The sequence below is a fragment of the Mobula birostris genome, chromosome 15 (assembly GCF_030028105.1).
Source record: "Mobula birostris isolate sMobBir1 chromosome 15, sMobBir1.hap1, whole genome shotgun sequence".
Lineage (NCBI taxonomy): Eukaryota > Metazoa > Chordata > Chondrichthyes > Myliobatiformes > Myliobatidae > Mobula > Mobula birostris.
This window is the reverse complement of record NC_092384.1, coordinates 20,074,741-20,218,919: the sequence shown is the minus strand read 5'-3', so window position 1 is coordinate 20,218,919 and position 144,179 is coordinate 20,074,741. Positions and strand designations below refer to the sequence as shown.

Genomic DNA, 144,179 nt, shown 5'->3' with positions numbered 1-144,179 from the left:
AGGAGAAGGGAGAATGACAGGGGTGTGGGAGGGGTCAATGGTGAAAATGTATTCCACCTCAGTAGTACTCATAAGAATGGAATGTCTTCCACGATGAGGATGTCTCCAAGTTCACTGATGGAGTCACATGCTTCATCCAGAAGTGCGTTGACGATGTTGTACCCCAGAATTTGGTCAGGGTCTTCCCGAACCAGAAACCCTGGATCAATAGTTCCGTGCGAGCAGCACTTACAACGTGACATTGAGCTTACATCGCTGGAGATCAACTAGAGCTCAAGAAAGGCAGTTATGATCTGCACAACAACAAATAGGGAGAAGATTGAGCCAAGATTCACAACGAATAGCACAAGTGACTTGTGGCGAGGGCTGCATTCCATCGCGGACTTCAAAACCAAACGTTGTGGTGCCGCCAACATCGTGTCCTCTTGCCCAGATGACCTCAATCGCTTTTATGCTCGGTTTGATGTCACTAACTCTGAGCCTCCGAGGAAAGCCACCGCTACAACCTGCAACCTGGTCATCTCTGAGGCTGAGGTACACAAATATTTCCAACGAGTGGACAGTCGCAAGTCTGCGGGACTGGACGACATCCCAGGGCGAGTACTTGGGATGTGCACAGCACAACTGGCAAGTGTGTTTACAGACATTTTTAATCTTTCCCTCTACCAGTGTAGAGTGACCTCCTGCTTCAAATTATCCACCATTGTCCCTGTACCAAAAAGGACCAAAGTAACATGTCTGAACGACTGGCGTCCTGTTCCACTCACCTCAATAATAAGCAAATGCTTTGAGAGGCTGCTCAAGGATGACATCTGCAGCATGCTACCACCCAAACTTGTTCCCCTACAATTTGCCGACCAACACAACCGATCAACAGATGACACAATAGCCCACCGCTCTACACACCGTCCTTACACATCTGGATGCTTATGTGAGAATGCTGTTCTTGGACTACAGTTCAGCATTCAACACCATAGTTCCATCAAGGCTCAACAAGCTTGGAGATCTCGGATTTGACCCTGCCTTGTGCAGCTGGATCCTGGACTTCCTGTCAGATTGCCAGCAGGTTGTAAGAGTGGGCTCCCTCACCTCCAACCCTCTGACTCTCAATACAGGAGCCCCTCAGTGCTGCGTACTGAGTCCCCTCCTTTACCCCCTGTATACCCATGACTATATCGCCACCCACAGCTCCAATCTGCTAATTAAATTTGCTGACGACACTACATTAATTGGCCTTATCTCAAACAATAACGAGATGGCCTACAAGGAAGAAATCATCTCTCTGACACAGTGGTGTCAAGAAAACAGCCTCTTCCTCAATGTCGCAAATACAAAGGAGCTGCTTGTGGATTACAGGAGGAATGGAGAGGGGCTAACCCCTATTGACATCAGTGGATCTGGGTTTGAGAGGGTAAACAGCTTCAAGTTCCTTGGCATCCACATCACTGAGGACCTCATATGGTCTGTACACACCAGCTGTGTGGTGAAAAAGGCACAACAACGCCTCTTTCACCTCAGACGGTTGAGGAAGTTTGGTACGGGCCCCCAAATCCTAAGAACTTTCTACAGGGGCACAATTGAGAGCATCTTGTCTGGCTGCATCACTGCCTGGTATGTGAACTGTATCTCCCTTAATCGCAGGACTCTGCAGAGAGTGGTGCAGACAGCCCAGTGCATCTGTAGTTGTGAGCTTCCCATGATTGAGGATATTTACAAGGACATGTGTGTAAAAAGGTGTGTAGGATCATTGGGGACCCAAGCCATCCCAAACACAATCTATTTCAGCTGCTACCATCCGAGAAGTGGTACCGCAGCATAAAAGCAGTGGTACCACAGCAGGACCAACAGGCTCCAGGGCTGCTTCTTCCACCGGGCCATCAGACTGATGAACTTACGCTGACTTGAGTGTACGCTATATTACATTGACTGTTCTATTTATTATAAATTACTATGATTGCACATTGCACGTTTAGATGGAGATGTAACTTCAAAGATTTTTACTCCTCATGTATGTGAGGGATGTAAGAAATAAAGTCAATTCAATTCAATACTTATGACCCAGGGTGCTTTCTGGCCTATTCAACCTGACTGACAGTTTCAAGCTAATGTATAGTATACTGTAACAGAGCTTGGTATACATGTGTGATGTTTCTTTAACACGTTATCAGAAATGACTCCACAGTTTAGGACAGGGTTAGCACTAGATCGTCAGGCAGAGGATGGTGGTGGGAACTTTATACATTTTCAGTGGCAATATGTTTATTTTCGGGTAGATGGAGCTCGTCAGCCTGGGAAGGCAGTCCATCCAGGAGAGGAAAACTGATTTCAAACCTCTGCTGCCTTGTGGCCATACCCACTCACGGGAAAGGCTTCGCGAGTAAACTCTGAGGACAAATCTGGAGCTGGAGTCCCTAAGGCAGTCCGACGTTGCCATCAACCTCATTCTGGCAACTCCTGCAACGACACTGGTGCCAAGCTGTATCGGCCCTTGCCCTTCCCTCGGACAACATCAGTGTCGTGGAGAGGGGAGACTTGCAGCATGGGCAACTGCCGGCCTTCCATGCAACCTTGCCCAGGCCTGCGCCCGGAGAGGCCAAGCTTTCCAGGTGCAGATCCATGGCCTCGTGAGACTAACGGATGCCACGTACTAGTCAGGCCAGAAATAAGAAAATAGATGGTTTAAGACGTGGCTAAGGAGTGAGTGCACGAGGAAGGGTGTCAAATATTTTGATCATTGGGCTCTCTTCCAGGAAAGGTAGTACCTGTACAGAACAGATGGTTTGCACCTGAACTGAAAGGAGACTAATATCCGGGTGGGAAGATATGCTGGTGCTGCACAGGGAGGTGTAAACTAGAGTTCCAGCGGGATGGGAACCAGAGCGTTAGAACAGATAGTGGAGTGGTTGCGGAGATGGATATTGGTAAGACCACAGACAAAGTCAGGAATCGAAAGGTTGAGCACAGACTCATCTCCTGACCTGCGTATATTTCAATACAGGAAGTATTGTAGGGAAGGCAGATGAGTTCAAGGCATGGATCAACACATGGAATTATAATGTTGTAGCCATTAGCCATTGGTTCCAGGAGGGGCAAGACTGGCAGCTCAGTCTTCTGGAGTTCTGTTGTTTTAGATGTGACTGAGAAGGAGGGATTAAAGGAGGAGGGTGGCATTACTAGGCAGGGAAAATATTACCACAGTGCTCAGTCATGACAGACTGCAGAACTCGTCTCAGGAGGCGTTATAGGTGGAGCTGAGGAATAAGAAATGTATGACCACATTAACAGGGCTATATTATTAACCACCATGCCATGGGGTTTAGAGAAACAAATTTATAGCAGGATCGCAGACCGTTGCAAGAAATATAAGATTGTTAGAGTAGCTGATTTTAATTTTCCAATTATTGACTGGAACTCCTATACTGTAAAAGAACTAGATGGGATAGAATTTGTCAAATGTGTTCAAGGAAGTTTCCTTAATCAGTACATAGAAGTTCCAGAGAGAAAGGAAGAGTGTGAGATACTTAGGTTATGAAATAGGGCAGGTGACAGAAGTTTGTGCAGGGGAACACTTTACAACCAGTGACCACAATGCCATTAGTTCGAAGTGAACATGAAAGAAGCAGGTCTGCTCCAGGGGTTGAGATTCTAAATTGGAGAAAGGCCAATTTTGATGGTCTTAGAAAAGGGTCTGACAAATATTGATCGGGACAGGCTGTTTTCTGACAAAGGTGTACTTAGTAAATTGGAGGTCTTCAAAAGTGAAATTTTGAGAGTAAAAAGCTTATGTGTGCCTATCCAACTAAAAGGTAAATATAACAGAGATATTGAGATATCAAGAGATATCGGGGCCCCGGTTAAGATTAATAAAAGGGGTGCTTGGTAGGTGTAGGCAGGTAGGAACAAACAAGGTACTTATGGAGAATAAGAAATGCAAGAGAACACTTAAGAAAGAAATCAGGAGAGCTAAAATAAGGCATGAGGTTGCCTAGTGGACAAGGTGAAGGAGAATCCTAAGGGACTCTATGGATATGGTAAGAGCAAAAGGATTGCTTTGTACAAAATTGGTCCTCTGGAAGTTCAGAATGATAATCCAAATGTGGAGCCAAAAGAGGTGAGGAAGATCTTAAAGGATTTTGTGCATCTGTATTTACCCAGGAGATGGACTTCAGGGACCCTATACAGATTTACAGAGGAGAAGGTATGTGTTGTCTTGAGGCAAATTACAGCAAATGGATAGCAAAGACCATCAGAATTGGCAGTGGGTTCGAGACCAGCTGGAAAAATGGGTTGAAAGCTGGCAGGTGGAATTTAATGCAGACAAGTGCGAGGTGTTGCACTTAGGTAGGACCAACCAGAGTAGGTATTACACAGTGAATGGTAAGGCACTTAGGAGTGTGGTAGAACAAAGGGATCATTGGCCTGTATTGCGTACAGGAGATGGGATGTTATGTGGAAGTTGTATAAGATATTGATGAGGCCTAATTTGGAGTATTGTGTCCAGTTTAGGTCACTTAACTGAATGAAAGATGTAAATAAAGTTTAAAGAGTACAGAGAAAATTTTCAAGGATGTTGCCAGTACTGGAAGATCTGAGTTATAAGGGAAGATTGAATAGGTTAGGACTTTATTACTTGGAATGAAGAAGACTGGGGGGAGATTTGATAAAGGTATACAAAATTTAGGGGTATAGATAGGGGAAATGCAAGCAGGCTTTTTCCACTGAGGTTGGTTGGGACCACAACTGGATGTAATGGGTTATGGGTGAAAGGTGAAAAGTTTAAGGGACCATGAAGGGAAACTTCTTCACTCAGAGCATCGTAAGAGTATGGAACAAGCTGCCAGTGAAAGTGGTGCATGTGGACTTGATTTCAACGTTTCAGAGAAGTCTGCATAGGTACATGGATGGTAGGGATATGGAGGGCTGATGTCCTGGTGCAGATAGATGAGAGTAGACAGTTTAAATGGTATGGCACAGAATAGATGGGCTGAATGGCTATTTTTGTGCTGTATTTTTCTTTGACTATGAGACTATGACTATGAAACACCTTCTGTGCAGTATAATTTGCTGCAATTCATCATTTTTATTTCTTTAGCCATTTGATACTTTTACAATGGAAAACCCAAGGGCATGTACCTGCAGATGGAAAACAGGAAACATTATTTTGTTTATCTTCATTATTGGAATGATATCTGGTAAGATACATTATCACTTCATTTGTGTTACATGTTTGATTGCTTTCATGTTTTTACAATTGGTAGAAGTAAGTGAATGACTTGTGTATCTTATATTCAAACTTCTTCAGTCTTAGCTTGAAAAATGTACTTTCAAAACATTCTCAACTCAACACTTGAGAAATATCCCACAGCATGAAGACAGTTGGAATATCCTAAGGTTATGAAATGTGCTGAATACAAGGAGGTATTGGATAGGCTGGGGTTCTTTTACTCATTGGAGCATAGGAGTCTCAGGAGTGACTTTATAGAGCTTTCACATGAAACTCACTAAAAATAAATGAACTGTGTTTAAGCTACTTCACTAGCTGGAACTATCTCCTCCTTCGTCGTGAGAGGGACTCACTGCTCAAATAGTGGGTATTGGCAGTGAAACTCACCATGGACAATAAAAAGGGAAGTGATCTAGCCTTTGAAGAGTAAGTGGCTACACTATAGCCTCACTTTAGTGAGGGCACTTATATCGGATAGGGCTTAAGATCTTTGTATAAGTTCAAAATTTCATGGGCAGTAAACCAAATACCATCACAGTGATATGTATCACTATCACTATCAAGATGGTGGAGGTGGATGCCTTGTGTAGAAAAAGGAAATTGGATTAAATTGAATTCGTTATTTTTTTTATTATTAACTGAATGTTAATCCACATCTGCCATGTGGCATTTGTGTGGAACTGGGCAGATCAATGGCAGATCCAATTTAATCCAGGCAAGTGTGTGGTAATTTGCTTCAGGAAGTCACATGCTGGCAGGAAATATAAAGTCAATAGCAGAATCTTTGGGAATATTGATGGAATATTGTGTAAATTTCTGGTCAGCACACTACTGGAAGGATGCACGAGCAATGGAGAGAGTCCAGAGATATTCACAAGGATGCTACCTGGAATGGAGGATTGCAGTTACGTGGAGAGAATGCATAGGCTTGGCTATTTCTCTTTGCTATGTATTACCTCAGGAGTGACCTTATAGAGTTTTCCAGAACTATGAGGGTCTTGGATAAGATAGATACTCATAGACTTTTTATGAGAACAAGAGAGTCTACAGCTGGAAGATACAGGCTGTGAGAGGTGAAATTTAAAAGAGATCTGAGCTTCTGCAGCAACTCACTAATAGTGGTCTCTCTTTCTGCCTCTACAGAGATAAGTTGCAAGTATGGATCTAAAACAGTCAACCAACAAGGTCAGTAACTTAAATGTTAACATGATGAGAAACTTCCAGCTTTATGAATCCTTTCATTTTTAACCAAATTAATGACAAATCTCAATAAACCACAAGTTGTCAGTGGAAAGGAAATCCCTGATAAATGGTGAGGTGAAAATACTGGTTGATATGGGAAAAAAATGTTAGAGCTCACTAATCAGGGATAATTTTGGATTTCCAAAACTGACCACTCTGTTTCTTTATCTCTATGGCCCCCATGACGTATCCCCATGAAGGGAGGTACTACTGCAGTTGTACAAGGCCTTGGTGAGACCACACCTGGAGTATTGTGTGCAGTTTTGGTCCCCTAATCTGAGGAAAGACATCCTTGCCATAGAGGGAGTACAAAGAAGGTTCACCAGATTGATTCCTGGGATGGCAGGACTTTCATATGAAGAAAGACTGGATGAACTGGGCTTGTACTCGTTGGAATTTAGAAGATTGAGGGGGGATCTGATTGAAACGTATAAGATCCTAAAGGGATTGGACAGGCTAGATGCAGGAAGATTGTTCCCGATGTTGGGAAAGTCCAGAGCGAGGGGCCACAGTTTGAGGATAGAGGGGAAGCCTTTTAGGACCGAGATTAGGAAAAACTTCTTCACACAGAGAGTGGTGAATCTGTGGAATCCTCTGCCACAGGAAACAGTTGAGGCCAGTTCATTGGCTATATTTAAGAGGGAGTTAGATATGGCCCTTGTGGCTACGGGGGTCAGGGGGTATGGAGGGAAGGTTGGGGCGGGGTTCTGAGTTGGATGATCAGCCATGATCATAATAAATGGCGGTGCAGGCTCGAAGGGCCGAATGGCCCACTCCTGCACCTATTTTCTATGTTTCTATGAAGAGTCAGATAGTCATTGATCACATTTGTATTGACATTTGGGTCCCCTAGCTCCTTGAATCCTCAGGTAACCACAGGTAAAATAAAAAGATGAGAAGTGGTAACTTTTGTTCAGCCTGAGAGTTGCAAAGACTGAGATTTTGCAATTTAATTCCTGCTTCAGGATATCCCAATATTCAGGATATCCCTGAGAGGATGACCCTTGGTATACTACTGCTGAAGATGGGAACTGGATTTCCAGAGTAAATTTCCACAATCTACAACTGGAAGATCTATTTAAAGATCCTTTCTATAGTGTTAGATGTGGGATAAAGTAAAATGTGTAACTGTGGTGATGGGAGACAGGACTGTGCTCGTTGTAATAAAGTGACAGACCAGTCTGTGTCTATTGGGTGCATTATTTCAAACTCATCGTCTATGACTTTGGATGTGGATAAAGGATAAAACAATGTCACACTCATCCTTGAATGGAAGCAGAGGATTACTTCAATGGAGGTGGATACTGGATGTGCAATGTAGAAAGGAAAAGATTAAGAATTAGGAGCAGGAGAAGTTTCCTCCTCACTTTGAGACTCTCCTGACAATCAGTGGGGTCATAACTGATTCCTGACCTCAATAGCCTGACTGAATTATGGATAGAGATAACAGTGCTTTGATTATAAACTATTAACTGTAAATAGTGTGAATGGTAAAATATTGTAGAATTGTAATAATGTGATGCTGTAATCAATGATGAAACTTGCTTTGCAAAAGGGAAAAAGAAGGATTTACACTGCTGCAGCAACTCTGAACAGTGGCTGTTTCGTTTTGTCTCTTCAGGGAAGCAGATCAAAGACGAATGTGAAAGGATAAGAGTCAAAGGTCAGGGTCTTAAATTTTAAAATCACGTGGAAATTCCAGCTATATGAAAATTTTCCTTGTTAACTAAATTCATGGGAATTAATTCACAAATCTTGTAGTTCTTTCCTCTTCTCTAAGCTGCATGTTTACCTGAAGTAAATCAGAGTGAAATAATGATGGAACACGCTGCCAGTGGAAGTGGTGCATGTGGACTTGACTTCACAGTGATGAAAGATGGCTGCCATGGTCCCAGAAAACTCTGCACCTCTCTCCTTCTCAACTCTTCAACCCCATGTCCAGATCCACACCAATAATCACACTGTTGCAGATGCTGCAAATCGGAAATAAAACCCGAACATGCTGGCAATGAGTAGCAGGAGGGGGAACCTTTGTGAATGGCCAGACATAGGGTTATTATTTCTGCTCCGTCATGTTATTTCATGGTAAAAACAATAGCATTGAGTTACATCTTACTAAATATTATCATCTTCAAATTCCCATTGATTGACTGTTTGTTAATCCAGAGCTGTTAAGTGAGAGTTGTATTCAAGTTTGGGTGTTTGGACTGGCAGTCCAGGTCGTTACCATTGATACTAAATGTCTGACACTTCTTCGACTTTCCAAAATAGATCACCTCGCAGTTAACTCTGATGAAATCCATTTGCCACTCATCAGCCATCCTCACTCAGCTGTCTCTCTTTATCACCCTTTTATTGACATTCCCGTTGTTTTTCCACCCTGTTTCTTTCACTGAATCCTAAAACATATTTGATGTTCATCAGAACCTCCCAAAACTGTACCTAGTTATATACAGTGATAGTTTGTACACACATTGTCAAATGGAACCAGATCCACATTCATCAATACTGTACATCTGTGTTGTACAGATTCTGAACCACAAAGTGGTTCTTTGTTTTTGTCTCTGCAGAGAAGCAGTGCAATAAGGAATGTACACAGTTGAAAGACAAAGGTCAGTTACTTAATTTTTAACATCAAGAAGAAATTCCAGCTATGTGAAAATTTTCGTTTTTAACTAAATTGATGGGAAATACCAATATGTACATTGAGAAAATGTGCACAGTTCACAATTCTTGCAAATCTTTACCTCTTTTCTAAGCTACATGTTTACCTAAAGTAAATCAGAGTGAAATGATTTGCAAGTGATTGCAATGTGGATAAAAATGACATCTGTATCTGTGCAGTAAGATCCCACCTCAGACATTATGGTGCATAGTCCAGACACAGCGTGAAGCCAGTGGTTCTCTGGTTGGCAGGTGGGATTCTACAAACTGCTCGCCAACTGTGACCATGTGTGTGAGGTGACCGAATCTTTGCCATGATGCACCGTGTCCTCAGTGCTTCACTCCACCACTGATCTCATGAGCAATCTTCTCCCACTGTCTCTCACCATGACCAAGGATGGCTGCCACAGACCCAGAAAACTCTGAGCCCCTCTCCTACCCAACTCCATGACCAGGTTGTCCAGATCCACACCAAATTTCACACTGCTGCAGATGCTGCAAATCTGAAATAAAAACAGAAAATGCTGGTAATGAGTGGCAGGAGGTGGAATGTTTGTGAAGGAAGAGACATAGGATTAGTATTTCAGCTCAGTCATGTTCTTTCTTGGTAAAAACAGTAGCATTGTGTTACATCTTACTAAATTTTGATATCATCTTAGATATTGACTGCATGTTAATTCATAGCTGTTATGTGAGAGTTGTATTCAAGTTTGGGTGTTTGGACTGGCAGTCCAGATCGTTACCATTGATACTAAGTGTCCGACACTTTTTTGACTTTCCAAAATAGATCACTTCACAGTTAACTCTGATGAAATCCATTAGCCACTCATCAGCCCATTTCCCTGGTGGTTGGGAGAACAAAGGGAATGTCAGTGATAGAGAGGAGGACGGGATTAGCAAACCTTCACCATCCTCACTCAGCTGTCTCTCTTTATCACTATTTTATTGACATTCCCGTTGTTTTTCCACCCTGCTTCTTTCACTGAAACGGAAAATATATTTGATGTTCATCAGAACCTCCTACAACTGTACCTAGTTATATACAGTGATAGTTTGTACACACATTATCAAAATGAACCAGACCCACATTCATCAATACTGTACATCTGTGTTGTACAGATTCTGAATCACAAAGATTTAAACTTCTTCAGGGTCCTGATGAAGGGTCTCAGCCCGAAACATCGACTGTTCACTTGTTTCCATAGATGTTTCCTGGCTGCTGAGCTCCTCCGGCATTTTGTGTGTGTTGTTTTGTTCTCCAGCATCTGCAGATTTTCTCTCGTTTGTGTGCAGATTCTGAACTGTACTCACCAGTCTTGGATACACCTGTTATACAGCAACAACCCATGTCTAGCTGTAGTGCACTCCAGTTTAAAGAATGACTTGTCACTACCAGCCCAGTGCCCAAGTGACATATAACAGTCTGGCCACTGGTACCGTGCTCAGCATAATACAGTGACAGACCTGTCTATGCCTGTTGGGTGCATAATTTGAAATACATCCTCTGTGATGCTGGATGTGGATAAAGGATAAGATAATGCCACAGTCATTGTTGAGTGGAAGTGCAGTATTACTTCAGTGTAGGTGGGTATTTGAGGTAGAAGATAGAAAAGAAAAGAATAAGAATTAGGAGTAGGAGAAGTTCACCTTGAGACTCTCCTGACTTTCAGTGAGGTCATAGCTGATTTCACTATCAACCTGCAGAAAAGTAGGTAGTCATGGAGGGATTATCTACTGAGTCTCTATGGGTGGAAGTTAGAAATGGGATGGGGTCAATAACTCTACTGGGTGTTTTTATACACCACCCAGTAGTAACAGGGACATCGAAGAGCAGATAGGAAGACATATTCTGGAACGGTATAAAAATAACAGGGCTGTCGTGATGGGAGATTTTACTTTCCCCAATATTGATTGGCATCTCCGTAGAGCAAGGGATTTAGATGGGATGGAGTTTGTTAGGTGTGTTCAGGAAGGTTTCCTGACACAATATGTAGATAAGCCTACAAGAGGAGAGGCTGTACTTGATCTGGTATTGGGAAATGAATCTGGTCATGTGTTAGGTCTCTCGGTGGGAGAGAATTTTGGAGATAGTGATATCAATTCCTTCTCCTTTACCATAGCATTGAGGAGGGATAGGAGCAGGAAAGCATTTAATTAGAGTAAGGAGAAATATGAGGCTACCAGGCAGGAACCTGGAAGCTTAAATTGGGAGCAGATGTTCTCGGGGAAATGTACAGCAGAAATGTGGCAAATGTTCATGGGATATTTGCATGGTATTCTGTATGGGTACATTCCAATGAGACAGGGAAAGGATGATAGGGTACATGAACCATGGTGTACAAAGGCTGTTGAAAATATAGTCAAGAAGAAAAGAAAAGCTTATGAAAGGTTCAAAAAACTAGGTAATAATGGAGATCTAGAAGATTATAAGGCTAGCAGGAAGGAGCTTAAGAATGAAATTAGCAGAGTCAGAAGAGGCCATGAGAAGGCCTTGGCAAGCAGGATTAAAGAAACCCCAAGACATTCTACAAGTATGTGAAGAGCAAGAGGATAAGACGTAAGAGAATAGGACCAATCAATCGTGACAGTGGAAAAGTGTGTATGAAACCGGAGGAGGTAGCAGAGGTACTTAATGAATACTTTGCTTCAGTATTTAACACGGAAAAGGACCTTGGCGATTGTAGGAATGACTTACAGCAGACTGAAAAGCTTGAACATATAGACATTAAGAGGACGTGCTGGAGCTTTTGAAAAGCATCAAGTTGGATAAGTCACTGGGACCGGATAAAATATAACCCAGGCTACTGTGGGAGGTGAGGAAGGGGATTGCTAAGCCTTTGGAAATGAACATCAATGGGGACGGGAGAGGTTCCGGATGATTGGAGGGTTGCAGATGTTGTTCCCTTATTCAAGAAAGGGAGTAGAGATAGCCCAGGAAATTATAGACCAGAGAGTCTTACTTCAGTAGTTGTTAAGCTGATGGAGAAGATCCTGAGAGGCATGATTTATGAACATTTGGAGAGGCATGAAATGATGAGGAATAGTCAGCATGGCTTTGTCAAAGGCAGTTCATGCCTTTTGAACCTGATTGAATCTTTTGAGGATGTGACTAACCACATTGATGAAGGTAGAGCAGTAGATGTAGTGTATATGGATTTCAGCAAGGCATTTGATAAGCTACACCGTGCAAGGCTTACTGAAAAAGTAGGGAGGCATGAGATCCAAGGGGACTTTGCTTTGTGGATCGGGAATTGGGTTGCCCACAGAAGGCAAAGAGTAGTTGTAGACAGGTCAAATTCTACATAGAGGACGTACACCGGTGGTGTGCCTCAGGGATCTGTTCTGGGACCCTTACTCTTCGTGATTTTTATAAATGACTTGGATGAGGAAGTGGAGGGATGGGTTAGTAAGTTTGCTGATGACTCAAACGTTGGGGGTGTGGAGGGAGCCAGAGCCGTTTCTATCTCCTTCTCACATATTCTCTGGCTCTGTTGTGATATAAACTTTTAGAAAACATAGAAGCATAGAAAACCTACAGCACAATACAGTCCCGTCGGCCCACAAAGTTGTTTTGAACATGTCCCTACATTAGAAATTACTAGGATTACCCATAGCCCTCTATTTTTCTAAGCTCTATGTACCTATCCAAAAGTCTCTTAAAAGACCCTATCGTGTCCACCTCCACCACCGTAACCAGCAGCCCATTCCACACACTCACCACCCTCTGCATAAAATATCTTACCCCTGACATCTCCTCTAAACGCACACCCAAGCACCTTAAACCTATGCTCTCTTGTGGCAGCCATTTCAGTCCTGGGAAAAAGCCTCTGACTGTCCACACAATCAATGCTGCTCATCGTCTTATACACCTCTATCAGGTCACCTCTCATCCTTCGTCGCTCCAAAGGAGAAAAGGCCGAGTTCACTCAATCTGTTTTCATAAGGCATGCTCCCCAATCCAGGCAACATACTTGTAAATCTGCTCTGCACCATTTCTATGGCTTTGACATCCTTTCTGTAGTGAGGTGACCAGAACTGAGCATAGTACTCCAAGTGGGGTCTCACCAGGGTCCTATACAGCTGCAACATTACCTCTTGGCTCCTAAACTCAATCCCACGATCGATGAAAGCCAATGCACCATATGCCTTCTTAACCACAGAGTCAACCTGCGCAGCTGCTTTGCATGTCCTATGGACTCGGACCCCAAGATCCCTCTGATCTTCCACGCTGCCAAGAGTCTTACCATAAATACTATATCCTGCCATCATGTTTGACCTACCAAAATGAACCACTTCACAGTTATCTGAGTTGAACTCCATCTGCCACTTCTCAGCCCAGTTTTGCATCATATCAATGTCCCGCAGTGACCTCTGACAGCTCTCCATACTATCCACAACACCCCCAACCTTTGTGTCATCAGCAAACTTATTAACCCATCCCTCCACTTCCTCATCCAGGTCATTAATAAAAATCACGAAAAGTAAGGGTCCCAGAACAGATCCCTGAGGCACACCACTGGTCACCGAACTCCATGCAGAATATGACCAGTCTACAACTGATCTTTGCCTTCTGTGGGCAAGCCAGTTCTGGATCCACAAAGCAATGTCCCCTTGGATCCCATGCCTCCTTACTTTCTCAATAAGCCTGGCATAGGGTACCTTATCAAATGCCTTGCTGAAATCGATATACATTACATCTACTGCTCTTCCTTCATCAATGTGTTTAGTTACATCCTCAAAAAATTCAATCAGGCTCGTAAGGCACGACCTGCCCTTGACAAAGCCATGCTGACTATTCCTAATCCTATTATACCTCTCCAAATGTTCATAAATCCTGCCTCTCTTATTGATTTGTACATTGAATATATCAGTGACTGAACTCCCACAGTGCAATGAGACCCAGGAGTTCACCCAGGAGTCAAGGTGGCCATTCACAGATCCAGGCAGCGGGTGGTTGAGGGTTGTTCCTGAGCTGATTGCCTGCTAATTTTCCACGCCTACGTCCATGTACGTGTGCCCCTGGGAAAAGAATAACGTGACAACTATGTCTACACTGGGCACCTTCTGGGACTGATGGGTGTCACAGGGGCCCAACTGAATTCTGGATAGAGATAACAGTGCTTTAATTATAAACTATTAACTGTAAATAGTATGAATTGTGAAATATTGTAGAGTTATAATAACGTGAAGCTGTAATCATCGAGTAAACCTGCTTTGCAAAACGGGAAAAAATGCATTGACGATGTTGCAATGACTCTGAACTATGGTTCTTTCTTTTTTGTTTCTGCAGAGGAACATGGCAAATCGATTAATTCCAGGGAACACAAAGGTCAGAAACTTAAATTTTAACAGCAAGGAAGAGATTCCAGCTATTCAAAATTTTTCCTTTTTATCAAATTTTATGGGAAATACCAATATGCACATAGAGAAAATGTGCACAATTGACAAATCTTGCAAATATTTATCTCTTTTAAAAGCTATATGTTTACCTAAAGTAAATCAGAGTGAAATAGTTTGTAAGTGATTGCAATGTGAGTAAATGACATCTATATTTGTGCAGTAAGTTCCTCTATCAGACATTATGGTACATGGCCCAGAGACAGTGTGAGGCCAGTGGTGCTCTTGTTGGCAGGTGGGATCCTACGATCTGCGCACCAACCGTGACCGTATGTGTGAGGTGACTGACTCTTCTCCACACCGCGCCATGTCCTCAGTGCCTCACTCCACCACTGATCCCATGAGCGATCTCCTCCCACTGTAACTCAACATGACCAAAGATGGCTGCCACAGATCTCTTGCTATGCCGAATGATTCCAAAAAGTTGCTGCTTTTTAAAACTGTGCATTGTGCTCTGGAATTGCAAGAATTGCATTTAAACAGAACCAAATACAAGTTCAGTCCCAGGACACCTGCTCACCTGACAGCACACGTGGACACGTGCTGTACAACATAGAATGTATGGAAAAAAGAGTGCGAGCAACAGGGGATGTCTACTCCCCTCCTAGACCACGTTCTGCCAATTATTGAGATCATCATTGACCATCCAACTCAATGTCAGTTTTCCTTGGTCATCCCCTTATCTCCTGCTACTGTCCAGATATAAATTCTATGGGTTTGTGAACCTAGCCCACGTAGCAACTGGACATGCATGACTTTCCCAAGGAATCACAGTGCTGCTCTCACAATTACAGACACTGCCATAGGGTCTGTGTTCTCGCTGGTGGGCTGCAGACTGAGCTCGGCAATCACGCTCATGAGTATACACATTCAACCAACTGGTGTTCCCTGCAAGCATCTTCCCCTAATCATTTAATGCTCCCTACTGATAGACAGATAGACAGAACAGTGCTCCAAGAGTGGGGATCAGCATGTCTATATGTCTATATCCGCTCAAGCCCCTGCCAACGTATCCCCTTCTGTGCCAACTGGTAGTGTAGACCTGTCTGTTGTTCTGGCTGAATATGTTGACCTTCTTGAGGTCTTCAGTAAGAAGGCACCTTCCTGTCAACACACCAGCCATACAACTACGGCATTGCCAATCCAGGTGGGGAATTTTCCAAATAGCTGCTTGACTCTGCCAGGGTGTGCCTCAGAGAGTTGGAATGGGGTCAGTTCTCCCATCTAGCTGGTTATCCTAAAATTCAAAGGACCCTGGAATTTATCAAGAGATGATTTTGGCAACCATCTGTATCCCAGAATGTCGATGACTTTGTCTCAGCCTGTCGCACTTGTGCCCAGAACAGGACGTCACACCAACACACTGCAGATCTGTTATGTCCACTGTCTGTGTCTCACGGCCTGTGTCTCAGTGCCACTGGTCCCACCTCTCTGTGGATTTCATCGCTGGTCTGCTCCCATCTGATGGAAACATTACCATTCTGGTGATTGTGAAAGAGCTCTCCAAGGCTGTCCACTTCATCGCTCTCCCTAAGCCCCTGTTGGCACGTGAGACTGCCACCCATATGGTTCAGCATGTGTACAGGCTGCACAGCTTCCCTCAGGATATAGTGTCTAATCAGGACTGAGAGAGAGAATCAGAAGCTGGAGACAACTCTGCACTGCCTTGTCTCTTCTAGCCCCACATCCTGGGAGCTCCCAATTGGTTGGGGAATGATTGCCCAAAATAACCTCCAGTTATCCTCCACTGGCATGTCCCCTTGAAATGCCAGGAGGAATTCGAGGCACCACTTTTTCCTGATCAAGAGACTGACATGGGAGTTCCTGCTGCTGAACATTTGGTCGAACACTATAAGCGCACGTGGAGTTGGCTGATAGATTCTCTGTAGCACACTCAGAAACAACGTGCCCAGCACACTGATCAGCTCTGCCGACAGGTGAGGCCTGTCAAGTCGGGAGAGAAAGTCTGGCTGATATCTAGAGATCTTCCCTTGGAAGTTGAGAGCCGCAGGTTGGCCCCATTCTATGTGGGACCATGCATAATGGAGAATGCTGTCAACAAGGTCTCATATACATGGCACCTATCTTCGTCAATGAAGATCCACCCATCATTGCATGTTTCCCAACTCAAGCCGATGACTACCTCCCTCCCCATCCCCAGCTCCAATTATCCCTCCTTCCTCTTCTTCCCATTCCTTTGTCTATTCTATATTGTGACTCCTGGCATGTTGCTGGATGCATGGCTTGTAAGGGGTTTGGCCCTCAGGAATGTTGTTTGGTTCTGATCCATGTCATCCTGGACAAGTCTCTCATGCCGGAATTTCAGCAGGCACCAGTCTCTAGCACCTTGGGAGCTGCACCTAGGGAGGGGAACCCTGTCACAACCACAGACTCTCCTACAGGGTCTATGTGCCCAAACAGGCAGACTGTGGAATGGGTTCAGCAATCACACTCGTGAGTATGCACGTTCCAGCCAATTGGTGTTTCATTGTGGTGGTATTTAACTCCCTGCCTCTCATTCCAGTTTTGTTGAGACTTTACCAAAAGCACAGCAAAATCTATGCTCCCTGCTTGCCTCCGTCCTTGTTCTGGAAAAGAAGTCTACTGCTTAACTGACGCTGTAAAGGAGCAGTACTTATTTAATATTAAGTTATTGATTCTTCGTTGCAATATCAGCATTAACTTTCAGTTTGAGAGTTCTGGTTAATGGACCTATTGGCCCAGTGTTTATTGTCTTTCCTTTAGTTCTGCGCAGTCTTATCATGTCAGTGAACTGTTCATTGGCTCCAGTGTCTCTCCCTCTGCACCTGGGCTGTAACCTCTGCAGTAACTCCGTAACAGTGGCTCTTTAATTCTGTCTCTGCAGGTATTTGTTGCATATATCACTGTATGGAGGAGGAGTGCCAAGGTCAGCAACTTAAATTTTTAACATCATGAGAAACTTTCAGCACTTTGAATCCTTTCAGTTCCATTTCCCTTTTAACCAAATTAATGATGAATACCAAATCACAGATTCAGGAAAGTTCAAATATCTTGCCATTATGAATCTCTTTTCTCAGCCACAGATTTTTATCAAAGTAAATCAGAACAAAATACTTTTGGAATTGATTGCAGTCTGAGGAAAATGACCTCTATATTTGTGCAGTAAGATCCCACCTCAGGCATTTTGGTGTATGGTGCAGAACATGTGAGGTCAGTGGTGTTCTGGTTGGCAGGTGGGATCCATCTACTCACCAACTGTGACCATGTATGTAAGGTGACTGAATCTTTCCTACAATGCAGCATATCATCAGTGCTTTTTCACACACTAATCTCCTGAGTGATCCCCTCCCACTGTCACTCAACACGACCAAAGATTGCTGCTACAGTCCCAGCAAACTCTGGGCCTCTCTCCTTCTTCCCAAATCCTTAACCAGAGTGTCTGGATCTGCACCAAAAAATCACAATGCTGCAGATGGTGAAAAGCCAAAATAAAAACAGAAAATATTGGCCAACAGGAGGGACATTTCCTGTGAAGAGATCCATGAAATTAATGTTTCTGCTCAATCACTTTCTTTGGAATCAGGGAAGTTGCCAGTTTTTAATTTGCAATTTGGCCAGATGTGTTAGTCTACTATTTATTACCCCATTGTACACCATTGATTTCCTGAGAGATAGTATTTACCCAATGGGCCAAATGTCCTCCTTTTGTGCAAGAGTAAATCATTATGTTCACAAAAACACTGGAATTTTCGGGAGTGCGTTGGGCAACATTTACAGCTGTGTTTGAGAGATCAATAGGATATTCATTTTAACAAATCAAATAAGCCATGGAATACGTTCTATGATTCCAGATGCAACTTCCAGCAGTTACTCCTGCTGCCAATAAAAATAAAAAAATAGACTGCTGATGCTTCTCTGAAATCTAAAATAAAAACAGAAAATGCTGGAAATTTACTTTTATTCTACACATATCTAACCTAACCACCTCTCTCCTTTCACCTTGTTTCTTTCGTGTGTTCTGCACACTCCATCTGCACATCATGTGCACACTCCTCCCAGTGTTTCTCAATCTCCCACTGTTCCCATCTCCCCTCCCCACCTTCCTCATTGGGTTTTATGCTCCACTTGCCTCTCCTGTCAGATTCCATCACCTGTTCCCTTCAAGCCTCGTTTCTCTTTGTACACTTGCCTCCTCCATGTGCTCATCACTCCATCTCAATTGGACCCACCTATCCCTTGCCACCTTTTGCTCTGCCCTTTCCCTTCACCCCTCTATATCAACTATCTCCCCTGTACCTTTTCAGTTCCAAAGCATCTCAACCCAAAATTTCAACCATCCATTTCCCTCCACAGATACTGCCTGATCTGCTGAGTTCCTCTTGCACAGGGGTTCCCAAACTGGGGTCCACGGACCCCTCGGTTAATGATAGGTGTTGATGCCATAAAAATGTAGGGAACCCCTGCTGTAGCAGTTTGTTTTCTTTTGCTCTACAATGGCATGTCATTCAAGAATTTCACACATCTCAAAGAGATTAGCTCTCAAGTTTTGAATTTATGGAAGATGTAGATCTTGTGCACTGTGTCTCTGCATAGGAGAACCTCCCTTCCCAGGATTCATTTTCGTTTCTCAGATAATGTTAATGGCTGCATCAGTCCTTTGTCCCAACAGAAGCTACTCCACTCAATGAATTTCTTCCTGGAGATTATTTGTCGGGGCTGATTCTCTGCTGTCTATCACAGCAGACTGTTCGGCCATACACTGGAGTGAGCTGATTTAATAATCTATAATCAAATATCGCTCTCCATTCTCCATCCTGTTACTTTACCAGCCAGCCCAGTGAAATATGTTCTTGAGGCAATGCTACCCTGTTTGGTGGTTTGACCATAAGAAATGTTCCGGGTTTATTGGGATTGTAAAAGGCTGATGAATAGTTTCACTGCAGCAAAGGTCTGAGAATTGAGGGATGAATGCAAACTCAGTAGAACCATGTGTCTGGTTCTCTGTGGATTTGTACACTTTGTGGGCAGGTCATACTGCAGGGGCTTAGAGAACGATACAGATGACTTCAGCAACCACTGTATATAGGATGACCATTTTTCACGGTAACTGTCTGATCCTTTACATACATTTGTTTTTTTTTCAGTTAAATTAATTCTCAGTGTATTTCTGGCTACAGTTGCAGTTTTACCCATTGTGGTGCTCCCCACGTGGTCTGACTGTCCATGGTGCCATGATCTGAACTGTCATCTGCCAAGGTGCCATCATCTCCATCAGTCTCTAATGCTGAGTACTGATTTGAGAATGGCTGCTGCTGTTTTACACCTCTTTCTACCCTTCAAACAACCACTCATTTATTATTTAGTCAATCTCCCTCATGCTCCACAGGGACTTCAGGAATCTTAAACCTGAGTGTGATCAATCAGAGGCACTGGCTGTGCAGTATGGCATCCGGATACACAAGGTGCAGAAATACCCATATCTTCAAGAATAGTTCCCAGTTCCCCGGCCATAAATATTTTACTCTCCTTTCCCTTTCATAAAGATGCTGATCTTTCATTTGTATCCTTAACTGAACCGCTCTTTCTTTGTTATTATTGTGTTAGCTTCTAGGTTAGTGATTAAATGCATGATAATTTTTTCTTAATTTAGCACTGTATTTTTGGCGAAACACTTACTCGACTTTGAGTAACTTAATTATCTTGCTCTTTTCTCCAACAAATTCCAATTCCTTGCAGTTGGCACAGATTGCACTCTGTGTAAACCTGCCCCCACTGCCAAGTACAATACATTGATTTCCTCTATAGAACTGATGACCTGCTTAATCACTGGCTAACAAAGGAGAAAAGTATGGGTGGAAAAAGCAACAGGAACACAAATTATTTCTGAAATACTTACAAAAATGTTTTCTACCATTTCATTTCAGGTTTTCTAAAGGAGACCAATCAACGAACAAATTCTGAAAAGAAATGTCACAAGAAGTATTTTTAATTGAACTATTTTTTCCACTGATGTTAGATATGAAGTAAAAAGATTTACAGCTGAAGAATTGTGATCAGGAAGATAGGACAATTTCAGAATTGTGTTCTCATAATTTATGATATATTTTGTACCTTGTTTACAATAGTCTGAAGTGCAGATTATTCAAATGACCAGAACACTGCGGATGAGTCTCTCGATGATACATTATAAGAAGGATCCTTGATCCAGCCTCATTTGGTCAGAATGCTCCCATTGCTCTGGGTGGGGATGGAGAAAGTGTATTCATCAGCTTCCTCATATTAGCTCACTGAACACTAACAGAAAATGCATGAACAGGGGAATTCAGTACAATCAGGGTCAATGAAGTTTTCTCACCATCAAATGGCCCCTTGGCACTGACACTCACAAGGGACGGCAGAAAGCGTAGGGAGAAGCTTGCTAGAGTTCTTATATATGGAGGCCCTCTATGATAAGCAGTGAAGTAAATACTTGCTGGATCCTGCTCCACTCGTATCCAGATTGGTGGCCAGTAGCAGAAGACATTTGACCAAATGTTTGACCAACATTGAAATACAATGTTGGAAAGTGTGTGGTCATGCACTTTGGTGGAAGAAATAAATGGGCAGACTATTATTTAGATGGGGAGAGAATTCAAAATGCAGAGATGCAAGGGGACTTGGGAGTCCTTGTGCAGTATACCCTAAAGATTAACCTCTAGGTTGAGTCCGTGGTAAAGAAGGCGAATGCAATGTTGGCATTCATTTCTGGAGGTATAGACTATAAGAGCAGGGATGTAATGTTGAGGCTTTATAAGGCTCTCGTGAGACCATACTTGGAGTATTGTGTGCAGTTTTGGGCTCCTTATTTTAGAAAGGATATAGTGATATCGGAGAGGGTTCAGAGAAGATTCACGAGAATGATTCCAGGAATGAAAGGGTTACCATATGAGGAACGTCTGGCAGATCTTGGGCTGTATCCCCTGGAGTTCAGGAGAATGAAGGGGGGATCTCATAGAAAAATTCTGAATGTTAAAATACCTGAACAGATTAGATATGGCGAAGTTATTTCCCATGGTAGGGGAACCTAGGACAAGAGGGCATGAATTCAGGATTGAAAGATGTCCATTTAGAACTGAGATGTGGAGAAATTACTTTAGTCAGAGGGTGGTAAATCTGTGGAATTTGTTGCCACCATTGGCTGTGGAGGCTAAGTCATTGGGTGTATTTAAGGCAGAGATAGATAGGGTCTTGATTCGCCAGAGCATTAAAGGTTATGGGGAGAAGGCAGGAGAGTTGGATCAGCCCATGATTGAAAGGCAGAGCAGACTGGATGGGCGGAATGGCCTGCTTCAGCTCCTATATCTTATGGTCTTATGGTCGAAGCACAAGTATTAGTTCCATGCCGCCAGTGGTTGGTATGGATGTCCTCACAGAGCAACAGTAAGGTGGGTTGCAGAGATCTAATTGTTCCAACAGTGAATGTACAAATCCTCTTATTTTATCACAAAGAACATAATCAGCCATTCAGCCCTTCAAGCCTTTTCCACCATTCAATATGAACATGGCTAATCTGCCTCTTCTTCTCAGCTAGTTCCCCACACCGTTAAATTTCCTATTCCCTCAGAAATGTATCTACATCTTCTTTAAGTATCCCCAGGGATCCAGTCTCTAACAACCTCCAGGATAGAGTATTCCAGAAATTTACATCTTCTGCAGGAAAACATTTCTATGTAATTCAATTTCAAGATTAACTAATTATGTAACTATATCCCCTTGTTGTATTTTCTCCCATTGATGGAAAAGTGGAAACATCTCAATATCTTCTGTATCTGCTGGATCTTTAACCATTTCAATAAGATCAATGTACATTATCCAAAGTGTATAGATCTAATTTCTTCAAGCACATGTGATAGAACAACCAACTCATCTGAGAAACAGTGATGGTGATGTTAGAAATAACTCACTTGATCTGACAAGGCATTTGTAGACCTATATTTCTGTGTGAAGGTTCTATCAAAGTATCAATTTGGGAGTGTAAACACTGTCATCTTTAGAGAGGGGAGGATTTTTGTTCATTCCACAGATCTACTGGTCCTTGTCTGGATAAGGGCATCTGGTAATTTTGCCGTATAGTCATGTTATGTTAAGATCCATGATAGTTATTGATCCATCCCAATGATGGGCACGTTGAGTGTGTGTGTGTGTGTGTGTGTGTGTGTGTGTGTGTGTGTGTGTGTGTGTGTGTGTGTGTATGTACATGTGCTTACAAATGTGTATACATTTGTGTATGTGTGTATGTGCATTTATGTACTTGATATGTTCATGTAGTGTGTGTATCTTCATGTGGTGTATGCTTGGCGTGTGTTATGTCTGTTGCGTGTTTGTGTGTGTATGTGTGTGAATGTAGCAGCATCAGTAGTGAGGATGTGCTGTTAAACTTTACTCTGCTCATTATGCACTGATCACTGGAACCCACCTGCACTTTCAATAACATGACTATACTAATGTTGATGCGATTGTAGATCCTTTCATCAATATGACTGATGAAGGTCTGAGTGAGGCAATGAAAGGGATTAAAGTGGAAATGACTGAACTGAGATTATGTAAATTACACTCCCATCCATTGAGACAGTAAATTCACATATTACATTACTGTTTATACATTTTCATATCTTATGGTTTCACAGATACAAAAGAAAATGTATGACAATGTCAGATAAATGCACAGAGTTAAATAATGACAGCATGGAAATATACAGAGATTGTAAAGTAATGAAAAAAAAGGAAATCCCCAGAAAACAACAAATAAGACTGATTGCTAATTCACTGTGGGTAAGTACAAGGAACTCACAAGCTGTCCACCTATGCTGCAGCTACATATACAACCAATCTTTAGATCACTCATTAAACGTCTCTCAGATTAACAAAACAGAAATGAAATTTGCCTAAAAGAAGCAACAGATGATATTTATGTGTCATTTTTAAATGTTTCTATCAAGATAAATCAGTGTGTTATTCTTTGTGATGGAGGGCCTGAGAGGGATTGGACAGGCTAGGACTTTATCCCTTTGGAATGAAGGAGATTGATGAGTGACCTTATGGAGATAGATAAAATCGTGATGGGTTTTCATAGGGTGAACACACAGTCTTTGTCCCAGGAAAGGGGAACTAAAAAGCAGAGGGCATGGGATTAAGTTGAGAGTTGAAATATTTAAAAGGGGCCTAAAGGGCAATTTTTTTCATGCAGAAGGTGATACATTTATGGACTAAGACACCAAAGAAAGAGGTTGAGGCAGGTACAATAACATTGAAAAGACATTTGGATAAGTACATGGATAAGGGGGTTTAGAGGGATATCAGCCCAATGTGAGAAATTGAGACTAACTTAATGGGCACCATGGTTGGAACAAAGTTCCTGTTTGCAAGTGGTATTACTCCACGATTATAAGACTTTCCTACTTTACAATCAGATCAATTGGTGTTAATTCTGCACCTATTATCAACAGAGCACAGAGTGAATGGTGAAATGGTTTCCCTTTGACTTGTATAGGTGGGTGAACGAACCACCGATAATCAGGATGCTGATGTCGAGGTGATCCTTCCAGCTGAGCTATCTGAGAGAGCTGAAGAGCAACAGAATGACCTTTCAAGGCTCATTTTCACCGTATTTAATGAGAGCGAACTGTTTGAGGTAAATTGTTCAAAAGTGTCATTGTAGTCTGTATAAATTTACACTTGAAATGAAATGAGATTGTTGTCAGCCTACGTTGCTACCATTTAGTTGAAAAGGGACAGGTGCCTGTGGTGGTCAGTCCTCAGTTTGAATGATTTTCTCCCCTGACCTCACCACCTCCCATGTTAATGCCTTTCCTTGTGGTTCCTAGGAGAAAGTAAACTCTGAAACAATGCCGGAGCCATGTGAATCTAGATCTCAGTCTAATTTGTGATGGTCCACCAGAGTCAGAGGAGCAAATTTGGCCAGATGTATTGGGCAAAATATAGTCCAAAGTTAAAAATCTCTAAAAATAGTGAAAATTGTGAAAAATATCTGATGCTTTGTTCTTCAACATTGCACCTTGCTGAAAGGACTCTTGGTTTATTTCTCTGTAGGATGAAAATAATAACACACTATTAAATGACCAAGTGTTTGGAATTACTGTGGGAAACACAAGCATTCAGAATTTAACGGGTGGTGTGACTATTAAGATTAATCATGGCAAAAATATGAAAGTAAGTATTTTGACAATAATTCAGAAAAAAATCTTTCTAGTGGTGAGTGGTGGTAAAAATCTTCTGAGGTGTATATATTTCAATGCTAGGAGTATTGTGGGGAAGGCGGATGAGTTGAGGGCGTGGATTGACAGGTGGAATTATGATGTCGTAGCAATTAGTGAAACTTGGCTACAGGAGGGGCAGGACTGGCAGCTTAATATTCCAGGGTTCCGATGTTTCAGATGTGATCGAGGCAGAGGAATGAAAGGTGGGAGAGTAGCATTGCTTGTTAGGGAAAATATTACAGCAGTGCTCAGGCAGGACAGATTAGAGGGCTTGTCTACTGAGTCCTTATGGGTGGAGCTGAGAAACAGGAAAGGTATGGCCACATTAGTGGGATTGTATTACAGACCACCCAATAGTCAACGAGACTTGGAAGAGCAAATCTGCAGAGAGATAGCAGGCAACTGCAGGAAACATAAAGTTGTGGTGGTAGGGGATTTTAATTTTCCATACATTGATTGGGACTCCCATACTGTTAGGGGTCTAGATGGTTTAGAGTTTGTAAAATGTGTTCAGGAAAGTTTTCTAAATCAATATATAGAGGGACCAACTAGAGGGGATGCAATATTGGATCTCCTGTTAGGTAACGAATTAGGGCAAGTGACAGAAGTCTGTGTAGGGGAGCACTTTGGTTCCAGTGATCATAACACCATTAGTTTCAATTTGATCATGGACAAGGATAGATCTGGTCCTAGGGTTGAGGTTTGGAAGAAGGCCAAATTTGAAGAAATGAGAAAGGATCTAGAAAGCGTGGATTGGGACAGGTTGTTCTCTGGCAAAGATGTGATTGGTAGGTGGGAAGCCTTCAAAGGGGAAATTTTGAGAGTGCAGAGTTTGTATGTTCCTGTCAGGATTAAGGGCAAATTGAATAGGAATAAGGAACCTTGGCTCTCAAGGGATATTGCAACTCTGATAAAGAAGAAGAGGGAGTTGTATGAAATGTATAGGAAACAGGGGATAAATCAGGTGCTTGAGGAGTATAAGAAGTGCAAGAAAATACTTAAGAAAGAAATCAGGAGGGCTAAAAGAAGACATGAGGTTGCCAGCAGTCAAAATGAAGGATAATCCAAAGAGCTTTTACAAGTATATTAAGAGCAAAAGGATTGTAAGGGATAAAATTGGTCCTCTTGAAGATCAGAGTGGTCGGCTTTGTGCGGAACCAAAGGAAATGGGGGAGATCTTAAATAGGTTTTTTGCGTCTGTATTTACTAAGGAAGCTGGCATGAAATCTATGGAATTGAGGGAATCAAGTAGTGAGACCATGGAAACTGTACAGATTGAAAAGGAGGAGGTGCTTGCTGTCTTGAGGAAAATTAAAGTGGATAAATCCCCGGGACCTGACAGAGTGTTCCCTCGGACCTTGAAGGAGACTAGTGTTGAAATTGTGGGGGCCCTGGCAGAAATATTTAAAATGTCGCTGTCTACGGGTGAAGTGCCGGAGGATTGGAGAGTGGCTCATGTTGTTCCGTTTTTTAAAAAAGGATCGAAAAGTAATCTGGGAAATTATAGGCCGGTGAGTTTAACATCAGTAGTAGGTAAGTTATTGGAAGGACTACTAAGAGACAGAATCTACAAGCATTTGGATAGACAGGGGCTTATTAGGGAGAGTCAACATGTCTTTGTGCGTGGTAGGTCATGTTTGACCAATCTGTTGGAGTTTTTCGAGGAGGTTACCAGGAAAGTGGATGAAGGGAAGGCAGTGGATATTGTCTACATAGACTTCAGTAAGGCCTTTGACAAGGTCCCGCATGGGAGGTTAGTTGGGAAAATTCAGTCGCTAGGTATACATGGAGAGGTGATAAATTGGACTAGACATTGGCTCGATGGAAGAAGCCAGAGAGTGGTGGTAGACAATTGCTTTTCTGAGTGGAGGCCTGTGACTAGCGGTGTGCCACAGGGAACAGTGCTGGGTCCATTGTTATTTGTCATCTATATCAATGATCTGGATGATAATGTGGTAAATTGGATCAGCAAGTTTGCTGATGATACAAAGATTGGAGTTGTAGTAGATAGTGAGGAAGGTTTTCAGAGCCTGCAGAGGGACTTGGACCATCTGGAAAAATGGGCTGAAAAATGGCAGATGGAGTTTAATACTGACAAGTGTGAGGTATTGCACGTTGGAAGGACAAACCAAGGTAGAACATACAGGGTTAATGGTAAGGCACTGAGGAGTGCAGTGGAACAGAGGGATCTGGGAATACAGATACAAAATTCCCTAAAAGTGTTGTCACAGGTAGATAGGGTCGTAAAGAGAGCTTTTGGTACATTGGCCTTTATTAATCAAAGTATTGAGTATAAGAGCTGGAATGTTATGATGAGGTTGTATAAGGCATTGGTGAGGCCGAATCTGGAGTGTTCAGTTTTGGTCACCAAATTACAGGAAGGATATAAATAAGGTTGAAAGAGTGCAGAGAAGGTTTACAAGGATGTTGCCAGGACTTGAGAAACTCAGTTACAGAGAAAGGTTGAATAGGTTAGGACTTTATTCCCTGGAGCGTAGAAGAATGAGGGGAGATTTGATAGAGGTATATAAAATTATGATGGGTATAGATAGAGTGAATGCAAGCAGGCTTTTTCCACTGAGGCAAGGGGAGAAAAAAACCAGAGGACATGGGTTAAGTGTGAGGGGGGAAAAGTTTAAAGGGAACATTGGGAGGGGGGCTTCTTCACACAGAGAGTGGTGGGAGTATGGAATGAGCTGCCAGACGAGGTGGTAAATGCGGGTTCTTTTTTAACACTTAAGAATAAATTGGACAGATACATGGATGGGAGGTGTATGGAGGGATATGGTCCGTGTGCAGGTCAGTGGGACTAGGCAGAAAATGGTTCGGCACAGCCAAGAAGGGCCAAAAGGCCTGTTTCTGTGCTGTAGTTTCTATGGTTTCTATGGTTCTAGAATGATGAAAGGTCTTACAGTCAATTAAAGTTTATTTCTTTATTACCCAGACAGAGACTATAACAACCCACATGGTTTTGTACAGTATTTCTACTCAGAATGTTCAGCTAAGTCAAAACATTAACCACCCTGGCTAATTATTTAATTTACACATTTAATTCATTCTATCAAAACAACCTGTAAACAGCTCCTTTGTATTAATAAACCACCTTATAAAAGTCTTGTAATTTGATAGTATTCACCCTGCAGTTTGAGAGGAAGAGATAAACTGAGATGCATCAGTATTATAGTGGAGTAAAGGGAATTACAGAGGCACGAGAAACAAGTTGGCCAAAGTTGATTGAAAGGGGTCATTAGCAGGGATGACGGCAGAGCAGCAGTGACTGGAGTTTCTGGGGGCAATTCAGAAGGCACAGGAAAGATACATCTCAAAGATGAAGAAGTACTGTAAAGAGAGAATGACACAACCCTGGCTGACAAGGGAAGTCAAAGACAGTATAAAGAAAAAGAGAGGGTATATAATATAGCAAAAAATTAGTAGTAAGTTAGAGGATTGAGAAGCTTATGAAAACCAAGAAAAGGCATAGGGACAGAAAAGATGAAATGTGAAGGAAAAGAAGCCAAGAAGATAAAACAAAATTCCAAAAGATTCTTCAGATATATAAAGTGTAAAAGTGAGGCAAAAGTGGATATCAGACCATTGGAAGCTGACACTGAAGCGGTATTAATGAAGGACAAAGAAATGGCAGACGAACTTAACAAGTATTTTGCATCAGTCTTCACTGTAGAAGATGTTAGCAGAATGCCTAAAATTCAAAAGTGTCTGGGGCAGAAGTGAGTGCAGTTGTTATTACTAAGAAGAAAGTGCTTGCAAAGCTGAAAGGACTGAAGGTAGAAAGGTCACCTGGACCAGATGGACTACACCCCAGGTTTCAGAAAGAGGTCGCTGAAGAGATTGTGGAGGCACTAGTTATGATCTTTTAAGAATCACTAAATTCTGGAATGTTTCTGGAGGACTGGAAAATTGCAAATTTCACTCTATTCTTCAAGAATGGTGGAGGTGGGGGAAGGCAAAAGATTGGAAATTATATGGTAATTAGCCTGACTTCAGTGGTTGGGAAGGTGTTGGATTGTATTGTTAAGAATGAGGTTTAGGGGTACTTAGAGGCACATGATAAAGTACCCCTAAGTTAGCATGGTTTACTTAAGGGGAAATCTTGCATGACAAATATGTTGGAATTCTTTGAGGAAGTAACAAGCAGGATAGACAAAGGAAAGTCAGTGGATGTTGTCTACTTGGACTTTCAGAAGGTCTTTGACAAGGTGCTGCACATGAGGCTGGTTAATAAGGTAGTAGGTACTACAGGAAAGATACCAGCATGGATTGAAGATTGACTGGCAAGAAACAAAGAGTGGAAATAAAGGAGGCCTTTTCTGGTTGGCTCCCGATGACTAGTGGTTTTCTGCAGGGCTTGGTGTTGTGACTGCTTCCTCTCACATTACATGTCAGTGATTTGGATGATGGAATTAATGTTTTGTGGCCATGTTTGCAAATGATACGAAGATAGGTGGAGGGACAGTGAGTGTTGAGGAAACAAAGATTCTGCAGAAAGTATTAGGCAGATTGGAAAAGTAGGCAAATGAAATATAGTCCAGGAGAGTGCATGGTCATGCACTTTCGTGGGTGGACTAAAAGGCTATTTTCTAAACAGGGAGAAAATTCAAAAAGGGACTTGGGAGCCCTTATACAGGATTCCCTAAAGTTTAACTTGCAGTTGAGTTTGTTGTAAGGAAGGCAAATGCAATGTTAGTATTCATTTTGAGAGGACCAGAATATAAGAGCAAGGATGTAATGCTGAAGATTTATAAGGCATTGGTTAGACCGCACTTAGAATTTTGAGAGCAGTTTTGGGCCCCTTATCTAAGAAAAGATCTGTTGGCATTGGAAAGAGTCCAAAGGAGGTTCACGATAATGATTCTGGGAATGGAAGTGTTTACGTATGAGCAGTGTTTGCTGGATCTGGGCCTGCACTCACTGGAGGTTAGAAGAATGAAGGAGGATCACATTGAAACCTATCAAATATTGAAAGGCCTAAATAAGATGTGGAGAGGGTGTTTACTATCGTGAGTGAATCTAGGACCAGAGGGCACAGCCCAGGAATAGAAGGATGTCCATTTAGGACAGAGATTATGAGGGACTTTAGCCAGACACTAGTGATTTGTGGAATTCATTGTCACAGACAGCTGTGGAGGCCAAGTAATTGAGTATATTTAAAGCAGAGGTTGTTAGGTTCCTAATTAGCCAAGGCATCAAAGGTTACAGGGAGAAGGCAAAAGAATGGGATTGAGAGGGATCATAAATCAACCATGATGGAATGGTGGAACAAACCTGATGGGCCAAATGGCCTCATTCTGCTTCAATGTCTTAAGGTCTGATGGTTTTATTTAATTCCCATACATCTGAGCTGTTGAATCAATTTCTATCCGTGCACATTATTGTTGATGCATTGTTAACATTAACATACTCAAATTGATATGAATCAGTTCGGGTGCAGTTTGAGGCTCCAATTCTGATACTTCAGTGCAGTAAAGCAGGAACAATATGACAGCACTGAACAAGACATCTAATTCCACTTTATAATTGCATTGGGTGGAATGAAGTTAGAGAGATACATCAAAGAAACAAGTCTTTTGCCCAACAATGTCTGCACCAGTCATCAACTATTCCACATTTCTCCTATATTTTGTCCTTCCCACATTCTCAGTAGCTCACCCCCATCTGGCCTGCACAGACAGGTTCCTCCAGTCTCCAACCAGCTAACAGGACTCACCTGTCACTCATTTCCAACTCATTACCTGCAGCCTATTTAAACCCAGCACTCATCCCCTGTCCTTGTTCACCCATGAAACTAGCCAGCCTCATCCTGTTGCTCCCATATTCTGTTTCCTTGGTGTGTTAAGTATCAGTTCTCTCTTGTTTTGTGGCTCCTCATGGCCTGTTATTTTGTAGTTCATTAGTACAATATCATTTACTGCTAAATCGTCTCCACCACTCTGCTTTTGGGTCAAGCCTCCTCTGCATTTCCTGGCCACCTCCAGATTCTACAACACACGTGAAGACATAGTAAATTTACAAAGGCCAATTAATCTGCCAACCAGCATGAGATTGGAATGTAGGAGGACACCTGAACATCTGGTGGGAATATACATGGTCGGAGATGGAACCTGCAAACTCCACACAGAGGGTACCTGGGGCCAGATTCAAACTCAGGTATCTGGAGCTGTGGGGCAGCAGTTCTACTGTGCCACCCCTGATAGAACTCCAACTCTGAGATTCACCATTAGTATTTTGAGAACTTCTCTCAATTTTTTCAGACTTTTTTGAATTTGTTTTCTGTCTTTCAACAACATCAGAAGGTAACATTATTGCTGATCTTTACATCACAGTAAAAAGAGTTAAGCAGACAAGTGGGACAGCTCAGTTGTACAGTCTTATCAATCAACAGTTTAGTTCTGTTGTAGCACTAGGACTCTTTTGTACAGACCCTGGTGCCCACAATGGTACATACATTGCTAAACAGTCATTGCAACAGGTTTCTGGTAACACACAAACTAACTAAATAAATCCATATACTTCAGAATGGATCACATCGATGTGTATTCTTGTTTGAAAATGACAACGGTAAGCTGAGAACCAGTTCAAAAATTTCAGTCAGTGTTGGAAACCACACTTACAGTGTAATCTTTAGACCTTGAATTAACGTTACAGAAAACATCTCAGACTCCTGGAATTCCATGGGCTGTAAGACAACAGTTGAGGGTCATCAAACCATTTGTGTGTGTGACCACCTCACCTTCTTTGCTGTGCTGCTGGTAAGTTTTATACTTGTTGCCCCACTGCCCCCAAGATAAGGATAACAGTGTGTCTGTCACCTGTAGGAGGCATAACTGTCTGTCCCTTTATCTTTCATTGAGTTATATCGTTCATTTCTCCAGCACACAACAGACTATTCAGTTGAATTCTGATTTGACCACCCAGAACCCATTTACACCAACCTATAATAATCTCATTATTTTCTCCCCATAACCCCCCAAATCCCCCCAGATTCTCCCCATGTGCCCTAAAACTCCTCCAGGTCCTACATACTCACCTACACATTGGGGCAATTTGCAATATCCAACCAACCTGCAGGACCTTGGAACAAGGGAGGAAACCAGAGGGACCAGTAGAAACCCATGTGGCCTCAGGAAGAGCATGTAAAATTCACACAGACATTACTCAAGGTCAGGATTGCACCTGGGTCACTACAGCTACCAGACAGAGGATCTGCTAGCTCTGACACTGAGCTGCCCTCTTCCTTCTTTTCAACAGTTCATCTTCAGCCAGTCCTATTTGTCCTTCAAAGTCCTCAAGGTCAGCTGCTTCACCAAGTCACCCTGTGTAAGTCTCCTCACCACATTGCACACATAATCAATCTCCCTTCCCTGGTCAGGATGAAGTCATTCCAGTTCTGAGAATTGGCACCTACATGGTTAATGGTACAGCAAACGTATGCACTTGGTGGGTAACCTGAGCAGCTCTGTGCCCCTGCTCAGTAATGGGCACAGCAGTGATCATGGGGTCATACAGCAAGGAAACATAAATCTTGTGCTTCGTAATACTGACACATAACTGTGTGCTAAATACGTTGGTAGGAAAACAGAACCATTTAAAAAAGTAACTCAACTTCCTGTTTGCCTCCGAACCCACTGATGTACAATTCCCTGTGAAATCAATGCAGTCTAACAACCTGTGCAAGCCTTGTCCTGGTGGAGAATTCAAGTGATGATTCCCAACTGCAGGAACAGGGAACCTTAAAAAAGCTTGGGGTGTATCTGTAGACACTGCACCAGATGGCAGTGATAGATTCCATGCGTCCCCTTGTGTGACCAAACTATTCACTGAGAGATGTGGCCTCATCTCAGCATGAACAGCAGATGTGTTCAGATCTGCTATCTGGGGCACCTATTTCCTGGGAATAGTTCAAGTTTACATCAGACGCATTTCAGGCATTGTTAATTTTCAACCAAATTTATTTTCAAAAATTTAAATTACCTCCAGGAATAGACAAATCAGACTGAGAACAGGTTTAATCATTGCTCACAATCACCATTATTTCTCAAAGGATTTACGCCTGGACAACAACACGCTGGATGAAAAAGATGTGATATCATTAACGTACATCACAGTGACTGGCTGTGCAATCTCTGCCGTCTTCTCAGCCATCACAGTATTCCTTTACAGTGTGATGATGTGAGTGACCCCATCCAGTGAGTTCTGTGGGAGTATCACTGATCAAACTGCACCCTGTCGTAACCTCAGTCCAGACAGCAGCTTGTGTGTTTCACAGATCAGTCTCTTCTGTGAACCTTCTAATTATCCCTCCATGGAGCAGTAAAGAAATGGCCACTGATTATTCATCACTCACACCATCACTAACTATCTCTACAAATTACCCAACAATGACCCTGACACTAACTACAGATTACCCAGCTCCAACAGTACTTTACCAACCAGTTGACAGCTAAGCTGATTCTTTTACAATAGAAGCGTGTTGACAGTGGTGTCCTCAGTGTGAAAAGCTGAATGCTCATTACTTACTGGATGCACAACGTTAATTGAGGTAATCCACGCTGGATTGAGGAGCTGGGTGGAAAGGGAATCAATCAGTGCCTTGGGAAAGATTGTACATCATTTGACCATTAGGGAACAGAAAAACTGGAGATGCTGGTCCATCTCACGGCCAGTCAACGGCATCCTAGCTCAGCAGTATCAACATATTCAGTGCCTGGTGAAGGTTAACTCCTGTGTGTCACCAGCTGTCATCTATTCCTATGAAGCCTAAAAACAGTTAAGTCTGATACATGACCTTGACAGAAGTTGCCTCTTGGCACCATCAAGTGCTTCCCAAACACATTTCACCATGCCAGGACAATCAGTGACACCCTAGTACAGCAGAGTTGTTGTACACTGACTCTGGCTTACTGCTGAGGCAGGGTGCTATTCATTGTCATGAACACTGACTGAGGTGCAAACATCACTGGTACCAGATGAAACTTAACTCCTTGTGTTCTATCGGCTGTAACCCAGCTGTGCCCCCCCTTTCCTGGGTCACTGTTAAACCAAAGGGGTGATCGATTCCCTTACCACCTGGCTCCTGATTCCAGTGTGGATCCACAAAGCACAACAAAAGCCTCGGTGATAGCTCCAGGCGTGCTGATGAAGCGTTTCAGTGTGTGAAGCAGTCTGGAGGAGCTCGGCACCACAGTGGCTCGTGGTCACTGCACTCTACAGAATGCAGCTCAGCCTCTCAAATCAGAGAGTCTCAAAGGGCTGGGGAACACAAGCAAGGGAGGGAGAGGAGAAAAGGGGCAGAAGCAGGGGAGGAGAGGAAGCAATGGCAGGAGAAGGAGAAGGGAAGAATGGCAGGAAAAGGACATTCAGAGTCAATGTTGAAAGACGTTTCTGCCTGGAATTCAGACTGTCCCTTCTGTAAATACAGTTCTGAATCCTGGTTCTCCATCCACCACCGTTCCCACAGTAACTTCCCTCTTGTTCTGACAGTCACCAAGCCCTTTGAAAATGACTAAAATGGTTGTGTAAAGCTGAATTGTCTGTTTCCATGTGATATTATCTCTGTAGGATCAGAAAGGTTCTTGAAGTATGACTGTAGTTCACAATGTTGGTATCTGGTTGTCTCTTTGCTTTAGGAAGAATAAAGGTGATCACACCACCCAGATCCACATTAACCTCTGCATTGCTTGCTTTCTACTGAATACGAGTTTCCTGACCAATGAGTGGATTAGTAAGCTGATGGTTGATGGTGTCTGTAAGACGATCGCTGTGTTCCTTCACTATTCATTACTGTGCACTTTAACATGGATGGCAATTGAAGGACTTCATCTCTACTTGATGCTAATCAAAGTGTTCAACATCTATGTCAAACGCTACATACAAAAACTGGCTTTGATGGTTTGGGGTGAGTGTCAGGTCATTTACAGTATTTCACTTTCTCTTGAACACTCGGTGCTTTATACATTGGACATCAGTTGGTCCAGTAGAATTTTTTTTCTAAATATTACAAGATGGACAGGTGTCTGATGTCAATTGGGCATTGGTACTCCTAAACACAGCACCATCATGAGACCTATATATCTCCCATTTCTGGAGCTGGTGTCAGTTATAACATTATAAGCCCTAACTAACTTCATTTCATGGAAGGTGCTACTTGCTACTGAGTTGCTCCAAACATTAGTCCTTCATTAACTTGTTCTGCATTTTGTTTCCTATCATTGTATCATTACTGGTAATAGTACAATATTCAGAGAGAAAAGCTGATTGACATCATTGCCTGCTGTCATCCGACCATATCCTTGCCTTGGGTTCTGTATTTCAGCTGCTTCCCACTCATGTCAATATTTTTTCTCTCTCTCCTGAGATTCTGACACTGCTTTGTTTGAGATTTATTTATTTATTTATTTATTATTCTCTTTCCCCTCTCCCTCCCAACAGTTTTTCCCTAACATTTTCACTGCAGGTTCTAACATTTTTCTATTTACCCTACTGCAAAGATAGTGACGGGAGAGGTGTGTATTTGGTGCACATTCCCATTATAACACAGGCAAAACTGAAGAAGATTTTCAGTTCCTCAGCCTTGTTCCCAGATGTAACTCTTCTGCCATAGGAATTCCATGATCTTGACTCAGTAATTATGTGATCAGACACATCATCACCTATTTCTATATTAATGACCCTGTCTCCAGGAATTTGAAATTGATCCAAGATTGGACAAGAACTTTTGGGCACATCTAACCCATTTTTGTTGAGATTGTGGTCTGCGTCACGTAATGGCCCATCATTCAACAGTAACTGGGGCTGAATTATGACTGTCACTGGGGAATTTGCAAGAATAATCCAATTTCAAAGTTTGGTGCCAAATCAACAATACATTTAAAGTATGATTTTTAAATGTTATTATTCTTCATCTTTCATCTGCTATTCCTGGACATGGATTGAATGCAATAATTGGAAAATAATTCATCACAATACCAAACCTCCAATCGATAAAGCAATTACAGCTTAATATTCTCAACAGCATACATAGTGAATTATATGTGACGACAACAGGATGAATACATGTCATTTTCTTCTATTGACAGGCATCCCTGCTGTGGTGGTGTCTTTGTGCATTGCAGTGGACAAGAACAATTATGGACGGTTTCAAATCAAAACGCAGGACATTCACAGCTCTGTTTCCATGTAGGTCTTGTTAACCATGCCAACAGCAATAATGTTGATATTTATCTCCATTGCTCAGTCTGTGACTAGAATTTCAGCTGAGCTAGATGTGCATCGAGCCAAACAGGCAAGGGTGCTCTGAGGTTCTGAGTCAGCTGACATTGGGCATTAGATGGTGGGAAACAGGTTCAGATTAGTTATGTTGTCCCCAACAATCAAACATCTCACTGGCACTTTTTATCATGGAGAGACATTGGAGGGTGACCAGTAGGCCGGTAAAGCATCAACATCCTTTGGATAGAGTTAGAGTTTATTCTTCAGTAACTCAGTATTAGATGGAGAAACATCATACCATGTTTGCCATTTCCTTTCCATGGACAAAGGAGATAAATGGTTGCAGTGACTTAGATGCGGAACAGTATGTGGCATGTTATCGGAGAAGGTTACTTATCAACTTTCCATGAATTCACTTCAATGAACTAATTTTCTTCCCTCCCCACCCCTGTCACAAATGATGGACCTGAAATATAAAGAAAGGAGTAAGTTAAAGCTTTTTCTTTTCAAGATGTATTTTTGGACTAGATATCACTTTTCAGTGATTGGTCAGGGCACTGAACATAAAAATTGGGAAGTCATTTTGCAGTGGTATAAGACTTTGGTTAGGCTACATTTGGAGAACGGTGCACCATCCTGATTGCCCATTTACAGGAAAGATGTGGAGTCTTTGCAGAGGGCGCAAAGACATACTCCAGGATGTATCATGGGTTACAGAGTATTAACTCTCAGAAGCGTTGGACAAACTTGGATTATTTTCTCTGGAGCCTCAGAGTTTGAAGGGGCAACCCGAGAGAAGTAAATAAAATTATGGAGGTACAGATGGGGTAGATAATAAGAACTTTTTTCCAGTATGGAAATATCTAACACCCGAGGGCAGAGATTTAAGATGTGGGAATGAAAGTGTAATTGATATTTACACCATAAGACATGGTGGAGCAGAATTAGGCCATCTGGTGCATTGAGTCTGCTCCACCATTCAATCATCGCTGATCCTTTTTTTGTATCTCCTCCTCAACCCCAGTTCCTGGCCTTCTCCCCGTAACCTTTGATGCTATGTCCAATCAAGAACCTATCAATCTCTGCCTTAAATACACCCAATGACCTGGCCTCCACAGTTGCATGTGGCAACAAATTACACAAATTCACCACCCTTTGGCTTACCTTTACCAGGTAAGATTTTAGACACAGGGAGTAGAAGGTGCCTGGAACATACTGCTATGGGAGGTGATGGAAGTAGATAAGATGGTAAGATTTTGGAGACATTTAGACAGGTACATGATCAGGCAAGGAGTAGAGGGATATATTCCACATGCAGTGATGTGGGATTAATCTAATTTGACATCGGGGCTGGCACAGGCATTGTGGAACAAAGGGTCTGTTTCTGTGCTTGCCTATGTTCTATGTTCAGAGACCTCGTGGTGTTAAAACATTAGTCCAGAGTGTTGGAGCTGGTTAGATACTGGATTCAATGGGAAATTAATTCCAAACCAAATCTGCAAATTGAATACTTCATGGTTTATATATTTTCACAGGTGCTGGATAACAAATGATAAAGTGCATTATGTTACAAACTGTGGCTTTTTCAGCATGATATGGCTTTGCAATCTGACAATGCTAATCACCGTCTGTGTCAAGCTAGCTCAGATGAGAAAAGGAATCTATTCCATGTCAAGATCTGTGTGGAAGGATCTGTGGACGGTCCTCGGCCTCAGTTATTTGCTGGGCATCACGTGGGCTTTGCCGTTGATTTTACATGGACCAATGTACGTGGTTCAAATGTACCTGTTTTGCATCTTAAACTCCCTGCAAGGTTAGTGGGAGATTTATCAGGTATATTGTGACATATGTAAGTTAGTGGCTATACAATTGTAACAAATCTTCTGGTCCTTGTGCAATTTTATTAACTTATTGTTTAAATTATTTATTTTAATAATGAGAGTAATTAACTGAATGTTTTTTTTAAGTTAATGGTCACCCAGAGGGTATACTTGATATGTCTCATTTTTATTCGTATCTAAAATAACTGGCTGATTCAATCGTAGGTGTAGACAAATTCTAAATAATGTTTAACATCTCGATACCAATTTCTTCTTGAATCTTTGCAGGGTTTTCTATATTCCTGTGGTACTATGCCACAAAACTACCATCCAAAGAGCAAACTATAAATGATACATCGGATAAGTAAAGAAGGAATGGAAATGAAACTGGATTTGCTGGAAAAGACCCTGCTGATTATAAACCTTAATTAAGAGCAGCATTTGTTATTTCAATTTGCCCTAAAAATCTAACCCAATATCTTTGTTTTGTCTTTGCCTGGATGCTCATTTGGTCAGAACATCTGCTGAAGTAATCATGGACCTTCCTCTATCCCACCACTGTTACTCTGGGGTTCCCTCACTCCTAACCCAATTATCCTGGGACGATCACTCCTGCACCCGGTACCCTGGGGCTCCCTCACTCTCAGCTCCATCACCCAGAGACTCTCGCACTCCACCAATGTCACACTGGGATCATCACTCCTGCCCTTGTCAACTTGAGACTTCCTCACTCTTGCTTACGTCATCATGGAACCCTCTCAATTCTGCACTTATTACCCTGGGAATCCCTCACTCCTGCCCCCATCACCCTGGGACTCCCTCGCTCCCTGCACCCGTCACCCTGGGACTCCCTCGGTCCTGCCCCTGTCACCTGAGACTCCCTCACTCCTGCCCGTGTCACTCTGGGACTCCCTCACTCCTGCCCGATCAAAGTAGGATTCCCTCACTTTCGACCCCTCACTGTGGGACTTCATCACTCCTGCCCTGATGTTACTGTATAACACTTTGTTGTTTTTGAAGTCTTGTTGTGCTATGTTGCCTGCATTATTATAGTGACTGCCCTTCATTGGCCGAGACCCACTTTTATGAAATTGGAGGAAGATTCTTTTGATGTTAAGACTTATTAACATATAAAACTCACATTTAAATCACAAATGCCAGAATGTTACGCAGAGCAGAACTGAGTCTGATCTGGTGGTTTGTAAAGGGAATGAGTTTGATCCTTGTGACTGCGATTCCAATGGAGAGAATGTGTGAACGTTGCAATTTATTTCATTTTGTATATGGCAGCTTCTTTCTGCAATTGCAATAAAGTGTATCTACCCGTATTAAACATTCTGCAGAGATTTGGATTACAAAGAAGGAACCTAAAATACATCTTACATTTTCTCACATCGTGGAAGGAGGCCATTTGGCCCATTCTGTATTTGCCAGCTCTTTGAGCAAGCCCATTAATCCTGTTTCCCCAGTTATTTCAGTGTGTCGTGCCTCCCATACATGCCTGCCAACTTCACCCAGATTCCTTTCCCACCTCACTCCCACAGGGCAATTTACAGTGACAAGTTAACCTACCGATATGCTCTTCTTTGGGATGTGGGAGCAAATCAGAGTATCCTGCGGAAACTCCAGCAGTCACTGGAAGATTGTACAGACTCCACACAGACAGCACCAGAGGACAGGGCTGAGCCTGGGTAGCTGGTACCGTGAGGCAGTCACTCTACCTGCTGAGCCATAGGTGGCAACAGCAATCTTATTGTGAGGGGCAGGAATGAGGAGGGGCCAGGATTCTGAAGTGTGTTACATAGTGACTTTCTGTAGATCTTGTCAGAGATGAAATTGCAGGGAAGATGCTGTCCTCAGGTTGCCCATCAAACAGATGCTCCTGTTCCATTTAAGAGTGGTGTTTAGGGTATTTGTGGGTGTGTGGGGTGTTCAGGGATTGCACCTCTGGTGAGAGGGCTTGTCATGACCTTTCTGGAGCAGCGCTGTCACCTTTGGACACCACCAGACACTCAGGTCTCACTAAGTAGTTGTCTGCATGCGACAGTGGCCACACCCCGGTACACTGTTTCTACAGGTGGGCTAAACCAGGAGAGAGAAGCCAGTGGGCCTCGTACCCCGGAGAGATAGGGACATACCTATCCAAGCATGTGAAGTCAGCTCTGGTGGACTGGGTGGATGGGATCAACAGTGAGATCCAGTGGCTAGGAAGGAAATTCTGTAACGCTTCATGGAGAGTGAAGCAGGTAACAGGGTACAGATAAGTCATGGCCATCTACTGCGACAAAGGAAGCCCCCAGTTTGTGATGACCACTTGAACCACTGGACACGGACTTCAGAGGTCAAGAAAGTGGAACTGCCCCAGTGGAACAGCTTTTCTACTTTAAGAACTCTCCCCACAGGTCTTCTGTTGTTATTGGACACAACGGACAACCAACTGTAGGGTGTTTGTGATTGCTGGCAATGGTGCAGAATGGATGTGAATCCCATTGCCAGGGTTCAATTCAAAAATGGCTAAATACACAGAGAGAAAAAGGATCTAATGCTTTCCGAGTGTATATGACAAATAAACTCTTCTCGGGCTTCCTGTACCTGTACCCGACTGGAAGCCCAAGAAAAGTTTATACACAAAGAGTTTTTGAATATCTATTTGTTTATTTTAAAACAAATAGACTAATTGATCTCCTCACTGGGGAACCTACTGCCAAGACATAGCTGAAGAGGGATGGGTTGCTGCTGAAGGCTGAGGTGTTTAGGTGTGAAGGTAACCTGCAGTAAAGTGACAGCATCTCTAGTTTATCGAGTTGTGTTTCTGTCCATTCCACAGACACAACTTGTGTCAATTCTGGAAGTTTACATTAGGTGTTACTGCAGAATCAATTACCCGGTCCGACTGAGAGAGAAGTAGTATAACTGATAGCAGGCTAGCATATTTGAAATTAACCCAGGCAATATTTCTGTGTACTATGGGAGGGAGAGAGAGTGGGATACATTCCCCCTGTATCTGTGTTCCTGGTAGATTCCCCAGGGTGACACCATGTGCTGTGGTGAGAGGCTGAGTGGTTTGCACACAGTGGAGGCTTAGAAAATTAGGGAAAATGAGGATGCCATTCAGCCCATCTGTCCTGTTCCTCTATCCAACATGAGTGTGGCTGATCCACCTCAATCACCTGCTCCCAGCTTCTCCCCATGTTCTTCAATCTCTCTGAAATTCTGAAATGTATCTAGCCCAACCTCAAACCACTGCCTTCAAGTGTGGAATCCTACAGATTCACCAGCCTCTGATTGAAGAAGTTTCTCTTGATCTCCATTATATATAGCATGGCCTCCAAATCCTGAAGCTGCTTTGGAACAGTCTACTGTCAAGAATATTTCCCTGAAACAAGTCTGTCAAGTCGTGTTGGAACCTTACACGTTTCTATGAGATCTCCTCTGACCCTAAACTCTGTAAATATAAGCCAAATTAACCAAACAATGCCACTTATGTCAGTCCTGCCATCCGAGGGAATCACTTGGTAAACTTTGTTGCTGACCAGCCCTTTGCATTCCCACTCATTTATTTTACATTGCTGTTTCTCTGGATTTATTCCTGGCGTATCCTGCAGTCTTTGCCATGTACTGTACAAAAGGGATCCCAAACAGGACTCATACTCACTAATTTTTATAGATGCACCGTAGAAAGCATTCTTCTAGGGTGCATCACAACCTGGTATGGAAGTTGTCCTGTCCAAGACCGAAAGAAGCTGCAGAAGATTGTGAACACGGCGCAGCACATCACACAAACCAATCTTCCGTCCGTGGACTCATTTTACACCGCACGCTGTCGGAGCAGTGCTGCCAGGATAATCAAGGACACGACCCACCCAGCCAAAACAGTTTTCATCCCTCTTCCCTCCAGGAGAAGGTTCAGGAGCTTGAAGATCTCATACGGCCAGATTTGGGAACAGATTCTTTCCAACTGTGATAAGACTGCTGAACGGATCCTGCAAACACACATCAAAGTGGCTGATGAACGTTCACCAGCAACCTTGATGTGTGTTGCTTGAATTTCCAGCATCTGCAGAATTCCTCCTGTGAACAGATCCTGACCCAGATCTGGGCCGTACTCTCCAAATATCTGGACCTGCCTCTCGTTTTTTTTTTTTTGCACTACCTTACTTCACATTTTTCTATTTTGTATTTATGATTTATAATTTAAATTTTTAATATTTACTAATTTAACTATTTTTAATATTTTTAATATTTAATATTTGTAATCCAGGGAGTGTGAAGTGCAGAATCAAATATCGTTGTGATGATTGTACGTTCTAGTACCAATTGTTTGGCGACAATGAAGTATAAAGTGCATACACGGCACTCAGTAATACAGCCACATAAAGTCTTCAAGAGGAAGACCCAAATTGCAAAATGTTTCCACTTTTGTAAATGGGGAGAATCTGTTTCTATTAGTGGAGGGGTCAGAATCAGGTTTAGTGCCATGGGTATATGTCATGAAATTTGTTGAAATCGCTGAAACAGGGGAAGTAAATTTAAGGTACAGAGAAAAGGAACAAAATACTTTTCACTCAGCCAGTGGTATTTAGCTTGAGGAATGATGCTAAGTAGATTGCTCTTACAAAATGCCCCAGAAACACTATCAAATTCCACAAATATTAGAGGGAGAGGGAGAGAAAACAAGAACTAAGGAAGTAGAGGTGCTGCCATGCTTTCTTTGCAATTGCACTCACATGTTGGGTCCAGGATAGATCCACTGAGATTAAAACATTCAGAAATTTAAAGTTACTAATGCTCTTCATCTCTGATCCGCCGATGAGGACTGGCTTGTGGACCTCTGGTTTCCTCCTTCTGAAATCTACAATCAATTCCTTGGTCTCGCTGGTATTGAGTGAGAGGCTGTTGTTCTGACAGCACTCTGCCCCTTGGAAGCTGATTCATCACCGCCTTTGATTCAGCACACAACAGTAGTGTCATCAGCAGACTTGAATATGGTATTGGAGCTGTGCTTAAGCACACAATCGTAAGTGTAAAGTGAGTAGAGAAGGGGATTAAGTATACAGCCCTCTGTGGTGCACTCGTGCTGATGAATATTATGGAGATGTTTGCCAATCTGAACTGACTGGTGTCTACAAGTGAGGAAATGGAGGATCCAATTGCACAAGGTGGTATTGAAGCCAAGATCGTGGAGCTTATTGATTAATTCTAAAGGGATGATGGCATTAAATTCTGAGCTGTAATCAGCAGAGCATCCTGATATATGTATCTTTGCAGTCCAGATGTTCCAGGGTTGAGTGAAGAGCCAATGAGACGGCAAATTGGGGCGGATTCAAGAAGCCTCTCAGGCAGGAGTTGATATGTTTCATCACCAGCATCTCAAAACAATTCTTCACTGTGGATGTAAGTGTAACTGGACAATAGTCATTGAATCAGGTCACCAAACTCTTCTTGGACAACAATGTGATTGAAACCTGCTTGAAGTCAATGGATACCACACACTGCCAAAGGGACAGACTAAAAATAATAGTGAAAGCCAGTTCATCAACTCAGGTCTTTGGTGCATGGCCAAGTACCCCATCTGGTCCAGATGCTTTCCTTGGATTCATTCTCCTGAAGGCAGTCTGCATGGCAGTTTCAGGTGCTGAGATCAAAGGATCATCGGGAGATATGGGGGTTTGCAATGGTTCCTCCATGTTCTGGTGGTCAAAGCAAAGATGGAAGGCTTTGAGCTCATCTAGAAGCCTAGCCCTGCTGTCCCCCATGTCACTTGATTTAACTTTGTTGGAGATGATAATATTCAAATCTTGTCACAGCTGTCAAGAATCCCTCACTGATTCCAGTTTGGTCTGAAATCTCCACTTGCCCATGAGATGGTTTTCTAGAGATCAAACCTGCACCACTTGTAGCCTTCTTGGTCTCCAGACTTGAATGCCTCTGATCCGGCCCTCATCAAATTTCAGATCTCATGGCTCATCCAGGCCTTCTGATTGGGGAAGGCTCTGAATGACTTAGTGGGGACACACTCATCTACAGCTGTTTTAATAAAGTCCATTACAGCCATAGTATGTTCTTTCAGATCGCTAGATGAGTCCTTCAACGCAGCCCAATCAAGTGACTCAAAGCAAACCTGTAATCATTTCACAAACAAGTGAAAATCTGCAGATGCTGGAAATCCAAGCAACACACAAAAAATGCCGGAGGGACTCAGCAGGTCAGGCATCTATCGCTTTTCCATAGATGCTGCCTGGCCTACTGAAATCCTCCAGCATTTTGTGTGTTACTGTAGTTACCGTGTTACTCTGTCTCCTGTGACCACCTCTTAGATGTCGTAATCTCTGGAGCCTTGCTTTAGGCTCTGCCTGTATGGAGGTAGAAGGAGGACAGCCAAATGACCAATTTACAAAAATGTCGTCAGGACAAGGTACGGTAGGAATTTCTTTTGTTATTGTAGCAGTGGTCTAGTATGTTGGGAATTCTGGTGCTACAGGTTATATGCTGGTAATAATTGGGCAGAGTTTTCTTCAAGCAAGCCTGGTTGAATTCTCCGACTATAACTTGAAATGTATCGGATGGGCTGTTTCTTGTCTGAAGATGACATCCTACAGTGTTGCAAGTGCTCACTTATAATCAGCCTCTGATGGTATATAAACTGCAGATAGAACTACAGATTAGACCTTCCAATGCAAATACATTTGATTATTAAGTGTTCTAAGTCTCAATGCTTCCAACCATCATGCTCCGAAACCAGCATGGATAATTTCACACACCACAATACTGAACTAATCAGTGAGCACACTTTCACTCAATGCACTCACTTTCGAGGACTCTACAACTCATGTTCTCAGAATTATTTGTTAATTTAACTGTTTATCATTACTACTATTATTTGTTTGTTGTATTTGCAATTTGTTTTTCTTCATTTGCATATTGGTTGCTTGTCAGTAATTGTGTGTAGCTATTTTCTTTGATTCTATTGTATTTCTTTGCCTATTGCAAATACCTGCCAGAAAATTAATCTTGGGTAGTATTTGGTGACATATGCATATTTCGATAATAAATTTACTTTGAACATTGAAAACCCCAGTTAAACACAAAACAGGGTCAGGGTGTACTCACACCAACCCATCTAACCAGAAAATCAATGTTATTCTTCCTTCCAATTATTTATCAGGAATGGGGAGAGAAACAGGTTGGAGGCACAAGAGAAGTCTGCAATTGCCCTAGTCTGAAAGGGAGATGTCATAATCCAGTTGGATTAGACTAACGCAGTGTGAATGAACTGAGAATCCAGGGAGTGTCCAGACCCCTCCAGGCCGAGTGTTACTGTTACCAGGCGATATCTCCCTCCGTACTGTCTGGGCCCAACTGCAGACCCTTCTGGGCCGTGTGTTACTGTCCTGGGCGACATCTCCCTCCGTACTGTCTGGGCCCAACTGCCAACCGCTCCTGGCGTGTGTTACTGTCCCGGGCAACACCTTTCTCTGTACTGTCCGGGCCCAACTGCCGACCGCTCCTGGCGTGTGTTACTGTCTCGGGCGACACCTCTCTCTGTACTGTCTGAGCCCAACTGCAGACCCTTCTGGGCCGTGTGTTACTGTCCAGGGCGACATCTCTCTCCGCACTGTCTGGGCCCAACTGCCGACCCCTCCTGGCCACCTGTTACTGTAGAGCATAGAACATAGAATAGTACAGCACATTACAGGCCCTTCGGCCCCCAATGTTGTGCCGACCCTCAAACCCTGCCTCCCATATAAGCCCCCACCTTAAATTCCTCCATATACCTGTCTAGTAGTCTCTTAAACTTCACTAGTGTATCTGCCTCCACCACTGACTTAGGCAGTGCATTCCATGCACCAACCACTCTCTGAGTAAAATCCCTTCCTCTAATATCCCCCTTGAACTTCCCACCCCTTACCTTAAAGCCATGTCCTCTTGTATTGAGCAGTGGTGCCCTGGGGAAGAGGCGCTGGCTATCCACTCTATCTATTCCTCTTATTATCTTGTACACCTCTATCATGTCTCCTCTCATCCTCCTTCTCTCCAAAGAGTAAAGCCCTAGCTCCCTTAATCTCTGATCATAATGCATACTTTCTAAACCAGGCAGCATCCTGGTAAATCTCCTCTGTACCCTTTCCAATGCTTCCACATCCTTCCTATAGTGAGGTGACCAGAACTGGACACAGTACTCCAAGTGTGGCCTAACCAGAGTTTTACAGAGCTGCATCATTACATCGCCACTCTTAAACTCTATCCCTCGACTTATGAAAGCTAAAACCCCATAAGCTTTCTTAACTACCCTATCCACCTGTGAGGCAACTTTCAGGGATCTGTGGACATGTACCCCGAGATCCCTCTGCTCCTCCACACTACCAAGTATCCTGCCATTTACTTTGTACTCTGCCTTGGAGTTTGTCCTTCCAAAGTGTGCCACCTCACACTTCTCCGGGTTGAACTCCATCTGCCACTTCTCAGCCCACTTCTGCATCCTATCGATGTCTGTCTGCAATCTTTGACAATCCTCTACAACACCACCAACCTTTGTGTCGTCCGCAAACTTGCTAACCCACCCTTCTACCCCAACATCCAGGTTGTTAATAAAAATCACGAAAAGTAGGGGTCCCAGAATAGATCCTTGTGGGACACCACTAGTCACAATCCTCCAATCTGGATGTACTCCTTCCACCACCACCCTCTGCCTTCTGCAGGCAAACCAATTCTGAATCCACCTGGCCAAACTTCCCTGGATCCCGTGCCTTCTAACTTTCTGAATAAGCCTACCGTGTGGAACCTTGTCAAATGCCTTACTAAAATCCATATAGATCACATCCACTGCACTAGCCTCATCTATATGCCTGGTCACCTCCTCAAAGAACTCTATCAGGCTTGTTGGATATGATCTGCCCTTCACAAAGCTATGCTGACTGTCCCTGATCAGACCATGATTCTCTAAATGTCTATAGATCCTATCTCTAAGAATCTTTTCCAACAGCTTTCCCACCACAGACGTAAGGCTCACTGGTCTATAATTAGCCGGAACATCCCTACTACCTTTTTTGAACAAGGGGACAACATTCGCCTCCCTCCAATCCTCCGGTACCATTCCCATGGACAACGAGGACATAAAGATCCTAGCCAGAGGCTCAGCAATCTCTTCTCTCGCCTCATGGTGCAGCCTGGGGAATATTCCATCAAGTTCCGGGGACTTATCTGTCTTAAAGCATTTTAACAACTCCAACACCTCCTCTCCCTTAATATCAACATGCTCCAAAACATCAACCTCACTCATATTGTCCTCACTATCATCAAGTTCCCTCTTATTGGTGAATACCGAAGAGAAGTGTTCATTGAGGACCTCGCTCACTTCCACAGCCTCCAGGCACATCTTCCCACCTTTATCTCTAATCGGTCCTACCTTCACTCCTGTCATCCTTTTTTTCTTCACATAATTGAAGAATGCCTTGGGGTTTTCCTTTACCCTACTCGCCAAGGCCTTCTCATGCCCCCTTCTTGCCCTTCTCAGTCCCTTCTTAAGCTCCTTTCTTTCTGCCCTGTATTCCTCAATAGACCCAACTGATCCTTGCTTCCTAAACCTCATGTATGCTGCCTTCTTCCACCTGATTAGATTTTCCACCTCACTTGTCACCCATGGTTCCTTCACCCTACCATTCTTTATCTTCCTCACCGGGACAAATTTATCCCTTAGAGATCTCTAAACATCGACCACATGTCCATAGTACATTTCCCTGCAAAAACATCATCCCAATTAACACCCGCAAGTTCTAGCCTTATAGCCTCATAATTTGCCTTTCCCCAATTAAAAATTTTCCTGTCCTCTCTGATTCTATGCTTTTCCATGATAATGCTAAAGGCCAGGGAGCGGTGGTCACTGTCCCCCAGATGCTCACCCACTGAGAGATCTGTGACCTGACCCGGTTCATTACCTAGTACTAGACCTAGTATGGCATTCCCCCTGGTCGGCCTGTCCACATACTGTGACAGGAATCCATCCTGGACACACTTAACAAACTCTGCCCCATCTAAACCCTTGGAACTAATCAGGTGCCAATCAATATTAGGGAAGTTAAAGCCACCCATGATAACAAACCTGTTATTTTTGCACCTTTCCAAAATCTGCCTCCCAATCTGCTCCTCTGTATCTTTGCTGTTACCAGGGGGCCTATAGAATACCCCCAGTAGAGTAACTGCTCCCTTCCTATTCCTGACTTCCACCCATATTGACTCAAAAGAGGATCCTGCTACATTACCCACCCTTTCTGTAGCTGTAATAGTATCCCTGACCAGTAATGCCACCCCTCCTCCCCTTTTTCTGCCCTCTCTATCCCTTTTAAAGCACTGAAATCCAGGAATATTGGGAATCCATTCCTGCCCTGGTGCCAGCCAAGTCTCTGTAATGGCCACTACAGCATAATTCCATGTATGTATCCAAGCTCTCAGTTCATCACCTTTGCTCCTGATGCTTCTTGCATTGAGGTACACACATTTCAGCCCTTCTACCTTACTGTCTTTACACCGTTTATTCTGCTTTTCTTTCCTCAAAGCCTCTTTGTATGTTAGATCTGGCTTTACTCCATGCACTTCTTTCACTGCCCTATCGCTCTGGGTCCCATCCCCCTCGCAAATTAGTTTAAACCCTCCCGAACCATGCTCGCAAACCTACCTGCAAGGATATTGCTCCCCCTCGAGTTCAGGTGCAACCCATCCAATCTGTACAGGCCCCACCTTCCCCAGAAGAGATCCCAATGATCTAAAAATCTAAAACCCTGCTCCCTGCACCAACTCCTCAGCCACGCATTCAACTGCCATCTCCTCCAATTCTTACCATCACTGTCACGTAGCACTGGCAGCAATCCTGAGAACGTCACCCTTGAGGTCCTGTTCTTCAGCCTTCTGCCTAGTTCCCGAAACTCACACTTCAGGACCTCATCCCTCTTCCTGCCTATGTCGTTGGTCCCAATATGTATCACGACTTCTGGTTGCTTTCCCTCTCGTACCAGGATATCGTGCACCCGGTCAGAGACATCCCGGACCCTGGCATCCGGGAGGGAACAAACCATGCGGGTGTCCTTCTCACGTCCACAAAATCTCCTGTCTGCTCCCCTGACTATAGAGTCTCCAATGACGACAGCCCTCCTCTTCTCTGTCCCACCCTTCTGCACCACAGGGTCAGACTCAGTGCCAGAGGCCCTGCCACCGTGGCTCACACCTGGTCGGTCGTCCCCGCCAACAGTATCCAGGACGGTAAACTTATTATTCAGAGGAATGGCTACAGGGGTGCTCTGTACTACCTGTCTGCTCACCTTCGCCTTCCCCCCTCTGACTGCCACCCAACAACCTGCTTCCGATAGCCTAGGTGTGACGACCTCCTTGTAGCTCTCATCTATGACTGCCTCATTCTCCCTTATGAGTCGAAGGTCATCTAGCTGCTGCTCCAGATTCCTTACACGGTCTTCCAGATTGCCTAGCCGTATGCACTTCTGGCAGATGTGACTCTGCGGGAGAGGGGAGTTCCCCCAAGACTGCCACATCTCACATGAGAGGCACATCACCGTCTCAGGAGACATTGTAAAAACTAACTGCGAACTAGCTTGCCCTCCGCCTCTTCTCGTCGAAGCTTCTCGAGTCAAAGCCTTAAAGCTCCACTCCTTCACTGGCCCACTCACGCTTCTCGCCCGCTGTCCTGGGCGACATCTCTCTCCGCACTGTCCGGGCCCAACTGCCGACCCCTCCTGGCTGTGTGTTACTGTCCCGGGCGACACCTCTCTCTGTACTGTCCGGGCCCAACTGCCGACCCCTCCTGGCCGTGTGTTACTGTCCCGGGCGACACCTCTCTCTGTACTGTCTGTGCCCAACTGCCGACCCCTCCTGGCCGTGTGTTAGTCCCAGGCGACACCTCTCTCTGTACTGTCTGGGCCCAACTGCCGACACCTCCTGGCCGTGTGTTACTGTCCCGGGCGACACCTCTCTCTGTACTGTCTGTGCCCAACTGCCGACCCCTCCTGGCCGTGTGTTACTGTCCCAGGCGACACCTCTCTCTGTACTGTCTGGGCCCAACTGCCGACACCTCCTGGCCGTGTGTTACTGTCCCGGGCGACACCTCTCTCTGTACTGTCTGTGCCCAACTGCCGACCCCTCCTGGCCGTGTGTTACTGTCCCAGGCGACACCTCTCTCTGTACTGTCTGGGCCCAACTGCCGACCCCTCCTGGCCATGTGTTATTGTCCCAGGCGACACCTGTCGCTGTACTTGTTTTCTTTTCTCCTCCTGGCTCCACTGCTGGCACTCTCTGAAGCCTCTTCCACAAACGTTTCCTCAAAATCAACCCCCCCCCCCCCAGCAGAACAGAAACTCATGAAGATGATTGCTCTGTACATCTGTACATTCTCTCTCTGTTGGCAGAAATGAGGGAGCTGCCCGAGATAAGGAAAGGATGATGTTTGCCTTCAGAGCTTGAGCTCCAGTGCTGTCTGTGTTTACTTTTCACAATTTCCCTGTAAACTTTCAAGTTTCCACTGTGTGCGCCAATTATCTCCCACTTCACACAGACCTGGGGGTCATAAGACCATAAGATACAGGAGCTGAGGTAAGCCATTCAGCCCATCGAGTCTGCTCTGCCATTCAATCATGGGCTGATCCAATTCTTCCAGTCATCCCCCCCTCCCCTGCCTTCTCCTCATACCCTTTGATGCCCTGGCTAATCAAGAACATATCTATCTCCACCTTAAATACACCCAATGACTTGGCCTCCACAGCAACTCATGGCAACAAATTCCACAGATTTACCACCCTCTGACTAAAGTTATTTCTCCACATCCCAATTCTAAAAGGACGTCCTTCAATCCTGAAGTTGTGCCCTCTTGTCCTAGAATCCCCTACCATGGAATTTTAACTTCGCCATATCCAAAGTGTTTAGGCCTTTTAACATCCTGAATATTTCTGTGAGACTCCCCCCCCCTTCATTCTCCTGAACTCCAGGGAATACAGCCCAAGAGTTGCCAGACATTCCTCATACGGTAACCCTTTCATTCCTGGAATCATTCTCGTGAATTTTCTCTGAACCCTCTCCAATGTCATTATATCCTTTCTAAAATAAGGAGCCCAAAACTGCACACAATACTCCTTGTGGTCTCATGAGTACCTTATAGAGCCTCAACTTCACATCCCTGCTCTTATATTCTGTACCTCTAGAAATGAATGCCAATATTGCATTTGCCTTCTTCACAACCGACTCAACCTAGTGGTTAACCTTTAGGGTATTTTGCACGAGGACTCTTAAGTCCCTTTGCATCTCTGCATTTTGAAATCTCTCCCCATCTAAATAATAGTCTGCCTGTTTATTTCTTCCACCAAAGTGCATGACCATACACTTTCCAACATTGTATTTCATTCACCACTTCTTTGCCCATTCCCCTAAACTATCTAAGTCTCTCTGCAGGCTCTCTGTTTCCTCAACACTACCCGCTCCTCCACCTATCTTTGTATCATCGGCAAATTTAACCACAAATCCATTAATATCGTAGTCCAAATCATTGACATACATTGTAAAAAGCAGCGGTCCCAACACCGACCCCTGTGGAATTCCACTGGTAACTGGCAGCCAGCCAGAATAGGATCCCATTATTCCCACTCTCTGTTTTCTGCTGACCAGCCAATGCTCCACCCATGCTAGTAACTTCCCTGTAATTCCATGGGCTCTTATCTTGCTAAGCAGCCTCATGTGTGGCACCTTGTCAAAGGCTTTCTGAAAATCCAAGTACACCACGTCTACTGCATCTCCTTTGTCTATCCTGCTTGTAATTTCCTCAAAGAATTGCAGTAGGTTTGTCAGGCAGGATATTCCTTTCAGGAAACCATGCTGTTTTGGCCTATCTTGTCATGCGCCTCCAGGTACTCTGTAATCTCATTCCTAACAATCAATTCCAACAACTTCCCAACCACTGACGTCAGGCTAGCAGGTCTATAATTTCCTTTCTGCTGCCTCCCACCCTTTCTTAAATAGAGGAGTAACATTTGCAATTTTGCAGTCATCCGGTACAATGCCAGGATCTATTGATTCTTGAAAGATCATCGTTAATTCCTCCGCAATCTCTCCAGCTACCTCCTTCAGAACCCGAGGGCGCATTCCATCAGGTCCAGGAGATTTATCCACCCTCAGACCATCAAGCTTCCTGAGCACCTTCTCAGTCGTAATTTTCGCTGCACAAATTTCACTTCCCTGACACTCTTGAATGTCCGGTATACTGCAGATGTTTTCCACTGTGAAGACTGATGCAAAATACGCATTCAGTTCCTTTGCCATTTCTGCATCTCTCATTTCCAGTATCTCCAGCGTCATTCTGTATTGGTCCTATATCTACCCTCGACTCTCTTTTACTCTTTATATACTTAAAAAAGCTTTTAGTATCTTCTTTGATATTAGTCGCCAGCTTCCTCTCGTATTTTATCTTTTCCTTCCGAATGAACTTCTTAGTTTCCTTCTGGAAGTTTTTAGAAGCTCCCCAATCCTCTGTCTTCCCACTAGCTCTGACTTCCTTGTATGCCCTCTCTTTTGCTTTTACTTTGGCTCTGACTTCACTTGTCAGCCACAGTAGTGTCCTTCTTCCCTTTGAAAATTTCTTCTTATTTGGAATATATCTGTTTTGTATTTCCCCTATTTTTCACAGAAACTCCAACCATTGCTGCTCTGCCGTCTTTCCTGCAAATGTCCCTTTCCAGTCAACTTCGGCCAGTTCCCCTCTCATACCATTGTAATTTCCTTTATTCCACTGAAATACCGACACATAGGGTTTTATATTTTCCCTCACAAATTTCAATGTGAACTCGATCATATTGTGATCACTGTTCCCTAAGAGTTCCTTGACTTTAAGCTCTCTTATCACCTCCGGATCATTGCACAACACCTAATCCAGCACAGCCAATCCCCTAGTGGGCTTAATAACAAGTTGTTCTAAAAAGCCATCCCTTAGACATTCGATAAATTCTCTCTTGAGGTCCAGTACTGGCCTGGTTTCCCCAATCCACTTTTGTGTTAAAATCCACCAACGATTATCATGACATTGCCTTTCTGACATACCTTTTCTATCTCCTGCTGTAATTTGTAATCAACATCCTGGCTGCTGTTTGGGTCAGTTGTCTTCTCCAGGAATAAATAATTAGGAGTCTAAACTGACACTTTGTATTATGTGCAATTATTAATCATTAAAATATAGAACACAATAGATGGCAATTCATTGAGAGATACAGGAGGGAAACACACCCTTCTATTAGCCACCTAATCCTGTAACTCATCTATTATTTAATTCCCTTGCCACCCCACAAGAAGCCCCGAAGTCTACCACTCACTTACACATTCGGGATGTTACAGTAGCAAATTAACATACCATCCCCACACATCATTGTAATGTGGGAAGAAACTGGAGCACGCAAAAGAAGCCTTCGTGGTCACATGGAGAACATACAAACTCCACACAAACAGCACCTGAGGTCAGGATTGAACCCATGTCTCTACATTGCAGTGTCACGGGCCTCTGCAGCTTGTAACGTAGCATAGGGCTTTGAGGTTTCTCGAACACCTGTATTTACTCTACTGTAAAGATGAAGCCACACTCAGATTGGAGGAACAACACCTTATATTCCGTCTGGGTAGCCTCCAACCTGATGGCATGAACATCGACTTCTCTAACTTCCGCTAAGGCCCCCCTCCCCCTCGTACCCCATCTGTTACTTATTTTTATACACACATTCTTTCTCTCACTCTCCTTTTTCTCCCTCTGTCCCTCTGAATATACCCCTTGCCCATCCTCTGGGTCCCCCCCCCCTTGTCTTTCTTCCCGGACCTCCTGTCCCATGATCCTCTCGTATCCCCTTTTGCCTATCACCTGTCCAGCTCTTGGCTCCATCCCTCCCCCTCCTGTCTTCTCCTATCATTTTGGATCTCCCCCTCTCCCTCCCACTTTCAAATCCCTTACTCACTCTTCCTTCAGTTAGTCCTGACGAAGGGTCTCGGCCTGAAACGTCGACTGCACCTCTTCCTACAGATGCTGCCTGGCCTGCTGCGTTCACCAGCAACTTTGATGTGTGTTGCTTGAATTTCCAGCATCTGCAGAATTCCTGTTGTTTGTATTTACTAATTGTTATCTTAACTGGAGCGGTTAACCCCTGGTGCTTTCTGTCTAATCTTGTCAAATTCATTATGACTGGCATCATAAAGGGAACTCTTGTTTAGCAATGTAGAACAGTATAGCATAGAATCTCCCAGCGGACATTGTTTTAATTCCACTTCCCATTCCCATTCTGATACATCTATCCATGGCCTCCTCCACTGTCACTTAGCTTGGAGGAACAACACCTTGTATTCAGTCTGGGTAGCCCTCCAACCTGATGGCATGAACATTGATTTCTTGAACTTCTGGTAATGCCCCGCCTCCCCCTCTCCTTCACCATTCCCCAATTCCCATTTCCCTCTCTCACCTTATCTCCTTGCCTCCCTCTGGTGTTCCTCCCCCCTTTTCTTTCTTCCGTGGCCTTCTGTCCTCTTCAATCAGACTGCCCCCCCCATTAAAATCTCAGCTCTCAGGGATGAAGTAACATCCCTCCCCCTTCAGGTTTCACCTATCGCTTAGAGTTTCTCGCTCCCCTCCCCCCACCTTTTAAATCACCTCAGCTTTTTTTTTACCCAGTCCTGCTGAAGAGTCTCGGAGTGAAACGTCGACTGTACTTCCCCCCCCCCCCAAAGATGCTGCCTGTCCTGCTGAGTTCCTCCAGCATTTCGTGTGTTTACTTGGATTTCCAGCATCTGCAGATTTTCTTTTGTTTATGACATTAAACAATCTTGAATCTAAAGTGTGAAAGGAGTGAGAATGCTCAAATACATTCAGCTTCAGTAGAATTGAGCAATTATTTAGATCCCTATCAGTTCCTTCAACTATATTGAAGAGCATTTGTGTTTTAACTGAGTGTGAACCAAGGACGGTCCCAGCCGGGATGGTTTGTGCCTGTTTTGGAGGCGCCTGTGACTGGTGAATCGTTGCAGAAAGCAGAGAGCGCGCAGCTCTGAATCCAAGCGGAGAATCGAGCGTCCGCGCGGCTTGACCGGAACCGGAGTGTGTCGGGGGCGCGCGCCTTGACCGGAACCGGAGAGTGCCGGCGCGAGAGTGTCGGGGGCGCGCGCCTTGACCGGAACCAGAGAGTGCCGGCGCGAGAGTGTCGGGGGGCGCGCCTTGAGTGGAACCGGAGAGTGTCGGGGAGCGCGCCTTGACCGGAACCGGAGAGTGCCGGCGCTAGAGTGTCGGGGGGGCGCGCCTTGAGTGGAACCAGAGAGTGTCGGGGAGCGCGCCTTGACCGGAACCGGAGAGTGTCGGGGGCGCGCGCCTTGGCCGGAACCGGAGAGTGCCGGCGCGAGAGTGTCGGAGGGCGCGCCTTGAGTGGAACTGCAGAGTGTCGGGGGTGCGCGGTGTGCACCGCCTGTAATGTGACTGAGGGAAGCCAACGGCGGGAAGTTCAGATGAGGAGTTAAAGTGATAGTGTGGAATGGAGTTTGGCAAGAAAGAAAGGGGAAATGAGTTGGGGGTGAGGGGTGGCTCGGATGAGGAGGGTCGCCCGCTGAAGGGCAGTGGGACTGGAGTAGAAGATGATGTCGAATTCAAGATAATGAATTTCATATATAATTGTGACAGAAATCTTCACCCGGTTAGATTGAAGAAGGATATTGGTAAAGCAAAGTCAGCAATATGTCTTCGCAAAGGTCGGGTGTCGATTTGATTTAAAACAAGAGAAAATACTGCAAATGAAGACTCTGCACAGGAGAATCATTGTTAGTGCGTTGATGGGGGACAAACGAAGGTTTGGAGTGTTATTTCAGATGTACCTCTGTGTGTATCTATGGAGGATGTTAGGGACAACCTGAGAGGGGGTAAGGTAGTTTTAGTTAACAGATTACAGACTTGGAGAAAAAGGGAAAATGTGATAGTTTGTCTGTTCTGTTGTGTTTCTCTGATGAAGTGCTACCATCAAAGATCCCTTTACCCTGTAGTATTAGTTAGTCAGAATGTATGACTCTCCACGTTGTGGTGTTTTAAATGACAACGAGTGGGACATGTTGTTACTTCTTGCGGGGGGGGGGAATTGTGATGTACAAAATGTGTATAACTGTGGGCATGCTCATCCTGCTGCTTATTTAGGATGCCCTGTTTTACAAAAGGCTCAGGAAATTCAGAAGGTGAAGGTAATGCATAATATTTCTCATCCTGAAGCTGCGGGAAGATTTGATCCCTCTACGTCTGTTGTGTGTCAGGTTAAAACGAACAGTCACAGATATTCGGATGGAGGAAACCACGAAATGAGATTGTACAGGCGGGGAGCGTGGGAGGTGAGGCATCTAGTGAGGTATTGATTCTTAAAAATTAGATTTTCTTGCATTTCTGATTTTGCTGATCAATTGGAAGGGAAACTGGCCTGACAGTGGTATGGAGAATGCTAAAGAAAATGAATGTGTCAGAAGTTATAACCAGATTCCAGTGTTAGTGGAGAATAGAAATCTGGCTACAACAGACAAAGAAAAGGCTGAATGTCTGGGAAACGCATTTGCAAAGATACATAGGCTGGACAATTTATGGAATGAGTATATTAGAGGTGACAGCATATTTTAATGGACAATGGAAAGATTTGTGAGAAACGAGATGTTTTAGTGTGCCATAGATGATTGCTGAATTGAAATTTGCTGTAAATAGTGAAGGTACTACAGCTCCAGACAGGATATGGTCAGCTATCACATGCTCCAGCTAATGCCTGAGGCCCCTAAAGAAGTTGCTTGACTTTTATCATAAGGTCTGGAAGCAAAGAGCAATGTGACTTTCATAAAGAGTTACCTACAGATGATGCCCTTGTACCACAATGATATTTGGAAGACTTTCACAGTGAAAGAATCAGTAGTTGTAGTGTTTGTGGACATTGAAAAAGCTTATGATATGCTATGGAGGGACTTTTGATTAAGGTCAGTAAGCTTGGGGGTCCTTATGACTGATTTTTTTGTTTGACCAGTCCTTTAGAATGAAGGTGAGTGAAGAAATGTCATCAGAGTTTGTGGTGAATGAGACCGCCAGAGTAGTGTTATGAGTCCAATATTGTTTAATCTGATGGCTTATATTTCTGATGGTGTTGGGCCTGGGTTCAGTTTGGCTTCGTATGCTGATGATGGGGTTCTGTGGAAAAGGGATCATACTACTGCCTATGTGGTAAAGTCTGTGCAAACAGCGTTATCAGTGAAACCCCCTGGTTTCCTTGGCTGTGTAAGTCTAGGGAAAACACTCTCCAATCCCACCAAACTCCAGTTTGTGTGGATGCTGTGTAATTAGTAACCCTGTTACAAATTAGTGCCACAAATTATCAGACAGTACACCTCATACCATTAAAGGAATTGAATTTATGAATCTTAACTAAAGGGTTAGATAGATTATGAAGACACGTAGTCCTCTTTTATTGCCATTTAGTAATGCATGCATTAAGAAATGATACAATATTTCCCTCTGGTGTGATATCACAAAACACAGGACAGATCAAGACTGAAAAAACTGACAAAACCACATATTATAACATATAATTGCAATAGTGTAACAATACCTTAACTTGATGAAGAAGTCCGTGGCACAATAAAGTTCAAAGTTTCTCAAATGTCCCCCATCTCACGCAGACGGGATAAGGAAGAAAAACTCTCCCTGCCACGCCGACTACAGTCCGACTTTGAGACATCTGAAAACTTCAAGCTCTGATCAGCTCTCCAACACCGAGTACTGATCGCCATCTCTGTCCGAATGATTCAACCTCCTTCTCGGTCGCCAACAGCAGGCAAAGCCGGGGATTTTGAGGCCTACCCTCCGAAAGATTCCCAACCACACAGTAACGACAGCAATGAATGAGCATTTCAGAAATTTCTCCAGATGTTCCTCTGTGCTTTCACGTCCATTCTCCATCAAATCAGAATTGTCCACGGCCCCTATTTAACAGATACGATGTCATTTTTTACTGGAGGGCTGCACACGCGCAGGCGCGCTGCTCTCTCTCCTCCCGCCATTAGTAATGAAAACCAAAAAGAAAAGGGCCCATTTTAATTAAACAGTCAAATGTGCACAAGTTGGAGCTCGTCTTAAACTTCTGTGTCACTTGCACGCTGTGCCCTTGCTCAGCATGAAAGCACACACAACCTTATGAATGTTGTTTGTGATCCATCTCAAACAAACAGGTCTCCCACTGGATTGTATCCTGTGATGGGGTGTATGGGGTGTCAGAGAGGAGTAGCACCTCTGGTGGGGGAATATATCGCGTCATTTTCAGGCAGTTTGTCCACCTTCGGTCCCCACCTGGCACTCAGCTCTCACCTGTGGCTCCTCGTAGCTGTTTGCATGCGACAGCAGCCACACCCCAGGCAACAGCTTCAACAAGCCGGCTAAACCAGGTGAGAGTAGCCGATAGGTCTCAAACCCTCGGTGAGACAGGGAGTTGTCTATCCCAGCATGTGAAGACAGACTCTGGCAGGTTGAGTGGACGAGACCAATGGAAGGTCCAACGGTCAAGAAGGCGGTCACTGCAAGCGTCGTGGAACACGTAGAGCACAACAAGACACAGCAGATGTCCTGGTCATCCACTGCACCTAGTCCCATCTCCAGCCACCTCGACTCTTGTCTTGCCACTGGATCCAGATGGAAATTGGGAAGAGAGAGTGAGGCTGAGGCTGACGCTGCGCAACTCTCCCTCACTTAAATCCAAATCAAGCGCTAGTCTTGACACCATCAACAGCCAGCTGGTGGCGTAGTGGCATCAGCAATGGACTTCGAGCGAGAGGTCCCGAGTTCGAATCCGGCTGGCTCCCTTGCATACTCTCCATCCGTACTGGGTTGAGCGTCAAGCTAGCAAGTTGACCTCATAAAATGTACTAATGGTGTTGAGGTCTTCATTGATGATGATGGACGAACATCGATGATGATGGACGAACCTTATCCTATGACAGGTTCTCCCCAGCGTCTCTTCATCTCCTGCCGAACAAAAAAAAAACCCCAAGACCAACCGTAGTGTCCCTCCCCCTAATTGGATGGCACACAGTCCTGATCTTCAACAATAACCCAAACAGGCTGCCAGCAAAACAGACTGCTCTTACAGAACTGCTAAATGAAATACATACAGCATAACAGTAAAAGTTTGAACCATGGCATTACATCAGCAATAGAAGAATGGTCTTTGGACTGCATTTTTTAATTTTCTCTTTCTAAGTCAAACTAAATGGGTTTGGATGGGTTGGATAATGTTCAACTTACTCTGTACTCAGGTGCCAGAGTATGGCACCTGAGTACAGAGTAAGTTGAACATTATCCAACCCATCCTGTATGGGTGTTCACTGTCTTGGGTTCCTGGGTTTAAATTTTGGGGCTATGGCTGAATGCGAGACTGACTTGGAGACCACACCTAGAGATATACTGTGGGTTGAACTCAGCGAGATGCCTCTTAACCTTTGGAGAGAAAAATTGAGCAATTCCGTAGTAGGGTGGGGGACGTTCCATTTGATGTATTCACTTTTAATAAGTTGTTAGGAATGCTAAAAGGGCGGCTTGCTAAATAATTTGCGCAGATAATTACAGATTATATGCAGGGATATGGTCTTGGGAACTCGCAGATTAGCCCAATTATAGCCTAGCTAGGAGTTCTACAACGGAAATTTCCAGATGTGGGAGTAGATTTTTACTGGGGGGTAGACAGGGTCTCGCAAGTGGTGATTTATGGCAGCAGTATTTTTCCTTTTTGCCTGTCTTTATAAATGGTCTAAAGACCCAGTTAGTAACGGGTGAGCTCTGTGATATTTATCCCCTGGTTTAATGCTGAGGTGGGGAAAAGGCTGACAGATGGATTGTCTGTCTATACAGCAGAATGTATGGCTGTTATCATCAGTTTGCAAAGGGTCGACCAAGTTAAGTCAAATAGAGTCGTGATCTACTCAGAATCTGCCTCAGTATTGCAGAGTTTGAAATTGAAGTGTTCAAGGAGACCTGATCTGTTGATGCATATTTTTATGTTCTGCAAAGTTTGGGAATAGTAGAACTGTTTTGTTGGATACCTGCACAAGTGGGTGTATTGGGTAATGAAAGGGAAGATGTGATAGCAAACCAGGCACTTATTAAGCCAGAGGTAGATATTGTAGTTAATATGGGAAAGTATGAAAACAAATTTTGTATCAGGTTGGCTGGGATTGGGAATTGGCAGAAATTATGGGATAGGAGAGGGACAGGGAGGTGGTATTACGATTTGTTTCCTTCAGTTCAGGGGAGACACCTTTTAGGAAGATGTGTGGTTGATATGATTGCAGTTGGTAAGCACAGGAATGGGTGGTGTGACTTTTGTAAGGTACCAGAGACAGTGGTAAACACAAAATACTTTGCAGATGCTGGGGTCAAAGCAACATGCTGGAGGAACTCAGCAGGTCGGGCAGCATCCATTGAAACGAACAGTCAAAGTTTCGGGCCGAGTCCCTTTGTCCTTCCCACCCTCCCCCCACCTTCTTTATAGGGCCCCTGCCCCCTCCCTCTTCAGTCCTAACGAAGGGTCTCGGCCTGAAACTTTGACTGTCCGTTCCCACGGATGCTGCCCAACCTGCTGAGTTCCTCCAGCGTGTTGTGCGCGTTACCAGAGACAGTGGAGTATGTGATCATGGTGTACCACAGATACATGTTGGAAAGCAGTTTAGACATTATTAGGTAGGTCTGGGGCACCTAGTTTATAGGATTTTCTGGCACCTGAGACAGGGATAGTTAAGTGGTGTAGGGCCCTGGTGAACTTTTTAATTAAAACAGGTTTGGGAGGAAGGATCTGATCCCTGTCATAGCTACTGTCACACTTCATTACAGTAGGTGGCGGTAATGCACCTTCTTGGTAAGCGCAAGCCCCAGTGCACAAAAGAAGGAACATTGTTCCACATAGATTGTAGTATCAGTGGAGGCATTAGCAAGGATTTCGGAAAATTGTAAGACTGGTGATGTTTGTAACATTTTCACTGGAGTGCTTGCAGTGGATTTATTTCTGCAACTACAATACTGTCACTAATAAAAAACAATCTATTTTAAGGTAGAATTCATAAGGTGGTCAAAATGTGTCTAAAAACTGTTTTTGGACCTGAATCTAAGCTTCCAACCTGAAAAGGCCACCAAAGAACAGGGCAAACCTACAGCAATTGCCTGGTTTACAACTGTGGATAGAATTTTCCACCCAGTTAGTGCCTCCACTATAGCCTTGCCTATCAGTCTTAATCAAATAAACATGTTTTAGGGTTTTATTTCCTTCTCCCATGTGCTTCTTCAGCTCATCTTAAATATAAATTCACTTCAACCACTTTTTGTGTACGGAAGTTTCTTTAGAATTCACTGTTCCAGAGAAACCAATCGCCATGAGACTCGTGTTACTTTGACACCATGGATAATAGTTTTTTCTGTCCCTTTTACATCTGCAAAATAAACATCTGTGTGTTCTTTTTTAAGACCCTGTCATTGGATTATTTTTGTGATCGTGTTGTTTCACTCTCTCACCTTGTTTCCTTCCCATTGACTGCGAAGGGAATTAATCCTTCCAATCAAAATTTACAAACTTATATTACTCAAACAGATTGATAACAAACTATTTCACAGTAAACCTATTAGTGGGGTGAATGGAAATTTACTCACTTGTCTGTTTTGTCTTTAAATGCCTCACTTGATCGCTCATTTGACACTTCATGGTTTCTGGGTGCTCCAGTGTCCTCCCACATTCCAAAGAGAATTACGGGTTAGGATTAGGGAGTTGTGGGCAGGCTATGTTGGTGCTGGAAACGTGGCAACACTTGCAGGCTGCCTCCCGCACATACCATATCCGGACAGTATTGGTCATTGATGCAAGCAACACTTATCAAGATTCACTTATGTTTCATGTCACTTCCAATACACAAGTGTAAGGGAGGAAATCATTTCGCAATTATTACTTCAGATCTGATGCAGCAAAAAAACCAATAAGATAAAGAACACAATAACAAAAAAAGCACAATAAAAATGAATACATAAGATAACTAATATACATTGATTTTATGTCTATGAAGTGATGCTCGGCACAGGCATGTCTGTACATAAGGTGACTGACAGGAAGTGATAAATTAGTGGTGGTGGGGGCTATGGAGGGGTGATATAGTGGGTAGAGGTGTTGATCAGCCTTAATGCTTGGAGAGAGTAGCTGCCTTGAGTCTAGTGGTCTTGGCATGAATGCTCTGTAGCCTCCTCCCTGAAGGAAATGGGACAAAACAGTCAATGAGGAGGGTAAGTTACCGATCTTCATGATGTTACTGGCCCTCTTCCGACACTTTTTTTGTGTATACATAATTAATGGTGGATAGGCTGGTGGTGGTGATATGTTGGATAGTTTTAACTACCCGCTGTTCCTGTTCGCCGCAGCGCAGCTTCCGTACCATGTAGTGATGTAGCTTGTTAGGATGCTCTGCTGTGCATCTGTAGAAGGATGTGAGTATACATGTGCATGGTCCAGCTCTCTTCAGCCTCCTCAGAAAATAGAGGCTTTGTGGAGCTTTCATGATTGTGTGGAATATGTTCTGGGACCTGGATCCAAAGGTAGAAAGTACATTTATTATCAAAGAATGTATAAATTATACAACCTTGAGATTTCTTTGCTTACAGGCACCCACAAAGCAAGAAAACAGAAACAACCCAATTTAAAAAAAATAAAGACCAACCCCCAGCCCTCTCTGTGCACAGAGAAAGAAAAAAAAACACAAGTCATGCAAACAATGGAAGCGAGCAACAACAACAGCATTCTGAACCAAATTGAGTCCTGAGATCCAAATCTCCAGAGCAGCCCAGAGTAGGCCCAAAGCCTCGGTGTTCAGTTCATCATATTAGTGGGGCAAACACTTCCAAGTTCTCAGACATGAAGCACAGACAGTCTCAAACCCTTAGTGTTGCAGAGAGAGGAGCCCCCAGTCTATCTGGGCCAGAGTTTAAATTGTCAGAACAACAGATTGTACCATGCATTAGGAGCTGTGCTTTGTCGCAGTGAATGCTCCGGGCTTATATTTCACTGCCAAAGAAACCGTTCTTGACCTCCGAAGCATTTCGGCACCCAGAACGATCCAACTTCGCCCAACTCATGACACCCTGCCTTTCCAGTCTATGTGGGACGCCATTTAAATTCTCCAAACAGTGGATTATACCTTGCATTGGGACCCAGGCCTAGAATGCGCCACCCAGTGATTCACTAAGGATCTATATTTCACTGTTGAAGAAGCCGTTCTCGACCTCTCCAAGAGCTTGAAACTGCTTGTCGTTTCCAATGCATCACATGTCCACTGTGTTTGGAAAAACAGCACCTCCAGGTAGAAACGAGAAAATTCCCATCTGGCATTCTCTACCCAGACCCCCATTCCAGTACCATAGCCCGTCTCACTCTCTCTGTCCTCCTCCACACTCCGTCGGCCCTATACGCACAGGCGGCACTAGTGGATTCTGGATCAGATTCTGAGAGTGAAGCACGGACACCCTACCAACCTATCTCTCATCCGATTAACATCAAAGCCATCGACGGATGTCCTTCGGGATCTTGGATAGTCTGATTGCACACAGAGAACACTACGATTCCATCTGATTCCTTCTGATTGACTAACCCAACATTCCCTTTATCCTGAGTTAGTCTTGGCTGTCCCTTCATGATCCTCACTTTGCCTGGTCTTCAGGTGCTCTGCTGAGGTGGGGACCCACTTGCTGGATCATCTGCCTGCAACCTTAGTTGACCACCTCATAAATCCATGGAAATGGAGAAAGCCCTGAATCTTATCAAACTTGCTCAGGAATATCATGACTATTACCACTCTTACCGGCGATCTGACACGAAGTCCGGGATCCAGCTACACAAGGCAGAGTGAAGGCCAAAGTCTCTGAGCTTCTTGTCGAGCCTGGAGGGAATTATGGTGTTGAATGCTGAACTGTAATCCAAGAACAGCATTCTCACATAAGCATCCCTCTTTTCCAGATGTGTAAGGACAGTGTGTAGAGCTGTGGCTATTGTGTTATCTGTTGATAGGTTGTGTCGGTAGGCAAATTGTAGGGGGTCCAGTGGGGGTGGTAGCATGCTGCAGATGTAGTCCTTGACCAGCCTCTCAAAGAATTTGCTTATTACTGAGGTGAGTGCAACAGGACGCCAGTTGTTCATACATGTTACCTTGGTCCTTTTAGGTACAGGGGCAATGGTGGATGTTTCGAAGCAGGAGGGCACTCTACACTGGGAGAGGGAGAGAGTAAAGATGTCTGGAAACACACCTGCCAGTTGGGCCGTGCACACCCTGTGTACTCGCTCTGGGATGCCGACCGGTCCCGCAGCCTTGCGACTGTCCACTCGTTGGAAGCACCTGTGTACTTTGGCCTCAGTGATGATCAAGCTGCCAGTCGCATCATAGGTTTCACTCTCCCGGCCTAAAGTTTACCTTGTTGTCTGTTGTGTTTAGTTACTGTTTCCTCTTGTTTTGTAGCCATGTAGATTGTTACTTTGTGGTTTATTATTAAAGTTAACATTCGCTGCTGAATTGTCTCCACCACTCTGCTTTTTGGGTCAGGCCTCCTCCACGTTTACTGACACGAATAGGTAGCGATGGACATCTAAGGTTAAATGCCAAATCATGTGACTTAATTTATTGAGCTGAAAAGGAATTTCAGTGGCAAAGAGTAGGAGAAGCATTGTTTCCACTTTAACAAATTCAGTCATGTCGCAGAATCTCCAACAGTTATGAAGAGATGCACAGCAGTGAGAGGTATTAACTGAGTCATGTCACAACCTTGATCACAGTGTCTGCCGAACCAAATAATTAATTGTTGATTTCAGGAAGGAGAAATTGGGGAAACTCATACCAGGGTTTATTAAGGGATCAATAGTGGAAAGGATGAGCAGTTTAAATTCAACATCTCAGAGGCTCTATCTTGAGCCCAACACACTGATAAAATCACAAACAAGGCACCTGCATGACTCTGCTGCATGAGAGTTTGAGATATGATAAGTCATAAAATTCTTGCTAATTTCTTATCGGTGTACTATGAAAACTACCCTGACTGGTTGCATGGCAATCTGGTATGGAGCCTCCAATAGACAGGATTGCAAGAGGCTGCAGATGGTTGTGGACTCTGCCAGTTGCATCACATGCACAATGCCCCCCACTATCTTAAGAGGTGGTGCCTCAGGAAGGTGGTATCCGTTACTAAAACCGCTCACTATCGAGACATGCCCCCTTTGTATCACCACCATTGCAGAGGAAGGACAGGAACCCGAAGACCCCCACACAATGCTTTAGGAGCAGCTTCTTCCCTTCACCATCAGATTTCTGAACAGTTTATAAACCCAGGAACACTAGCTCATTATTCATATTTAGCACCATTTATTTTATAACTTATAGTTATTTTTCTTTAGCTCTGTACTGCTACCACAAAACAAATTTCATAACATATGACAGTGACAGTGATAATGAACCTGATTCTAATTTGGATTGTCAGCCATGGTCTCTCCACTCTCTGTCTCTGTACCTGTCTCCAGCCCTCCAAGTTACTCGGGTTTCTCAAGTGCTGGTCTTTTGAAAGTAGTCACTATGCCTCAGCCAGTCACACCTTCTCCTGCATACCAGTTGTCTCTGGAAATCAGTCTCTAACCTCTCTGCATGTCAACCTTTCTCTCTTCCTTTTGAAGCCCTCCTTAAAATCTGTTGACCTCATGCTAGCTGGCCAGCCCCAATAGGTCATCACTTGGTACCAGTTTCTGTCTGTTTCCTGATGGACAAAATTGTGTGTTAAACCTGCAGCCCCGAATCTGGCTTTCACCTGGGGCCTGGTGACCCTCTTAGTTATGGCTCAGAATAGGACAGCACACAAAGAAAACTTCTCGTACAACAGTGCTGAATTTCTCAGACAATCTGATTTCCTCAGGCCTGTTGCAGTGTGCATTGGGGAGCAGTTTGAGTGACAGCTCAACCAATCGCCAGTGAACCAAAAGGGCTTGTTTTGCTGTTGTTGTTGCTTTCTCTATGTTGGCTGTGCATGGTTCTGAACATTGTGGGCATGCTACGTTGTTGCCAGAATGTGTGATGACTCTTGTGGGCTGCCCCAGCACATTCTTGAGTTGTGTTAGCTGTTAATGATACATTCAATGTATATGTGATAAATATATCTAATATATTATGATCTGAAAATAATTCCAATCTAAAATTAAATTATTCCTGATCTTTATTCGTGGTAACATTTTTCAAAATACTTCCTAGAAATATTTCCCAGTTTGAAAAGCACATAAATGTCTATCCACCCCCATGTGATTTTTCAACAATATTTGATCTTTTACATGGAAACTTCATTCCTGAATTAGAGTTTGCATGTTCTTCCTGTGAGTACATGTGTTTCACTTGGGTACCTCTGTTTCTTCCCTCCCCTGAAGGTCCCAAAGCCACGGGGGTTGGTGGCTGAATTGGCCTGTTCAAATGGCACCCACCCCAAAGGTGAGTGGTAACATCTGGGGAAGATTGGTGGGAATGTAACGAAAACAGTTTACAAGGATAAGTTTGTAGAGGAGTGGGATTGCTCACTGAGCCAGTATGAACTCAAGGGACAGAATAATTTTCTACGTATGCTGTGAGGAAATATAACATTCCCAATGCCACCTCAACATTTTGAGATCAAATTCAGTTGTGTTGAATTTGTCGGGAGATTTTTAACATTTTGTTGATAGGCTAATGAATTTACCCCAATACATCATCACCAGGTTAACAATCTTCCACAGTAGTGGGGGTTTATTTTGAAAGCCTTTATTTTGAAACACATTAACTTTATCAGTTAATCCAGAAAAGCAGAACTGACGTACTGTAGGTTTCTACATTTTTTTTCTGAAGTAAATAGAACTGGTGTCAGAGATACTCCTGCATAGCTGAAAGGATTGTCTCTCCAGGGTAAGTGCCAGTAGATTATTATTTTTCATCATTTGCTAAGAATTTTAATGTTTGATCTCAAACTAATCCCATTAGAAATTTAACTAGAAGCCTTTACACAGGGCAGAAATATATATTTACACCTCTGATCTTAATGCTATCTGTAATCCAAAACATACGTCCCTTTTTTCCCTGAGGATGTAAAGCAGATTTCCTGTAACTGAGGATTTAACCGTGATGTCAAGGTAAACGTTGGCATCCTTGGACATTGTTGAAAGAGATCAGATGCTTGAGAGATGGTTGGAGGTGGAGAGGCAAAGATGGAAGGTTCTTTTGAGTTCCATGGTGACGCTATGGAAGTGAATATATTTCTAGTCTTTGAGCCCTGATGAAGCTTCATATGTTTGAATGCAGAACTGGACTAAGGGGCAAACCAGTTCTGTGTGAGGAATGTTCCTGAAGCACACCAGGGAAAAGTGAAGATGAAAAAATAACTGAAAATCAGAAAACAACAGATGCTGAGAGTCTGAGATAATAAAAAACAGAAAACAAAGCCAAAAGTCTTTGCTTTCCACATGTGCTGTGTGCCCTGCTGAGTGTTTACAGCTTTCTCTTTTATTATGTTTGGAAACATTAAGTGCCTAACAGGTTATAGAGTTGCCAGAGGTGGGAGGGCGATAGTAACTGGGGAAATCAACAGTTGTATAAGAAGCTGGAGCTCAGAAGCACCATTGGAAATGACTTAAGGTCATGTTTATTTTAAGAATAGATGTAGAACAAAGAGACATGACAGAAAGACCCCAAAACTTCCCTGATATAAACTGGGACCCTGTTAGTGCAAGGGGTTTAGATGGGGCAGAATTTGTTAAATGTATCCAGGAGGATTTATTAAATTAATATGTGGATACTCCAATGAATGGAGGGGCTGTATTAGACCTGGTTAGGTAGTGAGTCTGGCCAGGTGATTGTCCTTTCAGTGGGCAAACAGTTAGAAAACAGTAACCACAACTCCTTATCTTTCAGGATAGCTATAGATAAGGATAGGATTGGTCCTTGTGGGAGAGTTTTAAATAGGAGTAGGGCAAATCATGAGGGCATGAGGCGGGAACTAAGAAGCGTTAATTGGGAACACCTTTTCTCTGGCAAGTCCACATCAGACATGTGAAGGGTGCTTAAAGATCAGTTGCACAGAGTAAAGAAAAGGTATGTTCCTATTAGAAGGAAGGGCAGGGATGGAAAGATAAGAGAACCTTGGATGTTCAGATAGGTGATGAATTTAGTCAAGAAGAAAAAGTATGCAAAGCTTTGGATGTTAGAATCAAATAAAGCACATAAGTAGTATAAGGAAGCCACTAAAGAAGGGAATTAGGAAAGCCAGGAGGGGCCATGAAAAGTTTTTGGAAAGTATGATTAAGGTGAATCCCAGGGTATTTTGTACATTCAACATGAGCAAGAGGATAACTAGGGAGAGGGAGGGACCATTCAAGGATAAAGGAGGGAACATTTGCTCAGGTGCAGAGAATGTGAGTGAGGTACTTAAGAGTACTTTGCTTCAGTATTTATCAAATAAAAGGATACACAAGACCAGGAGATCAGTGCTGAGTGTCTAAGTAGGTTGAGGACAAGGAATTGTTGGGCCTTCTAATAAATGTTAAGGTGTATGTCCCCAGGTACTGATGGAATTTACCCCAGGGTATTGAAGGAGGTAAGAGACAAGATTGCTGGGACCTTGTCCAGTATCTTCATGTTCTCTCTAGCCACTGGTGTACTGGTGATTGGCTAATGTTGTACAAGGGAAAATCCTGGGAACCATATACCGGTGAGTCTCACATCAGGTGTAGGGAAATTGCTGGAGAAAGTTCTTAGGGGTAGGATATATGAGCATTTGGAAACCCATTGCCTAAATAAGGAGAGTCAGCATGACATTGTGCGGGGCAGGTCAAGCCTTACCAACTTGATTGAGTTTTTTGACAAGGTGATGAGAGATTGATGAGCATAGGGCAGTGGATGTTGTCTACATGGATTTTAGTAAGGCGTTTGACAAAGTCCCTCATGGAAGGCTAATCCAGAAGATTAAGATGTATAGGGTCCGTGACAAATTGGCTGTTTGGATAGAGAATTGGTTTGCACAGAAAAGGCAGAGAGTAGTAGTTGAAGGGACTTATTTGTGCTGAAGGTCTGTAATTGATGGTGTTCTGCAGAGATCTGTGCTAAGACCTCTGCTGTTTGTGATGTATATAAATGACGTAGATGAAAATGTAGATGAGTGAGTTAGTAAGTTTGTGAATGATACCAAAATTGGTGGAGTTGTGGATAATGTAGAAGACTGGCAAAGAATACAGCACATATAGATAAGTTGCAGGTATGGGCAGATGGAGTTTAACCCAGATAAATATGAGGTGTTGCACCTTGGTAGGGAAAATGCAAAGAGACAGTACACAGTTAAGGGCAAGAACCTTAACAGTGTTTCTGAGAAGAGGGATCTTGGGATCGAAGTTCATAGCTCCTTGAAAGGTCAATGTTGGTTAAGAAGACTTATGGAATGCTTGCTTTTATTAGTCGAGGCACTGAGTTTAAAAGTCAAGAGATTATGTTGTAACTTTATAAAACTTTACAAAACTCTGGTTAGGCCCATCTGGAGTATTACATACAGTTCTGGTTGCCTCACTATAGGAACTTTGGAGCGCTGAAGACTGAGGGGAAATCTGATAGAGGTTTACAAGGTTATAAGAAACATAAATAGTGTGGACTGAGAATATCTGTTTCCCAGGGTTGAAATATGTAATACCAGAAGGTATGCTTTGAAGGTGAGAGGGAGTAAGTTTTTTATTCAGAGAATTGTGGATGTCTGGAATGCGCTGCCTGGTATGATGGTAGAGGTAAATTACTTTGGAGGCTTTTAAGAGGCATATAGATAGGCACATGGATGTAAAGAAGATGGAGGGATATAGACATGGTGTAAGTAGTAGGGACTAGTGTTTGGATATTTTTGATTTGCTTTTTAGCTGGTTCAGCACAACCACAGTTGTGGGCTGAATAGCCTGTTCCTGTGATATACTGTTCATATGTTCTATATTCCATGTTCTAAATATGCACAACAGCAGTAAACTGGTACAGGAGCTTCAGGGCAAAAAAGAAAGTATATGGAATTTAACTTAGAGATTTAAATTTGTTGTCAGAAAGCCGAAAAGTTTTCAGTTATTGGCAGAAATAGGCAGGTTTCTGCCTGAACTCCCTGACTATTTTTGTGGTTTGGATCATTTCTACACTTTGCATTTGAGTCCGCTTGCAATCTGCCATGTAGAAATTCTTCTTAGTTCCTTCCTGGTTTTGTGAGGAGCCACCCAGTTATCTCTTCTGTGGCTGTATAAGAACAATGGTTCACTCATCTTCAAATCATTGGTGAATTATTGGACAATGTGAAGTGGTCAGCATGTGCTTAATGTGTTGCTTTACAAATGGAATTGTGTGGAAGTTACTCAATATTTAAAATAAATACCTAAAAACCATCAATTAATATTTTCAATTTGTTATTGTATGTTTTTGTGAAGGGTGAAATGAAACGGACCTTGGTTATGGAGGGTCTGCAGAGATTTACCAGGGATGAGAGTCTCCAGTTCTGTAGAACAGGGGTCCCCAACCTTTTTTGCACTGCGGACTGGTTTAATATTCACAATATTCTTGCTGACCGGGGGGGGGGGTAGGGTTGCCAACGGACAAGGGTAGCAGTCAAATAAGTTGAGTTTACCTCGAGAAAGACTACAATGACCATGAAGCCTTGTGCAGACACCAGTGTACATGCGTGACTTGCTCATGGGTGTACGTCCCGATTTTTTTCTACAAATCGTTTTTGGCGATTCTGTTCGGGGGGGCGTGTTAATCACAACCAGAATATAGGTGATCAGTGGCTAGTACACTCAATTTCATTTCTAAGAGGGTTTATCTAACGAATTTAATATTAAACACACAGCGCATATTTTCCTCGCCTGAATATAGTGATAAGTCAATTATCAGGGGAGCTTGAAGTAAACGTTGAACGAACTTCTAGTAGAAGTACTAGAGGCAGGTTCGATATTATCATTTAAAGAAAAATTGGATAGGTATATGGACAGGAAAGGAATGGAGGGTTATGTGCTGAGTGCAGGTCGGTGGACTAGGTGAGAGTAGTGTTCGGCACGGACTAGAAGGGCAGAGATGGCCTGTTTCCGTGCTGTGATTGTTATATGGTTATATAAGTCAATAGCATCATAACATTTTAAGTAATGTTTTGATTTAAACACACAGTGCATATTTTCCCCGTATGAACATATAAAACCATTGCAACCCACCAATATCGCTGAATCAGTGGCAGCCCTGGGCTGAATACTTGTTTCCCTGCAACAAGACGGTCCCATCGAGGAGTGATGGGAGACAGCGATACTCGAAGGAGGTTCCTTATGTCCAGTCTATTCCGCAATTTAGTTTTCGTTCCATTCATTGCAGAGATATGTTGGAAATGGAAGCAACGTTTTCAGTGCTTTCGTGGCTATCTCAGGATATTTAGCCTTGACTTTGATCCAGAATGCCGGCAGAGATAGTATGTCAAACATACTTTTCAGCCCACCATCATTTGCAAGCTTGAGGAGTTGATCTCCTTCCCACGCTGACATGGATGACGCATGGGTAATGACCTCGTGTGCGTTAAAGCTCAACAGTGCACGTGACAGGGAATGAGAAAAGGAGAGCTGACTCATATCGCCAAATCATATCGTTTCCTCACGGCCCGGTAGCACATGCTTTGCGGCCCGGTAGTTGGGGACCGCTGCTGTAGAAGAACAGAATCAACTTTTTCTTAGAGTGAAAGTTAAGTTGGGCAGCTACCTGCTCCATTTCAGACTCGCTATCACAGCCATATATCTTTTCTTGGAACGTGCCTCCGTCGCCAACTTATTCCAGTTGGCTTTAGGATTCGTTTCTAAGCCTCTCAATTTGGACCTTCTGAGGATCCCAGGTACTCACATTTTATTGACTCTGCCTCTCGCCGCTTCTCCCGTCAAGCTCTGAAGGCGACTCTCTCCGCCATGAGGAGGTACTTGGTGTCCCTATCCCAGACCCTTCCACACCTTCGGGACACTTTCTTCGCCGTCTGTAATGGTCCTACCCGTTATTTCATCCTCCGTCGGATCCACGCCTGCAATCGCCGTTTTCTTGACTTTGTCATGTTAGGCAAAGATCGCAAGATCCTACATCTACGGACTCCAGAGCCATGCCGGCCCCGACGCTAGCAGGCATGAACTTCAGATTGCGGCCCCTGCCATTGATCTCGGCGGCTCCAACACCTCAGGGCATATTCAAAACCCGGACTCCAGCAACAACCATGGACACCTTCACAGCGATTGCGCAACCACCTACTAAGACTCCAGCCTTGAACTCCAGGCCGGGTCTTTATGTGCTGCTGTTGTGACACCCATCTCCCCTTCCCCCACCACCACTCCGCAGCCCCGTCTTCCTCAGATCCCACCGTCAACTCCTGGACCCTCAGAGGCTCCACCCTCCTCTCACCCCAACCCTCCCCTCTCCATTGACACCCCCAGCCTCCCCCCTCCCCCCTCTGATCCCAGCTCTCATCCGTGCCGGGTCTTTACCATCCCCTCCGACCTTCAACTGTCGGAGGCAGAACGCTCTGTTCTCAGTAAGGGCCTCACCTTTGTCCCCCTTCGCCCACACCTCAGCGAGTTCCGTGTTCGCCATGATGTGGAACTTTTCTTCCGCCGTCTCCGTTTCCGAGCCTACTTCTTCGGCAAGGACTCTTCCACCCCCACCGATGACCCCTTCTCCCGTCTTCAACCCTCCTCTTCTTCATGGACACCCCGCTCTGGTCTTCTGCCTGCTCTGGATCTCTTTATCGCTAACTGCCAACGGGACATCAACCGTCTTGACTTCACCGCACCTTGTTCCCATTCCAACCTCATTCCTTCGGAACGCTCTGCTCTCCACTCCCTCCGCACTAATCCTAACCTTATTATTAAACCCGCCAATAAGGGGGGTGCTGTTGTAGTCTGGCGTACTGACCTCTACCTTGCCGAGGCACAGCGACAACTCGCGGATACCTCCTCTTATTTACCCCTCGATCGTGACCCCACCAAAGGAGCACCAGGCCATTGTCTCCCACACCATCACCGACTTTATCCGCTCAGGGGATCTCCCATCCACTGCTACCAACCTCATAGTTCCTACACCCTGCACTTCCCGTTTCTACCTCCTACCCAAGATCCACAAACCTGCCTGTCCTGGCCGACCTATTGTCTCAGCTTGCCCCTGCCCACCGAACTCATTTCTGCATACCTCGACACTGTTTTATCACCCCTTCTTCAATCCCTTCCGACCTATGTTCGTGACTCTACTCACACTCTTAAACTTTTCGATGATTTTAAGTTCCCTGGCCCCCACCGCTTTATTTTCACCGTGGATGTCCAATCCCTATATACTTCCATCCCCCATCAGGAAGGTCTCAAAGCTCTACGCTTCTTTTTGGATCCCAGACCTAACCAGTTCCCCTCTACCACCACTCTGCTCCGTCTAGCGGAATTAGTCCTTACTCTTAATAATTTCTCCTTTGGCTCCTCCCACTTCCTCCAAACTAAAGGTGTAGCTATGGGCACCCATATGGGTCCTAGCTATGCCTGCCTTTTTGTTGGGTTTGTGGAACAATCTATGTTCCGTGCCTATTCTGGTATCTGTCCCCCACTTTTCCTTCGCTACATCAACGACTGCATTGGCGCTGCTTCCTGCACGCATGCAGAACTCGTTGACTTTATTAACTTTGCCTCCAACTTTCACCCTGCCCTCAAGTTTACCTGGTCCATTTCCGACACCTCCCTCCCCTTTCTAGATCTTTCTGTCTCTGTCTCTGGAGACAGCTTATTCACTGATGTCTACTATAAGCCTACTGACTCTCACAGCTATCTGGACTATTCCTGTTCTCACCCTGTCTCTTGCAAAAACGCCATCCCCTTCTCGCAATTCCTCCGTCTCCGCCGCATCTGCTCTCAGGATGAGGCTTTTCATTCTAGGACGAGGGAGATGTCTTCCTTTTTTAAAGAAAGGGGCTTCCCTTCCTCCACTATCAACTCTGCTCTTAAACGCATCTCCTCCATTTCACGTACATCTGCTCTCACTCCATCCTCCCGCCACCCCACTAGGAATAGGGTTCCCCTGGTCCTCACCTACCACCCCACCAGCCTCTGGGTCCAACATATTATTCTCTGTAACTTCCGCCACCTCCAACGGGATCCCACCACTAAGCACATCTTTCCCTCCCCCCCCCCCCGCATTCCACAGGGATCGCTCCCTACACAACTCCCTTGTCCATTCGTCCCCCCCATCCCTCCCCACTGATCTCCCTCCTGGCACTTATCCGTGTAAGCGGAACAAGTGCTACACATGCCCTTACACTTCCTCCCTTACCACCATTCAGGGCCCCAAACAGTCCTTCCAGGTGAGGCGACACTTCACCTGTGAGTCGACTGGGGTGATATACTGCGTCCGGTGCTCCCGATGTGGCCTTTTATATATTTGCGAGACCCGACGCAGACTGGGAGACCGCTTTGCTGAACATCTACGCTCTGTCCGCCAGAGAAAGCAGGATCTCCCAGTGGCCACACATTTTAATTCCACATCCCATTCCCATTCTGGCATGTCTATCCACGGCCTCCTCTACTGTAAAGATGAAGCCACACTCAGGTTGGAGGAACAACACCTTATATTCCGTCTGGGTAGCCTCCAACCTGATGGCATGAACATCGACTTCTCTAACTTCCGCTAAGGCCCCACCTCCCCCTCGTACCCCATCTGTTACTCATTTTATGCACACATTCTTTCTCTCACTCTCCTTTTTCTCCCTCTGTCCCTCTGAATATACCTCTTGCCCATCCTCTGGGTCCCCCCCCCTTGTCTTTCTTCCCAGACCTCCTGTCCCATGATCCTCTCGTATCCCCTTTTGCCTGTCACCTGTCCAGCTCTTGGCTCCATCCCTCCCCCTCCTGTCTTCTCCTATCATTTTGGATCTCCCCCTCCCCCTCCAACTTTCAAATCCCTTACTCACTCTTCCTTCAGTTAGTCCTGACGAAGGGTCTCGGCCTGAAACGTCGACTGCACCTCTTCCTACAGATGCTGCTTGGCCTGCTGCGTTCACCAGCAACTTTGATGTGTGTTGCTTGAATTTCCAGCATCTGCAGAATTCCTGTTGTTTGCTCCATTTTGTAGTCACCAGCCCATCTCTCTTACTGGCATTAATCAGAATCTGAGCCAGGTAATTTGCAACCTTTGGTTCTGAAATGAACTTAAATCTCATCATTAATTTGGAGTGATTCTAACGCTGTAATGTCCCCTGATGTGAGAGCACTCTCAGCATAAATAAGAAATCTTTATAATGCGTATCTGTTACAAAGTAAGAAAGAGAATGAATTTCATGTCTTAATTATGTGTAAAAGGATTTGGTAATTGCTAATTGATCTACTGTGTCACATATACTGGGATATTTTTATTTTTTGAGATACAGTGCAGAATAGGCCCTTCTGGGCCTTCAAGCCACATTGCCCAGCAATCCCCCAATTTAATCATAGCCTAATCATGGGACAATTTACAATGACCAATTAATCTGCCAACCGGGACGTCTTTGGAGGAAACCGGAGGGCCCAAAGGAAACCCATGGGGAGAACATACAAATTCCTTACAGGCAGCAGTGGGAATTGGACCCAGGAGCCTATACCGTAAAGCGTTATGCTGACCACTATGCTACCACGCTGCCCTATATGAGAGTTACAGTTAAAGCATTTTTGTGTATGCCACCCAGACAGATCATCCCATACATTTCATATAAAAGATATGTTCAAGAATATTCTAACAGCAGAGTAGAAGCTGTTTTTGAGTCTGGTGGTACATGTTCTCTTGTATCTTGGGTGGTGGGGGTGGGGGGAAAAGAGAGAATGTCAGGGAGAGGCTGATACTGAATATACATTCAACCTCAGCAATATTTATCAGTGACTCTTATTTTGAGTGTCCTGTTGGAGCAATTCAAAATTCAACACTGGAGTTGGTCCACTAACAGACAGGTGATTCATTTCAGAGCTCAACCTAACTACAACAGCAAGAGAATGACCCAGCATGTTTTCTAGCCCATTCTACCTGATTTGCATTGTCATGGGAATATATACTGTCACAGAGCTTATCATACACAAGCAATATTCTTTAAAGACAGTGTTATCAAGAGCCTTATATCTAGCTGCTGTTCAGCAGTTGCTATCTGCAAGATCACAATAACACATTTTACTACAAAACAAGAAGATCACATTGTCTTGTGCAATTGCGCCATTGTTAAACATGCCCATCTTTATTAACCTGCCTCTTTGTCCCTCTTACAGTCATAAATCTGTCATTATCCCCCTGGTTGTCTCTCTTACAAGACCATGTGCATTTCTCCTTAATTGATTATGCTCAGGATTTAGGTGATGGAACTTTTTGTCCCATCACTTCACATAGCTCATAAAACATAGAATATGCCCTTCAGTCCACGATGATGTGCTATCCATTTAACCTTGTCCAAGATCAATCTAACTCCCTCTAGCATTTTTCTTTCATCCGTATGCCTATCTAAGATAGATTATTCTCAGGATTTAGGTGATGGGACTTGTCACTGTTACCTTCTATCACTTCACATAGGTCAATGCACTTCTGCTGAAACCTTCACCCCGCATTGGGGTTTCCTGAATTCAATAATTCTGAAATTCAATAAACCAGCCTCCAGCACTGTATATGACTTGAAAATCTTCCAAATGTTTGTCCTACAACTAGTATACTGCAACACCACTGGATTTCACATACAGCCTGAAATGGACCCCATGTCACAATGTACAAGTGATTTGGACTCAAGAAAACGTGGGAGAGTTAGAAGCACTGGAGTTTCAATTCATTTCCAGTGTCAACCCTTCAAATGGAAAACATAATGGAGCACTGGGGGCTTGCTTTCACAACGGAAACGAGCAATGAGTAAGTTCATCCCGGTTGCCTCTCAAAGTCAGACTAATTTGGCCTATATCCTTTAGTTTGCTTTAGACAGATCAACACCATTCTCCAGAGCCATTCTCTGTTTATGGTTCCTACAATTCCCTTCTATTTTATCATCTTCAACATGGTCTTTACTTCATCTATTTCATCATCTATTTCATCTATTTCACCTTCTATTTCAACATCTTCAACATGGTCTTTACTTCATCTATTTCATCATCTATTTCATCTATTTCACCTTCTATTTCATCATCTTCAACATGGTCTTTACTTCATCTGCCCTGGTTTCACTCAATTGTAATATTTGCTTTTCTCTCATCTTCTCCACTGTGATGAAATATCATCGATCTGAAATATTAACCCTGAACTTCTCTCCACAAGTAATGTCAGACCTGCTGATTATTTACAATTTTTATTAATTTTTTAATCTATTATTTCAATATAAATAACGATTCCACAGAGTAGATTGGCAAGCAGAAGACTGTATTGGGAGCATTTTAGATTTTCAGAAACAGGTTATTTATGTGCTTCTTCCTCGACTGAAAATTGTCCAGTCCCAGTGACTTCATGAATACAACACATTCTGGTTTCAATTTAAGCCAAGGAATGTTCATCAGTAGCAGAAGGTTAATTTTGCACCATGCATCTGATTTTGAACAAAGCTGCATGCAGATTTTTTTAAAAATCAGTTTGTCATCTACATTATAAACACCTTCCTATATTGGAAATAATATTATTTATTATAATTCATTGTATGTTTTCATTTCTTTAGCCATATCATACAGACAATGAAAACTGCATGTGGGTGTATAATTATATGGAAAAGAGGAAGCATTATTTTGTTAATATTCATTATTGGAATGATATCTGGTAAGACACATTATTTCTTGTTTGTGTTACATGTTTGAAAGCTTTCATATTCTTATAGTTGTTAGAACTAGATGAATGACTTGTGCATCTTACGTTCAACCTTCCTCAGTCCTTAAGCGAGAAATGTGCCTTCTTAACATGCCTGAGTCAGCACTTCAGAAATATCCCACAATATGTAAGATACAAAATATCAAGGTTATGAAATGCACTGTATACAAAGAGAGATTGCATAAGCAACGTTTCTTTTCATCACTAGAGCATAGGAGTCTCAGTGGTGACTTTATAGTTTACTTTAATATGACGGACATGGTTAGATGATCAGATTCTTTTTCTGAGGACAATAATGTAGCAACCGAGAGAGATAGAGTTCAGTGGATGATAACATTGCAGCACTATGGGGAAAGGGGTGTGAATGAGGAGATTGGGTCAGAAGTCTGGTAGAGTGAGGGAAAAAGCTGATGTTAAGCCTGGACATCTGAGCTTTCAAACTCCTGTACTCTCTGCTAGAAGGTGGAAGAGAGAAAAGGGAAAGGTCAGGGAAGCAGTTACCCTTCATGCTCTTGCTAGCCACCCTGAAGTAACACACCATGAAGGTGGACTGGATGGAAAGAAGTGTTGCACCTTTGGTGGACTGAGCTGTGTTTACCAGTGTCTGCAGGATCCATCAGTCCAGAGCAGAGCAAGTATAAGTCAGGCTGAGATGCCATTTGTTGGAGTACTTTCTGCAGTGCATCTGACTTCTGCCAGCAAGATGTATGGAATGAAGCCAATGAGGAATCAGGGGACACATCTTTGTGGAACTTAGTTTCCCTGCTAAAAATGGGTGTAAAAGGCAATGAAGTCATCAGAAGAGATGTGTCTTTGCTAGAGATTGCCCCCCCGCCATTTCTGCTTGCAGCCAATGGTAGTGTTCAGGCCCTGCCTGAACTCAGCTGACTCAACTGACTGTCCAGCTTGCTCTAGTGTTCTCTCTCGGCATTCCTGATAGCTTTCAGAGATCATACTTGACTTTCTGGTACAGTACAAGCTCATCCATCCTGGATACCTTGGATCAGGACTTTAGCAGAGAATGAGTTCATTTAAGATGTCTGGTTAGGATTGACCCTAATTGTCTTCATCAGAACACAGTTGTTAACAGATTTCTTGATGAAGCTAGTTACAACTGAAGTACACTCATTCAGGTGAGATGAAGTAGACCTGAGAGATGCTGGTGTTATTTGGGGAGTACGTTCCTGAAGTTTGCTTGATTGAAGTCACTAACAATGATTATTATTATTTGATTTTGTATTTGCACATTTTATTTTCTTTTGCACATTGGTTGCTTGTCAGCCTTTGTTAGGGTGTAGTTTTTCATTAATTCTATAGTATTTCTTTGTTAGAACATAGAACAGTACAGAACAGAAAGAGGCCCTTTGGTCTACAACTGCCGAACCATCTAAAGAGCAAATCAAAAACACCCAAACACAAATCCCTCCTACCTACACAATATCAATATCTCTCCATTACTCTTATATCCATATACCTATCTAAACATCTCCTGAAATCCTCTAATGTATTTGCCTCTACCACCATACCAGGCTGTGCATTCTCGGCATCCACCACTCTCTGAGTAAGAACTTACCCCTTACATCCGCCTCTCACCATCAATGCATGCTGTCTGCTATTAGACATTTCAACCTTGGGAAAACAGATACTCTCGGCCCACTATATTTATATCTCTTATGATCTTGTAAACCTCTATCTGATCTCTCCTCAGCCTTTGGCACTCCAGAGAAAACAACCCAAGTTTATCCAGCCTCTTGCAACAGCATACGCCCTCTAAACCAAGCATCCTTCTGAACCTCTTCTACACCCTCTTCAAAGCTTTAATATCATTCCTAATATGTGGTGACCAGAACTGTATGTAATACTCCAGATATGGCCTGACTAGAGTTTTGTAAATTTTTATAAAGTTACAACATAGCCTCTTGACTTCTAAGCTCAGTGTCTTGACTAATAAAAGCAAGCATTCCATAAGCCTTATTAACCAATTTATCGACCTTTCAAGGAGCTATGAATTTGGATCCCAAGATCTCTCTGCTCAGAAATACTATTCAGGATCTTGCCCTTAACAGTGTTCTGTCTCCTACCAATGTGCAACACCTCACATTTATTGGGTAAGCTGCATCTGCCATTCCTTTGCCCATATCTGCAACTAATCTATATTATGCTGCATTCTTTGGCAGTCTTCTACACTATCCAGAGCTCCAGCAGTCTTGGTTTCATCCGCAGACTTACTAACCAACTCATCTACATTTTCATCCAGATCATTTATATACATCACAAGCAGCAGAGGTCGTAGCACAGATCCCTGCAGAATACCATTAATTACAGACCTCCAGCTCAAATAAGTCCCTTCAACCACCACCCTCTGTCTTCTGTGCACAAGCCAATTCTGAATCCGTCCTGACGAAGGGTTCTGGCCCAAAACATTGACTGATTGTTTCCACGGATGCTGCCCGACCTGCTGAGTTCCTCCAGCATGTTGTGAGTGTTGCTTTGACCCCAGCATCTGCAGAGTATTTTGTGCTTACTCACACTTCTTCTTCCTTGACCTCCTAATGACCTAACATATCTATGCACTCAGCATCGATCTCCAGATCCTCCATGCCCTTTTCCTTTGTAAGTACTGAAGCAAAGTAGTCATTAATCTGATTACATTACCCACATTCTCTGCATCCGAGTGCTCAGCCACTGATAGGTCAGTCCCCTGGCCAGGCTCATCACCTAACACCAGGTCCAGTACAGCCCTTCCGCTCATTGGACCATCCACATAATGATTTAATAACCCTTAACATATTCTACCCCATCTAAACCTCTTACACTAGGAAGGTCCCAGTTGAAAACCCCCATGACAACAACTCTATTATCTTTACACATTTCCTTAATCTGATTACGTATCTATTCCTCAATGTCCTGGCAGCTACTAGGGGAGATGATCTGTAGTACAATCCCATTAGTATGATTGCACCCTTCCTATTCCTGAGTTCTACCCAAATGGACTCCATTATGACCCTCCCCCCAAGTGCAGTCGTGATATTGTCCCTAATTAGTAGCGCAACTTCCCACTGCCCCTTTTACCTCCTCCTCCATCTTTTATGAAACTTCTAAAAGCCTGGTACATTTATCACCCATTCCTGTGAACGCCTGCAAAAAAATAAATCTGAAGGTAGTATATCGTGACATGTACATACAGTACATTGATAATAGTTGAACTTTGAATGTTGTACAAAGCAATGGGGTTTGCTGTCTCAGGAGAGTTGACAACCATGTATAATTGGTCCAGTGACACCTTGGAGCTGACTTCAAAAAATATCTAAGCTACCAACAAAATGATGGAGGTGAATTCTCTTCGTAGATAATAGAAATGTCATTATGTAAATCTTATTAAATTTTAAAGTTTTAATTAAATTCCAGATTATTAACTGAATGTTAATCCATGGCTGCCATGTGAATCTTGGATTCAATTGGGTAGATCAATGGCAGATGGAATTTAATTTGGGAAAGTATAGTGCACTTTGGTAATTCACAATCTAGAAGGAAATAAAAGTCATACAGTACTACAGCAAAGAGGCCCTTCAGCCCATCTAGTCTATGCTGAACTATTATGCTGCCTAGTCTCATCGACCTGTATCTCGACCATAGTCCTCCATACTCCTCCCATCCATTTACTATCCAAATTATTCTTAAATGTTGAAAACAAATCCATTCCCACTGACAGATCGTTACTCACTCTCAACACTCTGAGCGAAGTAGTTCCCCCTCATTTCATCTTTCATCCTTAAACCATGACCTCTAGTCAGAACTATACACAATACTTCAAATTAAGCATCATCAAAATCTTAAACAACTTAAATATAACACCCAGCTCTTGCATTCAATACTTTGATTTAAGAAGGAGGCCAATGTGTCAAAAGCTCGTTACAACTCTATCTACATATGACGTTACTTTAAAGGAATTATGGATCTGTACTTCTAGATCCCTCTGTTCTACCGCATTCCTCAGTGCCCTCTGCTCACCATACAAGTCCCACCCTGGTTTGTCTGCAACACATCACTCAGGTCTGCATTAAATTCCATCTGCTATTTATCAGCCCCTTTTTCCCAGCTGGTCCAGCTCCTGCTGCAAGCTTGCTGATCCAGTTTGCCACATTATCATCCAGATGATTGATATAGATGACAAACAAAAAGCCTTGCTAAAGTCCATGTTGATGACATCCGCTGCCTTTCCTTCATCAACTTTCCGAATAACTTTGTTTTTTGGCCTACACCTGAACCATAGCCCTCCATATCCCTACCATCCATGTACCTATCCAGACATCTCTTACATGGTGAAATTGAGCTTGCATGCACCACTTGTGTTGGCAGCTCATTCCACGTTCTCACAACCCTCTGAGTGAAGAAGTTATCCCTTGTGTTCCCCTTAAACTTCTCAGCTTTCACCTTTAACCCTTAACACATGACCTCTGGCTGTGTCCCACCCAACCTCAGTGGAAAAAGCCTGCTTGCATGTACCCTATCTATACCCTTCATAATTTTGTATACTTCTATCAAATTTCCTCCTAGTCTTCTACGTTCTAAAGAATCCAGTCCTAACCTATTCAATCTTTCTTTATAATTCAGGTCCTCCAGACTAGGCAACATCCTTGTAATTTTCCTCTGTACTCTTTTGACCTTATTTACATCTATCCTATAGATAGGTGACCAAAACTGCACACAATACTCCAAATTAGGCCTCACCAATGTCTTATTCAATTTCAACATAACAAACTGTTCCCTGAACTCAATTCTTTGATTTATGAAGGCCAATGTGCCTAAAGCTTTCTTTCTGACCCTGTTTACCTATGATGCCACTTTCAATTAATTATAGACATGTATTCCCAGATCCCTTTGTTCTACCATAGTCCTCTGTGTCCTACCCTTCACTGTGTAAGACCTACCCTGGTTGTTGCTACCAAAGTGCAAAACCTTGCACTTGTTTGCATTAAATTCCATCTGCCATTTTTCATCCTATTTTCCAGCTGATGCAGATCCCTCTGCAAGCTATGATAGTCTTCCTCACTGTCCACTACACCCCCAATCCCGGTGTCATCAGCATACTTGCTGATCCAGTTAACCACATTATCATCCAGATCATTGATATAGATCAGAGGTCCCCAACCGTTTTTGCACCGTGGACCGGTTTAATACTGACAATATTCTTGCAGACCGGCCGACGGGCGGGGTGTTGATCACGACTGGAATATAGGTGATAAGTCAACTATAAGTCACTTATAAGTGGCCAATACACTCAATTTCGTTTCTAAAAGGGTTTATCTAACGAATTTAATATTAAACACAGCGCATATTTTCCTCGCATAAATATAGTGATAAGTCAATTATAAGTCACTTATAAGTCAATAGCATCATAACATTTTAAATAACGTTTGGATATTAAACACACAGCGCATACTTTCCTTGCATGAACAAATAAAATCATTGCAACACACCAACATTGTTGAATCAGTGGGAGCCCTGGGCTTGTTTCCCTGCAACAAGACGGTCCCATCGAGGGGTGATGGGAGACAGCGATACTCAAGGGGAGTTCCTTACATGTCCGGTCTATTCCACAATTTAGTTTTTGTTGCATTCATTGCAGAAAACCCCGCTTTTCAGAGATATGGTGTTGGAAATGGAAGCAATGTTTTCAGTGCTTTCGTGGCTACGTCAGGATATTCAGCCTTGACTTTGATCCAGAATGCCGACAGAGATGTTATGCCAAACATACTTCTCAGCCACCGTCAGTTGCAAGCTCGAGGAGTTGATCTTCTTCCCGTGCTGACATGGATGATTCACCGGGGACATTCACAAATGGGTCACGGACCCATGCCGTTGCACGTCTTGGGTCATTTGCGGTTGGGAAGTAACACTTGAATTCTGTCGGCAGCGAAGATAGGTGATTGCGGACCAGCTGTGAGAAGGATGGTGCAGCCTCAGTCTCTCCCAGAATCCCAGCTAATGTTGGGAACATGTCAAATATGTCCCTGTCCACTCGCTGTCCCCACAGTTCCAATTTGGCTTTGAAAGCAGACACTTTATCTGCCAACTTGAAGACAGCTGTCATTCTCCCCTGAAGTGACAAATTGAGTTCATTGAGCAGGTTGAAGCTGTCACACTGATAAGCCAGTTTTGCTATCCACTCCTCGTCACTGAAGTGTGCTGCCAGTGATGACTTTTTTCCCTGAAAGAAATCTCTAGCTGCTCTCTTAACTCAAAAACCCTGGCCAGGGCTCTCCCCCTTGATAGCCACCTGACTTCAGTGTGTAAGAGAAGGCATTTGTTCTCTGCAACCACTTCCTCGCAAAGCTGCTCAAACAGACGTGAGTTAAGGGCTTTTGCTTTGATGTGATTGATAACTTCAACAACGTCACTCAATATGCTGTTAAGATCAGGTAACATTTTTTGGCTAGCCAGCATTTCCCTGTGTATGACACAGTGTGTAGACTGGCATTCAGGAGCAACCTCTTTGACTCAGGTAGTGAAACCAGACAGCCGTCCAGTCATAGCTGTAGCCCCGTCTGTGCATATCCCAACACAGAATAGCCAGTCCAGTTTGCCTGACATGTAGTCATTCAAAGACTTGAATAGTCCTGCCCCATTTGTGTTAGTTGGCAGCGGCAGTGCACACAACAAATCCTCATGCAGATCGTCTTGAAATATATATAGCACATAAACCAGCAGTATTGCCTTGTTGTTGACATCGGTAGACTCGACGACCTGGATAGCATACCATGGCGACTTGTTAAGCCATTCCAACAGCTGTGCTTCGATGTCCTCTGCTATGTCATTGATTCTTCTTGAAACTGTGGTAGCTGAAAGAGAAACCTGTGCCATCTTGTTAGCTGCAGCTTCTCCCAACAGTTCATGGAACATGTCCTTGGCAGCAGGCAGAATCAATTCTTCACCAACAGTGAAAGGCTTCTTAGCCTTAGCAATACGACTAGCCACTAAGTACAACGCTCTCAGAGCAGCAGCATTTGTGGAGGTGGTGGCTCTCGGCAGTTGCTTCTGTCCCGCTTGCTCAAGTTTTTTCCGCTCAGAAATCTCAACGGATTTGTCCTTAAGTGCAGGGTGCTTGGACTCAAGGTGCCGAAGCAGTTTTGAGGGCTTCATTGCCTCATTAGACAGCTTGTCTCCACATATCACACACAGGGGGCTTGGAGCGTGCGAGTCACTGGTCGCAATGAAGCCATATTTTATGCACGACTCGTCATTTTTTCTGTTAAAGGAAGCTTTCTTTTTTTTTTGCAGTCTCGGGCTCAGCTGTCTCTGCGTTATCACCATCATTAGGCCTTTTATGTCCCCACCACCTCTTCCAAAGAAACTCTCAAGCGACGTTTGTTTTTCACTCATTGAGTAGTTGTAGCAAACATAGAACATAGAATAGTACAGCACAGTACAGGCCCTTCAGCCCACAATGTTGTGCCGACCCTCAAACCCAGTCTCCCATATAACCCCCCACCTTAAATTCCTCCATATACCTGTCTAGTAGTCTCTTAAATTTCACGAGTGTATCTGCCTCCACCACTGACTCGGGCAGTGCATTCCACGCACCAACCACGCTCTGAGTAAAAAACCTTCCTCTAATATCCCCCTTGAACTTCCCACCCCTCACCTTAAAGCCATGTCCTCTTGTATTGAGTAGTGGTGCCCTGGGGAAGAGGCACTGGCTGTCCACTCTAAAGGACCCAGCACTGATCCCTGTGGTGCACCACTAGTTACAGGCCTCCAGTCAGAGAGGAAATCCTCTACTACCACTCTCTGGCTTCTTCCACATAGCTAATGTCTAATCCAATTTACTACCTTATCCTGAATGCCGAACCTTCTTGACCAGCCTCCCATGTGAGAGTTGTCAAATGCCTTACTAAAGCTCATGTAGACAACATCCACTGCTTTGCCTTCATTTACTTTCCTGGTAACTTACTCAAAAAACTCGACATGATTGGTTAGACATGACCTACCATGCATGAACCCATGCTAATTGTCCCCAATCAGTCCATGTCTATTCAAATACTTACAGATTTGGTCCCTTAGAATACCTTCCAATAACTATCCCACAACTGATGTCAAACTCACTAGCCTATAATTTCCTGGTTTATTTAAGCAGCTTTTTTTTTTACCTATCAACCAACCCCTTAGTCTCCCAGAGTTCATCCAGCTGCAGCTCCAATTCCCTAACGTGGTCTGTAAGAAGCTGCAGCTGGATGCACTTCTAGCAGGTGTACTCATAAGGGGCACTGGAGGTCTCCCTACCTTCTCATATTCCACAACAGGAACATTCCACTGACTGGCATTCCCACTGCTCTAACTGTGAATTAAGAAATAGAGAAAAAAAGAAAGAGACCTAAAATCGATCTACAGCCTCTGCCTGTCCTCACTGAAGGCTCTGTGGTTCAAAACCTTAGCTCTGCACTCCAGCATTAGCCTATTGACACTGGTCACTGCCACCATGGCTGTTCCACTTAAACCTGACCTCTTTTTATCTTCCCCTGTAAGTGCCTAATTACCCCACAATCTGTGGTGCGCAGAATGTCCCGACTGCTTCACTAGCTTTTGTTTTAAATGTGGGTCCCGTCAGGCACACTCCAGCGGCTCCCTGAGATCCGTGGCACGCGTAATATCCAGGTTGCACCCACTCACTTTTTCTTTTCAAAATGTAGAGGAAATGGTTGGATACTTATGAGCATTATGGAAGAATTCTGTACAGTCTGGTCGCCAGGCTACAGGAAGAATGTACTAGCACTGGAGTGAATACAGAAGAGATTCCCCAGGAGGTTTCCTGGATTGGAGGATTATAGCCGAAAGGCGAGATTGGATAGGTTCAGCTTTTTCTCTTTGGAGTATAAGATCTCAAGACTGACCTTTTTTAGAACAATGAGGAGCTTTGGTGGGATGGATGGCCAGATACCTTATCTAAGTACTAGAGAGTCTATAACTAGAAAGCAGAAGTTTAAGATCAATGAGATGAAATTTAACGAAGATCTGAGCGGTGAGCTTCCACTCAGATTCACAGCACTGCAGCAACTCCCTAATAATGGCTCTCTCTTTTTGTCTGTACAGATATGAGTTGCAGGAAATCATGCGGAGCGGACGGTGACAAGGGTCAGTAACTTGAATATTAACATCATGAGAAACTTTCAGTTTTCTGAACCCTTTCATTTCTAGCCGAGTTATTGACAAATCTCATTAAACCAGAATCTGTCAGGGAAAAAGAAATCTCTGAGAAAGAGAGAAATGAAAATATTGGTTGCTGGAATGATGACATACCTTCCTATCATCTAAAACTTTGGCAAACTTCCATAGTTGTTTAGTAAGAAGAGTATTGACTGGCTGCATCACAGCCTGGTATGGAATCATCAATGTCTTTGAATGGAAAATCCTACAAGAGGTAGTGGGTTCTGCCCAGTACATTACGGGTAAAGCCCTCCCAACCATTGAGCACATCTACATGAAATGCTGTTGTAGGAAAGCAGCACCGATCATCAGAGATCCCCACCACCCTGATCATGGTCTCTTCTCACTGCTGCCATCAGGTAGAAGGTACAGGTGCCTCAAGACTTGCACAAGCATTCAAGAACAGTTCCTACCCCTCAACCATCAGGCTCTTGAATAAAAGGGGATAACTTCACTCTCTTGCCCCTTCATTTAGATGTTTCCCACAACCAATGATCTCACTTTAAGGTCTCTTTATCTCATTATCTCATGATCTTGTTATTTATTACTATTTATGTATATTTGCATTTGCACAGCTTGTTCTCTTCTGCACTCTGGTGGATCTTTCATTGATCCTGTAATAGTTGCCGTTCTATAGATTTGCTGAGGATGCCCACAGGAGACTGAACTGGTTGTAAATGGTGATGTATATGAACTTTGGTCATAAATTGACTTCGAGCTTTGAAATCAAATTTTCAGATATTCCAACATTGACCATGGTCCCCGTGAAGAGTCAGGTGGTTATTAACTTAATTTTTATTGTTATTTAGGTCTCCTAACTCCTTGAATACTCTGGTAAGGATGTGCGTGTCATGGTCAGGTCCATGAAGTCTGAGTTCCGGTTTACGGTCCGGTCCATCAATCCTTATTCCAGGTTTTCCGGTTTTCCCTTGTTCTGTTGTGTGCCTTAATTGAGGCACATGATTCTCATTTTGGGCTGGCTACATAAACAGCTCCTGGGTTCAGCTTCAGTTGCTGGACTGTTCCCTTCCCTTCCCCTTCCTTCTGAAGCCTCGCCTGCAACTTTCGCCTGTGTCCTCGTCTGCAACCTTCGCCTGTGACCTGCAAAGCCATCAGGTTCAGCCACCAGAGCAAGACCAGGGTCTTGCTGTGTCAAGATAAGGAATAGTCTGTCATTGTTTGGAATTGTCTCTTTGTGTCCTCATCTTCGCTAGGTGGGTCCGGCCATTTGCCGCTACCTTGAGTTGGGAACTGTCTGTGTGTTGTCGCCTTCGCTAGGTAAGTCTGGCCATTTGCCGCTACCTTGAGTTGGGAACTGTCTCTGTGTCGTCGCCTTCGCTAGGTAGGTCCGGCTGTTTGCCGTTACCGTGTGTTGGGAACTATCTCTTCGTGTTCGGTGTTCTGTGTGTAGAAAGAGCCCTGGCTCTTAGTCCTGTTCCCAAGGAGGGGGTCCTGGCTCTGTGTGCTGTGTACGAGTCCTGGCCCTACGTCCTGCTCCCAAGGAGGGGTCCAGGCTCTGTGATCCAGGTTCCCAAGTTCCAAGTGCAAGGTTCCGAGGTTCCTGTCTCCCAAGTCCAAGTCAAGGGTTTGTGTTCTCGTGCTGTCCATGTGCTTCACCCAGCCCTGTACTGAAGTTCCCTCATCCTGTCCAGGTGTCTCATGTCCAGTCCTGTAGCCACGCCATGACCTGTAGCCACGTCTTGTCCTAGCCTAAACCCGGATTCCGGTTCCGAGTCAAGACCCAGGTTCCGGGTCCTGGTCCAAGCTCTAGTTCTGGAGTCCCTAGTCCAGGTTCCGTGTTCCTAGTTCCTTGTCTGGGTTCCATGTTTCTTGTCCATGTCCTAGTCCAGGCCCTGCATCCTAGTTTCATCCAGGGCCTCTGTCAATGTCCAGTGTCCTTTCTTCCCCACTTCCTTTGCTTTCCTGATACACCTAGTCCTGTTGGTAGTACTTCAGTGTGTGTCTTGGATTTGTGTCCGCTACCCCCGCCTCCCTTATGACAATGTGGAATAGAAAGATGAAAAGCGGTAACTTTTGTTCAGTCTAGGAGTTGGATAGAGTGAGAGTTCTTGCAATTTAAAGTTCTGCTTCAGGTTTTCCAAATATTATAAAGAGTCATATCCTGACTGATGACCTTTGGTGCACTACAGGGGAAGATAGCAGCTGTGTTTCAATAGTAAAAATTCCACAGTCTACAGATAGGTAATTTATGTAAAGCTCTCCTCTATGGTGTTGGATGTGGGATAAAATAAAAGGAGTAATTGTATTAATAGGATGCACTTTCTGACACTGCAAGATAACTACACAATTCCAACTTCCATCTCCTATTCCAGGCTCTTCCGGGATCTAAACTCCTATTGATTTGTGCAATGCCTTTATGGAGCAACTGATATACAGAGACCCAGGCATTCGCCACATCCTGGCAAGGGTGGCCATTCACAGGTCCAGGCAAAGGGGAGTCAACAGAGAAATTAGTGGCATAATTCAAAGCTACTAACTGTAGAGAATGTGATTCATGGAATATTGTAGAATTGTAGCAATGTGATGGTATAATCAACCTGCTCTAAGAAAGGGGAAGAAACCTTTGTCTTGCAGCAACTCTACACAGTGGTCTTTTCTTTTTATTTCTGCAGAGACATGTTGCAACGAGCAATGTAAAAAGAATGAAGTCAAAGGTCAGTCATTTTTACCATCCCAAGAAACTCCCAGCTATTGGAATTTCTGCTCTTTAACTAAATTTATGAGAAATACCAACAATCAGGAAAGATCAGCAATGTTGCAATTGTTAACCTATTTTCTCAGCTACAGGTGTTATCAATGTAAATCAGAATGAGATTCTTTGGAAGTGATTGCAGTCTGGGGATAATGTCATCTATATTTGTGTGGTAAGATCCCACTTCAGGCATTATGGAGCATGGTGCTTAACATATCTGTACAATCCCTTAAGATTCTCCTTCACCTTGTTTGCTTGAGCAACTTCATGCCTACTTTCAGCTTTCCTGATTTCTTTCTTCAGTGTTCTCTTGCATTTCTTATACTCCAGAAGCACCTCATTTGTTCCTACTTCTTTTGTATCTTTTTTCTCTTAACCAGGGCTTCAAACTTTGCCTTTGTTATCTTTGCCTCTTATTCTGACGGGAGTATACCAACTCTGTACCCTCAAGATTTTACTTTTGAAGGCTTCCCACATACCAAGCAAAACTTTGCCAGGAAACAGCCTGTCCCAATCCACACTTGCCAAATCATTTCTGATGCCATCAAAATTTGCCTTTCTCCAATTTAGAATCTCAACCCGTGGACCAAACCTATCTCTTCATGTATTTACTTTGAACCTCATGGCATTGTGGTCACTGGATGCAAAGTGTTCCCCTACACAAACTTCTGTTACCTTCCCCATCTCAGATCCAGTATCGCTCATCCTGTCATTAGGACTTCTATGTACTGATGAAGGAAACTTTCCTGACCACATTTGTCAAACCCTATCTCATCTTGTCTTTTTACAGTATAGGATTCCCAGTCAATATGGGAAAGTTATGATCACCTACTATAACAACCTTATGTTTCTTGCAACAGTCTTTGATCTCTTTTCAAATTTGTTCCTCTAAACCCCTAAGACTATTGGGTGGTCTGTAATATAGCCCCATTAACATGGTCATACCTTTCTGTAAATGGTGATGTATATGAACTTTGGTCATAAATTGACTTCGAACTTTGAAATCAAATTTTCAGATTTCCAACATTGACCATGGTCCCCGTGAAGAGTCAGATGGTCATTAACTTAATTTTTATTATTAGTTAGGTCTCCTAACTCCTTGAATCCTCTGGTAAGGACATGTGGAATAGAAAGATGAAAAGCGGTAACTTTTGTTCAGTCTGGGAGTTGGATAGAGCGAGAGACCTTGTAGTTTAAAGTTCTCCTTCAGGTTTTCCAAATATTATACAGAGTCATACCCTGAGAGATGACCTTTGGTGCACGACAGGGGAAGATAGCGGTTGGGTTTGCATAGTAAAAATTCCACAATCTACAGATAGGTAATTTATATAAAGCTCTCCTCAATGGTGTTGGATGTGGGATAAAATAAAAGGAGGAATTGTGGTAATAGGATGCACTTTCTGACACAGTAAGATAACTATTCAATTCCAACTTCCATCTCCTACTCATGGCTCTGCCGGGATCTAAACTCCTATTGATTTATGCAATGTCTTTATGGAGCAACTGGTATATAGAGACCCAGGCATTCACCGCATCCTGGCCAGGGTGGCCATTCACCGGTCCAAGCAAAGGGGAGTCAACAGAGAAATTAGTGGCATAATTCAAAGCTGCTAACTGTAGGTAATGTGATTCATGGAATATTGTAGAATTGTAGCAATGTGATGGTATAATCAACCTGCTCTAAGAAAGGGGAAGAAACCTTTGTCTTGCAGCAACTCTACACAGTGGTCTTTTCTTTTTATTTCTGCAGAGACATGTTGCAACGAGCAATGTAAAAAGAATGAAGTCAAAGGTCAGTCATTTTTACCATCCCAAGAAACTCCCAGCTATTGGAATTTCTGCTCTTTAACTAAATTTATGAGAAATACCAACAATCAGGAAAGATCAGCAATGTTGCAATTGTTAACCTATTTTCTCAGCTACAGGTGTTTCAATGTAAATCAGAATGAGGTTCTTTGGAAATGATTGCAGTCTGGGGAAAATGTCATCTGTACTTGTGTGGTAAGATTCCACCTCAAGCATTATGGAGCATGGTACAGAAAACAGTGTGAGGCCAGTGGTACTCTGGTTGGCCGGGGGGATCCTACAATCTGCTCACCAATGCTGACCATATCCTCTGCTTTACTCCACCACTAATCCCATGAGTGATCTCCTCGCATTGTCACTCAACATGACCAAGGATGGCTACCACTGTCCCAGCAAACTCTGGGTCTCTCTCTTTCTCACTGGCTCCTTAACCAGAGAGTCTGGATCCACACCAAAGACCAGATACTGCAAATCTGAAATTAAGACAGATGCTGGTAGTGATCAGCAGGAGCAGGGGCATTTGTGAAGAGAGACACCAAAGTAATGTTCCTGCTCAATCACATTCTTTAGCGATAGAAGAGATGGCATTAATTTAAATCTTATTTAATTTAAAATTCTTATTTAAATTCCTGATAATTAACTGAATGTAATCAATAGATGACGTGGGATTTGTATGTTGGTGTCAGGGCAATAGACCTGTTGGCTCAATAACTACACCACTGCATCAGCAGGTCAGGCAGCATCTATGGAGCGGATTCAACTAGTGATGTTCTGGACCGAAACTTCATCAGCACCTGCTTCCTCTGCTAAAATTTAAAATATTTTTGATGTTTATCCCGAATTTCTCAGAACTATATTGGCTCTCTGTCATTTCCGACAACAACATAACCTATGCGGGAAGAGTTTTATAATGAAAAGGTTGGTTGCACTGGGGCAGTTCCACCCTGTCAGCTTCAAAGATCTTTGTCCAATGGTTCAAAAAATCATCAGGACTGAAGACTTCCTTGGCTGCAGTGGGTAGCCATGACACCTTCTGTGACTTCCCGTGCTCTTCGCTCTCCACAAAGTGTTGCAGCAATGCCTTCTTGGCCATTGGATCTTGCAGTCAATCTCATCTGCCCAGTCCACCGGAACTGGCTTTGTTTGCTGGGATAGACATATCCCTTTCTCACCGGGGTTGTAGGTTCCCGGCTACCCTCACCTGGTTTAGCCACCTGTTGAAGCGATATACCGTGGTATGGCCACTGTCACATGCAAACAGTTACTTGGAGCCACAGGCGAGAGCTGGGTGGCAGGTGGATGAGCTGCCCTTGGGCAGAACATGACAAGCCCACCACCAGGGATGCTATCCCTCCCTGGACACCCCATAACCCCACACACCCCAGTTGTATTCAGTGTTAGTTTGTGCACACGTTATTATATGAAGCTAGGGATATTTCCATCAATATTCAACATTCGTGCCTTTACAATTTCAGACCTGTGGCCACCAGTACTGAATGCAGCTGGTGTGCAGTGACCCATGTCCATCAGTAGTGTGTCCGAGTTTAAAGATTGACTTCTTCCCACCAGCCCGGTGACCAAGTGACATACAACAGACTGTCCACTGGTACTGTGGCCAGTATAATACAGTGACAGACCTGTCTGTGCCTATTGAGTGCATTATTTGAGCCTCATTCACTATGATGTTTAATGTGGATAAAGGATAAAAACTGCCTCATTCATCCTTGAGTGGAAGCACAGGATTACTTCAGTGTAGGTAGATTCTTGGTGTCCAACACGGACAATAGAAGAGTAAGAATTAGCTTCATGCACCCATGCTGAGCTCATCAATTATATCACCTTTTCCTTCAATTTCCACCCTGCCCTTAAATTCACTTAGTCCATCTCTGATACCTGTCTCCCCTTTCTCGATCTCTCTCCCCTTTCTCAATCTCTCATTCCTGTCTTGATCTCTCTCTCTCTCTCTCTCCATCTCTGGAGACAAATTGTGAACCGATATCTTTTATAAACCTGCAGATTCCCATGGCTATCTTGACGATACCTCTTCCCACCTTGTCTCCTGTAAATATGTTCTTCACTTTTCTCAGTTTCTTTGCCTCTGCCACGTCTGTTCCCAGGAAGCGGCTTTCCGTTTCAGGACTTTGGAGATGTCCTCTTTCTTTAAAGAATGAGCTTTACTTCCCTCTACAGTTGATGCTGCCCTCACCCACATCTCCTCCATTTCTCATACATCCACGCTCACGTGCTTCCCGCTGCCTTAACAGCGACAGAGTCCCTCTTGTCCTTGCCTACTACCCCATCAGCCTCCACATCCAACACATTTATCCTCTGCAATTCCACCATCTCCAAATGGATCCTACTGCTGAACATAATTTTACCTCCACCCCCCCACCCACTCCACAGGAATCGCTCCCTCCCACTAATCTCCCACCTGGCATTAATCCCTGCAAGCAGCCTAAGTGCTACAGCTGCCCACACACCTCCTCCCTCACCTCCATTCAGGGCCCCAGGCAGTCCTTCCAAGTGAGGCAGCACTTCACCTGCAAATCTGCTGAGGTTGCCTATTATGTCCGGTGTTCCCGATGCGGCCTCTTCTGCATTGGTGGTGCCTGCTGTAAATTTGGGGACCGCTTGGTCAAGCTCCTCCCGCCATCCACCACAAGCGGGACATTCCAATGGCCGAATATTTTAATTCCCATTCCCCATTCTCTTTCCGATGTAGAGGTGCATGTCCTCCTCTTGTGCCAAGGTAAGACCAGCTCTTAGTGGAGGAGTAAACTTGGTTCCATCCAACCTGATGGCATGAATATTGATTTCTCATTCCGGTGGACAAATTTCCCCCTCCCGATTCCCTACTTTGACCCCTTTTACTACTTCCACCTGCCTATTACTTCCCCCTAGGTCCCCTCCTCCCTCCTTTTCTCCCATGGTCCACTCTGCTCTCTCACCAGGTTCTTTCTTCTCCAGCCTTTGAACTTTCCCACTCACCCAGCTTCATATACTACCTTCCAGGTAGCTTCTTTCCCCTCCCCCCACCTTTTTATTCTGGCATCTTCCCCCCTTCCTTCTCTGTCCTGACGAAGAGTCTCAGCATGAAACATCGACTGTTTATTCATTTCCATAGGTGCTGTCTGACTGGCTGAGTTCCTTCAGTATTTTGTGTGTTGCTTTGGATTTCCAGCAACTGCAGACTTTCTCATGTTTTGAATAAGAATTAGGATCAGGAGAAATTTAAACCTCTCTTAGATCCTCTCCTGCCAGTCAGCAAGGTAATAGTTGATGTTTGATTTGAATGCCAGGTTCATCTAGTACTCATATCCTCCAGTTCTGCTGAGATCTGAACTCCCCTTGATTTTGTGCAATGAATCTATGGAGCAACTGGGCATCTACAATCCTTTGATGTACCAAATGCCAAGGATTCCTTAAAGTTGGTGGCGTCCTAGATGTATAGCTCTGTGCCCTGGAATTGCAAGAATGAAAGTTTCATTTAACCAGAGCCAAAAACAAGTTCAGCCCCAGGACATCTGTTCAACTGACATGGAAATGGACCTCCATTCTACCATGGTATAGCTCAGCCTCATGCCCTGCCACCTCATCTCACTGTTGCAGTTCCTTTACCACACCCATTGGGTGGGTCAAGGCTAGTCCCTCGCCTGCCTTCTCAAGGAATTAGAATACCTTCCAATAACTTACCCACAACTGATGTCAGACTCACTAGCCTATAATTTCCTGTTTTATTTGAACAGCTTTTTTAAAAACTGTCATAAGGTGGGGCTGATGGTGGACCCATATGCAAGACACAGACACTGAAGTACTAGGAACAGGACTTGACTAGAGAGCTGGGACAAGAACACAGACTTTGGCTAGGACATTGGCTAGGTAAGCGGGACCAGGACAAGGAATGGGTTACTAGGAGCCTGAGCTTGGACTGCAAGCCGAAGACTGGACAAGAACTCAGGACCTGGGTCTTGACTCAGGCTTGGACCCCAGAAATAGGCGAGGACATGACGTGGCTACAGGACATGACGAGGCTTGGGTTCGGACCCCGAGCCGAGGACATGACGAGGCTTGGGTTCGGACCCCGAGCCGAGGACATGACGAGGCTTGGGTTCGGACTCCGGAACTAGGCGAAGACATGATGTGGTCTTGGGAAACAGGACTAGGCGAGGCTACAGGACAGAATGAGAGACTCCTGGGCAGGATGAGGGAAGTCCAGTACAGGATGAAGAACATGGACAAGACGAGGCACATGGACAGAACGAGAACACAAGGCCTTGACTTGGTACTCAGGAACAGCCGAGCCTTGACTTGGAATGACAGGAACCTAGGAACCTTGGAACCTTGGACTTGGGATGACAGGAGCGCAGAACACAGAGCCTTGGTCTTGGGGAGGACAGGAACATGGAGCATTGGTCTAGAGAGACAGGAACACAGAGCTGGGACCCCTTTTTGGGAACAGGACTTAGGGCCAGGACTCGTACAAAGAATACAGAGCCAGGACCCCTCCTTGGGAACAGGAATTGGGGCCAGGGCTCTACACAGAATGCTGAACATGACGTGATGGTTCCCAACACTAGGTAGCGGCAAGCAGCTGGACTGACCTAGTGAAAGCGTGAACACAGAGACGGTCTCCAACACTAGGTAGCGGCAAACCTACCTAGCGAAGGCATGGTCACAGAGACAGTTCCAACTCAACGATAGACAGTTCCTTTTCTTGACACAGCAAGGGTCCAGTCTTGCCCCAGTGGTAGAACTTGACAAGGTTGCAGGCAAGGCTCCAGAAGGAAGGGGAAGGGAAGGGAACAGTCCAGCCTCAGGGTAACAGCAAAGACAGCCTGGCTTACCCAACAGAGGCAAGGACAGAAAGGGACAGATCCAACCACAGCGTAACGGCAAAGACACCCTGACTTACCCCACAGAGGAAAGGACAGGATACTGACAAGACAAACCAGCAACCACACTTCTTTTTTGTTTTATGGCAGTTGGCACCCAGTTTTCAGTGCATTACCGCTAGACTTGTGGTGTTCCAACCAAATATGTCCTGGAGTTCTCTACTTTAGACAATCTAGTTCAGCCTGCAGTTCTCTATTAGCTTCACTCTGTAGTTGCAATTCCTCGTGAATGCTTAATGCGCTCATTAGATAATGCTGCAAACTGCTATTCTTCCCTAATTATGTCACGTTTTTGCGTAGTTGCATTACCTCAATTACATTGATTTCATCTACATCACTTGTAAGACTAAAATCGTCTTGTTAAAGAATAGTAATTATCGCACGTTATACTTTTAAAATTGCTGTTTTTCCAAGTCTGTCTGCTTTTTCATGTCTTCCTTTTCTTGGATTGTAGCCTGCAGTTGTTCACTGAGACCTTGGAGTTCTTCTTCATTTGCTTCCATGTTTTCATTTTATAATCTGAATATAGGTAATTCACTTTGCAACAAATTCCTTTTCCTTTTGTATCCTTGTAATAATTTCCTCCATTTTCCCACCTCTTTCTAACTCACCATTGTTCTTGTCGGATACTTCTTTGTTGTTGGAGTTCTGCACATTTACCCTGGGCTTCAACCATAAAATCTGAGGATTTTCCTTAAATTCTGAAACATTTCTTAAATTCTTGACCATTTGTGATAAATATACTGCCATTAAGATTCCATCTCCCCTGCCTGTGAACTGTTGGATCCTCCATTCAACGTTTCTTTGACTTCTTCCCACCTAATTCCTTTAATACCAAGATACTTTTCTGCAGACTTGACGATAATTTTAATTTTCTCAGTTCTTTTGCTTGTTTGCGCTGAACAGTTAATTGCATCCACCATAAAAAGCACGAACTCCTTTCTACTCATTAATAGTGTATCCTTATTTTTCATATTACAACTCTCACAATTCACCAGTTTATCATTCCCTGTATTTGTTTGCTTGACAGCCTTTTTTTCCATCAAATTCTTTCACCGCCTCTGCATAACTGATTCCTTGAGTTACTTTTACATATTGTATCTCAGCCGCCTTCTTGCTATAAATGTACCCTCGATAAGCTGCGCTGTGTTCCTCACCGCAATTGCAGCATTTCAGCCTTGCTCCCGCTTCACATTTCCAATATTGTAAACACAAAATAATCTGCTGATGCTGGGGTCAAAGCAACACTCACAACACGCTGGAGGAAATAAGCAGGTCGGGCAGCATCCGTGGAAAAGATCGGTCGACGTTTCGGGCCGGAACCCTTCGTCAGGACTGTAGGGGGAAGGGGCAGAGGCCCTATAAAGAAGGTGGGGGGAGGGTGGGAAGGAGAAGGCTGGTAGGTTCCAGGTGAAAAACCAGTAAGGGGAAAGATAAAGGGGTGGGGGAAGGGAGGCAGGGAGGTGATAGGCAGGAAAGGTGAAGAAAGAATAGGGGAAAACACAATGGGTAGTAGGAGGCGGCGGAACCATGAGGGAGGTGATAGGCAGCTGGGGGAGGGGGCAGAGTGACATAGGGATAGGGGAAGGGAGGGGGAGGAAATTACCGGAAGTTGGAGAATTCTATGTTCATACCAAGGGGCTGGAGACTACCTAGACGGTATATGAGGTGTTGCTCCTCCAACCCGAGTTTAGCCTCATCATGGCAGTAGAGAAGGCCATGTATGGACATATCTCAATGGGAGTGGGAAGCAGAGTTGAAGTGGGTGGCTACTGGCAGATCCTGTCTGTTTTGGCGGACAGGGCGGAGGTGCTCAAGGAAGCGGTCCCCCAATCTGCGTCGGGTTTCATTGATGTAGAGGAGGCCACACCAGAAGCACCGGATGCAATAGATGACCCCAACATACTCACAAGTGAAGTGTTGCCTCACTTGGAAGGACTGTCTGGGGCCCTGAATGGCGGCAAGAGAGGAGGTGTAGGGACAGGTGTAGCACTTGCGCTTACAGGGATAAGTGCCAGGTGGGAGATCTGTGGGGAGGGACATATGGACCAGGGAGTCACGGAGGGACTCATCCCTGCGGAAAGCAGAGAGGGCTGGAGAGGGAAAGATGTGCTTAGTGGTGGGGTCCTGTTGAAGGTGGCGGAAGTTGCAGAGGATAGTGTGCTGGATCCGGAGGCTGGTGGGGTGGTAGGTGAGAACAAGGTGAACTCTGTCCCTGTTGTGGTGGCGGGAGGATGGAGTAAGAACCGAAGTGTGGGACATGGAGGAGATGCGGGTGAGGGCATCATTGATCACCGCAGAAGGGAAACCACAATCCTTAAAGAAAGAGGACATTTGAGACGTCCTGGAATGGAAAGCCTCATCCTGGGAGCAGATGTGGCGGAGATGGAGGAACTGGGAACAGGGAATGGCATTTTTGCATGTGGTGAGGTGGGAAGAGGTATAGTTGAGGTAGTTATGAGAGTCGGTGGGCTTGTAGAAGATGTCAGTGGACAGTCTGTCTCCAGAGATGGAGACCGAGAAATCGAGAAAGGGGAGAGAAGTGTCCGAGATAGACCAAGTGAATTTGAGGGCTGGGTGGAAGTTAGAAGTAAAGTCGATGAAATTGACGAGCTCAGCATGGGTGCATGAAGCAGCAACAATGTAGTCGTTAATGTACCAAAGGAAAAGTTGGGCAGCAGTACCAGAATAGGTTTGGAGCACAGACTGTTCCACATAACCAGCGAAGAGGCAGGCATAGCTGGGGCCCATGCGAGTTCCCATAGCTACACCCTTAGTCTGAAGAAAGTGGGAAGAGCCAAAAGAGAAGTTATTGAGTCTGAAAACCAGTTCCACCAACCGGAGGAGGGTAATGGTGGTGGGGAACTGGTGAGGTCTATTATCCAGAAAGTAGCAGAGGGCTTTGAGGCCTTCTTGATGGGGAATGGAGGTGTATAGGGATTGGACATCCATAGTGAAAATGAAGCGGTTGAGACCGTGGAATTTCCCATATTCATGTTTTCCAGCACATCTCCCACATCTTTGTTTTCCTCTGCAGACTGCCACAATGTGCCCGAATTTCTGACATTTATAGCATCTTAAAGGCAGTGATATGTATAACCACACAACACATATACCCTAAATAAACGTCAATCAGCAATCTCTCTTCATCAAAGTTAATCATTACCAGTAAGCTATCATACTTTTTCCCATTTCTTGTAACTTTCAAACATTTGGCCTCAATAATTTTTGCTCCTTTTATGTTCTGTTTAATCTCACCCATAGTAACTTTTGTTCGTATCCCCAAAATAACTCCTCTCGTCCACTTTCTATTGTTGAGTATTGAGCATTGTACTTCTTTGCCATTTATTTTACATAATCTTATCACTTTACCTTGCTGAGCACTATCCTGACAGCGATCCATTTCATAAAATCTTTGCTTCTTTAATATCACCTATAATTTTGTTGAGCATCTTCATCAAACGAATCAGGTTCCAATCACCAAATGACACCCCATCTTCACTTAGTTTTATGATCGCTTTAATCTCATTTTCTTTCCATTGTTTTGCTGTCCTGCTTTGATCATCAACTGACTCCTCAGAGTATGATATCCTGTAGTTCTGCTTTCTTTTCTTCCTCTTTCCATTCCATTTCATTCCTCTTTTCCACCAACCTCTATCTCTAGTTCACTTCCACTCTCCCCAAAAACTTCCTTCAACAGCTTGGCTCTTTCCTTGATGTTCTCTCTCTCTCCACCATTTTCAAGTCACAACTCAACTCTCTCTTTCCAAAACCACTCCAGCAACTCTATCCCAGCCAGCAAACAATAGCAGCCAAAACCCTCCCACCCAGCAACCATACTCTCTCTCTGTATCTTGTTTTACAGCAGTTGGCATCCAGCTTAATGGTGCATTACCGCCACTAGCAACCATACTCAAACCCAGGGCCACTTATATTCCCAGCCCAAGATGAGCATCAGGTGCCTATGATTAAGCCCAACTGAAACAAGGGACAGCTGGAAGATCCGGAGTCCGGAGTCCACGGACCAGACCGTGAACCGGAACGCGGACTTCACAGACAGGACCATGACATAAACAGTGGATAACATTGGCTATTCTTCAGTCTTCTGATACCTCCTCTGTTGCTAAGGGTAGGGCCCTGACAATTTCTATATTGGCCTCCCTTAGGGTCTGAGGGAACATCTTGTCAGGCCCTGGGGATTTATTCACCCAGGATTGCCTCAGAACAGCAAACTTCTCCTCCTCTGTAATCTCTATAGGGTCCATGAAGTTGATGCAACATTGCCTCATTTCTATAGACTCTGTGTCCTTCTGAGTAAATACAGATGAAAAGAATTTATTGAAAATCTCCCCCATTTGTTTTGGCTCCGCACAAGGATCACCATTCTGGTTTTCCAGAGGACCAGTCCCTCACTATCCTTTCATTCTTAACATATCTGTACAATCCCTTAAGATTCTCCTTCACCTTTGTCTGCTTCAGCAACTTCATGCCTTCTTTCAGCTTTCCTGATTTCTTTCTTCAGTGTTCTCTTGCATTTCTTGTACTTCAGAAGCACTTCATTTGTTCCTACTTCTTTTGTATCTTTTTTCTCTTAACCAGGGCTTCAAACTTTGCCTTTGTTATCTTTGCCTTTTATTCTGATGGGAGTATACAAACTCTGTACTCTCAAGATTTCACTTTTGAAGGCTTCCCACATACCAAGCAAAACTTTGCCAGGAAACAGCCTGTCCCAATCCACATTTGCCAGATCATTTCTGATGCCATCAAAATTTGCCTTTCTCCAATTTAGAATCTCAACCCGTGGACCAACCCTGTCTCTTCGTATATTTACTTTGAACCTCATGGCATTGTGGTCACTGGATGCAAAGTGTTCCCTTACACAAACTTCTGTCACCTTCCCCATCTCAGATCCAGTATCGCACGTTCTGTCATTAGGACTTCTATGTACTGATGAAGGAAACTTTCCTGACCACATTTGTCAAACTCTATCTCATCTTGTCTTTTTACGGTATAGGATTCCTAGTCAATATGAGAAAGTTATGATCACCTACTATAACAACCTTATGTGTCTTGTAACAGCCTTTGATCTCTTTTCAAATTTGTTCCTCTAAACCCCTAGGACTGTTGGGTGGTCTGTAATATAGCCCCATTAACATGGTCATACCTTTCTTATTTCTTAGTTCCTGCCATAAAACCTCACTAGTTGAGTTCTCCAGACTGTCCCGACAGAGCACTGCTGTGACATTTTCCCTCCTCCTTTAATCCCTCCCACTTTGTCTAAAACAACAGATCCTCGGAATATTGAGCTGCCAGTCCTGCCCCTCCTGCAACCAAGTCTCACAAATGGCTACAACGTCATAATTCCAGGTGTTGATCTATGCCCTGAGCTCATCAGCCTTTCCTATGATACTTCTTGCACAGAAATAAATGCAACTCAGGACGCTAGTTGCACCAGGCGCAACCTTTTGATTCCTGAGGTCTTACCACCATCTGTCGACATAACCTTTTGACTAACTGTTCTGACATTCTGGTTCCCATCCCCATTCAATTCTAGTTTAAATTCCACCATGCAGCATTAGCAAACCTTCCCTCTAGGATATTAGTCCCCCTCCAATTTAGGATCTCAAGCCAAGGACCAGACCTATTCTTCTCCATATTTACCTTGAAATTAATGGCATTATGATCACCAGATCCAAACTTTTGCCGTACAGAAACTTCTGTCACATGCCCTGCCTCATCCTCTAATAGGAGACCTAGTATAACACTATCTTTATTTGGGACCTCTATGTACTGATCAAGGAAGCTTTCCTGAACACATTTGATAAACTCTATTCCATCCAGCCCTTTACAGTATGGGAGTCCTAGTTGATGTGTGGAATGTAAAAATGCCCGACTATCAGAACCTTATATTTCCTGCGATAGTCTACGATCTCTCTAGAAATTTGCTCCTGTAAGTCCTGCTGACAATTGGGTGGACTATAATACAATCCCATTAACATTATCATCTCTTTATCCACAATTTGACCCATGTAGCCACAGTATACGGGTTCTTCAGTCTGTCCTCTCTGAGCATTCCATGATATTTTCCTTGACTTGTAATGCCACCCCTCTCCCTTTAATCCCTCCAATTCTATCATGTATGGAACAATGAAACACCAGAACATTGAGCTGCCAATCCTGCCCCTTCTGCAATGAAGTCTAACTAATGGTTAAAATATCATAATTCCATGTGTTCCATGTTCTGAGCTCATTTGCCTTTGCTGCAATACCTCTTGGATTGAAATAGATCCAACTCAGAACATGCTCAGCTTTTCAATTCCTGTCTTTGTATGTAGGCTTAACAATGTCTTTTCTCACAATCACTCCACTATCTGCTCTAGTACTCTTGTTCACATTCCCCTGTAACTCTAGTTTAAACCCACTAGTGCAGCATGAACAAACTTTCCCGCAAAGCTATTAGTCCCCCTGCAGTTCAGGTGCATACTGTCCCTCTGTAAAAGTCCCACCTTTCTTGATCCAAAAATCTGATGCCCTGCCTCCTACACCAACTTCTTAGCCATCGGTATGATCTTCCTCTTTCTGGCTTCACTAGCATGTGGTACAAGTAGCAATCCTGAGATCACATCCCTGGAGGTCCTGTCCTTTAACTTGTCTCCAAACTCCCTAATCGCACTTAAGAATGCTAAAGACTCGATCCTAGATTTCCCTGATCCTAGCACCTGGGGAGTGGGTGAGTGCAACCTACCATCCAGGAATCTTGTTCTCATTCTCCTGTCTATTGCCCTAACCATTGAATCCCCTAACACTACAGTCTGCGTATTCTCCTGATCCCCTTCCCTTCTGAGCCACACAACCGGACTCAGAGCTAGACACCTAACTGCTGCCGCTCTCCTCTGCTAGGTCATTCCCCCTCCCAACAACTCAACAGTATACAAAGGGTTACCTATTTCCTGCACCTTATGTGTAACTACCTCCATGTATTGCCTGTCAACCAAACCCTTGGTCTCCTAGAGTTCATCCAGCCCCAGCTCCAGCTCCTATTCCCTAACATGGTCTGTAAGAAGCTGCAGCTGGATGCACTTCTTGCAGCTATAGTCATCAGGGGCACTGGAGGTCTCCCCACCTTCCCATATCCCACAACAGGAACATTCCACTGACTGGCATTCCCACTGCTCTAACCGTGAATGAAGAAATAGAGAAAAAAAGAAAGTGACCCAAAATCAATCTACAGCCTCAGCCTCACTGAAGGCTCTGTGGTTCAAAGCCTTAGCTCTGCACTCCAGCATTTGCCCATTCACACTGGCCACTGCCACCATGGCTGCTCCACTTAAACTGAACCTCTTTTTATTTTCCCTTGTAAGTGCTTAATTACCCCACAATCTGTGGTGCGCAGAATGTCCCAACTGCCCCACTAGCTTTTTTTAAAAAAATGTAGGTCCCGTATGGTCCAGTCCAACGGCTCCCTGACATCTGTGGCACGTGGAATATCCAGACTGCACCCACTCACCTTTTCTTTTCAAAATGTAGAGGAAATGGTAGGATACCTATGAGCATTGTAGAGGAATTCTGTACAGTCTGGTCGCCAGGCTACAGGAAGAATGTACTAGCACTGAAGTGAATACAGAAGAGATTTCCCAGGAGGTTTCCTGGATTGGAGGATTATAGCCATTAAGCGAGATTGGATAAATTCAGCTTTTTCTCTGTAGAGCATAGGATCTCAGGACTGACCTTATAAACTTTTTTAGAAAAAGAGGAGCTTTGATGGGATAGATGGTCAAATACTTTACTTAAGTACTAGAGAGTCTATAACTAGAAGGCAGAAGTTTAGGATCAATGAGATGAAATTTAACGAAGATCTGAGCGGTGAGCTTCCACTCAGATTCACAGCACTGCAGCAACTCCCTAATAATGGCTCTCTCTTTTTGTCTGTACAGATATGAGTTGCAGGAAATCATGCGGAGCGGACAGTGACAAGGGTCAGTAACTTGAATATTAACATCGTGAGAAACTTCCAGCTTTTTGAACCCTTTCATTTCTAGCCGAGTTATTGACAAATCTCATTATACTAGAGCTGTCAGGGAAAAAGAAATCTCTGAGAAAGAGAGAAATGAAAATATTGGTTGCTGTGAATGATGACATACCTTCCTATCTTCTAAAACTTTGGCAAACTTTCACAGATGTTCAGTGAGAAGTGTATTGACTGGCTGCATCACAGCCTGGTATGGAAGCATGAATGTCTTTGAATGGAAAATCCGACAAAAAGTAGTGGGTTCTGCCCAGTACATCACGGGTAAAGCCCTCCCAACCATTGAGCACATCTACATGAAATGCTGTTATAGGAAAGCAGCATCCATCATCAGAAATCCCCACCACCCTGATCATGGTCTCTTCTCACTGCTGCCATCAGGTAGAAGGTACAGGTGCCTCAAGACTTGCACAAGCATTCAAGAACAGTTCCTACCCCTCAACCATCAGGCTCTTGAATAAAAGGGGATAACTTCACTCCCTTGCCCCTTCATTGAGATGTTTCCCACAACCAATGATCTCACTTTAAGGTCCCTTTATCTCATTATCTCATGATCTTGTTATTTATTACTATTTATGTATATTTGCATTTGCACGGTTTGTTGTCTTCTGTACTCTGGCTGATCTTTCATTGATCCTGTAATAGTTGCCGTTCTATAGATTTGCTGAGGATGCCCACAGGAGACTGAACTGGTTGTAAATGGTGATGTATATAAACTTTGGTCATAAATTGACTTCGAGCTTTGAAATCAAATTTTCAGATATTCCAACATTGACCATGGTCCCCGTGAAGAGTCAGGTGGTTATTAACTTAATTTTTATTGTTATTTAGGTCTCCTAACTCCTTGAATACTCTGGTAAGGATGTGCGTGTCATGGTCAGGTCCATGAAGTCTGAGTTCCGGTTTACGGTCCGGTCCATCAATCCTTATTCCAGGTTTTCCGGTTTTCCCTTGTTCTGTTGTGTGCCTTAATTGAGGCACATGATTCTCATTTTGGGCTGGCTACATAAACAGCTCCTGGGTTCAGCTTCAGTTGCTGGACTGTTCCCTTCCCTTCCCCTTCCTTCTGAAGCCTCGCCTGCAACTTTCGCCTGTGTCCTCGTCTGCAACCTTCGCCTGTGACCTGCAAGGCCATCAGGTTCAGCCACCAGAGCAAGACCAGGGTCTTGCTGTGTCAAGATAAGGAATAGTCTGTCATTGTTTGGAATTGTCTCTTTGTGTCCTCATCTTCGCTAGGTGGGTCCGGCCATTTGCCACTACCTTGAGTTGGGAACTGTCTGTGTGTTGTCGCCTTCGCTAGGTAAGTCTGGCCATTTGCCGCTACCTTGAGTTGGGAACTGTCTCTGTGTCGTCGCCTTCGCTAGGTAGGTCCGGCTGTTTGCCGTTACCGTGTGTTGGGAACTATCTCTTCGTGTTCGGTGTTCTGTGTGTAGAAAGAGCCCTGGCCCTTAGTCCTGTTCCCAAGGAGGGGGTCCTGGCTCTGTGTGCTGTGTACGAGTCCTGGCCCTACGTCCTGCTCCCAAGGAGGGGTCCAGGCTCTGTGATCCAGGTTCCCAAGTTCCAAGTGCAAGGTTCCGAGGTTCCTGTCTCCCAAGTCCAAGTCAAGGGTTTGTGTTCTCGTGCTGTCCATGTACTTCACCCAGCCCTGTACTGAAGTTCCCTCATCCTGTCCAGGTGTCTCATGTCCAGTCCTGTAGCCACGCCATGACCTGTAGCCACGTCTTGTCCTAGCCTAAACCCGGATTCCGGTTCCGAGTCAAGACCCAGGTTCCGGGTCCTGGTCCAAGCTCTAGTTCTGGAGTTCCTAGTCCAGGTTCCGTGTTCCTAGTTCCTTGTCTGGGTTCCGTGTTTCTTGTCCATGTCCTAGTCCAGGCCCTGCATCCTAGTTTCATCCAGGGCCTCTGTCAATGTCCAGTGTCCTTTCTTCCCCACTTCCTTTGCTTTCCTGATACACCTAGTCCTGTTGGTAGTACTTCAGTGTGTGTCTTGGATTTGTGTCCGCTACCCCCGCCTCCCTTATGACAATGTGGAATAGAAAGATGAAAAGCGGTGACTTTTGTTCAGTCTAGGAGTTGGATAGAGTGAGAGTTCTTGCAATTTAAAGTTCTGCTTCAGGTTTTCCAAATATTATAAAGAGTCATATCCTGACTGATGACCTTTGGTGCACGACAGGGGAAGATAGCAGCTGTGTTTCAATAGTAAAAATTCCACAGTCTACAGACAGGTAATTTATGTAAAGCTCTCCTCTATGGTGTTGGATGTGGGATAAAATAAAAGGAGTAATTGTATTAATAGGATGCACTTTCTGACACTGCAAGATAACTACACAATTCCAACTTCCATCTCCTATTCCAGGCTCTTCCGGGATCTAAACTCCTATTGATTTGTGCAATGCCTTTATGGAGCAACTGATATACAGAGACCCAGGCATTCGCCACATCCTGACCAGGGTGGCCATTCACAGGTCCAGGCAAAGGGGAGTCAACAGAGAAATTAGTGGCATAATTCAAAGCTACTAACTGTAGAGAATGTGATTCATGGAATATTGTAGAATTGTAGCAATGTGATGGTATAATCAACCTGCTCTAAGAAAGGGGAAGAAACCTTTGTCTTGCAGCAACTCTACACAGTGGTCTTTTCTTTTTATTTCTGCAGAGACATGTTGCAACGAGCAATGTAAAAAGAATGAAGTCAAAGGTCAGTCATTTTTACCATCCCAAGAAACTCCCAGCTATTGGAATTTCTGCTCTTTAACTAAATTTATGAGAAATACCAACAATCAGGAAAGATCAGCAATGTTGCAATTGTTAACCTATTTTCTCAGCTACAGGTGTTTCAATGTAAATCAGAATGAGGTTCTTTGGAAATGATTGCAGTCTGGGGAAAATGTCATCTGTACTTGTGTGGTAAGATTCCACCTCAAGCATTATGGAGCATGGTACAGAAAACAGTGTGAGGCCAGTGGTACTCTGGTTGGCCGGGGGAATCCTACAATCTGCTCACCAATGCTGACCATATCCTCTGCTTTACTCCACCACTAATCCCATGAGTGATCTCCTCGCATTGTCACTCAACATGACCAAGGATGGCTACCACTGTCCCAGCAAACTCTGGGTCTCTCTCTTTCTCACTGGCTCCTTAACCAGAGAGTCTGGATCCACACCAAAGACCAGATACTGCAAATCTGAAATTAAGACAGATGCTGGTAGTGATCAGCAGGAGCAGGGGCATTTGTGAAGAGAGACACCAAAGTAATGTTCCTGCTCAATCACATTCTTTAGCGATAGAAGAGATGGCATTAATTTAAATCTTATTTAATTTAAAATTCTTATTTAAATTCCTGATAATTAACTGAATGTAATCAATAGATGATGTGGGATTTGTATGTTGGTGTCAGGGCAATAGATCTGTTGGCTCAATAACTACACCACTGCATCAGCAGGTCAGGCAGCATCTATGGAGCGGATTCAACTAGTGATGTTCTGGACTGAAACTTCATCAGCACCTGCTTCCTCTGCTAAAATTTAAAATATTTTTGATGTTTATCCCGAATTTCTCAGAACTATATTGGCTCTCTGTCATTTCCGACAACAACATAACCTATGCGGGAAGAGTTTTATAATGAAAAGGTTGGTTGCACTGGGGCAGTTCCACCCTGTCAGCTTCAAAGATCTTTGTCCAATGGTTCAAAAAATCATCAGGACTGAAGACTTCCTTGGCTGCAGTGGGTAGCCATGACACCTTCTGTGACTTCCCGTGCTCTTCGCTCTCCACAAAGTGTTGCAGCAATGCCTTCTTGGCCATTGGATCTTGCAGTCAATCTCATCTGCCCAGTCCACCGGAACTGGCTTTGTTTGCTGGGATAGACATATCCCTTTCTCACCGGGGTTGTAGGTTCCCGGCTACCCTCACCTGGTTTAGCCACCTGTTGAAGCGATATACCGTGGTATGGCCACTGTCACATGCAAACAGTTACTTGGAGCCACAGGCGAGAGCTGGGTGGCAGGTGGATGAGCTGCCCTTGGGCAGAACATGACAAGCCCACCACCAGGGATGCTATCCCTCCCTGGACACCCCATAACCCCACACACCCCAGTTGTATTCAGTGTTAGTTTGTGCACACGTTATTATATGAAGCTAGGGATATTTCCATCAATATTCAACATTCGTGCCTTTACAATTTCAGACCTGTGGCCACCAGTACTGAATGCAGCTGGTGTGCAGTGACCCATGTCCATCAGTAGTGTGTCCGAGTTTAAAGATTGACTTCTTCCCACCAGCCCGGTGACCAAGTGACATACAACAGACTGTCCACTGGTACTGTGGCCAGTATAATACAGTGACAGACCTGTCTGTGCCTATTGAGTGCATTATTTGAGCCTCATTCACTATGATGTTTAATGTGGATAAAGGATAAAAACTGCCTCATTCATCCTTGAGTGGAAGCACAGGATTACTTCAGTGTAGGTAGATTCTTGGTGTCCAACACGGACAATAGAAGAGTAAGAATTAGCTTCATGCACCCATGCTGAGCTCATCAATTATATCACCTTTTCCTTCAATTTCCACCCTGCCCTTAAATTCACTTAGTCCATCTCTGATACCTGTCTCCCCTTTCTCGATCTCTCTCCCCTTTCTCAATCTCTCATTCCTGTCTTGATCTCTCTCTCTCTCTCTCTCCATCTCTGGAGACAAATTGTGAACCGATATCTTTTATAAACCTGCAGATTCCCATGGCTATCTTGACGATACCTCTTCCCACCTTGTCTCCTGTAAATATGTTCTTCACTTTTCTCAGTTTCTTTGCCTCTGCCACGTCTGTTCCCAGGAAGCGGCTTTCCGTTTCAGGACTTTGGAGATGTCCTCTTTCTTTAAAGAATGAGCTTTACTTCCCTCTACAGTTGTTTATCCCGAATTTCTCACAACTATCACCAGTTGTATGTTGGCTCTCCGTCATTTCTGATAACGACATAACCTGTCCGGGAAGAGTTTTATAATAAAAAGGTTGTTGCACTGAGCAGTTCCACCATCTCAGCCTCAAAAATCTTTGTCCAATGGTAAAAAAATCATCAAGACTGGAGAATTCCTTGGCTGCAGTGGGTAGCCATGACACCTTCTGTGCCTTCTTGTGCCCTTCGCTCTCCACAAAGTGTTGCAGCAAAACCTTCTTGGCCATTGGACCTTGTATTCGATCTCATCTGCCCAGTCCATCGGAACTGGCATTATTTGCTGGGGTAGGCATATCCCTTTCTCACCGGGGTTGGAGGTTCCCGGCTATCCTCAGCTGGTTTAGCCACCTGTTGAAGCGATGTACCGCGGTCTGGCCACTGTCGCATGCAATCACTTACTTGGAGCCACAGGCGAGAGTTTGGTGGCAGGTGGATGAGCTGCCCTTGGGCAGAACATGACAAACCCACCACCAGAGATGCTATCCCACCCTGGACACCCCATAACCCCACACACCCCAGTTGTACACAGTGTTAGTTTGTGCACACGTTATTATATGGAGCTAGGGATATTTCCATCAATATTCATCATTTGTACCTTTACAATTTCAGACCTATGGCCACCAGTAATGAATGCAGCTGGTGTGCAGTGACCCATGTCTATCAGTAGTGTGTCCGAGTTTAAAGATTGACTTCTTCCCACCAGCCCGGTGACCAAGTGACGTACAACAGACTGTCCACTGTGGCCAGTATAATACAGTGGCAGACCTGTCTGTGCCTATTGAGTGCATTATTTGAGCCTCATTCACTATGATGTTTAATGTGGATAAAGGATAAAAACTGCCTCATTCATCCTTGAGTGGAAGCACAGGATTACTTCAGTGTAGGTAGATTCTTGGTGTCCAACACGGAAAATAGAAGAGTAAGAATTAGCTTCATGCACCCATGCTGAGCTCATCAATTATATCACCTTTTCCTTCAATTTCCACCCTGCCCTTAAATTCACTTAGTCCATCTCCGATATCTGTCTCCCCTTTCTCGATCTCTCTCTCTCTCTCCATCTCTGGAGACAAATTATGAACCGACATCTTTTGTAAAACTACAGTTTGCCATGGTTATCTTGACTATACCTCTTCCCACCCTGTCTCCTGTAAAAGTGCTCTTCCCATTTCTCAGTTTCTTTGCCTCTGCCACGTCTGTTCCCAGGAAGCGGCTTTCCGTTTCAGGACTTTGGAGATGTCCTCTTTCTTTAAAGAATGAGCTTTACTTCCCTCTACAGTTGATGCTGCCCTCACCCACATCTCCTCCATTTCTCATACATCCACGCTCACGTGCTTCCCGCTGCCTTAACAGCAACAGAGTCCCTCTTGTCCTTGCCTACTACCCCATTGTCCTTGCAACTCCACCATCTCCAAAAGGATCCTACTGCTGAACATATTTTTACCTCCACCCCCCCCCCTCACTCCACAGGAATCACTCCCTCCCCACTAATCTCCCACCTGGTATTAATCCCTGCAAGCAGCCTAAGTGCTACAGCTGCCCACACACCTCCTCCCTCACCTCCATTCAGGGCCCCAGGCAGTCCTTCCAAGTGAGGCAGCACTTCACCTGCAAATCTGCTGAGGTTGCCTATTATATCCGGTGTTCCCGATGCGGCCTCTTCTGCATTGGTGATACCTGCTGTAAATTTGGAGACCATTGGTCAAGCTCCTCCCGCCATCCACCACAAGCGGGACATCCCAATGACCGAATATTTTAATTCCCATTCCCCATTCTCTTTCCGACGTAGAGGTGCATGTCCTCCTCTTGTGCCAAGGTAAGACCAGCTCTTAGTGGAGGAGTAAACTTGGTTCCATCCAACCTGATGGCATGAATATTGATTTCTCATTCCGGTGGACAAATTTCCCCCTCCCGATTCCCTACTCTGACCCCTTTTACTACTTCCACCTGCCTATTACTTCCCCCTAGGTCCCCTCCTCCCTCCTTTTCTCCCATGGTCCACTCTGCTCTCTCACCAGGTTCTTTCTTCTCCAGCCCTTGAACTTTCCCACTCACCCAGCTTCATATACTACCTTCCAGGTAGCTTCTTTCCCCTACCCCCACCTTTTTATTCTGGCATCTTCCCCCCTTCCTTCTCTGTCCTGACGAAGAGTCTCAGCATGAAACATCGACTGTTTATTCATTTCCATAGGTGCTGTCTGACTGGCTGAGATCCTTCAGCATTTTGTGTGTCGCTTTGGATTTCCAGCAACTGCAGACTTTCTGATGTTTTGAATAAGAATTAGGATCAGAAGAAGTTTAAACCTCGTTTAGATCCTCTCCTGCCAGTCAGCAAGGTAATAGTTGATGTTTGATTTGAATGCCAGGTTCATCTAGTACTCATATCCTCCAGTTCTGTTGAGATCTGAACTCCCCTTGATTTTGTGCAATGAATCTATGGACCAACTGGGCATCTACAATCCTTTGATGTACCAAATGCCAAGGATTCCTTAAAGTTGGTGGCTTCCTGGATGTATAGCTCTGTGTCCTGGAATTGCAAGAATGAAAGTTTCATTTCACCAGAGCCAAATACAAGTTCAGCCCCAGGACACCTGTTCAACTGACATGGAAATGGACCTCCATTCTACCATGGTATAGCTCAGCCTCATGCCCTGCCACCTCATCTCACTGTTGCAGTTCCTTTACCACACCATTGGGTCAAGGCTAGTCCCTTGCCTGCCTTCTCAAGGACTGTGAAGGATTGTCATAAAATGTGGACTCGCCAGCAGATCCAATTTAACATACAGGTTATCAGCAAAATTCAAGTTGTTGACCATCTGAGAAGTTATTAGTAGTTCATCAAAACATCACAGCCTCATAGCCAGTGAAATAGAACATTTTCAGATTTTCAATTTTCGTTGTCTTCCTTTTGAACTTCATAGATTAAAATATCCTGAAATCATTCATGCTATTGACTTAATTGTTCTTGCCAGTACGATCCTCTAGCTCCTTTACTGTCTGAGGGTTGAATAGAAATGAGAAGTGTCATCGTAAACATAGAAACATAGAAAACCTACAGCATAATACAGGCCCTTCGGCCCAGAAAGCTGTGCCAAACATGACCCTACCTTAGAACTAGCTAGGCTTTACCCATAGTCCTCTATTTTTCTAAGCTCCATGTAGTCATCCAGGAGTCTCTTAAAAGACCCTATGATTTCCACCTCCACTACCGCCGCTGGCTGCCCATTCCACGTACTAACCACTCTCTGCATAAAAAAACTTACCCCTGGCATCTCCTCTGTACCTACTTGCAAGCACCTTAAAACTATGCCCTCTCGTGCTAGCCATTTCAGCCCTGGGGAAAAGCCTCTGACTACCCACACAATCAGTGCCTCTCATTATCTTGTACATCTCTATCAGGTCACCTCTCATCCTCCCTCGCTCCAAGGAGAAAAGGCTGAGTTCACTCAACCTATTCTCATAAGGCATGCTCCCCAATCCAGGCAACATCCTTGTACTTCAGCCCAAGAATGGGAAAGGCATAGATATGCCATGCTTTGAAAGCCCTGCCTTGTGAATTGCCTGAGAGGGTGATCCTCGGTGTCCTGGAGAGGAACATGGCAGATGGAGTTACATAAAAAGATACCACTACCAGCAATAGGGTGAATTATTGAAAGCTCCTGCTCTATAATTTTGGATATAGGAGGACTGTAGGAACCATGATACTCTCTTTCCTGAGTGGAGGCTTTGGATATTTTCAGCACTATTGGCTCTTGCTGTGCAACATAAAATGCAGGGAAGGAGTGTAAACAACAGGGGATGTCTACTCCTCTCCTAGAGCATGTTCTACCGGTTATTGAGATCATCATTGACCATCCAGATGAATGCCAGTTTTCCTTTATCGTCCCCATAATCCCTTGTTCCGGTTAGATCTAAAATCCTATTGGTTTGTGAACTGAATCTATGTAGCAACTGGACATCCACAGCTCTCTCAAGGAGCCAGAGCACAGCAGCAACTCCCTAATAGTGGCTCTTTCTATTTGTCTCTGTAGATCCTTGCTGCGAATGTAATTGTATGAATCAGAATTGTGAAGGTCAGTAATTTAACTTTTATTATCATGAGAAATTTTCAGCTCTTTGAATCTTTTCCTTTTCAACCAAATAAATGGCAAATACCAAAACATGGTCAGGAAAGCTTAATTAGCTTCTTCACTTAGTTAAACACTAAGAATCTGATTAAATACTAGAGGGCACTCTTGTTTTCTTGTCCAACTAATTCCAATTCCTTGCCTTGGCCCAGATTGCACTCAGGGTAAACCTGCCCCCACTGCCAAGTATAATACATTGATTTCTTCTATTGAACTGATGACCTGTTTAATCATTGGTTAACAAAGGAGAATGTGAAGAATTAAAAGTAGCGGGAACACAAATTATTTCTGAAATACTTACAACGGTTTTTTCTACTATTTCATTTCAGAGCTCATAAAGAAAATTGAATCGAAACAGAAGGATAGCAAGTATATTAATTAAATAATATTTTCTACTGAAGTCTGATATTTACAGCTAAAGAAGAATGGTGATCAGAAAAAAGGACAATTTCAGAATGGTGTTCTCATAATGTATGATATATTTTGTACCTTGTTTACGACAGTCTGAAGTGCAGATTATTCATCACCCAAATGACCAATGATGAGTCTCCCAGTGATACGTTATAAGAAGGATCCTTGGTTCAGCCTGAGTTGGTCAGATGCTCCCATTGCTCTGGGTGGGGTGGAGAAAGTCAGCTTCCTCGTATCAGCTCACTGAACCTTAATGGAAAGTGCACATACACAGGAATTCAGCACATGATAAATTAACTTTCCTCATCATCAAATGGTCTCCTGACACCGGCCTCAGTTTGCAGAGGATTGCAGAAGGCGTGACTGCAGCTTGCTTGCTCACTCACAGAACCGTGAAGATGGGACGGACTGCAGAGTGGACTCCTCTGGTGGATGGCAGAAACACCATTGTTCTGGCAGTGAATGTACAAACCCTCTTACTTATATCAGAGAACATGGAAATCTACAGCACATTACAGGCCCTTCGGCCCACAGTGCTGTGCTGACCATGTAACCTACTCTAGAAACTGCCTCGAATTACTCTACCACATAGCCCTCTATTTTTCGAAGCTCCGCGTACCTATCTAAGAGGCTCTTAAAAGACCCTATTGTATCTGCCTCCACCACCGTTGCTAGCAGTGCATTCCATGTACCCACCACTCTCTGTGTGAAAAACTTACCCCCTGACATCTCCTCTGTACCTACTTCTAAGCACCTTAAAACTGTGCCCCTTCGTGTTAGCATTTCAGCCCTGGGGAAAAGCCTCTGACTATCCACACAATCATTGCCTCTCATCATCTTACACACCTCTATCAGGTCACCTCTCATCCTCCATCACCCCAAGGAGAAAAGACCAAGTTCACTCAAACTATTCTCATAAGGCATGCTCTCCAATCCAAGCAACAGCCTTGTAAATCTCCTCTAACTCTTTCTATAGTATCCACATTCTTCCTGTAGTGAGGTGACCAGAACTGAACACAGTACTCCAAATGGGGTCTGACCAAGGCCTCACATTGAACTCAATCCCACGGTTGATGAACGCCAACATTCCATACGCCTTCTTAACAACACTATCAACTTGTGCGGCAGCTTTGAGTGTCCTATGGACACGATCTCCAAGATCTCTCTGATCCTCCACACTGCCAAGAGCCTTACCATTTATACTATACTCTGTCTTCAAATTTGACCTTCCAAAATGAAACACTCAGCACTTATCTGGGTTGAAATCCATCTGCCAATTCTCAGCCCAGTTCTGCATCCTATCGATGTCCTACTGTAACCTCTGACAACCCTCCAGACTATCCACAACACCCCCAATCTTTGTGTCAGCAGCAAATTTACTCACCTTTCTACTTCTTCATCCGGGTCATTTATAAAAAATCACAAAGAGGAGGAGTGTCAGAACAGATTCCTGCAGAACACCATTGGTCACTGGCCTCCATGCAGAAAAAGAACCAGCTACAATCATCCGTTGCCTTCTGTGGGCAAGCTAATTCTGGATACAAAGGAAGATTTCCTTGGATCCCATGCCTCCTTACTTTCTGAATGAGCCATGCGTGGGATACCTTATCAAATGCCTTACTGAAAGTCATATACACTACATACACTGCTTTACCTTCATCAATGTGTTCTGTTACATCCAATCAGGCTTGTAAGGCATGACCTGCCCTTGACAAAGCCATGCTGACTATTCCTAATCAGATTATGTCTCTCCAAATGGTCAAAAATCCTGCCTCTCAGGATCTTCTCCAACAACTTGCCCACCACTGAAGTAAGACTCACTGTTCTATAACTTTCTGGGTTATCTCTACTGCCTTTCTTGAACAAGGGAACAATATTTGCAACCCTCCAATCCCTATTAATGATGTAAAGATCATTTCCAGAGGCATAGCAATCTCCTCCCTCACTTCCCATCTTGTCCTGTCCTAGCAACTAATCTAATTTAAAGCATTTCGAAAGCGCTAGTACATCCTCTTTTTTAGAGTCTATATGCTCAATCCCCATAATTGCCAAGATCCTTTTCCCTGGTGAATGCTGAAGCAAAGTAGGTCATTGAGCCCTTCTGGTCTGCCCCACTATTCAATATGACTACGGCTGATCCGCACTGGGCCTCAGCTCTTCTCTGAACCAGCTCCCCGCAGTGCTAAATTTCTTATTCCCTAAAAATAATGCATCTATTATACATTCTCCGAGTACCCCAGGGATCCAGCTACCAACATAGAGAATTCCAGAGAATCACATCCATGCCACCTTGTTGGAATTTCTCCCACTAGTGGAAACATCTCATTATCATGTCTTCAAAGGATTTTATACATTTCAATAAAATCACCATTCATTCTCCAAAGAGTATAGATTTAAATTATTTTGCCATATGTGGCAGGACAGACTACTCATAGACAGTTGCTGTCATTGGAAATAACTCATTTGATCTGAAAAGACATTCGTGGATCTATATTTTTGTGTATAGATTCTGTCAAAGTATCAATGTGGGATTGTAAACACTATCATCTTTAGAGAGGAGAGGATTTTTGTTTGTTTCTCAGGATGATTGCTCCTTGTCCAGATGACCAGACGAAGGCTTCTGGCAATTATGCTATTTGGTCATGTTACATTGAGATCCATGTCAACTGTTGATTCCAGCCTCATGATATTTGCAATTTGTGTGTCTATGTGCATGTGTATACAAGTTGTTGTTTCTGTGTGTGTACATTTTTGTGGGTTTGCAACTATGTGCTATGTGTTTGAGGAGTGAATGTGGTGCAAATGTCTGTGTGTATGTCTGCTGCGTGTTTGTGTGTGTGTGTGTGAATGTAGCAGCATCAGTAGTGATGATGTGCTGTTAAACTTTACTCTGTTCATTGGAATCACTGATCACTGGAATCCACCTGCCCTTTCAATCACATGATTGTACTGATACTAACGTGATTGTAGATGCTTTCATCAATATGACTGATGAAGGTTTAGGTGAGGCACAGAGAATAATAAAAGAGTTTAAAGAGGAAAAGAACTGAATTGAGATGACATAAATTGCTCTCCTGAGACAGTAAATTCACATGTTACATTACTGTTTCACATGTTACATTACTGTTTATACATTTTCATTTCTTCTGGTTTCACAGATACAAAATGAACTGCTTTAATCCTGCATGTGCAGAATTAAAGAATGACATCATGGAAATACGCAGAGATTGTAAATTTTTCAAAACAAAGGAAATCCCCAGAAAACAACAAATAAGACTGATCGCTAATTCATCATGGGTAAGTACAAGGAACTCACAAGCTGCAGATACATATACAAACAATTTTTAGATGACTCATTAAGTGTTTTGGAAAGCGGTGAAATCATCGGACAAAGTCAGCATGGATTTGTGAAAGGAAAATCATGTCTGACGAATCTCATAGAATTTTTTGAGGATGTAACTAGTAGAGTGGACAGGGGAGAACCAGTGGATGTGGTATATTTGGATTTTCAAAAGGCTTTTGACAAGGTCCCACACAGGAGATTAGTGTGCAAACTTAAAGCACACGGTATTGGGGGTAAGGTATTGATGTGGATAGAGAATTGGTTAGCAGACGGGAAGCAAAGAGTGGGAATAAACAGGACCTTTTCAGAATGGCAGGCAGTGACTAGTGGGGTACCGCAAGGCTCAGTGCTGGGACCCCAGTTGTTTACAATATATATTAATGACTTGGATGAGGGAATTAAATGCAGCATCTCCAAGTTTGCAGATGACACGAAGCTGGGCGGCAGTGTTAGCTGTGAGGAGGATGCTAAGAGGATGCAGGGTGACTTGGATAGGTTGGGTGAGTGGGCAAATTCATGGCAGATGCAATTTAATGTGGATAAATGTGAAGTTATCCACTTTCGTGGCAAAAATAGGAAATCAGATTATTATCTGAATGGTGGTCGATTAGGAAAAGTGGAGGTGCAACGAGACCTAGGTGTCATTATACACCAGTCATTGAAAGTGGGCATGCAGGCACAGCAGGCGATGAAAAAGGTGAATGGTGTGCTGGCATTTATAGCAAGAGGATTCGAGTACAGGAGCAGGGAGGTACTACTGCAGTTGTACAAGGCCTTGGTGAGACCACACCTGCAGTTATGTGTGCAGTTTTGGTCCCCTAATCTGAGGAAAGACATCCTTGCCATAGAGAGAGTACAAAGAAGGTTCACCAGATTGATTCCTGGGATGGCAGGACTTTCATATGAAGAAAGACTGGATGAACTAGGCTTGTACTCGTTGGAATTTAGAAGATTGAGGGGAGATCTGGTTGAAACGTATAAAATCCTAAAGGGATTGGACAGGCTAGATGCAGGAAGATTGTTCCTGATGTTGGGGAAGTCCAGAACGAGGGGTCACGGTTTGAGGATAAAGGTGAAGCCTTTTAGGACCGAGATTAGGAAAAATTTCTTCACACAGAGAGTGGTGAATCTGTGGAATTCTCTGCCACAGGAAACAGTTGAGGCCAGTTCATTGGCTATATTTAAGAGGGAGTTAGATATGGCCCTTGTGGCTAGGGGGATCAGAGGGTATGGAAGGAAGGCTGGTGCAGGGTTCTGAGTTGGATGATCAGCCATGATGATAATAAATGGTGGTGCGGGCTCGAAGGGCCGAATGGCCTACTCCTGCACCTATTTTCTATGTTTTCTATGTTTCTTGATTAACAAAACAGAAAGGAAATTTGCCTAAAAGAAGCAACAGATGATATTTATGTGTCATTTTAAATGTTTCTGTCAAGATAAATCTGTGTGTTTTTCTTTGTGATGGAGGGCTTAAGCTACAGGGAGAGATTGCAAACATGAGGAAATCTGCAGATGCTGGAAATTCAAGCAACATACACAAAAAAAATGCTGGTGAACGCAGCAGGCCAGGCAGCATCTTTAGGATGTTTCAGGCCGAGACACTTCGTCTGGACTGTACCTCTTCCTAGGGAAACACTGGACAGGCTAGGACTTTATTCCTTTGGAATGAAGGAGATTGATAAGTGACTTTATAGAGATACATAAAATCGTGATGGGTTTTCATAGGGTGAACACACAGTCTTTGTCCCCAGAAAGGGGAACTAAAAATCAGAGGGCATGGGATTACGTTGAGAATTGAAATATTTAAAAGGGACCTGAGGAGCAAATTTTTTTCATGCAGAAGGTGATACATTTATGGACTAAGACACCAAAGAAAGTGGTTGAGGCAGGTACAATAACATCTAAAAGACATTTGGATAAGTTTGGAACAAAGTTCCTGTTTGCATGTGGTATTACTCCACGATTATAAGACTTTCCTACTTTACAATCAGATCAAGTGTTGTTAAATCTGCACCTTTTAACAACAGAACACAGAGTGAATGGTGAAATGGTTTCCCTTTGACTTGTATAGGTGGGTGAACGAACCACTGGTAATCAGGATGCTGATGTCGAGGTGATCCTTCCAGCTGAGCTATCTGAGAGAGCTGAAGAGCAACAGAATGATCTTTCAAGGCTCATTTTCATCGTATTTAATGAGAGCAAACTGTTTCAGGTAAATTGTTCAAAGGTGTTATTGAAGCCTGTATAAATTTTCACTTGCAAGGGATGAAATGAGACTTTTTGTCAGCCTACATTGCTACCATTCAGGTGAAAAGGGCCAAGTGCCTGAAGTGGTCAGACATAAGTTTAAATGATTCTATCTCCTGACCTCACCATCTCAGAATCAGATTTAATATCACTGGCCTATGTTATGTAATTTGCTATTTTGTTGCAGCAGTACATTGGAATACATAGTAATAAAAACTATAAATTATATTAAGTACTATATAGCAAAATAAATTAATAAGTAGTGCAAAGAAAGAGGGGAACAAAATACTGTAGAAGTGTTCCTGGATTCAATGTTCATTCAGAATTCTGATCATAGCGGGGAAGTCGCTGTTCCTGAAACATTGAGTGTGTGTCTTCAGGCACCTGTACCTCCTCCTTGACAGTAGCAATGAGAAGCGGGCATGTCCTGGGTTATGGAGGTCCTTACAGATGGATACCCCCTTTTTGAGCCATCGACTTTTGAAGGAGTGCTCGATGCTGTTGCTCATAATAGAGTTGACCAAGTTTACAACTTACTGCAGCTTATTTTGATCCTGTTGTTACATACCAGCAGCAATAGATCACTAACTGAGTCAGGTTTTAATGTTAAAACCACTATCTTTATTAGTATCTACTCAAAATATAAAAGATTAAACGAAATAAACAGAAGTTAACAGTGTTATGCGTGTAAGTGTAAGTGTGTCTCACAAACAGTCAAGTTTAGGAACAGTTCTTAAAGTCTTAAGATGGCAAAGTAGAAAGGTTCAGTAATCCACAGAACAAGTGAGTGAGGGGAGAGATCTGTAAATCCATGTTAAAATGTAGAGAGAAGGCGATTACGAAGAAATTCCACAGGTTACATGCTGGGAAACGAAATAACAGTCGCCGAAGATCATATCCGTCGAGATGTTCCGGAATCCACATAAAACATCACAGGGTGACAGTCACAAAATATCCCTTCTTCCAAGTGGTTACAACATAACACACCCGAATCCAGGTAAGGGTTAACAACAGTGGTCCCACAGGATATTCCAACAAAAATCCACGTGTGGATTATACGAAGTGACAGTCCCACATCCAGTGCACTGTGTTCTGTTGAGCAACCCAATCTTTTGGGCATGGGAAAATATCAGACTTTTCCCATTTTACAGCAAACTCCCACTGGCAGTTTGCAGTCCAAAGTCCTTCTCTCTCTCTCTCTCTCTCTCTCTCTCTCTCTCTCTCTCTCTCTCTCTCTCTTTCTCTCTCTCTCTCTCTCTCTCTCTCTCTGTCTCTCTCTCTCTCTCCTTACATACTGAAAATCTCAGTGGTCTGTCGCAGCTTGTTATACTGACATCATAGTCCCTCCTCATCCAGGCATCTCTTAAAGTGACACTCTCAGTAAATGAAACCCATGGGCACATAACACTGTGCACAGGCCCTACCCCATACCAGATGGTGATGCAACCAGTTAGAATGCTTTCCACAGTACATCTGTAGAAATTGATACTTCTTTTGTGACATACTAACTCTCCTCAGACTCCTAATGTACTATAGCCATTGTCATGCCTTATATGTAAATACATCAATATGTTGGGCCTAGGATAGATCTTCAGAGATGTTGATACCCAGGAACTTGAAAGTGCTCACATTTTTTACTTCTGATCCCTCGATGATGACTGGTGTCATCTTACCCTTCCTAAAATTCACAATAAATTATTTGGTCTTACTAACACTGAGTACAAGGTTATTTCTCCCATAGCCTTTCCTTGTGGTTCTTGGTCTGGTTGGGAGGACGTAAAATCTGAAACAATGCTGGAGCCATGTGAATCTAGATCCCAGCCTAATTTGAGATGGTCCACCACAGGCAGAGGTGCAAAGTTGGCCAGAGATTTTGAGCAAAGTTACTCCAAAGTTAAAAATATCTAAAAATAGTAATAATTGTGAAAAATAACCGTTGCCACGTTCTTCAACACTGTACCTTGCTGAAAGGACTCTTGGTTTATTTCTCTGTAGGATGAAAATAATAGCACACTATTAAATCAACAAGTGTTTGGAATTATTGTGGGAAATACAAGCATTCAGAACTTAACAGAAGGTGTGACTATTAAGGTTAATCATGGTAACACAGTGAAGGTAAGAATTTTGTCAGTAATTCAGAAAAAAGTTTGAGAATAATGACATGTCTTTAATTCAATTAATGTTTTTCCTTATATTACCCAGACACTCATTACAACAACTCACTTGGTTTAGTATTTCTGAGTTGTTTAACTCAAAGCTGTCAGCTTAGTCCAAGCACTAACCATCCCGGATAATATTAAATAAAAAATGTTGAGTCATCCTATCTAAACAATGCGTAACAGTCTATTGATAAAATACCAACTAAAAAGTTTAATTCCCATTCATTTGAGCTGTTAAATTTACTTCCATCCATGCACATTACTGTTGATGCACTAAAGCTAACTTACTTACATTGATATAAATTAGGGTGCAGTTTGAGGCTCCAATTCTAAAACTTCAGTGCAGTAAAGAACAATACAGCAGCACTGGACAAGTCATCTAATTCCTCTCCATGTTTACATTGGGTGTAATAGGGATCATAAGGGTACGTCATGGAAACAAGCCTTTTGTCCCGAGTCTGCACCAACCATCAACCACCATATTCCACATTCATCATATTTTTTATCCTCCCCACATTCTTATCAACTCCTCCCAGATTGTACAAAACAACTACAGACAAAGGCTATTAACATTGGAAAATTAACCTGCCAACCAGCACATCTCTGGGATGTGATGGGAAACCAGAGCATCTAGTGGAATCCCACATGGTTGTAGATGGAACCTGCAAACTCCACACAGAGAGTACCTGGGGCCAGATTCAAACCCAGGTATCTGGAGCTGTGGGGCAGCAGCTCTACTGTGCCACCCCTGATAGAACTCCAACTCTGAGATTCACCATCAATATTTTGAGAGCATCTCTCAATTTCTTGAGATTTTTCTGAATTTGTTTTCTGTCTTTTAACATCAGAAAGTGGCATTATTGCTGATGTTTACACGACACTAAAAAGAGTGCAGCAGATAAGTGGGACTTTGTACAACGAAGATACACAGCTCATTTGTACGATCTTATCAATCAGTAGTTTAGTTCTGTTGTAGCACTAGGATTCTTTTGTACAGAACCCTGGTGCCCACAATGGTACAATATTTTGAACAGTCATTGCAACAGGTTTCTGGTAACACACAAACTAACTAAACAAATCTATATATTTCAGAATGGATCACATCGATGTGTATTCTTGTTTGAAAATGAAAACAGTAAGCTGAAAACCAGTTCAAATATTTCAGTCAGTGTTGAAAACCACACTTACAGTGTAATCTTTAGATCTTGAATTAATGTTACAGAAAACATCTCCTGGAATTCCACGGGCTGTAAGACAACAGTTGAAGCTAATCAAACCATTTGTGTGTGTGACCACCTGACCTTCTTTGCTGTGCTGCTGGTAGGTTTTACATTTTTTTTCACCCAGAGATAAGGGATAACAGTATGCCTGTCATCTGTAGAAGGCATCTCAATCTGTCCTTTAATCTATCATAACATTTTTGATTCATACAGCACAGAACAGGCCATTCCATTCAGCCCACCATCTCTACACTGACCACTAAGCAGTCATTTACACCAATCCTACAATAATTTCATTATATTCTCCCCGTGTCCCCCTCAGCTCCCCCGTTTCTATCCACTCACCTACACATTGGGGTAATATACAGTGGCCAACTAACCTACCAACTAACGCAGGACTTTGACACATGGGAGGAAACCAGGGGAACCAGTGGAGATCTGTGTGGCCTCAGGGAGAACATGTAAACTGCACACAGACAGTACCCAAGGTCAGGATCAAACCTGGGTCGCTGGAACTACAAGACAGCGAATCAGCTAGCTGCGCCACTGAGCTGCCCACTTCCCTCATTTCAAAACTTCATTTTCTTCAGTCAGTCCTGTTTGTCCTTCAAAGTCCTCAAGGTCAGCTGCTTCACCAAGTCACGCTGTGAAAATATACTGGCCTGAGTGAGTCTCTCCACACAGTACACAAACATCCAATCTCCCACCCCTGATCAGAATAAAGTCATACTGGTACTGAGGATTGATTCCATTTTAGGTGAAATCCCACTAAGTTTGACAAGGTAACCTCCCAGTTGTAGCCTTCATATGCTTCATAATAACTGTAATATTGAAGCAGGTTCATGGGTTTGGTGAGTGAGACAGAAAACACTGGCTGCAAATAGGTATATTAATCATTTATTTACAAACAGTAGAAAATTTGACCAAACATTTGTTCCTCCAAGTTACACAAACTACAGAATTAAATATTCACCAAACAGACACTTAGTTAAGAGTGCGTGTAGAGCATGCCTTCCCAATGGTTTTGTGCAGCATGCATTAGACAAATGGGAGAGAAAGCAAGCCTCTGCATGTGCTTTTTTATATCCAGGATATTTGAAACTCGACACTGGGTAACCAACCAATGGGAAGAGCAGCTGCAGTTTCTAAACTAACCAATCCTGTTAATCTGCTTCAACGTTACATATACACACCCCCAAAACAGTCTGCTGAGTACCCAGCTACGGAGACGTGCTGATGGGCAGCAACACCAAGCTCAGTTTGCTGAGTTTTGAGGGATGGGAGAGAATCCACTGCAACTGTTCTCCGCTACATTTTATATTTCCTCCAGCTCTGAGGGTTCTTAGATTTAAAATGCGACTGATATTCAGCGATAAAACATTAACATATTTTTTGAAAAGGTAATTAAAACACAAAAGTAAAAGAAAATCATTTTACATGCATTTTAGGTATTGTTAATGTTCAACTAACTTTATTTATGATAATTTAAATCAGCTCTATGAATAAACGTTTCAGAGTGAGAACAAGTTTAATTTTTGCTCAACAATCACTATTATCTCCCGAAGGACTTACGCCTGGACAGCAACACTTTGGATGAAAAAGATGTGATATCATTAACATACATCACAATGATTGGCTGTGCAATCTCTGCTGTCTTCTCAGCCCTCACAGTATTCCTTTACTGTGTGATGAGGTGAGTGACCCCATCCAGTGAGTTCTGTGGGAGGATCACTGATCAGACTGCACCCTGTCGTAACCTCAGTCCAGACAGCACCTTGTGTGTTTCACGCAACACACATCAAAGTTGCTGGTGAACGCAGCAGGCCAGGCAGCATCTCTAGGAAGAGGTGCAGTCGATGTTTCAGGCCGAGACCCTTCGTCAGGACTAACTGAAGGAAGAGTGAGTAAGAGATTTGAAAGTTGGAGGGGCAGGGGGAGATCCAAAATGATAGGAGAAGACAGGAGGGGGAAGGATGGAGCCAAGAGCTGGACAGGTGATTGGTAAAGGGGATATGAGAGGATCATGGGACAGGAGGTCCGGGAAGAAAGACAAGGTGGGGGGGAACCCAGAGGATGGGCAAGGGGTATATTCAGAGGGACAGAGGGAGAAAAAGGAGAGTGAGAGAAAGAATGTGTGTATAAAAATAGTAACAGATGGGGTATGAGGGGGAGGTGGGGCATTAGCGGAAGTTAGAGAAGTCGATATTCATGCCATCAGGTTGGAGGCTACCCAGACGGAATATAAGGTGTTGTTCCTCCAACCTGAGTGTGGCTTCATCTTTACAGTAGAGGAGGCCGTGGATAGACATGTCAGAATGGGAATGGGATGTGGAATTAAAATGTGTGGCCACTGGGAGATCCTGCTTTCTCTGGCGGACAGAGTGTAGGTGTTCAGCAAAGCGGTCTCCCAGTCTGTGTCGGGTCTCGCCAATATATAAAAGGCCACATCGGGAGCACCGGAAGCAGTATATCACCCCAGCCGACTCACAGGTGAAATGTTGCCTCACCTGGAAGGACTGTTTGGGGCCCTGAATGGTGGTAAGGGAGGAAGTGTAAGGGCATGCGTAGCACTTGTTCCACTTACACGGCTAAGTGCCAGGAGGGAGATCAGTGGGGAGGGATGGGGGGAACGAATGGACAAGGGAGTCGTGTAGGGAGCAATCCCTGCGGAAAGCAGAGAGAGGCGGGGAGGGAAAGATGTGATTAGTGGTGGGATCCCGTTGGAGGTGGCGGAAGTTATGGAGGATAATATGTTGGACCCGGAGGCTGGTGGGGTGGTAGATGAGGACCAGGGGAACCCTATTCCTAGTGGGGTGGCGGGAGGATGGAGTGAGAGCAGACGTACGTGAAATGGGGGAGATGCGTTTAAGAGCAGAGTTGATAGTGGAGGAAGGGAAGCCCCTTTCTTTAAAAAAGGAGGACATCTCCCTCGTTCTAGAATGAAAAGCCTCATCCTGAGAGCAGATGCAGCGGAGATGGAGGAATTGTGAGAAGGGGATGGCGTTTTTGCAAGAGACAGGGTGAGAAGAGGAATAGTCCAGACAGCTGTGAGAGTCAGTAGGCTTATGGTAGACATTAGTGGATAATCTGTCTCCAGAGACAGAGACAGAAAGATCTAGAAAGGGGAGGGAGGTGTTGGAAATGGACCAGGTAAACTTGAGGGCAGGGTGAAAGTTGGAGGCAAAGTTAATAAAGTCAACGAGTTCTGCATGCGTGCAGGAAGCAGAGCCAATGCAGTCGTCAATGTAGCGAAGGAAAAGTGGGGGACAGATACCAGAATAAGCACGGAACATACATTGTTCCACAAAGCCAACAAAAAGGCAGGCATAGCTAGGACCCATACAGGTGCCCATAGCTACACCTTTAGTTTGGAGGAAGTGGGAGGAGCCAAAGGAGAAATTATTAAGAGTAAGAACTAATTCCGCTAGACAGAGTGGTGGTAGAAGGGAACTGATTAGGTCTGGAATCCAAAAAGAAGCGTAGAGCTTTGAGACCTTCCTGATGGGGGATGGAAGTATATAGGGACTGGACATCCATAGTGAAAATAAGGCGGTGGGGGCCGGGGAACTTAAAATCATCGAAAAGTTTAAGAGCGTGAGAAGTGTCACGAACATAGGTAGGAAGGGATTGAACAAGGGGGGATAAAACCGTGTCGAGGTATGCAGAAACGAGTTCGCTGGGGCAGGAGCAAGCTGAGACAATAGGCCGGCCAGGACAGGCAGATTTGTGGATCTTGGGTAGGAGGTAGAAACGGGAAGTGCGGGGTGTGGGAACTATAAGGTTGGTAGCAGTGGATGGGAAATCCCCTGAGCGGATAAAGTCAGTGATGGTGTGGGAGACAATGGCCTGGTGCTCCTTAGTGGGGTCACGATCGAGGGGTAAATAATAGGAGGTGTGTTTCACAGATCAGTCTTTTCTGTGAACCTTCTAATTATCTCTGCATGAAGTAGTAAAGAAACAGACACTGATTATTCATCACACATACCATCACCAACTATCTCTGTACAAATTACCTAACAACGATACTGACACTAACTACAGATTCCCCAGCACCGACACTACTTTACAAACCAGTTAAACTGATTCCTTTACAACACAGGGCGGTTAACAGTGGTGCCGTCAATGTTAAAAGGTGAACAACCATTACTTACTGGATGCACGACATTAGTTGAGGTCATTCACACCAGAATGAGAAGCTGGGTGGAAAGGCAACAGAAATTCTGTTGTTGTTGGTCCATCTCATTGTCCGATTCACCATGCCAGGAAAACTAATAGCAACCCGACTCAGGGTGCCAACATTGCTGGTACCTGATGATTAACTCCCTGTGTGCCATCGGCTGTAACCCAGCTGTGCCCCCCCTTTCCTGGGTCACTGTTAAACCAAAGGGGTGATCGATTCCCTTACCACCTAGCTCCTGATTCCAGTGTGGATCCACAAAGCACAACAAAAGCCTCGGTGACAGCTGCAGACTTGCTTATGAATGTTCCAGTGTGTGAAATGCTGTGGAGGAAGTCTGCAGCCCAGTGGCTCTTGGTCACTGCACTCTACAGAATGGTACTTAGCCTCTCAATCATTCTTAAACATCTGAGGAACAGGATCACCAGAGAGAGACAGAAGTGGAAGAGGAGAGGAGGCAGGGGGAGGAGCTGAAGAAGGGAAGGGTGGCAGGAAAAGGACATTCAGAGTCAGTGCTGAGAGATGTTTTCTGCCTGGAATTCAGACTGTCCCTTGTGTAAACACAGTTCTGAATCCTGGTTCTCCATTCCACCACCGTTCCCACAGTAACTTCCCTCTTGTTCTGACAGTCACCAAGCCCTTTGAAAATGACTAAAACAGTTGTGTGAAGCTGAATTGTCTGTTTCCATGTGATATTATCTCTGTAGGTTCAGAAAGGTTCTTGAAGTATGACTGTAGTTCACAATGTTGGTATCTGGTTGTCTTTGTTTTAGGAAGAATAAAGGTGATCACACCACCCAGATCCACATTAACCTCTGCATTGCTTACTTTCTACTGAATACGAGTTTCCTGACTAATGAGTGGATTAGGAAGCTGATGGCTGATGGTCTCTGTAAGACAATCGCTGTGTTCCTTCACTATTCATTGCTGTGCACTTTAACATGGATGGCAATTGAAGGATTTCATCTCTACTTGATGCTGATCAAAGTGTTCAACATCTATGTCAAATACTACATACAAAAACTAGTTTTGCTTGGTTGGGGTGAGTATTGGGTCATTTATTTTGCTTCCTCTTGACACATTCTGCTTTACATGTGGAACATGAGTTGGTCTAATAGCATATTTTTCCAAATAGTACAGGATGTTCAGATGCCTGATGTTCATAGTTATAGAATCATAGAGCACTACAACACATAAATAGACTCTTCAGCCAATTTAGTCTGTGCTGTTACTTTGCCTAGTCCCATTGACATGCATCTCCCATCCATGTACTAATCCAATCTTTTCTTAAAAATTGGAATCCTATCCATATCCACCACTTCAAATGGCAGTTTGTACTACACCCACACCATCCTCTGAGTCAAGAAGTTCTTCCTCAGCTTCCTGTTACATATTTCACCTTTCACCTCTAGTTTTAGTCTCACACAACCTCAGTGGAAGAAGCCTGCTTGCATTTACCTTATCCATACCCCTCACTGCCATGACATTTTCCCTGACCAGTTTTGTCACTTCTTCCCCTCTATCCTGTCTGAAATGACAAAATCCCAGTCCTTTCCCTCCTGCAACCAAGTCTCACTAATGGCTACAATATCATATCTCCATGTGCTGATCCCTCCTCTAAGCTCATCTACCTTAATGACAATACTCCCTGAATTGAAATAGATGAATCTCAAGAAAACTGTATTGAAATAGATGCAACTTAGAACATTTGTCAATTGAGCATTGGTATTCCTAAACACAACATCGTCACAAGACCTATATTATCTCCCATTTCCAGAGCAGGCATCAGTTATGAAATTGCAAACCTTAGGTACCTTCATATCATAGAAGGTGGTACTTGCTATTGAGTTGCTCCAAACATTAAAGTTGTTCATTTACTTGTTCTGCATTTTGCTTCCTATCATTACTTGTAATGAAGCAACATTCAAAGAAAAGGCTCATTGACATTATTGCTTTGTTACCTTCAGAACACATCCAAACACTTGCCTTAGGCTGTGTGTCTCACTGCTTCCCACAGATTTTTTTATCCTCCCTCCTAAGGTTCTGAGATTGATTTCCTTGAGATTTTATTTCATTCCAATGCTTAACATGTCAAAATATTCCTGCAGCATTTCAATGTACTCCTATATTCATGGTTCCGATATATACTATGAGTTTCAGACACTCTCTGTCCTTTTTTTTAATGAAGTTTTATTATTTGTTTTAAAAGACCATAAGATATTGGAGCAGAATTAGGATACTTAACCTATCGATTCTGCTCCACCATTTCATTATGGCTGATCTATTTTCCCTTTCAGCCACAATCTCCTGCCTTTCCCCCATATCCCTTCATGTCCCAACTAATCAAGAAACTATTAACCATTGTCTTAAATATACCCAATGACTTGGCCTCCACAGCTACCTGTGGTAACAAATGATTCACCACTCTCTGGCTAAAGAAATCCTCCCCATTTCGGATCTAAATGGACATCCATCTATTCTGACGCTGCGTCCACTGGTCTTAGACTCCTCAACCATAGGAAACATCCTCTCCACATCCACTCTTTTGCAGCCTTTCAACATTCAATAGGTTTCAATAAGATACCCCCCATCATTCTTCTTAATTCCAGTGAATACAGGCCTGGAGCTATCTTCATATGGTCCCTTCTACAATTGCAATTATAGTTTCTGATTTTTGTATTCTACTAGTTGTATTAATTCTTCTCTCTCTCTATCACTACCCGTCTATCTCTATCCATCTCCCTTAGAGAAATAATTCTGTTAATTCCTTTCTCTCTCATGATCTCTATCTACCTGTTTTGTCCCTCTCTCTCCATCCAACAGTTTTTCCCCTACCTTGTACCGTGCTAATTATAACTTTTCCCAATTTACCCTCTCCACAAAAACATTGCTGTCCATTATTACAGAGATAAAAGTGCAGAAGATTTTCGATCCCTCTGCCTGCTTTCCAGCTGTAAAGCTCCTAACCTAGGAATTTCACGAACAGTGCAAAATCAGGCACTGTTAGCACACACTTTATTGATGACTCTGTCTCCAGGTACTTGAAATTCAGTAAACCTACAAGTTATTGTTGCAATATTTGTCCAGAACTTCTGGGCAAATTTAACTCATTTCTTTGAGGTTGTGATCTGCATCACACAACTACCCACTATTTAAAAGTAACTGGGACCGAATTGTGAATCTTACTGGGGAATCTGCAAGAATAATTCAATTGCAAAGTTTGTTGCCCTATCAACAAAACATTTAAAGTATAATTTCAAGAGGTTATAATTCTTCATCTCACATCTGCTATCACTGAACACAAATTGAATGCAGCAATTGAAAAAGAGTTTATCTCTAATGGCAAACCTCCAATCGATAAAGCAATTACAGCTTAGCTTTCTCAACAGCATACATAGTGAATTATATGTGACGACAACAGGATGAATACGTGTCATTTTCTTCTATTGACAGGTATCCCTGCTGTGGTGGTGTCTTTGTGCATTGCAGTGGACAAGAACAATTATGGACAGATTCAAATCAAAACGCAGGACAATAACAGCTCTTTTTCCATGTACGTCTTGTTAACCATGCCAAAAGCAATAATGTTGATATTTAGCTCCATTGCTCAGTCTGTGAATAGAATTTCAGCTGAGTTAGATGTGTAGAGAGCCAAACAGGCAAGGGTGCTCTGAGGTTCTGAGTCAGCTGACATTGGGCAGTCCATAGTGACCATTTTAACACCCTGATAATTAGAAGGAAATCTGTCATTAAAGAGGATCAGATTAACTACGTTGTACCCAAAAATCAAACATCCCTCGGGCACTCTTTGTTGTGAAGACAAATTGGAAGGTGACCAGAGGCCAGTAAAGCATCAACATCATTTTGATAGGGTGAAAGGTGAAATGTTTAAGGGGAACACAAGGGGAAGTTTCTTCACTCAGAGGGTGGAGGAAGGGTGGAACGAGCTGCCAGCAGGAGTGATGGATGCACATTCGATTTCAACATTTAAGAGAAATTTGCATATGAACATGAGTGGGAGTTACATGGATGAGAGGGGCATGGAGGGCTGTTGTCTGGGTGCAGGTCTGTGAGACTAGACAGATGAATAATTTAGCATAGACTAGAAACAGAAAACATACAGCACAATACAGGCCCTACAAAGCTGTGCCGAACATGTCCTTACCTTAGAACTACCTAGTCTTTACCCATAGCCCTCTATTTTTCTAAGCTCCATCCAGGAGTCTCTTAAAAGACCCTATCGTTTCTGCCTCCACCACCACCGCCAGCAACCTATTCCACGCACTCAGCACTCTCTGCGTAAAAAAACTTACCCCTGACATCTCCTCTGAACCAACTTCCAAACACCTTAAAACCTCTCGTGCTAGCCATTTCAGCCCTGGGGAAAAGCCTCTGACTATCCACACAATCAATGCCTCTCATTATCTTGTACACCTCTATCAGGTCACCTCTCATTCTCCGACACTCGAAGGAGAAAAGGTCAAGTTCACTCAACTTATTCTTATAAGGCATGCTCCCCAATCCAGGCAACATCCATGTAAATCTCCTCTGCACCCTTTCTATGGTTTCCACGTCCTTCCTGTAGTGAGGCGACCAGAATTGAACATAGTACTCCAAGTGGGGTCTGACCAGGGTCCTTAACCTCTCGGCTCTTAAACTCAATCCCACGATTGATGAAGGCCAATGCGCCATATGCCTTCTTAACTACAGAATCAACCTGCGTAACGGCTTTGAGTGTCCTTTGGACTCAGACCCCAAGGTCCCTCTGATCCCCCACGCTGCCAAGGGTCTTACCATTAATGCTATATTCTGCCATCATATTTGACCTAACAAAATGAACCACCTCACACTTATCTGGGTTGAATTCCATCTGCCACTTCTCAGCCCCGTTTTGCATCCTATCAATGTCCCGTTGTAACCTCTGACAGCCCTCCCACACTATCCACAACACCCCCAACCTTTATGTCATCAGCAAATTTACTAACCCATCCCTCCACTTCCTCATCCAGGTCATTTATAAAAATCACGAAGAATAAGGATCCCAGAACAGATCCCTGAGGCACACCACTGGTCACTGGCTTCCATGCAGAATGTGACCCATCTGCAACCACACTTTGCCTTCTGTGGGCAAGCCAGTTCTGGATCCACAAAGCAATGTCCCCTTGGATCCCATGCCTCCTTACTTTCTCAATAAGCCTTCCATAGGGTGCCTTATCAAATGCCTTGCTAAAATCCATATACACTACATCTACAGCTCTACCTTCATTAATGTGTTTAGTCACATCCTCAAAAAATTCAATCAGGCTCATAAGGTACCACCCGCCTTTGACAAAGCCATGCTGACTATTCCTAATCATATTATGCCTCTCCAAATGTTCATAAATCCCGCCTCTCAGGATCTTCTCCATCAACCTAGCAACCACTGAAGTAAGACTCACTGGCCTATAATTTCCTGGGCTATCCCTACTCCCTTTCTCAAATAAGGGAACAACATCCACAACCTCCAATCCTCCGGAACCTCTCCTGTCCTCATTGATGATGCAAAGATCATTGCCAGAGGCTCAGCAATCTCCTCCCTTGCTTCCCAGAGTAGTCCGGTCCCAGTGACTTATCCAACTTGATGCTTTCCAAAAGCTCCAGCACATCCTCTTCCTTAATATCTACATTCTCAAGTTTTTCAGTCCACTGCAAGTCATCCCTACAATCGCCAAGATCCTTTTCCATAGTGAATACTAAAGCAAAGTATTCATTAAGTATCTCCACTATTTCCTCTGGTTCCATACACACTTTTCCACTGTTACACTTGATTGGTCCTATTCTCTCACGTCTTATCCTCTTGCTCTTCACATACTTGTAGAATGCCTTGGGATTTTCTTTAATACTGTCTGCCAATGCCTTCTCATGGTCCCTTCTGGCTCTCCTAATTTCATTCTTAAGCTCTTTCCTGCTTATAATCTTCTAGATTCTTTATCAGTACCTAATTTTTTGAACCTTTTGTAAGCTCTTCTTTTCTTCTTGACTAGACTTACAACAGCCGTTGTACACCATGGATCTCATACCCTACCATCCTTTCCATGCCTCATTGGAACATACTTACTTAGAGCCCCACGCAAATATCCCCTGAACATTTGTCACATTTCTTCCATACGTTTCCCTGAGAACATCTGTTTCCAATTTATGCTTCCAAATTCCTGCCTGATAGCCTGGTATTTCCCCTTACTCCAATTAAACGTTTTCCTTACTTGTCTGTTCCTATTCCTCTCCAATGATATGGTAAAGGAGGTAGAATTGTGATCACTATCTCCAAAATGCTCTCCCACTGAGAGACCTGACACCTGACCCCTGACCAGGTTCATTTCCCAATACCAGAACAAGTACAGCCTCTCCTCTTGTAGGCTTATCTACATATTGTGTCAAGAAACCTTCCTGAGCACACCTAACAAATTCTACCCCATTTAAAACCCTCACTCTTGGGAGATGCCAATCAATATTTGGGAAATTAAAATCTCCCACCACAACAACCCTTGTTATTATTACTTCTTTCCAGAATCTGTCTCCCTATCTGCTCCTCAATGTCCCTGTTACTATTGGGTGATCTATAAAAAACACTCAGTAGAGTTATTGACCCCTTCCTATTCCTAACTTCCACCTACAGGGACTCAGTAGACAACCCCTCCGTGACTTCCTCCTTTTCTGCAGCCGTGATACCATCTCTGATCAACAGTGCTACGCCCCCATCTCTTTTGCCTCCCTCCCTATCCTTTATGAAGCATCTAAAACCTGGCACTTGAAGTAGCTCTTCCTGCCCCTGCACCATCCAAGTCTCTGTAATGGCCACAACTTCATAGCTCCAAGTGCCGATTCATGCTCTAAGCTCATCCGCTTTATTCATAATACTCCTCGCATTAAAATAGACACATCTTAAACCATCGGTTTGAGTGCGTCCCTTCTCTATCACCTGCCTATCCTCCCTTTCACACTGTCTCCAAGCTTTCTCTGTTTGTGAGCCAACCTCCCTTTCCTCTGTCACTTCAGTTTAGTTCCCACCCCCCAGCAATTCCAGTTTAAACTCTCCCCAATAGCCGTAGCAAACCTCCCCACCAGAATATTGGTCCCTCTCGGATTCTAGTGCAACCCATCCTTTTTGAACAGGTCACACCTGCCCCAAAAGAGGTCCCAATGCTCCAGAAGTCTGAATCCCTGCCCCCGCTGCAATCTCTCAGCCACGCATTTATCCTCCACCTCATTCTATTCCTATACTCACTGTCATGTGGCACAGGCAGTAATCCCGAGATTACTACCTTTGAGGTCCTGTTTCACAACTTCCTTCCTAACTCTCTGTTTTTGGGACCTCCTCCCTTTTCCTACCTATGTTGTTGGTACCAAAATGTACTATGACCTCTGGCAGTTCTCCTTCCCACTTCAAGATATCGTGGATGCGATCAGAAACGTCCCGGACTCTGGCACCTGGGAGGCAAACTACCATCCACGTTTGTTTCCTGCATCCACAGAATCACCTGTCTGACTCCCTAACTATAGAGTCCCCTATCACTGCTGCCATCCTCTTCCTTTCCCTACCCTTCTGAGCCACAGGGCCAGACTCTGTTGCTTCCCCCAGGTAGGCTGTTCCCTCCAATGGTACTCAAGCAGGAATACTTATGGCTAAGGGGGACAGTCACTGGGGTACTCTCTAGTACCTGCTTCTATCATCTCCTCACTCTCCCTGACCAGACGAAGGTCATCGAGCTGCATTTCCGGTTCCCTAACGTGGTTTCTAAGGAGCTGCAGCTCGACACACCAGGTGCAGATGTGGCCGTCCGGGAGGCTGGGAGTCTCCAGGACCTCCCACATCTGACACCGAGCACAGAAAACTGGCCTCACACATGTACTTTCTGTCTTTATTTTAAACAGATAACCTACCTAGCCTCGACTCTTTATCGCCGAAGCCCCGTTGAGCCAAAGCCTTCCTACACTGTCTCCCACAACTCTGATGCCCACTCTGTAAATCTGTCTTCCTTTTAAACTCTTCCCGCTGTTCCCACTGGCCAACCTCCACGCGCTTGCACAGTCATGCCCCTTTCAAACTGCTGAAAAATAACTAGATAGACCAAAGGGCCTGTTTCTGTGCTGTAGTGTTCTATGACTCTATCCTACAGAGTTTAGTGGAGAGAACGGTACGGGGCAGGGTAGCTGATGACAATGATACAATCAAAGAACTGTATAGAACAGGAAGAGATTATTCTTTAGTAACAGCATTAGATTGAGAAACTTTGCATAATTTCTGCTATTTTCTTTCCATGGACAAGGGAGATGAATGGTTACAGTGATTTGCATGTGACATGTTATATGAGAAGTTTAATGCACTTCAATTAAGTAATTTTCTTCCATCTCCCATCCCCCTTCACAAATGCTGGATTGAAATATAAGGAAAGGATTAAATTAAAGCCTAACCTGTTCAACATTTATTTTTGGACTAGATATCACTTTGCAGTGATTGGTCAGGGCATTGAGTGAAGAAAAATGGGAAGTCATGTTAAAACTGCATAAAACCTTGGTTAGACCACATTTGGAGAATGGTGGGTTGCTCTGGTTGCTTCCTTACAGAAATGATGTGGCGACTTTGGAAGAGGTGCAAGGAAATTCACCAAGATGTGTCATGGGTGATAGAGTATTAGATATAAGAAGAGGTTGGGGAAACTTGGATTATTTTCTCTAGAGCATCAAAGGCTGAGGGGCAACCTGATGGAACTAAATAAAATTATGAGTGTACAGATAGGGTAGATAACCAGTCTTTTTCCCAGGTGGAACTGTCTAACATTAGGGAGTATAGATTTAAGTTGTGAAGGGAAAATTTAAAGGATATTTACGAGGCAAGATTTTAGACACAGGGAGTAGAAGGTGCCTGGAACATACTGCCATGGGAGGTGATGGATGTAGATAAGATGGTAAGATTTTGGAGGCATTTAGACAGGCACATGATCAGGCGAGGAGTGGAGGGATATGTTCCACATAAATGAGATGGGATTAATCTAATTTGACATTGGGGCTGGCACAAGCATTGTGGAACAAAGGGTCTGTTTCTGTGCTGGTCTGTGTTCTGTGTTCAGAGAGCTATGGGTGTTAAAACATTAGTCCAGAGTGTTGGAGCTGGTTAGGCAGTGGATCAGAACACTGGATGCAATGGGAAATGATTTCCAAACAAAATCTGCAAATTGAATACTTCATGGTTTATATATTTTCACAGGTGCTGGATAACAAATGATAAAGTGCATTATGTTACAAACTGTGGCTTTCTCGGCACAATATGGCTTTGGAACCTGACAATGCTAATCACCGTCTGTGTCAAGTTAGCTCAGATGAGAAAAGGAATCAATTCTGTGTCAAGATCTGTGTGGAAGGATCTGTGGATGGTCCTTGGTCTCAGTTTTTTGCTGAGTATCACATGGGCTTTGACATTCATTTCATATGGACCAGTGTACGTCATTCAAGCGTACCTGTCTTGCATCTTAAACTCCCTGCAAGGTTAGTGAGAGATTTACCAGGTATATTGTGACAATTATAAATTAATGGCCATACAATGGTAACAAATCTTGAAATGGTTGTGCGATTTTATTTTCAATCATTGATTTTAATAATGAGAGGAATTAACTGAAAACTTTTTTGTTATATTAAGGGACATCCAGAAGGTGTATTTGATATGTCTCATATTTTATCAGATCTAAATGACTGTGTACACTGGACCAAATGCAGGCAGATGGGACTAGCTCGCTGGGGCAACACAGTCAGCATGGATGAGTTAGGCCAAAAGGCCTGTTTCCATGCTTTATGACTCTGTGTAAAACTAACTTATTCAATTGTTACTATAAATATTCTGCCAGATTTTAACATCTTGATGTAATTTTCTTCTTGACTCTTTGCAGGGTTTTTTATATTTTTGTGGTACTATACCATAAAACAGCCACCCAAAGAGCAAACTACAAATTATACATCAGCTAAATAAAGAAGAGATGGAAGTGATGCTGTATTTATCTGTCCTGTATCATGATTTTCTGCAGAAGGCCTTGCTACTTACAATTTTTGATTAATGCAATTTTTGTCCAAAAAATCTACATCAAAACCTTCTCGACATCTCTGATTAACCCCAAAGGTTTATCCAGTCCGATTAACTAATGATATACCTTTTATTATTGGGTAGCACAAAGATGGGAACATCTGCAGGTGCGGAAATCCAAGCAATACTCACAGAATGCTGAAGGAAGTCAGCAGGTCTGGCAGCATCTATGTAAAAGAGTACATAGTCGACGTTTCCAGCCGAGACCCTTCAACCAGACTTTATAATTGCAATTTGCAATTGAAGAAATGGTCGAGCTAAGTTATTTAGGTATCCAATTAATGAGTTACAACAGTACAATCGAAGTCAATAAGATTTAGTGAGTCCACAGACATCAGTAGATGTTTGAAGAATCAAATTACTCAATATGTTTGAAAGGTACAGATGTTTTGGAAGTGACCAAATTGTAATTAATACTTAATTCGACTTCAGAATCAGAATTAGGTTTATTATCATCACCGGCATGTGTCATGAAATTTGTTAACTTAGCAGCAGCAGCTCAATGCAATACATAATATAGAAGAAGACTAGAAAATATAACTGCAATTTACAATTTTACACCAATTGGCAAAAGTAAGGGTTACAATGATTAATTTGTTACATGTCTATTGTCAAAATTACCACCCTCTGTAATTCCCGAATTTTGCCCTCCTTATCGATATCCACCCAATAGGTTGGATTCCTTGTCCTTCACAAGCAAGCTGCCGCCTTTGTGGTTTGAGCTTACCAGCCATCTCTTTGAACCCACCACCCTGAACAAAGTGGAATAACAACCTACAGAGTTCTGGGGAATTAAAGTGACATTATGCTACAGCATAGCAGTTGCCCTATTTCACAATGATATATCCTCTGACATACTTGAGCAACATTACAAGATTTTAAAACAATTTTAAAATATAGATATTTATACCAGTGTCAATTCTAGCCTGTTGTAATGATAATGTTTAGTCATAATAACAATTCTACATGCAAACTTGCTGTAATATTAAGGTTGTTTTTACATTATATGCTTATCTGAGAAACCAACGTATATTGGGCAACATAACTCGTTTTTGGCGATTAACGTTTATGTTACGATCTTATGCAGTTTCATGCTCTTTTGGCATCTTGGAGAAACTGAACAGAACAATGTGATACAAGTTAATTGACAGTAAAGCCTATTAACCGAGTTTAACACACACCCTGGAGAGTGGCTGCAAGGGTAACTCAGTTTGACCTAGTAGGGAAGGGAAAAGATCAGGCGGTGTATCGTGGCAATAAGAAACTGGACCCTCCCTCAGTTCTGCCTCGATGTCAGACCTGACCATTCCTCAGGGCTGCACGGATTCTAGTTAAGATTTTACCACTGTGCCTCCCCAAAGAAGCCCTGCAGCTCCCTCAGTCACCCTGGGATCTCCAGCTCTACTACCCCACCCCAAAGAGACTTCCTCACTCCTGTCCCTGTCACCCTGTGACTTCCTCACAACCGCCATGATGTTGCCTGTAGTAACAGTTGCCGGAGAGCGCTGGTTTCAAGTGCCTGATAACTGAGTGGGGGGGGGGGTGGCGTGGTTTCTACCCCAAACATTATGCTTTGAAAATACACGTTGTATGAAGCATGTACAGTGAATGCAATCGGGATGTCATTATCTACATCCATAGTACCAGCAGTATAACACATCCCCACACAATTGGTCAACACCAGTCATGTTCCCCGTTGGATGAGGTGTTCTCTCAGTGTCCAGGGCTCTGAGCTGAGTGCAGAACCACATTAGAAGCTGATGTGGATGGAAAGGGAAATGGGGGCTCCAGTAGCCCTTCCTAGTCAATATGAAGGATCCCACCGCACTCTCTAACAGAAGAGCATGTAAGAGCCATGTATCTCTTCTTTTTCTTCTTCTTCTTGTTTTATGGCAGTTGGCACCCAGCTCCGGAGTGTGCAATAGGCTTACATTCCAAATCCCTTCACCCAATCACACACACGCATACTCTAACCTACACTTTATCCTCCCATCTTTGGCCATTCTAGTACCCTACTCCTGCTTATTCATCATATCCTATAAAAAAAAACCTGCACCCCTTAAGAAAGCTAAGAATACCCTGACCTGTGCTCTCTCACCCATCAGAGTAGCCCTTCTAATGTGAATTCCTGCACCCCCAATTCCCTTAGATTAATTCTCATCATCTCTCTCTGTATCCCATACTTCCTGCAACTCAGAACTACATGTTCTACTGACTCCTCTTCCTGACATTCCTCACACAGTCCTGTCTGGTGTTTCCCTAACATTTTCAATGTTTCGTTTAATGCATAGTGCCCCAGACTTAACCTAGTCCACACAGTTTCCCCTCTTCTGTATCTACTACCTACCCTAGTACCTGCAACACTCTTTTGTATTTGATATAAATGCCTCCCTTTCCCCTCCATGTCCCATCTTTCTTGCCACATTTGGTTGATTTTTTTTCCCCAGATTACACACTTAACCTCTGCTTTACTGATACTAATGTGCATTTCTATATTTTCTTTCTTTAACGCCCTCTTTGCCAACTCATCCACCCTCTCATTCCCCTTCACCCCTACATGTACTGGAACCCATAGAAATTTTACCTGATCTCCCTGATTTGCAATTCTTGTGACTGATTGAAGGACTTCATAAAGCACACATCTTGCCGACTACCTGAGTGAAAAGACCTTAAACTTGCTAGAACTGAGGATGAATCAGAGCATAGCAATGCTTTGACTTGTCTGGCTTTCCAGACAAGTCAAAAACCTGCACCCCTTAATGCAACCAACACTGCCAGCATCTCCACTGTAAACATCCCTAACTTATTAGGTGTTCTTCTGCTGATTCCAGTTTCTTTTGCTGGTATAGCCACCCCAAACCCTGTCACTCCTGTTTCACATTCCTTTGCACCATCCATATAAATCTGAGTATAATCACTATACTGTACTTTTCCATCACATGACAGTTAAACGCACTTACCAAATCAGTTTTATATTTTACTTTCCTTTTTACCTCTAACAAATGCCAGTCTATGTCAGGCCATACAAGTTTCCATGGAGCTACAACTGGATAAACTACTGAAGGACTTATCCTTAGATCTTTAGCTCTACATTCTTTAGCAATATCATTCCCTACCCGACTAAAGTTATCCCTCTGAAACCTCCCACTTTCCCAGCACTCCTGCAACACTCCTTTTGCAGGGTGAGAATCATTGTGCCCCTGCAAATTAGCCCAGTATTTTGCCATCAGTTGCATCCTTCTTAGTTCCAAAGGTATTATTCCCACTTCTACCTGTAGGGCTGATACTGGTGATGTTTTAAAAGCCCCACTGCACACTCTCAAAGCCTGAGCCTGAATCACATCCAGTTTCCTTATAAGAGACCTAGCTGCTGATCCATATGCTATATTTCCATAGTCCAACACAGATCTTACTAAAGCCATTCTCTTCAATGCTGAACAACTTGCTCCCCATTCCCTACCAGTCACATCTCATCACATTTATTACTTTTTTACATTTCTCTTCAACTTTCCTGATATGGTCTGCCCATGTTAATCATGAATCAAATATAACTCCCAGTAATTTAAATGATCCAACCCTTTCTAATTCAATCCTATACATCCTTAATTTCTTCCCTACCTCAATTCTTTTCCTGGTGAAAAATACAGTTTGAGCTTTTTCTACTGAAAATCTGCATCCCAAATCATAAGCCCACTCCACCACTTCATCAATTGATTCTTGTAGTTTCCTGATTATATGCTCCATGTTTCTGCATCTTTTCCACAAGGCCCCATCATCCGCAAACAGTGACCTACCTATATCCACTGGTACCTTTGTGAAGACATCATTGATCATAATGATGAAAAGTAACGGGCTAATCACACTACCTTGAGGTGTGCCGTTTCCCACTATGTATTGTCTTGATAATTCTAATCCAATTCGAACTTGAATTTTTCTACCTGATGCACCATCAATAACTCCAAAAGACTGGAAGTAGAGTAAATACTGAAAGGCTTTTATTAGCAGTAAAATGTGACCTCCAGTATGCCGAGTGTCTGCCCCTGGACTGAGAGGAGGAGCCAAGGCCCAATCGCCTTTATTCAGGGGTCTGTGGGAGGAGCCACAGGGGCAGCAGCAGAGGGGCCTGTCCAGACAGGTAACCCAGTTACAACATATATACATGGTTTACCACACTACCAAACAAAAAAATCTTCAATCCAATTAAAAACTCTCCCACCAACTCTCATCTTGTGCAGTTTAATTAACAATCCTTCCTTCCACATCATATCATAGGTTTTTTCTATGTCAAAAAACACTGCAACTACTGACTGTTTATTTGCCTGGGCCTTTCTTATTTCAGTCTCTAACCTTATTACTGTGTTCATAGAATTCTTTCCCTTCCTAAAACCACTCTGATACTCCTCTTCTCAAGCTCATACGATAACCTTTCTGTTATCATCCTTTCCATTATCTTGCATATATTTGATGTTAATGCTATTGGTCTGTAGCTAGTGGGTTTTACATAGAAACATAGAAAATAGGTGCAGGAGTAGGCCATTCGGCCCTTCGAGCCTGCACCGCCATTCATTATGATCATGGCTGATCATCCAACTCAGAACCCCGCCCCAGCCTTCCCTCCATACCCCCTGATCCCCGTAGCCACAAGGGCCATATCTAACTCCCTCTTAAATATAGCCAATGAACTGGCCTCAACTGTTTCCTGTGGCAGAGAATTCCACAGATTCACCACTCCCTGTGTGAAGAAGTTTTTCCTAATCTCGGTCCTAAAAGGCTTCCCCTTTATCCTCAAACTGTGACCCCTCGTTCTGGACTTCCCCAACATCGGGAACAATCTTCCTGCATCTAACCTGTCCAATCCCTTTAGGATTTTATACGTTTCAATCAGATCCCCCCTCAATCTTCTAAATTCCAACGGGTACAAGCCCAGTTCATCCAGTCTTTCTTCATATGAAAGTCCTGCCATCCCAGGAATCAATCTGGTGAACCTTCTTTGAACTCCCTCTATGGCAAGGATGTCTTTCCTCAGATTAGGGGACCAAAACTGCACACAATACTCCAGGTGTGGTCTCACCAAGGCCTTGTACAACTGCAGTAGTACCTCCCTGCTCCTGTACTCGAATTCTCTCGCTATAAATGCCAGCATACCATTCGCCTTTTTCACCGCCTGCTGTACCTGCATGCCCACTTTCAATGACTGGTGTATAATGACACCCAGGTCTCGTTGCACCTCCCCTTTTCCTAATCGGCCACCATTCAGATAATAATCTGTTTTCCTATTTTTGCCACCAAAGTGGATAACTTCACATTTATCCACATTAAATTGCATCTGCCATGAATTTGCGCACTCACCCAACCTATCCAAGTCACCCTGCATCCTCTTAGCATCCTCCTCACAGCTAACACTGCCACCCAGCTTCGTGTCATCCGCAAACTTGGAGATGCTGCATTTAATTCCCTCATCCAAGTCATTAATATATATTGTAAACAACTGGGGTCCCAGCACTGAGCCTTGCGGTACCCCACTAGTCACCGCCTGCCATTCTGAAAAGGTCCCGTTTATTCCCACTCTTTGCTTCCTGTCTGCTAACCAATTCTCCATCCACATCAATACCTTACCCCCAATACCGTGTGCTTTAAGTTTGCACACTAATCTCCTGTGTGGGACCTTGTCAAAAGCCTTTTGAAAATCCAAATATACCACATCCACTGGTTCTCCCCTATCCACTCTACTAGTTACATCCTCAAAAAATTCTATGAGATTCGTCAGACATGATTTTCCTTTCACAAATCCATGCTGACTTTGTCCGATGATTTCACCGCTTTCCAAATGTGCTGTTATCACATCTTTGATAACTGACTCCAGCAGTTTCCCCACCACCGATGTTAGGCTAACCGGTCTATAATTCCCCGGTTTCTCTCTCCCTCCTTTTTTAAAAAGTGGGGTTACATTAGCCACCCTCCAATCCTCAGGAACTAGTCCAGAATCTAATGAGTTTTGAAAAATTATCACTAATGCATCCACTATTTCTTGGGCTACTTCCTTAAGCACCCTGGGATGCAGACCATCTGGCCCTGGGGATTTATCTGCCTTCAATCCCTTCAATTTACCTAACACCACTTCCCTACTAACATGTATTTCGCTCAGTTCCTCCATGTCACTGGACCCTCTGTCCCCTACTATTTCTGGAAGATTATTTATGTCCTCCTTAGTGAAGACAGAACCAAAGTAATTATTCAATTGGTCTGCCATGTCCTTGCTCCCCATAATCAACTCACCTGTTTCTGTCTGTAGGGGACCTACATTTGTCTTTACCAGTCTTTTCCTTTTTACATATCTATAAAAGCTTTTACAGTCAGTTTTTATGTTCCCTGCCAGTTTTCTCTCATAATCTTTTTTCCCCTTCCTAATTAAGCCCCTTGTCCTCCTCTGTTGAACTCTGAAATTCTCCCAGTCCTCAGGTGAGCCACTTTTTCTGGCTAATTTGTATGCTTCTTCTTTGGAATTGATACTATCCCTAATTTCTCTTGTCAGCCACGGGTGCACTACCTTCCTTGATTTATTCTTTTGCCAAACTGGGATGAACAATTGTTGTAGTTCATCCATGCAACCTTTAAATGCTTGCCATTGCATATCCACCGTCAATCCTTTAAGTGTCATTTGCCAGTCTATCTTAGCTAATTCACATCTCATACCTTCAAAGTTACCCCTCTTCAAGTTCAGAACCTTTGTTTCTGAATTAACTATGTCACTCTCCATCTTAATGAAGAATTCCACCATATTATGGTCACTCTTACCCAAGGGGCCTCTCACGACAAGATTGCTAATTAACCCTTCCTCATTGCTCAAAACCCAGTCCAGAATAGCCTGCTCTCTAGTTGGTTCCTCGACATGTTGGTTCAAAAAACCATCCCACATACATTTCAAGAAATCCTCTTCCTCAGCAGCTTTACCAATTTGGTTCACCCAATCTACATGTAGATTGAAGTCACCCATTATAACTGCTGTTCCTTTATTGCACACATTTCTAATTTCCTGTTTAATACCTCACT

General features: G+C 43.7%; 1 protein-coding gene across 4 annotated transcripts; it reads left to right on the top strand.

Annotated features, from left to right (window-relative positions):
- The first annotated feature begins 66,783 nt into the window (after positions 1–66,783).
- LOC140210449 (adhesion G-protein coupled receptor G1-like) lies at positions 66,784–142,617 on the top strand. Of its 4 annotated transcripts, XM_072279414.1 has the most exons (19): positions 69,546–69,592; positions 77,602–77,699; positions 86,838–86,879; positions 89,585–89,626; positions 91,415–91,456; positions 104,297–104,338; positions 107,044–107,085; positions 113,366–113,407; positions 113,791–113,830; positions 117,031–117,169; positions 119,287–119,427; positions 121,458–121,577; positions 122,714–122,756; positions 122,844–122,941; positions 124,407–124,534; positions 127,792–128,060; positions 130,472–130,571; positions 136,263–136,540; positions 136,939–142,617. In XM_072279414.1, the coding sequence occupies exons 2-19, from the start codon at positions 77,618–77,620 to the stop codon at positions 137,016–137,018; spliced, it is 1,770 nt and encodes a 589-aa protein (XP_072135515.1). In that variant the 5' UTR covers positions 69,546–69,592; positions 77,602–77,617; the 3' UTR covers positions 137,019–142,617. The 4 variants fall into 4 exon arrangements, with proteins under 4 accessions (XP_072135517.1, XP_072135515.1, XP_072135516.1 ...); XM_072279416.1 differs by lacking the exons at positions 69,546–69,592; positions 77,602–77,699 and adding an exon at positions 66,784–66,806; XM_072279415.1 differs by lacking the exons at positions 69,546–69,592; positions 77,602–77,699 and adding an exon at positions 79,800–79,855.
- Positions 142,618–144,179: the final 1,562 nt, after the last annotated feature.

Bases quoted from the DNA above. Each gene is read 5' to 3' on its own strand.
- LOC140210449 (XM_072279414.1), top strand. From the start codon at position 77,618: ATGAAAACTGCATGTGGGTGTATAATTATATGGAAAAGAGGAAGCATT. The intron at 91,457-104,296 runs GTCAGTCATTTT...TTGTCTGTACAG, and splicing joins TAAAAAGAATGAAGTCAAAG to ATATGAGTTGCAGGAAATCA. The intron at 128,061-130,471 runs GTGAGTATTGGG...TTCTATTGACAG, and splicing joins ACTAGTTTTGCTTGGTTGGG to GTATCCCTGCTGTGGTGGTG.